Source organism: Salvelinus namaycush, chromosome 19, assembly GCF_016432855.1.
Source record: "Salvelinus namaycush isolate Seneca chromosome 19, SaNama_1.0, whole genome shotgun sequence".
In the NCBI taxonomy this organism is placed as follows: Eukaryota; Metazoa; Chordata; class Actinopteri; order Salmoniformes; family Salmonidae; genus Salvelinus; species Salvelinus namaycush.
The window spans coordinates 18,927,751-19,071,929 of NC_052325.1; the positions used below are offsets into that span (position 1 = coordinate 18,927,751).

The 144,179-nt window shown below is 45.3% G+C and overlaps 1 protein-coding gene across 1 annotated transcript; it reads right to left on the minus strand.

Moving 5' to 3' along the window:
* Positions 1–2,112: 2,112 nt before the first annotated feature.
* On the minus strand, positions 2,113–77,705 carry LOC120063925 (receptor tyrosine-protein kinase erbB-4-like). Its single transcript, XM_039014235.1, has 5 exons — positions 77,673–77,705; positions 77,144–77,330; positions 16,467–16,598; positions 10,736–10,815; positions 2,113–2,172 (listed from the first exon to the last, which is right to left on the minus strand). The coding sequence occupies exons 1-5, from the start codon at positions 77,703–77,705 to the stop codon at positions 2,113–2,115; spliced, it is 492 nt and encodes a 163-aa protein (XP_038870163.1).
* Between the last annotated feature and the right edge of the window lie 66,474 nt (positions 77,706–144,179).

The window sequence follows — 144,179 nt, forward strand, 5'->3', positions numbered from 1 at the left end:
CGCTTTGCCTATTTGATGGTTCGTCGATTTCTTATAAGCTTCCGGGTTAGCGTCCCGCACCTTGAAAGCAGAAGCTCTACCCTTTAGCTCAGTGCGAATGTTGCCTGTAATCCATGGCTTCTGGTTGGGGTATGTACGTACACTCACTGTGGGGACGATGTCATTGATGCACTTATTGATGAAGCCAGTGACTGATGTGGTGTACTCCTCAATGCCATCGGAAGAATCCCGGGAAAATATTCCAGTCGGTGCTAGCAAAACAGTCCTGTAGTTTAGCATCTGCTTCATCTGACCACGGTCTTATTGACCGAGTCACTGGTGCTTCCTGCTTGAATTGTTGCTTGTAAGCAGGAATCAGGAGGATGGAATTGTGGTCAGATTTACCAAATGGAGGGCGATGGAGAGCTTTGTATGCGTCTCAGTGTGTGGAGTTTAACATGCTGATAAAAATTAGGTAATTCTGATTTAAATTTCCATACATTAAAGTATCCGGCCCCTCGGAGCGCCGCCTCTGGGTGAGCGGTTTCCTGTTTGCTTATTTCCTTCTACAGCTGACTGAGTGCAGTCTTAGTGCCAGCATCCGTCTGTGGTGGTAAATAAACAGACACGAAAAGTATAGATGAAAACTCTCTTGGCAAATAGTGTGGTCTGCAGTTTATCATAAGAAACTCTATTTCAGGCAAGCAAAATCTAGAGACTTCCTTAGATTTTGTGCACGAGCTGTTGTTTACAGATATGCACCAACCCCCCCCACCCCCCCCCATCTTACTGGAGTGTGCTGTTCTATCTAGCCGGTGCAGCGTAGATCCTGCTAGCTGAAGATCCATGTCATCATCCAGCCATGATTCCGTGAAACATGTCACAGTTTCTGTTGTCCCGTTGGTAGGATATTCGTGATCGTACCTCGTCTAATTTATTGTCCAATAATTGTACGTTGGCGAGTAATATTGACGGTAATGACAGCTTTCCCACTCACCTTCTGCGGATCCTTACGGGGCACCCCGCTCTGTGTCCTCTATACCTGCGTCTCTTTCTCTTGCTAATGACGGGGATGTCGGCCTTGTCGGGTGTTCACAGTACATCCTGTGCTTCCTGCTTGTTGAAGAAAAAATCTTAGTCTAATCCGAGGTGAGTGATCGCTGTCCTGATATCCAGAAGCTCTCAGTCTAATCCGAGGTGAGTGATCGCTGTCCTGATATCCAGACGCTCTTTTTTGCTGTAAGATACGGTGGCAGAAACATTATGTACAAAATAAGTTACAAATAACCCGAAAAATAACACATAATAGCACAATTGGTTAGTCGCCCGGAAAACTGCTGCCATTTCTTCCGGCGCAATTGTCACGAGTAGAGGGAGAGGGATGTAGGGAGAGGGATGGAGGGAGAGGGATGGAGGGAGAGGGATGGAGGGAGAGAGGGATGGGGTAATAGAGGGAGAGGGATGGAGCAAGATGAATGGAGGGAAAGGGATGGAGCAAGAGGGATGGAGGGAAAGGGATGGAGCAAGAGGGATGGAGCAAGAGGGAAGGAGGGAGAGGGATGGAGCAAGAGGGATGGAGGGAAAGGGATGGAGCAAGAGGGATGGAGGGAAAGGGATGGAGCAAGAGGGATGGAGCAAGAGGGATGGAGGGAAAGGGATGCTGTATCAGAGAGAGAGTGAGAAAGGGAGAGAGAAAACAGAGAACAGAGAGAGAGAGATGGAGAGAATGCATGTGATGGAAAGATAGTAAAATGACAGAAAGAAAGAGAGGGGATGGAGGGATAGAGATACATATGCATACATGAGGCAGCAGGCTGAGGCAGCAGTACTGAGACAGCAGGCTGAGGCAGCAGTACTGAGGCAGCAGTATTGAGGCAGCAGGCTGAGGCAGCAGTACTGAGACAGCAGGCTGAGGCAGCAGGCTGAGGCAGCAGTACTGAGACAGCAGGCTGAGGCAGCAGGCTGAGGCAGCAGTATTGAGGCAGCAGGCTGAGGCAGCAGTACTGAGGCAGCAGTACTGAGGCAGCAGGCTGAGGCAGCAGTACTGAGACAGCAGGCTGAGGCAGCAGTACTGAGGCAGCAGTATTGAGGCAGCAGGCTGAGGCAGCAGTACTGAGGCAGCAGGCTGAGGCATCAGTATTGAGGCAGCAGGCTGAGGCAGCAGTACTGAGGCAGCAGGCTGAGGCAGCAGTACTGAGAGAGGACATGAGAGTGATTCAGGTAAGTTACAGATGTAGTTCTTCAACTCAACCCTAATGGTGTTTTACTACAGGACTGTTACAGCAACACTGTCTCCTGTTAGAGAGGGACCTAGTGTGTGTGTGTGTGTGTGCATGTATCACTTGTATCACTATCTTCTTAGTACTGTGCATGTCCACAAAAGAGAGGGTCCCACTAAAACACAGCAGTGTGGGTGTGTGTGTGTGTGTGTGCGTGCGTGCGTGCGTGCGTGCGTGCGTGCGTGCGTGCGTGCGTGCGTGCGTGCGTGCGTGCGTGCGTGCATGTGTGTGTGTGTGTGTGTGTCAGCCCAGGGAGACAGAGCACAGCTGACCCAGGTTACCTTTCACACCTTCACACAACACAGCTAGATTAACCTGGCTCACAGCTGAGGCAACTGACTTTGTGTTGTTCAACAGTTTGTCTTAAAGCAGTGCAGCCAGTGGAGTGGGTGGCAGAGGAAATCCAGGTCGTTTAAGCCTGACGAGGAGAGGATTTAGAATCTGGCATCTTGGAAGAGGGCGGGATGGGGCGGGAGCAAGGGCTGGAGACAACTGGGAGATGAGAGAGAGCTATGGAGAGAGAGAGAGAGAGGAGAGAGAGAGAGAGAGGAGAGAGCTATATAGAGACAGAGAGAGCTATATAGAGACAGAGAGAGCTATATAGAGAGAGAGAGCTATATAGAGAGAGAGAGCTATAGAGAGAGAGAGCTATAGAGAGAGCTATAGAGAGAGCTATAGAGAGAGCTATAGAGAGAGCTATAGAGAGAGCTATAGAGAGAGCGAGAGAGAGAGAGAGAGAGAGAGAGAGAGAGAGAGAGAGAGAGAGAGAGAGAGAGAGAGAGAGAGAGCTATAGAGCAACTGGCCCAGCCCCCACCAACCAAATGAGTGACATTAAACAAATGCTGAGTCTACTATGCTCACATGTGATAGGCCGAGGGTCATGGTAAGATGAGCACAAGAACTCCACCATTCTCACACTACATCCACCCAAGTGGCATGACACACATTCTATCTTAAATAGAATAGAACAGTCAATCACGGATTACAAAAAGAAAACCAGCCCCGTCGCGGACCAGGATGTCTTGCTCCCAGACAGACTAAATAACTTTTTTGCTCGCTTTGAGGACAATACAGTGCCACTGACACGGCCGCTACCAAAACCTGCGGGCACTCCTTCACTGCAGCCGAGGTGAATAAAACATTTAAACCTGTTAACCCTCGCAAGGCTGCAGGCCCAGACGGCATTCCCAGCCGCGTCCTCAGAGCATGCGCAGACCAGCTGGCTGGTGTGTTTAAGGACATATTCAATCAATCCTTATCCCAGTCTGCTGTTCCCACATGCTTCAAGAGGGCCACCATTGTTCCTGTTCCCAAGAAAGCTAAGGTAACTGAGCTAAACGACTACCGCCCCGTAGCACTCACTTCCGTCATCATGAAGTGCTTTGAGAGACTAGTCAAGGACCATATCACCTCCACCCTACCTGACACCCTAGACCCACTCCAATTTGCTTACCGACCCAATAGGTCCACAGACGATGCAATCGCAACCACACTGCACACTGCCCTAACCCATCTGGACAAGAGGAATACCTATGTGAGAATGCTGTTCATCGACTACAGCTCAGCATTTAACACCATAGTACCCTCCAAACTCGTCATCAAGCTCGAGACCCTGGGTCTCGACCCCGCCCTGTGCAACTGGGTCCTGGACTTCCTGACGGGCCGCCCCCAGGTGGTGAGGGTAGGTAACAACATCTCCACCCCGCTGATCCTCAACACTGGGGTCCCACAAGGGTGCGTTCTGAGCCCTCTCCTGTATTCCCTGTTCACCCATGACTGCGTGGCCATGCACGCCTCCAACTCAATCATCAAGTTTGCGGACGACACTACAGTGGTAGGCTTGATTACCAACAACGACGAGACGGCCTACAGGGAGGAGGTGAGGGCCCTCGGAGTGTGGTGTCAGGAAAATAACCTCACACTCAACGTCAACAAAACAAAGGAGATGATTGTGGACTTCAGGAAACAGCAGAGGGAGCACCCCCCTATCCACATCGACGGGACAGTCGTGGAGAAGGTGGAAAGTTTTAAGTTCCTCGGTGTACACATCACGGACAAACTGAATTGGTCCACCCACACAGACAGCGTTGTGAAGAAGGCGCAGCAGCGCCTCTTCAACCTCAGGAGGCTGAAGAAATTCGGCTTGTCACCAAAAGCACTCACAAACTTCTACAGATGCACAATCGAGAGCATCCTGTCGGGCTGTATCACCGCCTGGTACGGCAACTGCTCCGCCCACAACCGTAAGGCTCTCCAGAGGGTAGTGAGGTCTGCACAACGCATCACCGGAGGCAAACTACCTGCCCTCCAGGACACCTACACCACCCAATGTCACAGGAAGGCCATAAAGATCATCAAGGACAACAACCACCCGAGCCACTGCCTGTTCACCCCGCTATCATCCAGAAGGCGAGGTCAGTACAGGTGCATCAAAGCAGGGACTGAGAGACTGAAAAACAGCTTCTATCTCAAGGCCATCAGACTGTTAAACAGCCACCACTAACATTTAGTGGCCGCTGCCAACATACTGACTCAACTCCAGCCACTTTAATAATGGGAATTGATGGAAATTATGTAAAAATGTATCACTAGCCACTTTAAACAATGCCACCTAATATAATGTTTACATACCCTACATTACTCATCTCATATGTATATGTATATACTGTACTCTATATCATCTACTGCATCTTGCCATCTTTATGTAATACATGTATCTCTAGCCACTTTAAACTATGCCACTTTATGTTTATATACCCTACATTACTCATCTCATATGTATAGACTGTACTCTATACCATCTACTGCATCTTGCCTATGCCGTTCTGTACCATCACTAATTCATATATATTTATGTACATATTCTTTATCCCTTTACACTTGTGTGTATAAGGTAGTAGTTGTGGAATTGTTAGGTTAGATTACTTGTTGGTTATTACTGCATTGTCGGAACTAGAAGCACAAGCATTTCACTACACTCGCATTAACCTGTTGAGGACAGAGGGTGCTGTTTTCACTTTGGGGGAAAATCGTGCCCAATTTAAACGGCCTCGTACTCAATTCTTGCTCGTACAATATGCATATTATTATTACTATTGGATAGAAAACACTCTCTAGTTTCTAAAACCGTTTATAACCGTTTATATCATTATATCTGTGAGTAAAACAGAACTCATTTTGCAGCAAACTTCCTGACAGGAAGTGGAAAATCTGAAATCGATGCTCTGTTCTAGGGCCTGCCTATAAATGGGCTTCATATATATCAGTATACATGCACTTCATACGTCTTCCACTGGATGTCGACAGGCAGTGAGAGAAGAAATGGAGTGTATAACTTGATCTGGGGTCGAATAAAAGCTCTCGGCATGACGTGTCACCAGTTTCCTGTTTTCTGGAGAGCGTGTGAAGGGACCTGGTTTTGCCTTCTGAAAAGCTGTCGTTATAGACGACTAATATCTCCGGCTTTGATTTGATTTGATACATGTGACAATATCATCGTAAAGTATGTTTTTTCAATATAGTTTTATTAGATTATTGAAATTTATTCGGGACGTTAGGCGTGTTGCGTTGTGTGCCTTTGTTCAGGAAGGAGAGCTTCGCGCTACTTTGCTAGCTTTCCGTGCTAATTGACTGGAGAAGAGGACATTCTAAATCCAAACAACGATTGTTCTGGACAAAGGACCCCTTGTACAACATTCTGATGGAAGATCGTCAAAAGTAGGACCCATTTTATGATGCTATTTCATATATCTGTCGAACATGTGAAATAGTCGTTTGCGCCCAGATTTTGGGTACTCTCTCGCTATAACTAAGCTGGATGTCGTAATGAAGTTATTTTTAGAATTCTAACACGGCGATTGCATTAAGAACTAGTGTATCTATCATTTCCTATACAACATGTATTTTCTAGTAACATTTATGAATAGTTATTTGGTCAGAATAGTTGAGTGTCATAAAAATATCCGCACATTCTGGGAAAAAGATGCTACGTTAGCACAATGTATAACCACTGATTTCAGCTCTAAATATGCACATTTTCGAACAAAACATAAGTGTATGTATAACCTGATGTTATAGGACTGTCATCTGATGAAGGTTTATGAAGGTTAGTGAAAATTAATATATTTTGCTGGTTTATTCGCTATCGCTAACGTGCCTATTGCTATCGCTAACGTGCCTTGATGAATGAATGCGGTAGTGTGGTAGGCTATTGTAGTAAGCTAATATAATGCTATATTGTGTTTTCGCTGTAAAACACTTAAAAAATCGGAAATATTGGCTGGATTCACAAGATGTTTGTCTTTAAATTGCTGTACACCATCGATTTTTCAGAAATGTTTTCTGATGAGTATTTAGGTATTTGACGTTGGTGTCTGTAATTACTCTGGCTGCTTCAGTGCTATTTCTGACGGTAGCTGTGATGGTAGCTGCAATGTAAAACTGATTTATACCTCAAATATGCACATTTTTCGAACAAAACATAGATTTATTGTATAACATGTTATAAGACTGTCATCTGATGAAGTTGTTTCTTGGTTAGTTTGGTTGGTTCTTGGTTAGTTAGGTTGGCTTTGTGCATGCTACCTGTGCTGTGAAAAATGTCTGTCCTTTTTGTATTTGGTGGTGAGCTAACATAAATATATGTGGTGTTTTCGCTGTAAAACATTTTAAAAATCGGACATGTTGACTGGATTCACAAGATGTGTATCTTTCATTTGCTGTATTGGACTTGTTAATGTGTGAAAGTAAAATATTTCTAAAAAATATATTTTGAATTTCGCGCTCTGCCTTTTCAGTGGAATGTGGGAGGAGTTCCGCTAGCGGAACCCCGGTGCCAGACAGGTTAACATCTGCTAACCATGTGTATGTGACAAATAACATTTTATTTGATATTTAAAAAAAATGATAAACAAATCACATTTGCATAATAAGAGTTTACTTTAATTGAAAAATCATAGTTTAATAGTTCTTGTTGGATTGTGAGTGTTTGTCTCATTTTGAAGGTAAAGAAAAAAAAGTTATGAAATCTTTTTACGTTGCATATTGGAATTTACAAGGATTGAAGTCCTCTGCTTTTGGGCTAAAGAGCAGAAACCCAGACTTCCTGAAAGAAATTGATGATGTTGATATTGTAGTACTACAGGAAACATGGTGCAGAGGTGATGTTTCCACTGGCTGTCCACTAGGTTATAGGGAGATAATCATACCATCCACTAAATTAAAAGGAATCAAACAGGGCAGAGACTCAGGGGGAATGCTAATATGGTATAAATCTGAACTAATTAATTCAATCGAATTGATCAAAACAGGAGAATTCTTTATACGGTTAAAAATCAACAAGGAGGCTATCTTGACAGATAAAAACGTCTTCCTCTGTGCCACATACATTCCCTCCTCAGAGTCACCCTACTTCAATGAAGAGAGTTTCTCCATTCTAGAGGGGGAAATTTGTCACTTTCAGGCCCAAGGCAACGTACTGGTCTGTGGAGACCTGAATGCAAGAACAGCAGAAGAACAAGACACTATTAACAGTCATGGGGATAAACACCTACCAGGAAGCAACAACCTTTCCCTCCCCACATATCCCCACAGAAACAACTATGACAACTATGACAACTTTGACAAATTAGCCTCCTTGGCTAATTTAAAGAAGCATAAGAGCAAACCAAAAATAACAGATAATGAAAAATGGTTTGCTAATGATTGCAAAAATCTAAGAAAGTCATTGAGAAATATATCTAATCAAAAACACAGAGAACCAGACAACAAAAATATACGCCTTCAATATGGGGAAACACTGAAGCAATACAAACACACCCTAAGAACAAAAAAGGAACAGCACATTAGAAATCAGCTGGATGGAATTGAGGAATCCATAGAATCAAACCACTTCTGGGAGAATTGGAATAAATTAAACAAACCTCATCATGAGGAATTGGCTATCCAAAATGGGGATATGTGGAGAAATCACTTTGCAAACCTCTACAGCAATATAACAAAGAGCCCAGAACTCAAAGATATACAAGAAAAATTACAAATCCTTGAATCAGCATTCAAAGACTGTCAGAATCCTGTGGATACCCCAATTACAGAAGAATAATTATTGGAAAAACTATGCACTCTCCACCCCAAAAAGGCCTGTGGTGCTGATGGTATTTTAAATGAAATGATCAAATATACAGACCACAAATTCAAATTGGCTATACTCAAACTCTTCAACATTAACCTCACTGCAGGTATTTTCCCCGATATTTGGAACCAGGGATTGATCACACCAATCTATAAAAATGGAGACAAATTTGACCCAAATAATTACAGAGGAATTTGTGTTAACAGCAACTTGGGGAAAATTCTCTGCAGTATTATAAATAGCAGACTACATCATTTCCATGATGAACACAACGTCCTGAGCAGAAGCCAGATTGGATTTCAAAACAATTATCGTACAACAGACCACATTTACACCCTCCACACTCTAATTGATAAACAAGTAAACCAAAACAAAGGCAAAATCTACTTGTGTTTTGCAGATTTCAAGAAAGCATTTGATTCAATTTGGCACAAAGGTATTTTTTATAAATTAATAGAAAGTGGTAAAGGAGGGAAAACATATGATTTTATTAATGTACACTAAAAACAAATGTGCGGTTAAAATTGGCAACAAGCAAACAGACTTCTTCTCTCAGGGACGGGGGAGTGAAACAGGGCTGCCCAATAAGTCCAACGCTATTTAACATCTACATTAATGAATTGGCAAAAACATTAGAAGAATCGGCAGTACCTGGTATCACCCTACACAACACTGAAATCAAGTGTCTGCTGTACGCAGATGACCTGGTGCTGCTGTCTTCCACTAAAGAGGGGTTACAGCAGCACCTAGATCGTCTTCACAGGTTCTGTCATTCCTGGGCTCTGACCGTTAACCTAAAAAAAAAATATATAATGATATTCCAAAAAAGGTCCGGAAATAAGGATGACAAGTATAAATTCTATTTGGACACAGTTCTATTAGAACACACCAAAAACGACACATATCTAGGACTAAATATCAGCAACACAGGTAGCTTTCACATGGCTGTGAATGAGCTGAGAGACAAAGCAAGAAGAGCATTCTATGCCATTAAAAGGAACATCAAAATCGAAATTCCAATTAGAATCTGGCTCAAAATGTTTCTATCAGTTATAGAACCAATTGCTCTATATGGCAGTGAAGTATGGGGTCCACTCTCTAAAAATGAATTTACCAAATGGGACAAACGAAATAATCGAAATACTGCATGCAGAGTTTTGCAAGACTGTATTGCAAGTGCAAAGAAAAACTCCAAATAACGCATGTAGAGCAGAATTGGGCCAATACCCCCTCCTCATTCGAATAGAAAAAAGAGGCATCAAATTTTACAACCATCTAAAAACAAGTGACCCCAAAACATTCCATCACACAGCTCTACAATGTCAAGAGACGAAACAAGAGAAGAGTCCCCTCAGCCAGCTGGTTCTGAGGCTCAGTTCACCAACCCAAACCAACCCCATAGAGCCTCAGGACAGCACTCAGAAAATCTGGCCCAACCAAATCATCACAAAACAAAAAGAAAAATATATCACCTATTGGAAAGACACCACAAAAAATCAAAGTAAACTTCAATGCTATTTGGCTCTAAAAAGACAGTACATGGTGGCAGACTATCTGACCACTGTGAATGATAGAAAACTGAGGAAAACATTGACTAGGTACAGACTCAGTGAGCACAGTCTGGCTATAGAGACCGGTCGTCACAGACAAAACTGGCTGCCCAGAGAGGACAGGCTGTGCTCACTCTGCTCCAGGGGAGAGGTAGAGAGCATTTCCTATTACACTGTGACAAATACTCAGACCTAAGAGAATATTTCTTTCCCAAAATTATAATTCAATACAACGAATTTGAAACTATAAAAGATGAAGAAAAAATCTAATATTTATTGGGTGAAAAGCCAAAATGTGCAGTTTTGGCAGCCAAATATGTGTCCTCCTGTCACAACCCGAGGGACAGCCAGTGAAAAGTGCAAAGTAATGTCGATAATATTTCCCATCTTGTTTTGTTATGTCTTTCATACCATGTCATCTGTCTTCTCAGTCATGTTGACACTGGTCTACTACCATTGCTTTAATGTATTGTTGTTCTCATTAATATTGTTGTTGTAGTTGTTGTTAATGGTAATCCCATTTCTAGCACTACTATTATTGCTGTTGGTCCCACCATTTATTTATATATAAATATATATTTGTATTTTTTGATATGTATACTTTGACAATGTAAGTAATAATGAACTTGCCATGTCAATAAAGTCAATTGAATTTAATTGAATTATAGAGAGAGAGAGAGAGAGAGAGAGAGAGAGAGAGAGAGAGAGAGAGAGAGAGAGAGAGAGAGAGAGAGAGAGAGAGAGAGAGAGAGAGGGAGAGAGGGAGAGAGAGAGAGAGGGAGAGGGAGAGAGAGACTATAGGATACTCACAGCTTTGACACTGGTCCTCCTTGGGACCCCAACAGCGACCGTTACAGGATTTGTGACACTTCTGGCCTGTGGACAAGAACATGAACGTATACTGTTACACCAAGTACACAAACATCCATGATACGAAAACACCACCAATGTAAAACACTTCTCTACCAAGAACCTGGTAATGACGGGCATTTGACAAAACCAAAGGGATTCTCTTTCGTAGTAAAAACATTTGACCTAAAACAAGAGTTGTTTGCAGAGAGAGAATGTTAGATATGCTATAATCATCGTAATCACTATCATCTTACTAGATTCTTTACCAAGCACCTGGTAATATCTGACATGGCTATGATGCTTCTACACCTGCATTGCTTGCTGTTTGGGGTTTTAGGCTGGGATTCTGTACAGCACTTCGAGATATTAGCTGATGTACGATGTGCTATATAAAATAAACTTGATTTGATTTGATTTGATGATTGCAACAGAGTGAGATATCAAGATGAGTGAGATGTAAGACTTCGCTCTCACACAGTCACACACAGTATCTGCACATGTGCACGGGTTCGCTACATGCTGTTTCAGCGTGGTGGCCACGGGACCAAAACAGTGGAGAAGCTGAGTCTACCTTTAATGAACTACAGTGTGTTCTCTCATTAACGACTGCTGCAGTGGAGAGAGACAGCAGCAGTAGCAACTAGCTAGACACTCTGCTGCTATATTAGTGTTAGCTGTGTTTTGGAGGGCTTAATTGACTGCCTGGTAATTGCAGTGTGAGGCAGGATGAGTGCTGGAGTTGGCTGTTCCAGTTCAGTTAAGAGCAATTACATTGAAGGCTGACACTTTCTCTCTGACATTTCTATCTACATCCTCTCCCTTCCCTTCCCCTCTCACTCTCTCATCCCTCCCTCTCTCCATCTATCCCTGACACTCTCTGACATTTCTATCTACATCCTCTCCCTTCCCCTCTCACTCTCTCATCCCTCCCTCTCTCCATCTATCCCTGACACTCTCTGACTTTCCATCTACTGCCCTTTGCTACCCCTCCCTCCCTCCCTCCCTCCCTCCCTCCCTCCCTCCCTCCCTCCCTCACTCCCTACCTATATGATAATTGGGTACGCTTGGGAGATGGGGACAACGATAACATATGTATACCTGAGCCCACACAGAGTTTTCTTTGGTCTCTAGCTAAACCATGAAAAGCAGGCGAAAGAGTCATAATCAGGCTTTAGTGTCCAAGGTCTTACTATCTCCATTCTTTCCCCCTGACCTTGAGTAAAACTATAACACTCTTTCTCTCCACATCATAGTGTTTCACCAATTCTTTAAAAAAGTTCAAGCTGAAGGTTAAAATGTCAAAACGAAATGACAATGAGTTTGGCTATGAGAGGTAGAGGGAAATATATGTGGATTGATCGGGGGTGGATTTGAAATGTCTTTCTTGTTTTGAAGAGCCAATGAAAACAGAAACAAAACAAAACAAAAACTGCTCCAAGAATATGGAGATAATAGTCTTAAAATGGATTACAAGTTTCCAGATCTCCTTGATCTTTGGCATGGTGTGTAGTGTGTGTGTAGTGTGTGTGTGTGTGTGTGTGTGTGTGTGTGTGTGTGTGTGTGTGCGTGCGTGCGTGCGTGCGTGCGTGCGTGCGTGCGTGCGTGCGTGCGTGCGTGCGTGCGTGCGTGCGTGCGTGCGTGCGTGCGTGCGTGCGTGCGTGCGTGCGTGCGTGTGTGTGTGTGTGTGTGTGTGAATGAAGGAATGAATGAATGAAGGAAAAGCAACATAATATACTGAAGTAACATTAAGAACACCGTCCTAATATTGAGATGTACCCCCCCTCCCCCCTTTTCCCTCAGAACAGCCTCTACTCGTCAGGGCATGGATTCTATAAGGTAAAACATCTGAATAAAAACAAATACATTAATATAAATATGTATTATAAAAATAAAAAAACATGTTTTCATAAAGTACTGGGCCTTTGCTAGTATTTCCGCACCGATATAGACGTCTGTAGCGCGGGCAAAAACATTTTTTCAGCAACTCCGTTTTGGCAAGAAAGGTAGTTGTATAATTAAGAACAGTATCTTACAGGATTTAATAGTTGGAATTGTAAGAGTTGTTGCCCTGACCCTTTCTCTGTTATTTTAATTCTAATGGGATGCAGAAAGAACAACCCTGTTCTGAAACATTTACATCAAAAGGTGCAAAGTTATGGGCAAAGACACAAAACATCTACATCAAATTAAATTTCTTGATCAAATAACATGGAAAACAACCACTTTTTGTGCAGTATTAATTTACCATCCTTACAAACCACTTCATGTAAATGTACTGTACATGACTGTATTGTATATAGGCTGGTCATCTAGGTTTGTACCTGTAGACCTTCCATCACCATGAGGAAAAACAATGACCAATACAGTAATTGAGTACATTGAGACATCAAGTGTTTTGGGATGATGTGATGTGATGAGCAGGGTTGTGTCAGGGTTGTGAGTTTGATTCCCACGGGGGACCAGTATGACAATTTCAGTTTTGACATAGTTTGCATTTGCAAAGTATTTCAAGAAACTGGAAAACATATATCAAGCAAGTCTTTTTATAATCCACACTTATTATCAGATACATTTTTTCGTTTTTGGAAAGTTTTGGATAGATAATTATCAGACTCAATATACAAATACTGGTAAACACTAAAAGTAGTGCACTGGGCCTTAACTAGTCCTAGTCTTCAGACGGCGGCAAAATAATCGCAGCTGTCACGCCCTGACCTTAGAGAGCCTTTTTATTTCTCTATTTGGTTAGGTCGGGTGTGATTAGGGTGGGCATTCTAGTTTTTCTATTTCTTTGTTGGCCGGGTATGGTTCCCAATCAGAGGCAGCTGTCTATTGTTGTCTCTGATTGGGGATCATACTTAGGCAGCCTTTTTTCCACCTTTAGTTTGTGGGATCTTGTTTGTGTGTAGTTGCTTTCTGCACTGCATGTAGCTTCACGTTCGGTTGTAGTTTATTGTTTTTTTCGTGTTCATCTATAAAATGATGTACGCTTACCACGCTGCACCTTGGTCTGATTCTTCTGTCAACGAACGTGACAGCAGCACACCCAACCACAAACTACTTCCCGCGGCTATGCACAGGGAAAATGACCAATGCTGACTGCAATGCTTCCCACAGTTGTGTCAAGTTGACCTGATGTCCTAAGGGGTGGGGGACCATTCTGATACACACGAAATTGTTGTGCATGAAAAACCCATCAGCATTGCAGTTCTTGACACAAACCGGTGCACCCACTACCATACTCCGTTCAAAGGCACTTTAATCTTTTACATTTGAGTCATCTTTCCTGTATATTCCCCCTGTATATCCTCCTTCCTGTATGTCCCAGTCCTGGAAATATCATTCCTGTATATGCCCCTTCTGTATAGCAACCCCCCCACCCCCATATATCCCCCTCCTGTATACCCCCCCATATACCTCCTGCATATCCCCCTGTATATCCTCTTCCGTATATCGCTTCCAATATATCCCACCATATATCTCCTGGTATATTCCTCTCATGTATATCCCTGTGTATAGCCCCTCCAGTATACCCCCCTCCTCTATAATCCCCTTGTATACCCCCCCTCTCTATATATCACCCCTGTATATCCCGCCCTGTATCCCCCCTGTATATCTCCCAGTTGTATATCTCCCCCATATATCCCCCTCATATATCCATCCGTATATCCCCCCTGTATATCTCCCTTTTGTATTTCCCCTCCTGTATATCCCATCATTTGTATCCCCCCTGTATATCGCCCCTGCATACCCCCCCTGTATATGTATATATCCCACTTGTATATCTCCCCCCGTATATCCCCCCACATAGCCACACCGTATATCCCCCTCGTATATCCCCCCATTTATCCCCCCTGTATATCCCACCCTCCAGTATAACCCTGTATATGCCCCCCATATAAACCCTTGCATATAGTCCACCGTTTACCCCTCGACATATATCCCCCCATGTATATACCCCCCTGTATATGCCCCCTAAAATCCCTACTGTATTACTCCTCCAGTTCCCCCCTTCGTATACCCCTCGCATATCCCCCTGTATAACCCCTCCCATATATCCCACCATATATCCCCCCTGTGTATTCCCCTTCTGTATATCCCCTGCCGTATATCCCCCCTGTATATCCCCCCTCTCTACAGTTAAAGGCGGAAGTTTACATACACTTAGGTTGGAGTCACTAAAACTCGTTTTTCAACCACTCCACAAATTTCTTGTTAACAAACTATAGTTTTGGCAAGTCGGTTCACAAAATAGGTGGCATCATGAGGCATGAAAATTATGTGGATATATTGAAGCAACATCTCAAGACATCCGTTAGGAAGCTTGTGGAAGGCTACCTGAAACATTTGACCCAAGTTAAACCATTTAAAGGCAATGCTACCAAATACTATTTGAGTGTATGTAAACTTCAGACCCACTGGGAATGTGATGAAAGAAATAAAAGCTGAAATAAAGCATTCTCTCTACTATTATTCTGACATTTCACATTTTTTAAATAAAGTGGTGATCCTAACTGACCCAAGACAGTGAATTATTACTAGGATTAAATGTCAGGAATTGTGAAAAACTGAGAAAACATTTATTTGGCTAAGGTGTATGTAAACTTCCGACTTCAACTGATTCATTGCCGTATATCCCGCCCTTTTTATCCCCACACAGTATATTTCCCCCTCTGTATATCCCCCCGTATATCTCCCAGTTGTATATCTCCCCCCATATATCCCCCTCATATATCCCCCTGTATATGTATATACCCCACTTGTATATCTCCCCCCGTATATCCCCACTGTAAATCCCCCTCGTATATCCCCCCGTATGTCCCTCCCTCCTGTATCCCCCCGTATATCTCCCTCTTGTATATCCCCCTGTATATCCCCCTCTCTATATATCATCCCGTATATCCCACCCTTTTTATCCCCACACTGTATATTTCCCCCTCTGTATATCCCCCTGTATATTTCCCAGTTGTATATATCCCTCCCATATATCCCCCCATATATCCCCGTTATATATCCCCCTGTATGTCCCTCCCTCCTGCATCCCCCCTTTATATCTCCCTCTTGTATATCCCCCCTGTATATCCCGCCCTTTGTACCCTTCCTGTATATCCTCTGCTGTATATCCCCCTGAAAAATCCCTCCTGTATTACCCCTCCAGTATACTCCCTGTATACCCCCCGCATATCCCCCCATACATCCACTCCCATATAACCCTTCCCATTTATCCCCCCATATACGTCCCAGGGAATATACTCAACCAGTATAGCCCCTCCAGTGTATCCCCTTCCTCTATACCCCCCCTCTGTAGATCCCCCCTTTATATCCCCCATATATCCCATCATTTTTATCTCCAGCCTGTATATTTCTCCGTCTGTATATCCCCCACCCCCTGTATATCTTCCCACTTGTATATCTCCCCCCTGTACATCCCCCCCATATATCCTCCCCTTATACTGTGTATAGACCCCCATATATATCCCCCTGTATGTCCCCCCTCCTGTATATCCCACTTGTACATCCCTCTCGTATATCCCGTCCTTGTACCCCCCGTATATCCCCCTGTATATCCCCCCTTATATCTCTTCCTGTTTTTGTGAAAACCATCCAGTAAAAAGGTAACATAACTTATTTAACTTAGTAGATGTTTCCTTCTCATTCATTGATCTGCTACTCACATGTAACACTGCTATTGGTGGGCACCACCAGAGGGCTGACGCGGGCGTTCTTGACGATGTCTTGCCAGTGGATGGTGTCTGCATGGCACAGGAACTTATTCTGGTCGACATACACACCGCCTTGTAGGATCTCTGTGGGATAGGAGAAAACACAGAGAAACACCCATGAACAAAAAGATGCACGCACACTCACGGACACACACATGGACACACACACATACACATACACACAGACACACACATACCACACACACCACACACAGTTGCAGTGTACACCGTTAGATATGAGAGAAACAGCTAACGGAGGCCTCAGCCCTGACTCCTCCATCCTCCACCAGATATATTTGATGGATGAGGTTGTTAGGAGGTCAGACAGACAAATCCTTGTCGTATTGCTGTTATTATTAACCATAATCTAGTTTTGTTGTTGTTTTTCCTCTCTCCTCTTCCTCATACCAACAGACACACACACACACGCAGACATGCCACGCCGATACACACACACACACTTGCACGCACAGACACACAAACCCGCCGCAGCAGACATAAACATAGGAAATAACTATGTTACCCCCCCCCATGATACCAAATCCATCCAGCCTGGATTTTAACCCCCAGCCAGCTAGAGAGAGAGCGAGAGAGAGACAACAACAGTAACACGTTTGTAATTTCATATTTCATCAGGGGAGGGAGGAGAGGATGAGATTATATCCTGGTTGAGTCCCAAATGGAACCTATTCATTATGGGCCCTGGTCAAAAGAAGTTCAATAAAGGGAATAGGTTGCAATTTGGGATTCAGCCCGTCTTCTAATATTGATCATACTGTCCACCTCGGATCAGAGAGTTTACTGGGGCTGGAGGCGATCCAACCAGTCTCCTCTTTTCACCCCCACTAACTTCCCTTCCTCTCACAGTGCAATATTGTGTTCTCTGATTGGTTCACAGTGGGCAGCCCCAATTATTCTCATGCTGGGATCCTCAGACAGAGTCCTTATCAAACCTATTCTAGACTATTCTCAAAGAAAGTCCTTGTCAGACCTAATCCAGACTCCAGCCGAATAAAAAACAAAATAAAACCCCAGCTTGTTGCTAGAAGATTAGCATTATTTACAGAGCTGGCTTTCTTGCTCTCCACAATTGTGTGTGTGTCAGTGTGTGATGGGGGAGTCTATCTCTATCTCCCCACAAGCAGATCAGCGATGTACGGTTGAAACAGATGAGCAGTATTCATAACCCCTATGGCTGGCAGAAGCCCCGTAACAGAGTGTGTGTGTGTGTGTGTGTGTGTGTGTGTGTGTGTGTGTGTGTGTGTGTGTGTGTGTGTAACCTAGCAGTGCCCGTAGCGGCCTGATTAAAGCATACTCCACAGATGATTGGAGGTGGTGTTAATATGTTTTCTGCTTCTCTCTACGGGAGGGAAGGAACCTGGCACTCATCACGGAAATTAATTCTCAGCCACGCTATGGGAGGGAGGGACGTTCCGCTAGGGTACGTAGGTGTGTGTGTGTGTGTGTGTGTGCGTGTTGGATGGTTCCGCTAGGGTACGTGTCTGTCTGTCTGTCTGTCTGTCTGTCTGTCTGTCTGTCTGTCTGTCTGTCTGTCTGTCTGTCTGTCTGTCTGTCTGTCTGTCTGTCTGTCTGTCTGTCTGTCTGTCTGTCTGTCTGTCTGTCTGTCTGTGTGTGTGTGCGTGCGTGCGTGCGTGCGTGCGTGCGTGCGTGCGTGCGTGCGTGCGTGCGTGCGTGCGTGCGGCACTCACAGCACAGACGAGGAAGGAGCTACCGCTGCTCATAGGCAAACTGGGCCGTGCAGGGAACAAATAAACACTACCAAACAAACACAGCACAAAACCTCAGCCTGACTTCCCTGACCCCCAATGTGTTTTTATGGACAAGAGGAGAGGCAATGTGGTGTGTGTGTGTGTCTGTGCGTTTGTGCGTTAGCACATGGTTGACTTGTCTCTTTGAGCATGGATGACCCTCTCTGCATGTTCAGGCTCTGCTCAGTGATTCAGATTCCTTAGTTTTTAAACATGAGGTACACATGGGGCCTATGAGGTACGTCCGACAGATAGGAGGAATGTGGTTCACAACAAAGAAAACCAGAGAGGTAAAAGCTTGGTAGGAACACGACCAGTATCCGATTGTTGTCACAACATTAAGACCCCCAAAAAATATAATTGTGGGAATTATTGTTAAAAAGTAATACATTTCCACAGTTCAATTGTCCCCAAATGATAACAAACAGAAAGTCTAGCCTTGATGCATTAGCAGTATTTTTGAAATATTTTTGACATTAATCATGGAGTCACCATTGAGACCAATGTCTCTTTTACGAGGGAGCCCTGCATATATAACTTCACAAAATATACAGTGCCTTCGGAAAGGATTCAGACCCCTTGTCACGCCCTGACCTTAGTATTCTTAGTTTTCTTTATTATTTTGGTTAGGTCAGGGTGTGACATGGGTGATTATATGTTTTCACCTGTCTAGGGTTTTTGTATATTTATGGGACTGTCACCAGTCTAGGGGTTTTGTATGTCTATGGTTGCCTAGATTGGTTCTCAATTAGAGGCAGCTGTTTATCGTTGTCTCTGATTGGGAACCATATTTAGGCAGCCATATTCCTTGAGTATTTCGTGGGTGATTATCTATGTCTATGTTTAGTTGCTTGTGTCAGCACTATGATTATATAGCTTCACGTTCGTTTTGTTGTTTTTGTATAGTTCATTCCGTGTTCTTTCTTTATTAAAAGAAGATGCATTCAAATCACGCTGCGCTTTGGTCTCATCGCTATAACGAACGTGACACCCCTTGACTTATTCCACATTTTGTTGCGTTACAGCCTAATTTCTAAAATGTATTAAATAAAATAAAAAAATCCTCAGCAATCTACACACAATACCCCATAATGACAAAGTGAAAACTGTTTTTTAGACATTTTAGCAAATTTAATAAGAATAAAACCAGAAATTCCTTATTTACATAAGTATTCAGACCCTTTACTATGAGACACGAAAGTGAGCTCAGGTGCATCCTGTTTCCATTGATCATCCTTGAGATGTTTCTACAACTCGATATTTGCTAAAATGTCTAAAAACCTGTTTTTGCTTTGTCATTATGGGGTATAGTGTGTAGATTGATGAGAGGAAAAAACGATTTAAGTAATTTTGGAATAAGGCTGTAAGGCAGATATTCCTGAACTGGGGCACGCGTACGCGCAATGCCGTTGGGGGTGCGCCAAATTAAAATGTGATTCACATAAAAACAAAACAAAAATGATATATTATATATTATATATATATTATATATATAAATTATATATTTTTTTGTTTGTTAAAAAAAAAAAAAATCCTTCACATTTTCAAACAGTCCATTTATATTTTTCAACGGTGCTATACATTTGGGTGAGGTTTTTTTCTCACCTGAGTAGCCTCATTTCACTGCCAAAAGTTAAATTAAACTGTCACGATCGTCTATAGGAGAGAGAGATGACCAAGGCGCAGCGTGTGAGAAATACATCTTCCTTTTAATAAAGATGACGAAGACGTAACACGAAAAGAAACACTCTTACAAAAAACTAACAAAACAAACAAACGTGAAGCTATGAACGTAGTGCACACACAGGCTAACAAACGTATAACATAGACAATTCCCCACAAACAGCTAAAGCCTATGGTTACCTTAAATATGGCTCCCAATCAGAGACAACAATAACCAGCTGTCTCTAATTGAGACCCAATTCAGGCAACCATAGACTTTCCTAGATACCTACACTCAACCATAGACACAGCTAGACTTCTATACTAAACATAAACCCAACTACTCTAATAAACCCCCTAAACCTTACAACCACCCTAGACACTACAAAAAACACATACATTCCCCATGTCACACCCTGACCTAACTAAAATAATTAAGAAAACAAAGAATACTAAGGCCAGGGCGTGACATAAACCATCTAGTGTTCAGCGAAATAATAACACTATGTCAAATACAGGTAGCCTGGTCAAATAATTAACATCCAATCACATCTACCCGCCAACCCCCTCTTTTACGCTACTGCTACTCTCTGTTCATCATATATGCATAGTCACTTTAACCATATCTACATGTACATACTACCTCAATCAGCCTGACTGTATGTTGCCTCGCTACTTTTATAGCCTCGGTACTGTATATAGCCTGTCTTTTTACTGTTTTATTTCTTTACTTACCTATTGTTCACCTAATACATTTTTTGCACTATTGGTTAGAGCCTGTAAGTAAGCATTTCACTGTTTCATGCCCTGCCTCCAGTCCACTTACCGATAACTGAACAAGAGAGCCTCAACGAAATTGCAACAAGTGGTTCTGTGAATACAACTGTTGTATTCGGCGCACGTGACAAATAAACTTTGATTTGAATTGTTAACCGTTACTCTCACGCGGGAATTCCACTAACGGTTCGTATTTAGCCAAACATAGCTGCTGCTCATGTTGATATCTGTACTGATGGCTCAAAAGCCATGACAGGGAAACATAGTGGAGTGGTAAAGCATGTGCAAGCAGTTGCTCCCGATGTCACTTGTGCACACTGCAGCATCCACCGAAAGGCTCTTGCTGCCAAGGGAATGCCTGACAGCTTCAAAGACGTTTTGGACACTACAGTGAAAATGGTTAACTTTGTTAATGCAAGGTCCCTGAACTCTCTTGTATTTTATGCATAATGCAATGATATGGGCAGCGACAATGTAATGCTTTTACAACATACAGAAGTGCGCTGGTTATCAAGGGGCAAATTATTGGCACGTTTTTTTAAAATTGAGAGACGAGTTTGAAGTTTTCTTTACTGACCATCATTTTCACTTGTCTGACTGCTTGCATGATATCAAGTTTCTCACACGACTCGCCTATCTGGGTGATGTTTTTTTCTCGCCTGAATGATCTGAATCTAGGATTACAGGGACTCTCCACAAATATATTCAATGTGCAGGACAAAATTGAGGCTATGATTAAGAAGCTGGAGCTCTTCTCTGTCTGCATTAACAAGGACAAAACACAGGTCTTTCCATCATTGTATGATGTTTTGTGTGCAAATGAACTCAAGCTTCCGGACAATGTCAAATGTGATATAGCGATGCCCCTGAGTGAGCTGGGTGCACAATTACGCATGTACTTTCCCGAAATGGATGACGTAAACAACTGGATTCGTTATCCCTTTCATGCCCTGCCTCCAGTCCACTTACCGATAACTGAACAAGAGAGCCTCAACGAAATTGCAACAAGTGGTTCTGTGAAAATGTAATTTAATCAGAAGCCACTGCCAGATTTCTCGATAGGGCTGTGCTCAGAGTTTCTTGCCTTGGCAAATCACACTGTTAAGACACTGATGCCCTTTGCAACAACGTACCTATATGAGAGTGGATTCTCAGCCCTCACTAGCATGAAAACGAAATACAAGCACAGACCGTGCGTGGAAAATTATTTAAGACTGAGTCTCCCTCCAATACAACCCAACATTGCAGAGTTATGTGCATCCTTTCAAGCACACCCTTCTCATTAACCTGGGGTAAGTTATTCACAATTTCTGATGAACAAATAAGGTTTTAGTCCCAAAAAGCACCCTGTTCCCTATATAGTGCACTTTGTTTGACCAGGGAATAAGGATCCATTTGGGAGGCGATCCCCGCCTAAAAACAAAGACTCAAGAGGGATGTTCCGGTGGTCAAGTCCGCACAATGTTGGTCCAACCAATCAGAATCTATGCGCCAAGACTGTTTTGATCACGTGGACCGCAACATTTTCCGGGTCGAATCTGTTGATTCAGTCACCGGTTTCATAAAAAAAATGCATAGATGATGTGATACCGATAGTGACTTTCAAAACTTACCCGAATCAAAAACTGTCGATTGATGACAGCCTTGTAGGGAAACTGAAGGAGAGAGATGCTGCTTATAAACACGGCAAGGTTGCTCGGGACAATAGTATGGTTAAACAGTACAATTACGACCTACTGAGATTGATCAAGATGGCGAAACACAAGTAAAGGGACAAAATGGAGGAGCAATTCAGCGGGTCGGATACAAGGTGTACATATGGCACAGACTCCTAATGATCACGGATAAAAGAAAAGCGGACATCAACGCCATCCTACCGGATGAGCTAAACAACTTTTTCTCACGCTTTGTGCACAACGACAAGGCTATGTATTTACGGTCTCCATGGAGGACGTATGTAACTCATTCAAACGTGTTAACCCTTCGCAAGGCTGCCGGCCCAGACAGAATCCCTAGCCGCGCCTTCAGAGTATGTGCAGACCAGCTGGCTCTTGTGTTTTCAAACATTTTTAAACTCTTTCTAGCTCAGGCCACTACCCCAACCTGCTTCAAGATGTCCACTATTATCCCTGTGCCCAGGAAAGGGAAAGTAACTGAACTGAATGACTAGCACTCACCTCTGTCATCATGAAGTGCTTCGAGAGGCTAGTCAAAAACCACACCACCTCCTCCCTCCCTGAACACTCGACTCTCTCCAATTCGCCTACCGCCCTGACAGATCCACAGGTGACGCAATTGCCATTGCACTATACACTGCCCTCACCCACCTGGACAAAAGGAATGCATATGTGAGGATGCTGCTCATTGACTACAGCTCGGCCTTAAATACCATAGTGCTCACCATAAATACCAAGCCCACCACAAAGCTCACGGCCCTGGGACTGAACTCCTCCCTCTGCAATTGGGTCCTGAACTTCCTGACGGGCCGCCCCCAGGTTTTGAAGGTAGGCAAAGTTACCTCCTCTACACTGATTCTCAACACTGGGGCCTCACAAGGGTGCGTCCTCAGTCCCATCCTGTACTCCCTGTATACCCATGACTGTGTGTCCTCACACAGTTCCAACTCCATTACCAAGTTCGTTGAGACACCACAGTAGTAAGCCTAGTTACCAACAACCATGAGATGGCCAACAGGGAGGAGGTAGGCACTCTGATGGCATGGTGCAAGGTAAACAACTTCTCCCTCAACAGCAAAACAAAGGCGCTGGTTGTGGACTTCAGGAGAAACCAGGCTGGGCACGCCCCCATCATCATCAACAAGGCCGCCTTGCAGATGGTCAAAAACGGCAAGTTCCTCATCATGCACATCGCCGAGAAGCTGAAATGGTCAAACCACACGGACATCGTGGTGAAGAAGGCACGTCAGCAACTCTTCAACCTCAGGATGCTGAAGACATGCTTCCTGTCCCAGATGGCCCTCACAGTTATTTCTACAGGAGCACCACTGTCAGGCTGCATCACGTCCTGGTACGGCAACTCCACCGCTGCGGACCACAAGGCGCTACAGAGGGTGGTGCGCTTAGCCGAGCGCACCATTGGGTGCACACTGCCTGCCTTCCAGGACACCTACAACACCAGGTTTTGCAGGAAGGCCAAGAAGATAATCAAGGACCCAAGCCACCCGAGCCATGGCCTGTTCTCCCTGCTTCCTTCACTCAGACGCGGGCAGTACAGGACCATCAGGGCACCCCCCCCCCCTTGCTGCTCCCCTTATGTATATTGTACCCCCCAAAAAACAATTACCGTTCCCCCACCCACCCCGCAATGGACAATTATCATTGTTATAGAGTAAATATGTATACTGTATATTACTCTTCCATTCACTCCTCACTTCCCCCCTGCAGCTCCCCCACGAACATTCTCCAACGGACTCTTCCCCTGCCCCCACCACCCAATGGTCATTTATCATTGCTACAGTTGTAAATGTGTATATTATTATTATTACAATTATTATTATTGTTACTATCAATATTTTGTCTCATTGACTTTCACTGTAACCTACAACTACACCTACAACTACATCCCTGTACATAATAAACTCAATCTAATAGATTCTAATCTAAAGACAAAACATACCAACAAAGGTACTGTAAAAGAAAACAGTGCTAACTCTCGTACACAGTATCCTGTGTGCTTTTGATTACAATACCTACCATGGCCTGCTACACACTGTGCTGGAAGTTGGTGTGTGCGCGTGCGCGTGCTTGTGTGTCTGGTAGCGGAGGCCTCTGTTGATTGTTTAGTGGGTTGAGAACGGACCCTTAATTAGCCAATTCACCGAGCCTGTGTTCCCAGCTATCCCTATTCCCCTGAGCCAATCACACACACACATCTTTACACTACAATGGTATGGAAAAACATCTCTTCAGCCTCCCTCCCTTCCTCCCGCATCTCCCTCCCCTCCTCCCTCCATCTAAAACAGACCATCGGAGGAAAATAATAAGACATGTAAGAAAGCAGAACAAATGTATGCAGCCAATTATTCCAAGGGGTATATGCTCCTTCTGTTTTTTAATTGCAGAGTGGCGATGAATTTTATTAACTCTGGGAGGCAGATATCAAACTTGGCTCGTGCGGATCGAGTAGTTGGAATTGGAAAGGGCATTAATGGCCTCTTTAGAAAGGATGCAAATCATCGTCTTGTTGTTATTGTGCTATCTAATGAAATTATAAGGTGACGATCATTCAGAGCAGATGCTCCACATGTATGTTTAATGTGAGGTCATTCTAGTGTGTATGTGTGTGTGCACGTGTGTGTGTGTGTGTGTGTGTGTGTGTGTGTGTGTGTGTGTGTGTGTGTGTGTGTGTGTGTGTGTGGACCAGAAATCCCCACAAGAATGGTAAACTAACAAACAGTTCACCAACTGGGGACATTTTGTTAGTCCCCACAAGGTGAAATGCTTTTTCTAGGGGGTTTAGGGTTAAGGTTAGAATTAGTGCTAGAATTACATTAAGGGATAGGGTTAGGAGCTAAGGTTAGTTTTAGGTTTAGGGTTAGGAGCTAACGTTAGGGTTAGGGTTAGGGTTAAGGTTTGGTTTTTGGGTTAAGGTTAGGGTTAAGGTTAGGGTTAGGGTAAGAGTACGAGGTTAAGGTTAGGTTTAGTGTTAGGGGTTATGGAAAATAGGATTTTGAATGGGACTGAATTCTGTGTCCCAACAAGGTTAGCTGTACAAGACCGTGTGTGTATGTCTGTGTGTGTGCATGTGTGTGTGTGTGTGTGTTTTCCAAACCTGCCTCATACACCACAAATTCCCTCCATTATTGTGATGTGAAAGTCTTAACATGATAAATGAACGAAGAGAAAACAATACCTTGAAAAAATCCATAAATGTATCATTCTTGTGCAATACTCAATGCCTACGTTTACCTCCAAAGTACTCTCTTCCTACCATACATTTGTCTGTACATTATGCCTTGAATCTATGCTATCGTGCCCAGAAATCTGCTCCTTTTACTCTCTGTTCCGAACGTGCTAGACGGCCAGTTCTTATAGCCTTTAGCCGTACCCTTATCCTACTCCTACCTTATCCTATTCCTCTGTTCCTCTGGTGATGTAGAGGTTAATCCAGGACCTGCAGTGCCTAGCTCCACTCCTACTCCCCAGGTGCTCTCATTTGATGACTTCTGTAACCGTAAAAGCCTTGGTTTCATGCATGTTAACATTAGAAGCCTACTCCCTAAGTTTGCTTTATTCACTGCTTTAGCACATTCTGCCAACCCGGATGTCTTAGCCGTGTCTGAATCCTGGCTTAGGAAAACCACCAAAAACCCTGAAATGTCCATCCCTAACTATAACATTTTCCGCCAAGATAGAATTGCCAAAGGGGGCGGTGTTGCAATCTACTGCAGAGATAGCCTGCAGAGTTCTGTCTTACTATCCAGGTCTGTACAAAAACAATTTGAGCTTCTACTTCTAAAAATGCACCTTTCCAGAAACAAGTCTCTCACCGTTGCCGCTTGCTATAGACCACCTTCTGCCCCCAGCTGTGCCCTGGACACCATATGCGAATTGATTGCCCCCCATCTATCTTCTGAGCTCGTGCTGCTAGGTGACCTAAACTGGGACATGCTTAACACCCCGGCCATCCTAAAATCTAAGCTTGATCCCCTCAATCTCACACAAAATATCAATGAACCTACCAGGTACAACCCCAAATCCGTAAACACCGGCACCCTCATAGATATCATCCTAACTAACTCGCCCTCCAAATAAACCTTTGTTGTTTTCAACCAAGATCACAGTGATCACTGCCTCATTGACTGCATCCATAATGGGTCTGCGGTCAAACGACCACCCCCCATCACTGTCAAACGCTCCCTAAAACACTTCAGCGAACAGGCCTTTCTAATCGACCTGGCCAGGGTATCCTGGAATGACATTGACCTCATCCCGTTAGTAGAGGATGCCTGGTTATTCTTTAAAAGTGCCTTCCTCAGCATCTTAAATAAGCATGCTCCAATCAAAACATTTTGAACCAGGAATAGATAGAGCCCTTGGTTCACTCCAGACCTGTCTGCCCTTGACCAGCACAAAAACATCCTGTGGAATTCTGCATTAGCATCGAATAGCCCCCATTGATATGCAACTTTTCAGGGAAGTTAGGAACCAATATACACAGGCAGTTAGGAAAGCTAAGGCTAGCTTTTTCAAACAGAAATTTGCATCCTGTAGTACAAACTCAAAAAAGTTCTGGGACACTGTAAAGTCCATGGAGAATGAGAGCACCTCCTCCCAGCTGCCCACTGCACTGAGGGTAGAAAACACTGTCACTACCGATAAATCCACAATAATTTAGAATTTCAATAAGCATTTGTCTACGGCTGGCCATGCTTTCCACCTGGCTACCCCTACCCCGGTCAACAGCCCTGTGCTCCCCACAGCAACTCTCCCAAACCTCCCCCACTTCTCCTTCACCCAAATCCAGATAGCTGATGTTCTGAAAGAGCTGCAAAATCTGTACCCCTACAAATCAGCCGGGCTAGACAATCTGGACCTTTTCTTTCTAAAATTATCTGCCGAAATTGTTGCAACCCCTATTACTAGCCTGTTCAACCTCTCTTTCGTATTGTCTGAGATTCCCATAGATTGGAAAGATGCCGCGGTCATCCCCCTCTTCAAAGGGGGAGACACTCTAGACCCTAACTGCTACAGACCTATATCTATTCTACCCTGCCTTTCTAAGGTCTTTGAAAGCCAAGTTAACAAACAGATTACCGACCACTTTGAATCTCACCGTACCTTCTCTGCCATGCATTCTGGTTTCAGAGCTGGTCATGGGTGCACCTCAGCCACGCTCAAGGTCCTAAACGATACCATAACCGCCATCGATAAGAGACATTACTGTGCAGCCGTATTCATCGACCTGGCTAAAGCTTTCGACTCTGTCAATCACTGCATTCTTATCGGCAGACTCAATGGCCTTGGCTTCTCAAATGACTGCCTCGCTTGGTTTACCAACTACTTCTCAGATAGAGTTCAGTATGTCAAATCGGAGGGACTGTTGTCCGGACCTCTGGCAGTCTCTATGGGGGTACCACAGGGTTCAATTCTCGGGCCAACTCTCTTCTCTGTACACATCAATGATGTCGCTCTCCCTGCTGGTGATTCTTTGATCCACCTCTACGCAGATAACACCATTCTGTATACCTATAGTCCTTCTTTGGACACTGTGTTAACTAACCTCCAGATGAGCTTCAATGCCATACAACTTCAACCGATCGCTTCCCGCACCTGCCTGCCCGTCCAGCATCACTACTCTGGACGGTTTTGACTTAGAATATGTGGACAACTACAAATACCTAGGTGTCTGGTTAGACTGTAAACTCTCCTTCCAGACTCACATTAAACATCTCCAATCCAAAATTAAATCTAGAATTGGCTTCCTATTTTGCAACAAAGCATCCTTCACTCATGCTGCCAAACATACCCTTGTAAAATTGACCATCCTACCGATCATCGACTTCGGCGATGTCATTTACAACACTAGTCAACAAATTGGATGCAGTCTATCACAGTGCCATCTGTTTTGTCACCAAAGCCCCATATACCACCCACCACTGCGACCTGTATGCGCTCGTTAGATGGCCCTCGCTTCATACTTGTCGCCAAACCCACTGGCTCCAGGTCATCTACAAGTCTCTGCTAGTTAAAGCCTCGCCTTATCTCAGCTCAATGGTCAACATAGCAGCACCCACCCATAGCACGCGCTCCAGCAGGTATATCTCACTGGTCACCCCCAAAGCCAATTCTTCCTTTGGCCACCTCTCCTTCCAGTTCTCTGCTGCCAATGACTGGAACGAACTGCACAAATCTCTGAAGCTGGAGACTCTTACCTCCCTCACTAGCTTTAAGCACCAGCTGTCAGAACAGTTCACAAATCACTGCACATGTACATAGCTCATCTGTAAATAGCCCATCCAATCTACCTCATCCCCGTACTGTATTTATTTATTTATCTTGCTCCAATGCATCCCAGTATCTCTACTTGCACATTCATCTTCTGCACATCCTACCATTCCAGTGTTTAATTGCTATATCGTAATTACTTCGCCACCATGGCCTATTTATTGCCTTACCTCTCTTATCCTTTTGTCAATAGGGGGGCGCCATTTCGACTTTGTAAAAATTCGTTCCCAAATTAAACTGCCTCTTACTCAATTCTTGCTCGTACAATATGCATATTATTATTACTATTGGATAGAAAACACTCTATAGTTTCTAAAACCGTTTGAATTATTTCTCTGAGTGAAACAGAACTCATTCTGCAGCACATTTCCTGTCAGGAAGTGAGATTTCTGAAATCGAGGTCCCTGTTCTAGGGTCAGTTTATAAGTCCCCATGTAAGCTATGGGGCTACATGCACTGCATACGCCTTCCTCTAGATGTCAGTAAGCGGTGAGAATTTGAATGGAGGGGATTGCACCATCTGGGCCACTATAAAAGCTCATGGAACGGAAGTACCGTTCTTTTCAACGGGGCTCCTGGCGCAAGAGGGACATCACAATGGCGTCCTGCAAAAGCTTTCGTTTTAGCAGTTCTATATCTCCGGTCATGTTTTTATTCGTTATAGGTGTTAAAGACATCATAAGGTAGTTAATTTAAACCGACTTATAGCAGTTTATATCAGTTTATTGCGATTTTCTGGGATTTCTTTGTGACGCGCTATCACAAGTTGGACACCTCTCCAGTGGATGGCTATCGTTAGCTGCTATTTCTACAGGAGAAGAGGACATCTTTCAACCAAAAGACGATAGTTCTGGAGAAAGGACACCTTGCCCAAGATTCTGATGGAAGCTCAGCAAATAGTAAGCAGTCTTTATGCTGTTAATTCGTATTTATGTTGACAAATGTCAAATAATAATTCCGCCATGAATTTCGGTGCGGTCTCGCTTTAGCGCACGCTGTATTGCGCAGTAACGTTAATTTAAAAAATCTAACACAGCGGTTGCATTAAGAACTAATGTATCTTTCATTTGCTGTCCAACCTGTATTTTTTTAGTCAAGTTTATGATTACTTATCGATTAGAATAGGTGCCTCTCCAAGATGGCGCCGGACAGATTGCTTGAAGTTTTGGCCACTAATCACATTGTATAACCACGATTTGTGCCGCTAAATATGCACATTTTCGAACAAACCCTATATGCATTGTGTAATATGATGTTACAGGACTGTCATCTGATGAAGAATATCAAGGTTAGTCAAAAATTATATATCTTTTGCCTGTTTGTTACAATCGCTAACCTTTGCTGCTGGTAAATGGTGTTGTGTTTCTGGCTATTGTGGTAAGCTAATATAATGCTATATTGTGTTTTCGCTGTAAAACACTTAGAAAATCTGAAATATTGGCTGGATTCACAAGATCTGTGTCTTTCACTTGCTGTACGCTGTGTATTTTTAAGAAATGTTTTATGATGAGTAATTAGGTAATACACGATGGTCTCTGTACATATGCTATACAATAAATATGTTATCAGACTGTCATCTGATGAAGTTGTTTCTTGGTTAGTGGCTATTTATATCTTTATTTGGTCGAATTTGTGATAGCTACTGATGCAGTAAAAAAATGGTGGAGTAAAAAAAGTGGTGTCTTTTGCTAACGTGGTTAGCTAATAGATTTACATATTGTGTCTTCCCTGTAAAACATTTTAAAAATCAGAAATGATGGCTGGATTCACAAGATGTGTATCTTTCATCTGGTGTCTTGGACTTGTGATTTAATGATATTTAAATGCTAGTATTTACTTGTGACGCTATGCTAGGCTATGCTAGTCAGCTTTTTTACTGATGGGGGTGCTCCCGGATCCGGGTTTGGGAGGAACTAGAAGTTAACCTACCTCATTTGCACATGCTGTATATAGATTTTTCTTCTGTATTATTGATTGTATGTTTGTTTATTCCATGTGTAACTCTGTGTTGTTGTATGTGTCGAACTGCTTTATCTTGGCCAGGTCGCAGTTGCAAATGAGAACTTGTTCTCAACTAGCCTACCTGGTTATATAAAGGTGAAATAAAATATATATATATACAGTATATATCTATAGGCTACACTGATTATTTTTTTCTCATTATTTTAGGCTATCTGGCATTAGCATGTAAGCCCAAGCTTTAAGGTCTAATTGTATGCGCGCCAAATAGCCTACACGCCAATCACCAATTGCTTTTAAGAATGGCTAGAAAAAGTTAGCGTCAATCCAAGTTTAATTCAATAAGAGAAAAGCTGTAAAATGGAGATAAAATGACCAGAAAGGGAATGTTTGGGAAAGATTTGGTGAAGTGGTAAAACAGGATGATAGCAGTGTCGGCTAAGTTATGTGAGATGATTGTGAGGCGAAATCTGAAATCGATGCTCTCTTCTAGGGGCTGCCTATTAAAGTCCTTGATATTTAAAAGTTTAGATGCACTTCATACGTCTTCCACTAGATGTCGACAAGGAGTGAGAGAAGAAATGGAGTGTGTAACTTGATCTGGACTCGAATCATAGCTCTTGGCATGACGTGTCACCAGTTTCCTGTTTTCTGGAGAGCGCGAGCAGGGACCTGGATTTGCCTTCTGATAAGCTGCCGTTATGGACGACTATTATCTCCGGCTTTGATTTTATTTGATACATGTGACAATATCATCGTAAAGTATGTTTTTTCAATATAGTTTAATCAGATTATTGAAATTTTTTCGGGAGTTTTGCCGTGTTCCGTTCTCTTCTGTTTGTTGACATGGAGAGATTTGCGCCACTTGGCAAGTGCGCTTGCTAAATCGAGAGGGAAAAAGGCCGTTCTAAATCCAAACAACGATTGTTCCCGACAAAGGACCCCTTGTACAACATTCTGATGAAAGATCAGCAAAAGTAGGACCCATTTTATGATGCTATTTCATATATCTGTCGAACATGTGAACTAGTCGTTTGCGCATATATCGTTTGCGCAACATATCCACAGATGACACAATCTCTATTGCACTCCACATTGCCCTTTTCCACTTGGACAAGAGGAACACTTATGTGAGAATGCTGTTGATTGACAACAGCTCAGGGTTCAACACCATAGTGCCCTCCAAGCTCATCACTAGGCTAAGGACCCTGGGACTGAACACCTCCCTCTGCAACTAGATCCTGGCCTTCCTGACTGGCCACCCCCAGGTGGTGACATCCGCCTCCCTGACCCTTAACATCGGGGCCCCACAGGGGTGCATGCTTAGTCCCCTCCTGTACTCCCTTGTTCACCCATGACTGTGCACGACTCCAACACCATCATTACGTTTTCAGATGACACAACGGTGGTAGTCCTGATCAACAATGACAACGACAACCTTTACCCCAATGTCAGTAAGACAGGGGAGCTGATTGTGTACTACAGGAAACGGTGTGCTGAGCACGCCCCTATTCATTTCGACGGGGCTGTAGTGGAGCGGGTTGAGAGCTTCAAGTTCATCAGCATCTACATCACTAGGGATCTATCATGGTCAAGACACACCAACACAGTCGTGAAGAGGGCACAAAATGACTCTTCCCCCTCAGGAGGCTAAATTGATTTGGCATGGGCCCTCAGATCCTCAAAAAGTTATACAGCTGCACCATTGAGAGCATCTTGACTGGCTGCATCACCACTTGGTATAACAACTGCTTAGCATCCAACCGCAAGGCGCTAAAGAGGGTAGTGCGTACGGCCTAGTACATCACTGGGGCCGAGCTCCCTGACATCCATGACCTCTATACCAGGTGGTGTAAGAGAAAGGCCCCAAAAATTGTCAAAGGCTCCAGCCACCCAAGTCATAGACAGCAAGCGGTACCAATGCACCAAATGTGGATCCAACAGGACCCTGAACAGTTTCTACCCTCAAGCAATAAGACTGCTAAATAGTTAGTTAAATAGTTCACCAAATAGCTACATTTACTATCGGCATTGACCATTTTTTACTCATCACATACGTTGCTGCTACTGTTTATTAAATGTCACTTCATTCCTAGTTAAACAGTATGTACATATCTACCTCAATTACCTCATATCCCCTCAGTACTGGTACCCCTTGTATATAGCCAAGTTATTGCTACTCATTGTGTATTTATTGTTACTTTTATTATTATGTGTTTAACATTTTCTATTATTTCTCTATTTTCTTTCTCTCTCCATTGTTGGGAACATCCAGCCTGCAGATGTGTCCCTTTCAGCAAATAGTGTCTAGTGTTGATTCAAGAGTTAAATTAACACTGTAAAGAGTCAAATCAACACTCAGTGGTGTAAAATAACCCCAGTGTTTGCATTAATAACCAGAGTTGAACCAAAACAACACCCATCATTAACATATTTCCCAGCATGCTCCATTGCAGGTAGATTTTTATAATTGTTTGTTTCAATATCTTTGTTTTTGCATGTACATTGATTGATGAATTAATCTTATGCTACTGAAATATAAATAACATACATTTTCTAGTCCGTTACTTTGACTTATTGCACCCGTTACTGAAATGGTTGCACCAGTTTAGATGTTAAAGGTAGTCTCATATCTTATTTTTCCCAACTCTGGCTGTCATTCTGAATGCAGGTTGCAGGTGAATAAAAATGTTAAATGTTTGATATCCCCACTCATGCTGGATTACAATAGGAGTTACACATCACTTTGCAAGCCAGCATAATGTGATTTACAGACCTGATCTGGCCTGTAAACTATGCGTTTCAGGCCACTGTATTAGGGTAAAACTAGGGCCTCAAAAGTAGGCTTTATGAAATATGTATTGTATTAAATAATTTAATTTCAGTGATAACATATTCACTTGGATCTCACATGAATGCAACAGACATGTCTCTGTCACTAGCAAACACAGTCATGGGTGGTACTGGTAACGCTATAATTCATTCGAAAGGCACTTTACAGCAGGGCTATTCAATTCCGGTCCTGGAGGGCCGAAACATTTCTGGTGTGAGATTTTTGTATGGTTCTTTAAAGAACCCTAAAATGGTTCCCCTATGGCATCGCTCTCAAAAATCTTATTTGGTTCTAACTTGCACCTTTATTTTGAATAAGATTAGGGAACAATGGGCATAGTGTAGTAACTTGAATCACATTTATCTTCCTGAGATCATCTAGAGAGCCAATTACCAATCAGCAATATACTAACATGGACCCCCAGAAGGGTGCACCTTGAAAAATATGAATTAGTCTATACAAGACTGAACATGACAATCTCTGTGACAAATCGAGGCTGAGTAAACTTGAACAAACAATGAGAGAAACAAAACCACAGAGAGCTTACAGAACTGTGCCAAGAACACTAATACAACCACCGATGTGACCACTAGATGTGACTTCATTCTAATACAACCACTAAAACTAGACGTTACCCATAGGAGGTTGGTGGCACCTTAATTGGGGAGAACAGGCTTGTGGTAATGGCTGGAGTGGAATAGCTGGAATGGAATCAAATTCATCGAACACATGATTTCCATGTGTTAGATGCCATTCCATTTGCTCCGTTCCAGACATTATTATGAGCCGTTCTCCCCGCCACAGCCTCCACTGATGAAACCACATACTAAATCTATATTCCAAGTGAGGATGTAGTGGCTAAAGAAGAGACATATACATGCGTCATCTGGATTTAACTTTCCCCAGTATTTCAGCAAGGGATTTACAGTAGTATTCTTATTTATTTACAAGTGATCCTTTCTATGGTATATCCCACTTGCAACAATCCCACTTGTTCTGAACTTTCTTGCTGTTCTAATGGTGTTTTTCTTGTAAGAGCTCATGTAGGATTTCCGGTAACACTTGGATATTCCATCTGCAGATGCTCTAAAGAGTATATACTGACTCAGTAACAATTCAAGTAACTATCTACTAACCCACCCAGAGGCAGACAGCTGCTACAGGCCAGGCCAGGGTGTGTCTTTGTGGCACACAGTAGAGGAGGTGGTGCCCCGTACCCCCTAACGTGCTGCAGGGAGAGCCTCTGTGGTGTGCTATGGAGGTGGTGCCCATAGCCCGATGCCGACGCTAGACAGCTGCTAGCTATGGTGAGTCTCTGTGGCACTCAGTAGAGGTGGTAGGGTGCCCTGTGCCCACTGCAGACAGCTGGCTACCCATGAATTACAGGCATGGTGCCCACTGCACAGCCCAGGCATATGTGTGTGTGTGTCACCTTGTATGCATGCCACTACAGTTAAACTTCACGATCCACTCGGCCAGCCCGGCTATAGCTTCCATACCTTACCTAATATGTATGCTACTACAGCTGAACTTTACGGTCTCACTCTGTAGAAATATAATTACTAGAATGCACAATTTTCATTAAAGTAAATATTGTGTGATTGTATTTCTATGTCTCACTCAGTGTGTCCAGACAGGGTCAGGGCTTCAATGGCATCCTATCCTTCTTTGAGGTAGTGAGCTATATTGGATCCAGGGTGAAGTGTTCCCTAGGTACAGATCTAGGATCAGCTTCCCCTCCCCAACTCCTAATGGGAAAATGCAAAACTGAGCCAAGATCAGCATCTAGGGGCAACTTCACCCTATACCTGTGCGCTCTGAGGTTGAGGGCTGTGACATCACTAACCTTTGACCATTTGACCTTATATTTATGAACTGAGCATGTTTTCAAAGGACAAAATGTTTATGTTCCTTAGAAAAAACAGTACAGTACATAAATCTGTCGGTAGCAAATGTGTACAAATATCCATATGAATTCTATATTATAAAACATGCTACAAGATCCCAACAAGACACAATGTTATATATTAGATTAACAAAATGTCATAAATCAGAGTAATAAACACTCATCACCTAAATAAGGAGACAGACTAGACTTGAGACTGTCACACCCTGATCTGTTTCACCTGTCTTTGTGCTTGTCTCCACCCCCCTCCAGGTGTCACCCATCTTCCTCATTATCCCCTGTGTATTTATACCTGTGTTCTCTGTCTGTTGCCAGTTTGTCTTGTCATGGCAGGTCTTACCAGCGTGTTTTCCCATCTCCCTGCTTTCTCAAGTTCTGTTCCCTAGTTTTCCCAATTCTGGCCATTCTGCCTGCCCTGACCCTGAGCCTGCCTGCCATTCTGTACCTGCCTGACTCTGACCCATTTACGAACCTCTGCCTGTCCTGACCCCAAGTCTGCCTGCTGTTCTGTACCTTATTGACTCTGCCCTGGATTTTGGACCTCTGCCTGCCTTTGACCTGTCTTTTGCCTGCCCCCTGTTTGGGTCAATAAACATCTGGGTCTTATCTTGAGTTCTGATGGAGACTTGGTAACTAGGTAGTTCATTTACCCCATTTATATCATATCTTAACACAAGGTCAGGGGGAAGAGGACCCCACATACATCTCCTATAGGAATGGGGGTGCTATTTCAATGCTGTTAACACTGGGACACAGTGAAATATAGCCAGGGAACCATTCACAAGTAATTACACTTTTATGTATTTAACTAGCGACCTGAAAATAATAACTGCATTAACTCTACAACATAAAACACTTTACGAGAGGTTCACTGAAGAAAAGTAGAGGAGAGGAGGAGAGAGAGAGAGAGCGAGAGAGGGAGTGGAGAGAGAGAAGGGGTATGAGGGGTCAAAGTGTCAGAGAGAGGGAGGGAGATATATATATATATATATATATATATATATATATATATATATATAGAGAGAGAGAGAGAGAGAGAGAGAGAGGGAGGGGGAAGTAGAGAGAGAGAGAGATTAGAGAGATAGGTGGAGGAGAGAGAGAGAGAGGGGGGGTAGAGAGAGAGAGATACGGGGAGGAGAGAGAGAGAGAGAGATAGAGAGAGAGAGAGAGAGAGAGAGGGGAAGTAGAGAGAGAGAGAGAGGGGGGAAGTAGAGAGAGAGAGAGAGGGGGGAAGTAGAGAGAGAGAGAGAGAGGGGGGGGGGGGTAGAGAGAGAGATACGGGGAGGAGAGAGAGAGAGAGAGAGAGAGGTAGAGAGAGAGAGAGGGGAAGTAGAGAGAGAGAGAGAGAGAGAGATGAGAAGAGCCCCATGAATTGAATTGAGAGAGAGAGAGATATATATAAAGAAGAGTGGGGAGAGAAAACAGGAGAGAATGAAATGTGTTTTTCTGGATGTGCAGCTGTGCTCAGGCTCTGGTGTGTTACTGCGCATGGGGGTCACCGTGAGCGGAGGCGAAACGACGTGGAAACACAAGTTTATAACACCACAGTGCTACTGACATTCCCGCCTGAGAGACCACAGCAGGATAGAATGTCACATGACCATCACGTGATCATCATAAAACAATCCTATTTCATTTTATTATGAGGATGGATGGTAGACTACAATCTCAAGCCTTAGAAAACCCTATCTGCATCCCAAATGGCACCTTCCCTTTATAGTGCACTACTATTGACCCGGGATTATCCTGAGCACCATAGGCTCTGGACTAAAGAAGTGCACTATATAGCCTTTAAAATGCAGCCGCACATGAATGCTAACAGATAAGGCACCATTCATTTTTCATGCCATTTAAACGGATCAAGGTCGGTTCCCTAGTTCACAATGAGTCATTTGTGTCCTGGAGAAAAGGGACAGTCTGGTTGGAAACTCGACCCCATAACAGCACTTGAAATCAAATGACATTGGCAATAAATAAAAGACTGCAGCCACATAGAAATACATCTACTTTAGATTCTCCCACAAGGTTGACGTTGATAAAAAAAGGTATCAACAAATGTGACCCACCACCTGGATTCGGTCCTATGCAGTGACATTTAAAATTGTTACATTGGATAAAAATAGAGAAACACAATTCATATATACATATTGGAAAGACACACACTATTCATATATACATATTCATATTCTAATATACAGTACAGTTAAATGAGGTATTTCGAAAGAGGAGAGGCACTGTGAAACAACTTTTCGAGGTCTTTGTTTTCTGCACCTGACCAATAATAAAGATGGGACAAGATCAGAGTCTGAACAAGTACAGTTGATCTTTGGGTCAAAAACACAGAGCATCTTATTATAACAGACATACCTCTCCCAATGTTCACAACTTTATCAATATGACTTGACCATGATAACTTCTCCCCATCTTCACAACAACATTTATCAATATGACTTGACCATGATAACTTCTCCCCATCTTCACAACAACTTTATCAATATGACTTGACCATGATAACTTCTCCCCATCTTCACAACAACTTTGTCAATATGACTTGACCATGATAACTTCTCCCCATCTTCACAACAACATTTATCAATATGACTTGACCATGATAACTTCTCCCCATCTTCACAACAACTTTATCAATATGACTTGACCATGATAACTTCTCCCCATCTTCACAACAACTTTATCAATATGACTTGACCATGATAACTTCTCCCCATCTTCACAACAACTTTATCAATATGACTTGACCATGATAACTTCTCCCCATCTTCACAACAACTTTATCAATATGACTTGACCATGATAACTTCTCCCCATCTTCACAACAACTTTGTCAATATGACTTGACCATGATAACTTCTCCCCATCTTCACAACAACATTTATCAATATGACTTGACCATGATAATTGACCATCCAATGTTACTACAAGGAGTTGAACTTCTTCAACTTGTTCAATGGTCAAACCCTTTATGCAAAACTCCAGTTACATTTACATTTAAGTCATTTAGCAGACGCTCTTATCCAGAGCGACTTACAAATTGGAAAGTTCATACATATTCATCCTGGTCCCCCCGTGGGAATTGAACCCTGGTCCCCCCGTGGGAATTGAACCCACAACCCTGGCGTTGCAAGCGCCATGCTCTACCAACTGAGCCACACGGGACCACCAGTTGAGGTATAAGTCTAAGATAATGCTTTTAACCAAATACAATGCTTTTAGTTAATATGTATTTAAGACCAGTTTATTGTTAATTACTGATTCTGACACTGACTGTAACTCCTTGCTAAGAGTCTCAGTTTGCTCCCTGGCTGTAGGTGCTGATGTGTAGAGTGTGCAATCATCAGCATACATAGTCATTTTAGCTTCTTGTAAGACTAGTGGCAAATCATTTGTAAAATAGAAAAGAGTAACGGCCCAAGGCAACTGCCCTAAGGGATACCGCACTGTACATATCTGATGTTAGAGAAGCTTCCATTGAAGAACACTTGCTGGGTTCTATTGGGTAAGTAACTCTCCAACCATGTGATGGCAGGTGATGTAAAGCCAGAACAGGTGGGTTTTTTCAATAACAGATTATGATCAAGAACATGAAATCTAACAATACAGCTCCAACTATCATCGTATTATTATTTATTTTAGCCAATCATCAGTCATCTGAGTAAGTGCAGTACAAATTGAGTGCCCTTCCCTATACGCATTCTGAAAGTCACTAGTTAACTTGTTCTTTGAAACTTGTTCAAACACAATTTTCTCCATCAGTTTAATAAGAACATGCAGCAAACTGATTGGTTGACTGTTAGAGCCAGCAAAGGGTGCTTTACTATTATTTGGCAGTGGAATTACTTTAGCTTCTTTCAAAGCCTGTGGACACACACACTCCTTTAGGGTTTGGTTAAAGACATGGAAAATAGGAGTGGCAATAGTCTGCTACCATTTTCAATAGTTTCCCATCTAGGTAGTCTATACCTGGTAGCTCATCATTATTGATGGATAGCAATCGTTTTCCCAACTCTTCCACACAAACTTGACCAAATTCAAAACAGCAATCCTTCTCTTTCATTAGTAGAACTTCAATACACAACTATGATGGTTCACTGTCCAATGCTATCATTTCACTTCTCACTTTGTCCAATTTACCAGTGAAATAGTCATTGAAATGTTTGGCTTTATCAAAAGGTGTTGTTATAAATGACCCATCAACTTCAATAAACAATGGATATTAATTGGGTTTTCTGCTATCATTTAAGGCGCTCCAAAGTATTTTCCCATAGTTTTTTATGTAATTTTCTTGATTTGGTAATATAATATGTTTTTTGTGAAGTTTAGCCACAACATTTCTAAATCGACAGTATGTCAACCAATCAGCTGAGTAACCTGATTTGTTTGCCACCTTTTTGCATAATTTCTTTGAACCATATCAGTTTTCAACTCATCATCGATCCAGGGCACTAACAGTTCTCACAGTTTCTTAACAGGTGCATCTTTGTCAACAATTGGCAAGAATACTTTTACAAATACACTAAGTGCTGCATTTGGATTCTCCTCCTTATACAAATCAGAACAACATAAATTTTTTACATCTTCAAAAAAAGAGTCCTGAGAAGAAAAAGTCTATGATCTCTTATAATCTCTCCTTTGATACTTTGACTTTCCTTGTTATTGCCACAATGTTATGGCCACTACAGCCAAGTGGAACTGATATTGCTTTGGAACAAAGATCTGTGTGAAGATATGATCAATACAAGTGGATGTCATAGATCCAACACTATTGGTGTACACTCTAGTTGGTTGAGTGATAACCAGGGTCATGATACAGGCATTAGTCACAGCAAGAAGCTTCCTCTTGAGAGGAGAACTAGATGATAACCAGTTAATGTTCAGGTCACCAAGAAAGAAAAATTCTCCATTAGCATCAGAGACCTTATCTAACATCACACACATATTCTCCAGATACTGACAGTTTGCACTTGGTGGCCAAAAGCACCCTAAAAGAAGAAGCTTCAGATGAGGAAGGTGAACCTGCAACCACAGCACTTCTAGTTTATTTGTCATGAGATCCTCTCTGAGCTTTACAAGAATATGTCTCTGAATATATACAGCAGCCACATCCCCCATAGACAAATCCTGTCTTTTATATACATGTTATATCCTTGTATTCCTACTGTTGTTTCGTCAACGGTGCTGTCTAAGTAAGTCTCAGAAATGGCTGATATATTAATATTATCTAAGATTAGCAAATTATTAATCTCATGAATTTTATTTCTGAGCCAACTTTAACCCTTTCTTGGGTAGCATATCTAAAACTGAACTACATGGCAAAAGTATAAGGACACCCCTTCAAATTAGTGGAATTGGCTATGTCAGCCACACCTGTTGCTGACAGGTGTATCAAATCGAGCACACAGCCATGCAATCTCCATAGACAAACATTGGCAGAATGGCCTTACTGAGGAGCTCAGTGACTTTCAACGTGGTACCGTCATAGGGTGCCAGCTTTCCAACAAGTCAGTTCGTCAAATTTCTGCCCTGCTAGAGCTGCCCGGGTCAACTGTAAGTTCTGTTATTGTGAAGTGGAGATGTCTAGGAGCAACAACGACTCAGGCACGAAGTGGTAGGCCACACAAGCTCACAGAAAAAAGCCGTCGAGTGCTGAAGCGCGTAGCGATTAAAAAACGTCTGTTCTCAGTTGCAACACTCATTACCGAGTTCCAGACTACCTCTGGATGCAACGTCAGCACAACACAACAACTGCTCATCAGGGTCTTCATGAAATGGGTTTCCAAGGCCAAGCAGCCCCACACAAGGCTAAGATCACCATGCGCAATGCCAAGATTTGGTTGCAGTGGTGTAAAGCTCGCTGCCATTGGACTCTGGAGCAGCGGAAATGCGTTCTCTGGAGGGTGGAATCACGCTTCACCATTTGGCAGTATGACCGACGAATCTGGGTTTGGCGGTCTGGGGCTGTTATGTTTCACTATATTGATCACTCCAATATATTGGTATCACGCCGCAGCGGAGGGATACATTCGAGGTGAGGATTTACAGATTTACTCCCGTGTACACCTGTGTCAGCGGTTGTCCATATGGTTTGAGGTACAAACTTCCTATAGTTTGCTTGGTAAGTCACTGGTAAGTGTAATATTTAGCATGGAAGTATACTCACTGGCTGTTTGCAGCCTGGAGCAGCTGGCCACATGGCGAGCCCCTCCACTTCAGTGCTCCACTCGCAGCGCGCGGTTGATCTGTATCTTCCGCCCTTGGTTTGTCGTACTTGTGTTTCGTTAGTGTTACACTGCGACTCTGTGTGCATCTGTTAGTATGGTGGCTCTTGCTGACACAAACTGTAATTTACCTTACACAACTTGACGACTGTCTTGTTCTATGTGTATGTTGTGAATTGCTTTAACATGCTGCTCCCCGCACCATAGGCGCGGGTTTTCTACTAATTACTCTGCAGGGTTTTTTTCTTGTTCTTTCCCCTGCAGAGTGTAAGAGTATCGTGGTGGGCTTTCCATTACGTTGAGACATTAACTTAGGAGTTCCTTAACGGAGTTACTGTCATGTTCCTGACCTTATTTCCTTTGTTTAGCCTTGTTTAGTTGGTCAGGACGTGAGCTGGGTGGGCATTCTATGTTATGTGTTTCTATGTTGGGTTCATTGCATTAGCCTGATATGGTTCTCAATCAGGGGCAGGTGTTTTACGTTTCCTCTGATTGAGAACCATATTAAGGTAGGCTGTTCTCACTGTTTGTTTGTGGGTGATTGTTGCTGTGTCTGTGTTTGTTTCACCACACGGTACTGTTTCGTTTCGTTCGTTCGTTTGTTCCTACCTGTTCGTGCGTTCATGTTTTATGTTCTCAAGTTCAGGTATGTTCACGTTGTTTTGTTATTTTGTATTTTGTCAGTGTTCTGTTTTGTTGGATATCATTAAAATTCGACATCATGAACATTCACCACGCTACGCCTTGGTCCTCCTCTCTTCCACCTAAAGACGAGCATTACAGTTACTCCATCTTATGGTGCTGTTTTTACTGCTTGGATATTAAACTGGCTAGGTAATATTGCAGTTGACGTAAAACAAATACAAAAAAAACAAATAAATCAAATCCATTACCTGGTTGCTGTTTTTTTGTCTGCCTGTTGTTCCTACACGGGTCTCCCCGTTTATTGCAGAGGGTACTGGGTAATTTATCCCTCACCGGGTTCCTATTCCTCCAAGCGAGTCACGACATAAGCTCTCCCAGGGCGTCGGACCCCTGCTCCGTGACATTGTTGGCTTGGCTGAGCTTATGGCTTCCCTTAGTGACAGGTGTGATGGTGGCATCACCCTGGGGATCCGCATACCTCATGTATGCACTGCCTGGGTTTGAGCCACGCGGAGAGAGGGCAGTGGAGCTCCCCACTGGATGCCTGTTTTGTGTGGTGTTCTCAGAATGCCTGCACCTGGAGCGATTGGAGGCCATGAGCGAGTGGGTCGGCCAGGCGCAGGCTCAGGCTGGGGATGAGCTCCCTGCCTCAGGAGTGGTGCGCCAGCGAGCTGTCAGTCCCTCTACTGGGCCTAGTACCCCTCCCAGGAAGCATGACCAGAGCCACCGCAGGCAGAGCCCATCTGCTGCCAGTCCTGGACAGGGGTAGGAGTCAGACCTCTAGGACCACCTTGAACGGAGGTTGCATACCCTGCATCAGGAGGTTGATAGCTTTGATAGCTTTCCGACACACAGCCGAGACTGGACCATGGAGTTATGTTGTGGGAGCAGAGTCACTTGGCCTCCAAGAGTACCCGACCATGGACACTGTGATAGCTGCCATGGTCCTCCCGGACCGGGAGATTATAGGGCGGAACCCACGACTGAAGCTGGGACCCCCCCCCCCCCCCCCGGTGTCTTTGATGCGGACTTGAAAGCTACATATGTGTCCCTCTGCCCCCACCTGGCCGCCTTACCAATGCTGCTGCAGGCCTACCTGCAGATTCTGCAGGAGGGCACAGAGGAGCTCCTCCGGGAAGCGATGGAGGTGTCTCGCCTGCTTTCCCTTTTTCCACTCTCCAAATCACCCCAGGGCTGATGTTTAGCCTAGGGGTTCATGACATTCTGGAGCAGACCGATAAGGTTTGTAGGGAATGGCAGACCCTGAGATGGTTCATGCTGCCTCCTCAGGTCCCGGGTCCAAGGCAGACGACCCATCGCCACCCAACTGCACCCGAATGATGGTGGGGTCCCTCTCCTGCCCCATCGCCTCGTGCTGAGGGACGACAGCGGGGAGGGGCACAGCGTGCGGTGGAGCAACAACCTGTCAACCATCACAGGGACGTGCCTGGGGGACCCAGGCGCTCGGGGCGCCAGAGGAGAGGTGGGCCCCTGCAGGACCCCTGACACATCCTTCCCCGGCCTCAGCCGCTTCTCCCGGTCTCAAGGGGGTAAAGTGGGAGGAGGGTGTGGAGTCCCCCTGAGTGTTGTCCACAATGCTCGAGGGGTACCGACTTTAATCCCGGTGCCGGCCCCCATCCTTCAGGGACCTTTGTGTTACCACAGTTGCCAACCCCCTGAAGAAGAAAACCCTGCGGCTGGAGATCTCCTCACTCCTGGACAAGGGTGCCATCAGCAGGATCGAGACATCAGAATGGCTAGGTGGGTTATACTCCACTTGTTCTGTGGTCCATAAAAGAGACGGAGCGTTTCGACCAATTCTGGACCTCCGAATCCTCACTGGCTACTTGAAGGTACTGAGGTTCCACATGCTGTCCCCAGCCCGTGTGTTGCAGGCCGTCTCCAGTGACCAGTGGTTTGTGACTCTGGATCTGAGGGAAGCATACTTCCATGTTCCTGTTCACCCAGCTCATTGGCAGTACCTCCGATTCGCTTTTGAAGGGACGGCTTATGAATTCATGGTTGTTCCCTTCAGCCTCTCCTTGGCACCCTGCACTTTCACAATGTGCATGGACGCTGTCCTGGCACCTCTCACATCCCGATGATTGTTGATCCTCAATTACCTGGAAGATTGGGTGATTTGTGCCCCGACCAGGACCCAGATACTGTCAGACAGCGACATGCTCCTGACCCACATCGGCGGACTGGGGATTACTGTAAACGACAAGAAGAGTCGTTATTTGCATGGAACAGGACTCAGTCCTCCTCAACAGTCCTCAGCCCACCAGAAGGGTTCAGACAATCTTATCTTGCCTCGACAAATATCGGCATGGGCGGGTGGTATCCGCCCTGACCAGCCAACACCTGTTGGGCTTGCTAATGGCGGCCTCGTTGCTGATCCCCCTGGGTCTGCCCCATCTCCGGGGTCTTCAGCGGTGGTTCAACTCCCACCGGCTGCATCCGAAGCCTCACCACCAGCTGCGGGTGACCGCACAGTGCCTCAGGAGATGCTGAGGATGTGCCGCCAGGAGCTGGTCAGCACAGATGCCTTCCAGATCGGCTGGAGGGGTGTAACCAAGGGCAGGTTGGCCTCCGGCTGTTGGCTACCCCCCTGGAGCGGCATCACATCAATACAGGCTGTACTGCTGGCCCTGTGGTCTGTCCTTCCACATCTGAAGGGAAGACATGTCCTGGTGAGAACAGACAAAACCACAGTGGTGGTTTACATCAACCATCAGGGTGGACTGAGGTCCCACCGCCTCCATCTTATGGCACGGGAGCTCCTTCTCTGGGCTCAGGGACTTCAAGCGTTTCTTTACGCGCAGCGCACATACCTGGCATCCTGAATGTGACAGCGGATATGCTCTCAAGGGAGGGCCCACCACCTGGGACTGGAGCCCACATCCCCAGATGGTGCAGCGCCTGTGGGACAAGTTTGGGAGGGCGCAGGTGGACCTGTTTGCCTCCCTGGACAATGCACACTGCCCCTTGTGGTTCTCCATGACCGAGCCACCTCTGGGCTTGGATGCTCTGGGTCACGATTGGCTAGGGCTGGAGCTTTATGCAATGTCTTCTTTTCCCCTGATCCAGGCTGTGCTGGACAGGACCAAGATGGCGGAGCATCATCTGCTGCTGGTGGCCCCATACTGGCCCAGACGACACTGATTCAGCCTTCTCCTGTCCCTGTTGTCTGGGACACCTCTGCAACTTCCCCTGAGACCCGACCTGCTGTCTCAGGCCTGGGGAACTCTGTGGCATCCGAGACCGCACCGCCTCAGTCTGTGGGCTTGGCCGCTGAACAGCACCAATGGTTATGTTTGGACTACAGGAGGGCGTAATGAACACCATGCAGAGCGCAAGAGCACCAGCTACAACCGCGGCATACCAGTTGTGCTGGCGGTTGTTCTGCTCTTTGTACACTGGTATTGCGGTTGTGCCCGAGACATGCGGGGTGCAGTATGTCCTCTAATACCTGCTGTCTTGCTTGGATGAGGGCTTGGCAGCCTCTACACTGAGAGGGTATTTGGCCGCTATATCTGCCTGCCATGTGGGGTGGATGGACAGGCCAGTGGGGCGCCATCCCTTGGTCTCCAGGTTTATGAAGTGTGTTAGTCGCCTGCGTCCAGCTATGATCTGGATGTGGTCTTGGCAGCTTTGGCAAAGCCGCCTTTCGAACCGTTGAAGCCTGCCTTCATGAAAGTGGCTTCCTTGGTCGCGATTACTTCCACGAAGAGGCTGGTTGAGCTCCATGCTCTTTCGGGTAAGTTCTGAATGCTACCAGATGGACACCGGTGGGAGGAGTATATCTCTCCGCCCCAACCCTTTATTCCTCCCTAAGGTTCTGTCAGACAGGCATGTGAACATCCCTTTTATGCTGTCTGCTTACAAGCCCCCGGCAGTGGCGGGGGAGTCTGGGCCTCCTTCCGGCATGCTGTGCCCTGTGCGGGCACTGGCTGCCTATGTGGAGCAGACACAGTCAGTGACACAGACCAGCTCTTTGTCTGCTATGGTGAGAGAGTCCTGGGAAAGCAGAGGCTCTCTCACTGGATCGAGGACACGATTACGACAGCATACCGCCTGGCTGGCAGGCCAGTGCTGGGATCTGTGGTGGCACATTCAACGCTGCTGCGGCCAGATGGGCCTCCTCTTGCACCTTTGCTAGGTACTATCAGGTAAATGTGGCACCTCCCTCTGCGGTTGGTTCAGCGGTCCTGGGCGTCGCCTCCCCTTCCAGGGACTGTGCCGGGACCCCCTTTCCACATTGACGACCCCTGCGTATCAATCCTGCGCTGGGACTTCGCCGCTGGCTGGCCAGATCCCTCTAGCGCCGACAAAATCTGGTACGGGTACACCAATATATTGGAGTGATCCAATATAGTGAAACATAATGAAGATTACGTATGTAACCACGGTTATGTGAGCTATATGGATCACTCCACTCCTCCATGGTGCTAGAGGCACCTCAGAAATGATGTAGAGAACGTGTGTCGCTGCCATTGGGTCAATATATAGGGCGGAACACAGCCGTGACACAGGTGTACATGGGAGTAAATCTGTAAATCCTCACCTCAAATGTATCCCTCCGCCGCGGAATGATACCAATATATTGGAGTGATCCATATATCTCACATAACCGTGGTTACATACGTAACCATCATTTTTCATGGTTCGGGCTATGCCCAGGCCTCTTAGTTCCAGTGAATTGAAATTTGAACTCTAAAGCATACAATGTCACTCTAGATGATTCTGTGCTTCCAACTTTGTGGCAACATTTTGGGGAAGGCCCTTTCCTGTTTCAGCATGACAATGTCCCCGTGCACAAAGTGAGGTCCATACAGAAATGGTTTGTCGAGAACATTGTGGAAGAACTTGACTGGCCTACACAGAACCCTGACCTCAAATCCATCGAACACCTTTGGGATGAATTGGAACAATGACTGCAAGCAAGGCCTAATCGCCCAACATCAGTGTCCGTCCTCACTAATGTGCTTGTGGCTGAATGGAAGCAAGTGCCCACAGGAATGTTGCAACATCTAGTGGAAAGCCTTCCCAGAAGAGTGGAGGCTATTGTAGCAGCAAAAGGGGGACCAACTCCATACTAATGCCCATAATTTTGGAATGAGATTTTCGACGAGCAGGTGTCCACATATTTTTGACCATGTTGTGTATTTCTGATAATAACAAAGAAGGAATTAATGGATATTTTAGCAGATTATGTTCATCAGAGATGCCGTATCTGGTTTAGCTCGGCTGTAGCAGGGTGCTCTATTCTTTGTGCCACTTCTGCATAGCTGTATTGCTGGACTGCTGTTCTCAATGGTGCAGGAATGTGCTGTCCTATCAGCATGGGGGGTAGTGGTGTGGGGGGGTGCTGTCCTGTCAGCTTGGGAGGTAATGGGGTGGGGGGGTGCTGTCCTGTCAGCATGAGGGGTAGTGGGATTGGGTATTGAGTGGGGGACAATGGAGACAGGGGTTGCTGGCCAATCTGAGCGGAGTTCTGGTCTCTCTGGGTGAGGTGATGGTCTGTCTGGGTGGAGTGCTGGATATTATGGGTGCAGGGATGGTAAATTGCAGTGGTAGTGGAGAAGGGATGATGATGAAGTTGTGGTAAATTTGTAGCATAGGGGTGGTATATCAAGCCTGGTTGTTGTTTGTGTGTTTCGGGGATGGGGTCAATTCGAATTGAAGTCAGTCAATTCAGGAAGTAAAAAGGCATTCCAATTCAATAATTGATAAAATAGCAAATATTTTCAATGACATTACTTTCAAATGTTTATTACATTTTTTATTCAAATAACTTCCTGAATTGACTGCCTTCAATTTGAATTAACCCCAACCCTGGTGTGTTTGTCTGTTTGTTAGTTTGTTTGTGTGTATCTTCCTTGTGTCCCTTCCTCATGACCTGATTTCCCTTGGCGTCTGCAGTAGCCAGCCAGTAATATTGTGTTGTGTAACACACACACACACACACACACACACACACACACACACACACACACACACACACACACACACACACACACACACACACACACACACACACACACACACACACACACACACACACACACACACACACACACACAGTGTAGGCCGTTGGATGTGCAGACAGCATAGGGGCGTCATTCGGCCACAACCCTTCTCTCTCTCTCCTGCCACTGCCTGCCACCTTGCCCGGAACAGTCTCTCCTCTTCTCCATGGCAGGTAGCGATGTCGTTTAGAGCTGTCTGATTAAATTTCACCCATCCATCATGCAATTGTTTCCAATGAATTTTTATGAAAAATAGCAGAGATTAAAGGATTATGGAATTATCCTGAGCAGGGAGCATCTGCTTAAATTAAAATGAAGGAAAAGGGGAAGGGATGGAGGGAGAAAAAAACTAAAGGGAAAAAGGGAAGGGAGGGAAGGGGGGAAGGGGGTATGTATCTTCACTCATTTTAAACTTAAGCCACCATAATGTCTTGATAGACGCTTCAGATGAGGCAGGTGAACATGCAACCACAGCACAGTATGAGGAAAATGCTTCAAATTGGTGGATTCGGTCATTGCTATTGCTGACAGGTGTATAAAATTGAGCATACAGCCATGCAATCTCCATAGACAAAACAATGGCAGTAGAATGGCCCGTACTGAAGAGCTCGGTGCATTTATGTATCTTCATTCATTTTGAACTTAAGCCACAATAAAGCCCTGATAATCTTTGCCTTACGGCTAAGACAGAGGAGGAGGGAGAGGGACAGAGAAATGGAACCACACAATGAGTACTATGTGGTAGAAGTGTGTACGAGGGATAAACTCAGCAAAAAAAGAAATGTCCTCTCACTGTCAACTGCGTTTATTTTCATCAAACTTAACACGTGCAACTATTTGTATGAACATAACAAGATTCAACAACTGAGACAAAAACTGAACAAGTTCCACAGACATGTGAATAACAGAAATGGAATAATGTGTCCCTGAACAAAAGGGGGTTCAAAATCTAAAGTAACAGTCAGTACCCCTGGTGAGACAAAACCACTCCCAGTAGCATTGGAACAACTCACACACACACACACACACACACACACATAGAGAGAGATAAATAAACCCCAGCTAAACGAGAGCACGGTGCACCTGCATACCAATGACCCTGGCTCAGCCTAACCACAGGGAGGACTGGCGCTACAGTATATGGTGGCTTTGTGTGTGTGGTGAGGCCAAGCTGTATATGTAGCTCATGAATTTGTGCGTGCCAACAACAGGTCACACAGAGCCTGACCAGTTTGATTTCCATAGGTGGGCCTGTTTTTTCACGGGACCCACTATGTGTGCACGTGCTTGTAATAGTAAAGACCATAGGCAGCTCATCAGTTTCATGTTTGGGGAAGCTTACAATATATCCTACTATTTTTACCGATCTGCCTGCCAGTTATAAATATATGCACATTTTTGTGGAACAGTTTCATTTCAATAATAACTTTTTTATTTCTCAAAACCATTGTCTCGTGGTTAATCATAAAAGTCTGAAGTAAAATGATAAATATTTAAAAGTTAAAATTCAACTATGGCGAGAGCACCAGCCTCTGCTATGTGGACACATTGATACACTGTGATCTATTGGCGGCTAAAGAAAGGAGAGCATAGAACTCAGAGATAGCCTACAGGCCAATGCAGCAGTTGGCTGCATTGATCAATATTTGTGTGCTGAGTTAAGACAATCAGAAATAAGACATTGCCAAATGGGCACTTTCCTACATATGCATGCACTCTAGAGACACATCATATCTTCACCACACCCACTCCCCTTATTCAGGATGCAATGTTTTAAATTATACTCAAGACACATAATCTTCACATTATACTTCACACATACATTAGGTGCTTTTCACTGACAGCCACAACTCAGCTAGACCTATTGCCACTACACAAATTGTGGGCTTCCCAAACACATTTGTGTTTTGAAACAATTCAGAGCAATTGATCGATACACTGTGACTAAATCTTGCTCCGTAGTGAAGTATTTAGAATTATTTTATTTAGACAGGAGTAATTATTTAATTTTGGCAAAACATCAACTTACTTTAGGAAAATCCAGCATCCTAACAGTGCTCTGTACACCCGCAAACTTTCCTTTCCAATTTGCAAGAGGCTGAAACCAGAACTCTGTATATAATGACGAGATGCTCATGTCTCCTCCCTAACAATGGGAGTCTCTGTCCCAAAGGCAGGAAGGCAGGCGACAAGCTTAGGTCTGCATATTATTCCCATAGAAATGCATTAGGCTTATTCTGGACAGATTTTGGTGAGAGTGAGCCCTCTCGCTTCGTCTCTTACTCTCTGCTGAAACTACACTACATGACCAAACGTATTTGGACACCTGCTTGTCGAACATCTCATTCCAAAATCATGGGAATTAATATGCAGTTGGTCCCCTCTTTGTTACAATAGCAGCCTCCACTCTTCTGGGAAGGCTTTCCACTAGATGCTGGAACCTTGCTGCAGGGACTTGATTCCATTCAGCCTCAAGAGCATTAGTGAGGTCAGGCAAATGTGTTCAATGGGGTTGAGGTCAGGGCTCTGTGCAGGCCAGTCAAGTTCTTCCACACCAATCTTGAGAAACCATTTTGTATGGACCTCACTTTGTGCACGGGGCATTGTCATGCTGAAACAGGAAAGGGCCTACCCCACAATGTTGCAACAAAGTTGGAATCACAGAATTGTCTAGAATGTAATTATAGGCTGTAGCTGTAAGATTTCCCTTCACTGAAACTAAGGGGCCTAGCCCGAACCATGAAAAACAGCCCCAAACCATGATTCCTCCGGCACCAAACTATGATGGTGCCACGTTGAAAGTCAGTGAGCTCTTCAGGAAGGCCATTCTACTGTCAGTTTTGTCTATGGAAATTGCATGGCTGTGTGCTGTATTTATACTGTATAGTTTATATCATCAGAGAAAGCCTCCAAGAGAGTGAAGAAATGCCCCTCTAAATGTAGCCCATGTATTGGATGCTGTCTAGACAGAAATAGTATGACATGCCATACTCTTTTGGTCCAGACAGCATCCGATACATGGTCTACACATACTGAGACAGGAGGGACGCTGTTTTGCTCGCTCTGATGATTTAACTGCAATTCATGCATCTTTCTGTTGGCACGTGTCTCTGTCAGATAAATGATCAACATTTGTATATTTATTTGGATGGGAAAGGAGGTACGGTAGGGCAGGCCAGGCCCCCTAAGGCCCGCCCACAATGCCTGCCCTGCTCAGAGGCACTTTGTTTTTGTTTAGAGCTGTTGCTGCTTTTCCAATCAGACCTGACTGTGACCCGGTACCTGATTGACAGCCTTAATGGCCAATCAGAGGAGCTTGTGACAGGACCTTAGACAGGCTAAACACCAATCATTGTCCCAGCCCATGTCCCTGTCACTGACCCAGCCCCAGCCCCTGTCCTAGCCCCTTTCCCAACACCAGTCTCAGCCCCTGCCCCTGTCACTGCCTGTCTGCTCAATCTGCTCAACTTCTCTAAGGCCCAGCTAGCCTGGCAAGTAAATAAATGCATTAATATGAATGAAAAGCTGTGATGATGTGAGGGGGAGAAAGGGATGAGAAGCTAGCTGGCTCATAGGGCCACACTGTTCTAGTTTCTCACAGTGTGCTGGGCTGAGAAGGATAGTGGTAGAAGGATAGTTGTAGAAGGACAGTGGTAGAAGGATAGTGGTAGAAGGATAGTGGTAGAAGGATAGTGGTAGAAGGACAGTGGTAGAAGGATAGTGGTAGAAGGATAGTGGTAGAAGGATAGTTGTAGAAGGATAGTTGTAGAAGGATAGTGGTAGAAGGATAGTTGTAGAAGGACAGTGGTAGAAGGACAGTGGTAGAATGATAGTTGTAGAAGGATAGTTGTAGAAGGATAGTGGTAGAAGGATAGTGGTAGAAGTATAGTGGTAGAAGGATATTGGTAGAAGGATATTGGTAGAAGGATAGTGGTAGAAGGACAGTGGTAGAATGATAGTGGTAGAAGGATAGTGGTAGAAGGACAGTGGTAGAAGGATAGTTGTAGAAGGATAGTTGTAGAAGGATAGTGGTAGAAGGATAGTTGTAGAAGGACAGTGGTAGAAGGACAGTGGTAGAAGGATAGTGGTAGAAGGATAGTTGTAGAAGGATAGTGGTAGAAGGATAGTGGTAGAAGGATAGTTGTAGAAGGATAGTGGTAGAAGGATAGTGGTAGAAGTATAGTGGTAGAATGATATTGGTAGAAGGATAGTGGTAGAAGGACAGTGGTAGAATGCTAGTGGTAGAAGGATAGTGGTAGAAGGATAGTGGTAGAAGGACAGTGGTAGAATGATAGTGGTAGAATGATTGTGGTAGAAGTATAGTGGTAGAAGGATTGTGGTAGAAGGATAGTGGTATAAGTATAGTGGTAGAAGGATAGTTGTAGAAGGACAGTGGTAGAATGATAGTGGTAGACGGGTAGTTGTAGAAGGACAGTGGTAGAAGGATAGTGGTAGAAGGACTGTGGTAGAATGATAGTGGTAGAAGTATAGTGGTAGAAGGACAGTGGTAGAAGGATAGAGGTAGAATGAGTGGTAGAAGGATAGTGGTAGTGGTATGCTGTTTGAGTCAGTTGTGACACTCAGGCTCCTGCCAGTACTGTTGTGATTGTTGTAACTTAGTACACATTTACAATATACACTACCGGTCAAAAGTTTTAGAACAGCTACTCATTCAGGGTTTTTTATTTATTTTTACTATTTTAGAATAATAGTGAAGACATCAAAACTATGAAATAACACATATGGGATCATGTAGTATCCAAAAAAAGTGTTAAACAAAATAAAATGTATTTTATATTTGAGATTCTTCAAATAGCCACCCTTTGCATTGATGATGAGTTGGACCACAGAGTAAAAGAAAAGTGTCATGTTTTGTCATTGATCATCATGTCTTGTCCCTGTGCTTCCCTCTGCTGGTCTTATTAGGTTCTTTCCCTCTTTCTATCCCTCTCTCTCCCCCTCCCTCTCTCCCTCTCTCGCTCTCTCTCTCTATCGTTCCGTTCCTGCTCCCAGCTGTTTCCCATTCTCCTAACTACCTCATTTACTCTTTCACACCTGTCCCCTATTTTACCCTCTGATTAGAGTCCCTATTTCTCCCTCTGTCTTCCGCTTCTGTCCTTGTCGGATTCTTGTTTGATGTTTGCTGTTCTGTGTCCTTGTTCCGCCCTGTCGTGTTTTTGCCTTCTTCAGATGCTGCGTGTGAGCAGGTGTCTATGTCAGCTACGGCCTGTGCCTTCCTGAAGCGACCTGCAGTCTGTGGTCGCGTCTCCAGTCGTTCCTCTCTTCTGACGAGAGGATTTCAGTTTCCTGTTTTGGATTTACCTTTGATAATATCCAGGAGAATCATTGTTTGTTTAAGACTGGAATAAAGACTCTGTTTCTATTACGTCGCTTTTGGGTCCTCATTCACCAGCATAACAGAAGAATCCGACCAAGAATGGACCCAGCGACTACGGATTCTCGCAACACTGCCGTCGAGTTCCAGGGAGCAATGCTCGGCAGACACGAGCAGGAATTGTCTGCTGCTCGTCATGCCGTTGAGACCCTGGCCGCTCAGGTCTCCGACCTCTCAGGACAGTTTCAGAGTCTTCGTCTCGTGCCACCAGCTACTTCCTGGTCTTCCGAGTCTCCGGAACCTAGGGTTAATAACCCACCATGTTACTCTGGGCAACCCACTGAGTGTCGCTCCTTTCTCACCCAGTGTGATATTGTGTTCTCTCTCCAGCCCAACACATACTCAAGAGAGAGAGCTCGGATCGCTTACGTCATATCACTCCTTACTGGTCGGGCTCGGGAGTGGGGCACAGCTATCTGGGAGGCAAGGGCTGAGTGTTCTAACGATTATCAGAACTTTAAAGAGGCGATGATACGGGTTTTTGATCGTTCAGTTTTTGGGAAGGAGGCTTCCAGGGCCCTGGCTTCCCTATGTCAAGGTGATCGATCCATAACGGATTACTCTATAGAGTTTCGCACTCTTGCTGCCTCCAGTGACTGGAACGAGCCGGCGTTGCTCGCTCGTTTTCTGGAGGGACTCCACGCTGAGGTTAAGGATGAGATTCTCTCCCGGGAGGTTCCTTCCAGCGTGGACTCTTTGATTGCACTCGCCATCCGCATAGAACGACGGGTAGATCTTCGTCACCGAGCTCGTGGAAGAGAGCTCGCGTTAACGGTGTTCCCCCTCTCCGCATCTCAACCATCTCCTCCCACCGGCTCAGAGACTGAGCCCATGCAGCTGGGAGGTATTCGCATCTCGACTAAGGAGAGGGAACGGAGAATCACCAACCGCCTTTGCCTCTATTGCGGTTCTGCTGGACATTTTGTCATGTCATGTCCAGTAAAAGGCCAGAGCTCATCAGTAAGCGGAGGGCTACTGGTGAGCGCTACTACTCAGGTCTCTCCATCAAGATCCTGTACTACCTTGTCGGTCCATCTACGCTGGACCGGTTCGGCTGCTTCCTGCAGTGCCTTGATAGACTCTGGGGCTGAGGGTTGTTTTATGGACGAAGCATGGGCTCGGAAACATGACATTCCTCTCAGACAGTTAGGGAAGCCCACGCCCATGTTCGCCTTAGATGGTAGTCTTCTCCCCAGTATCAGATGTGAGACACTACCTTTAACCCTCACAGTATCTGGTAACCACAGTGAGACCATTTCCTTTTTGATTTTTCGTTCACCTTTTACACCTGTTGTTTTGGGTCATCCCTGGCTAGTATGTCATAATCCTTCTATTAATTGGTCTAGTAATTCTATCCTATCCTGGAACGTTTCTTGTCATGTGAAGTGTTTAATGTCTGCTATCCCTCCTGTTTCTTCTGTCCCCTCTTCTCAGGAGGAACCTGGTGATTTGACAGGAGTGCCGGAGGAATATCATGATCTGCGCACGGTCTTCAGTCGGTCCAGAGCCAACTCTCTTCCTCCTCACCGGTCGTATGATTGTTGTATTGATCTCCTTCCGGGGACCACTCCTCCTCGGGGTAGACTATACTCTCTGTCGGCTCCCGAACGTAAGGCTCTCGAGGATTATCTGTCTGTTTCTCTCGACGCCGGTACCGTGGTGCCTTCTTCCTCTCCCGCCGGAGCGGGGTTTTTTTTTGTTAAGAAGAAGGACGGTACTCTGCGCCCCTGCGTGGATTATCGAGGGTTGAATGACATAACGGTTAAGAATCGTTATCCGCTTCCCCTTATGTCGTCAGCCTTCGAGATTCTGCAGGGAGCCAGGTTCTTTACTAAGTTGGACCTTCGTAACGCTTACCATCTCGTGCGCATCAGAGAGGGGGACGAGTGGAAAACGGCGTTTAACACTCCGTTAGGGCATTTTGAATACCGGGTTCTGCCGTTCGGTCTCGCTAATGCTCCAGCTGTCTTTCAGGCATTAGTTAATGATGTACTGAGAGACATGCTGAACATCTTTGTTTTCGTTTACCTTGACGATATCCTGATTTTTTCACCGTCACTCGAGATTCATGTTCAGCACGTTCGACGTGTACTCCAGCGCCTTTTAGAGAATTGTCTCTACGTGAAGGCTGAGAAGTGCGCCTTTCATGTCTCCTCTGTCACATTTCTCGGTTCTGTTATTTCCGCTGAAGGCATTCAGATGGATCCCGCTAAGGTCCAGGCTGTCAGCGATTGGCCCGTTCCTAAGTCACGTGTCGAGTTGCAGCGCTTTCTCGGTTTCGCTAATTTCTATCGGCGTTTCATTCGTAATTTCGGTCAAGTGGCTGCTCCTCTCACAGCTCTGACTTCTGTCAAGACGTGCTTTAAGTGGTCCGGTTCCGCCCAGGGAGCTTTTGATCTCCTCAAGAAGCGTTTTACATCCGCTCCTATCCTTGTTACTCCTGACGTCACTAAACAATTTATTGTCGAGGTTGACGCTTCAGAGGTGGGCGTGGGAGCCATTCTGTCCCAGCGCTTCCAGTCTGACGATAAGGTCCATCCTTGCGCTTATTTTTCTCATCGCCTATCGCCATCGGAACGCAACTATGATGTGGGTAACCGCGAACTGCTCGCCATCCGCTTAGCCCTAGGCGAATGGCGACAGTGGTTGGAGGGGGCGACCGTCCCTTTTGTCGTTTGGACTGACCATAAGAACCTTGAGTACATCCGTTCTGCCAAACGACTTAATGCACGTCAAGCTCGTTGGGCGTTGTTTTTCGCTCGTTTCGAGTTCGTGATTTCTTATCGCCCGGGAAATAAGAACACCAAGCCTGATGCCTTATCCCGTCTCTTTAGTTCTTCTGTGGCTTCTACCGACCCCGAGGGGATTCTCCCTGAGGGGCGTGTTGTCGGGTTGACTGTCTGGGGAATTGAGAGACAGGTAAAGCAAGCACTCACTCACACTGCGTCGCCGCGCGCTTGTCCTAGTAACCTTCTGTTCGTTCCTGTCTCTACTCGTCTGGCTGTTCTTCAGTGGGCTCACTCTGCCAAGTTAGCTGGCCACCCCGGCGTTCGGGGTACGCTTGCTTCTATTCGCCAGCGGTTTTGGTGGCCTACTCAGGAGCGTGACACGCGCCGTTTCGTGGCTGCTTGTTCGGACTGCGCGCAGACTAAGTCAGGTAACTCTCCTCCTGCCGGTCGTCTCAGACCGCTTCCCATTCCTTCTCGACCATGGTCTCACATCGCCTTAGACTTTATTACCGGTCTGCCTTCGTCTGCGGGGAAGACTGTGATTCTTACGGTTGTCGATAGGTTCTCTAAGGCGGCACATTTCATTCCCCTCGCTAAGCTTCCTTCCGCTAAGGAGACGGCACAAATCATCATTGAGAATGTGTTCAGAATTCATGGCCTCCCGTTAGACGCCGTTTCAGACAGAGGCCCGCAATTCACGTCACAGTTTTGGAGGGAGTTCTGTCGTTTGATTGGTGCTTCCGTCAGTCTCTCTTCCGGGTTTCATCCCCAGTCTAACGGTCAAGCAGAAAGGGCCAATCAGTCGATTGGTCGCATTTTACGCAGCCTTTCTTTTCGAAACCCTGCGTCTTGGGCAGAACAGCTCCCCTGGGCAGAATACGCTCACAACTCGCTTCCTTCGTCTGCTACCGGGCTATCTCCGTTTCAGAGTAGTCTTGGGTACCAGCCTCCTCTGTTCTCGTCCCAGCTCGCCGAGTCCAGCGTTCCCTCCGCTCAGGCTTTTGTCCAACGTTGTGAGCGCACCTGGAGGAGGGTCAGGTCTGCACTTTGCCGTTACAGGGCGCAGACTGTGAGAGCCGCCAACAAACGTAGGATTAAGAGCCCTAGGTATTGTCGCGGTCAGAGAGTGTGGCTTTCCACTCGTAACCTTCCCCTTACGACAGCTTCTCGCAAGTTGACTCCGCGGTTCATTGGTCCGTTCCGTGTCTCTCAGGTCGTCAATCCTGTCGCTGTGCGACTGCTTCTTCCGCGACATCTTCGTCGCGTCCACCCTGTCTTCCATGTCTCCTGTGTCAAGCCTTTTCTTCGCGCCCCCGTTCGTCTTCCCTCCCCCCCCCCCGTCCTTGTCGAGGGCGCACCTATTTACAAGGTACGGAAGATCATGGACATGCGTTCTCGGGGACGTGGTCACCAGTACTTAGTGGATTGGGAGGGTTACGGTCCTGAGGAGAGGAGTTGGGTTCCATCTCGGGACGTGCTGGACCGTTCGTTGATTGATGATTTCCTCCGTTGCCGCCAGGGTTCCTCCTCGAGTGCGCCAGGAGGCGCTCGGTGAGTGGGGGGGTACTGTCATGTTTTGTCATTGATCATCATGTCTTGTCCCTGTGCTTCCCTCTGCTGGTCTTATTAGGTTCTTTCCCTCTTTCTATCCCTCTCTCTCCCCCTCCCTCTCTCCCTCTCTCGCTCTCTCTCTCTATCGTTCCGTTCCTGCTCCCAGCTGTTTCCCATTCTCCTAACTACCTCATTTACTCTTTCACACCTGTCCCCTATTTTACCCTCTGATTAGAGTCCCTATTTCTCCCTCTGTCTTCCGCTTCTGTCCTTGTCGGATTCTTGTTTGATGTTTGCTGTTCTGTGTCCTTGTTCCGCCCTGTCGTGTTTTTGCCTTCTTCAGATGCTGCGTGTGAGCAGGTGTCTATGTCAGCTACGGCCTGTGCCTTCCTGAAGCGACCTGCAGTCTGTGGTCGCGTCTCCAGTCGTTCCTCTCTTCTGACGAGAGGATTTCAGTTTCCTGTTTTGGATTTACCTTTGATAATATCCAGGAGAATCATTGTTTGTTTAAGACTGGAATAAAGACTCTGTTTCTATTACGTCGCTTTTGGGTCCTCATTCACCAGCATAACAAAAAGCAGCCAACAAGTGCATGGCATATGTGGGAACTCCTTCAAGACTGTTGGAAACACATTCCAGGTGAAGCTGGTTGAGAGAGTGCCAAGAGTGTGCAAAGCTGTCATCAAGGCAAAGGGTTGCTATTTGAAGAATCTCAAATATAAAATATATTTTGATTTGTTTAATTTTATTTTGTTTAACACTTTTTTTGGATACTACATGATCCCATATGTGTTATTTCATAGTTTTGATGTCTTCACTATTATTCTAAAATAGTAAAAATAAATAAAAACCCCTGAATGAGTAGCTGTTCTAAAACTTTTCTACAATGTAGAAAATAGTAAAAAATAAAGAAAAAGCCTTGAATGAGTAGGTGTTGTAAAACCTTTCACCGGTAGTATACACAAACACTCTCACACACAAACATCCACTTTAGTGACACATTCATACACGCACATTTCACACAAACACACATACAGTCTCTCACAGAATCACTGATATACCACAAAAGGCCTTTGATACAGGGGTCATATGTAAGCTCCTCATCCCAATGAGTACCTTTCCCTGTTGGACCATGAACCCTTTGTGTCTATCCTCTTTTATACTTCTTCTCTCGTCACACACACACACACACACTGCCATGCACACACAGACTCTCTCTCCACGTATCCCTCTCTTCTCTCTCCTCACTCTCACATCCCTCCATTTCTTCTCTTTCTTATCTCCTCTCTCCATCTCTTTCCTCCCTGACCAAGAAAACCTAATTATTCCATCATATCCCCACTCCTGCTCCTCCTCACTTGCCCTCTCCCTTTCCCCCCTGCTCCACGGCACCACTGACATTTCAGAAATGAGAGGTCTGTGATTGGCAGGAACGGAAATAATTGGCTTAACCCTAAAGTGTTTCATTAACATTTCCATGTGCTCCGATGATGAAATGTGTTCCCATTAGGGCGAGCTAACATCTTCCAGTGTCTGGGGAGAGAGAGGTGTGTTCTCATTAGGGCTAGCTAACATCTTCCAGTGTCTGGGGAGAGAGAGGTGTGTTCTCATTAGGGCTAGCTAACATCTTCCAGTGTCTGGGGAGAGAGAGGTGTGTTCTCATTAGGGCTAGCTAACATCTTCCAGTGTCTGGGGAGAAAGAGGTGTGTTCTCATTAGAGCTAGCTAACATCTTCCAGTGTCTGGGGAGAGAGAGATGTGTTCCCATTAGAGATATATAACATTGTGGGTATGGTGAGAAAGAGGGAGAATGAGGGAGGAGGAGGAAGAGGAGGAGGAGGATGAGGACAAGGACGAGGACGTGAAAGGAGGAGGCCTTCAATTATATTCTCCACCCTGTTTGAGAAAGCAGGTAGAACAGAAGCTTTAGGGGAATGGTACAGATGTAGGATCTTAATTTGAGCAAGTTTGCTACAGCAGAAAAACAATCCTACAGCAACAGGAAATGTGAATCGTTATGTGGATTATAATTAATTTACACTTTTGTAGAAGTTAATATTTTTGTAGTAAGGGAAAATCATGTCCGAAATTTCCAAGTGGAAATTACAAACTTCAGAAGGCTTTTTAAACCTCAAACACACTCTACATTTCCTGCATTGAAGGGAAGTTCTCCTGCAACAGGGGGTTTAAATTAGGATACTTCATCCATATGGGCAGACAATCCTGATGGTGAAAATGGATGACACTGGGCTACTTTCCAATATCCACACTAGTGTACCACTTAACATGCATGCTCAGTACATTCTAAATGGTATGTTAGTGTGGACACTGCAACATAGGTCTCTTGTTGTCAGGTCAGTTTTTTGTTTATGTTGGTTTTACCCATAGTCCTCCAGGCTGAGAATGTGACGGACTGGCTTGGTTTAGAGCTAACTAAAACATAGCCGGAGGGAGGACTATAATGTGTTTTGATGATTAATTGACATTCAAATTCCTTGCATACTCATATTAACTTTTAATGAAAAATTCTGTTTTGGGCTGGTTCATCTGATCCATGCAAAAATAATCCCTGAAGGTGCACAAGGTTACTCAGCCCTCTGTCTATGTTCTAGTGATCCTCAGATGAAAGTGAATGAGGTGCAGTAGGGTACAGTACTAGGGCTCATCAGTTAGTCCATTTAGGCTGGCCCCCTCAGTCCCTTTAAGCTGGGGCTGTGAACTATTCAGACCCTGGTGTGTGAAGAGCACAGCACTGCACAGCACAGCACAGCACAGCACAACACAACACAGCACAGCACAACACAGCTCAGCACAACACAGCTCAGCACAACACAGCACAGCTCAGAACAACACAACACAGCACAGCACAGCACAGCACAACACAGCACAGCACAGCACAACACAGCACAGCACAGCACAGCACAACACAGCACAGCACAGCACAACACAGCACAGCACAGCACAGCACAGCACAACACAACACAGCACAGCACAGCACAACACAGCACAGCACAACACAACACAGCACAGCACAACACAGCACAGCACTGCACAGTGCTCTAGTTTCCTAGCCTGCTCTCTTTCATTTAATTCTCAATTTACATAGCCTACACATGTACACATGTACATACGCACACACAAGGCTTACTTATGGGTTACGGGTGGAAAAGTCAGAGGAGCCCCCCTCTTTCATCTTCTCATCTGCCCTCCACCTAACAGGTCCTAACAGGTCCTAACAGGTCCCAGATCAGTCAGAGGTAGTGATGATGGTTCCCTGCGGACCTCTCGCATGACTTCATTATCAGCAACTGAATACTAATAGAGCCAGATAGGAATGCAGGGCAGGGGTGTCAAACTCATTTTGCCCTGGGGGCTGCATTCGGTCTTCAAAGAGGTCCGGGGGCCGCACTGAAAATTGGTTATGATTCCTCGCCGTCAAAATGTGCTAAAAAAAAAGTTGTCTATCCATCGTTTTGGGAATTTTCTATGCTCCCTGACTTAGCTTTAATTTGGGTGATTATTAGTGAGCTGGACAGTCAAGAAACTGTATGAATGTAGGTCCATTGTCATTTCTACACTGTTTCCATCTGGTTTTAGTCATTTTAAAGTATATTGAGTTTGTTCATCATTAATAACATACTTTTTTTGGGGGGGGGGGACACATTTGTTATATTACAGTCTTCTGTGATGTATATAAAGTATAGTATTGGGATTCAAACTCAAAATTGAATAAATGTCAACTCTATATCTGACATGGTACAGGTGTCTTCTTTTTTTAAGTCCATAACCATGTGTGTGAGGTGTATACTTTTGTTTCAAAGTAGATTTGTTTAAGACTACCAAGAAGTGTGACCCTGATTTAGCCCACTGCAGTAAAAGGTGGAGCATGGAGCCCTCACTATTAATGCCATAGCATGTTTGTGGTGATTTGCTATACAACCCCCTCCAAATCTATGACATAGTCGCAAAATCACAGTTCTATATCTAAATATATAACGTAGTTGTAACAAGAGGGACTGTACTAGCCTATATCATAGGGCTTTTTTAAGTAAGGACAGTGCCGCTTGAAGCTGGGAGATATGTTTTAATCATTCAGTTTCTTAATGATGACACCCAATCCATTATTCATGGCTCTGGTTCCACCATGGGGCCCAGGCAGTGCTGGGCTGGGGCTAGCGAGCTAACTAACGCTATACAGTATTAGCATTAATTCTAGTGCTCTCCATTTGATCTCAGTGTAATTACCCAACAGATTTACCCTAAACATGCTATCAAAAGTTTGATGTTAAATAAAGAAGGTCCTGGAAACGTTTTATTAATTTTTCATTTTGTTCTTTGTGTCTTGTTTGTTCTCTAAGAAGAGGCAATAGGAAAAAGCTACATGGATTTTATTATTATGCTGTAACGGCTTTCCTCCTCCTCTTCATCCGAAGAGGAGGAGCAAGGATTGAACCAAAATGCAGCTTCTTGAGATGACATGATTTATTAAATTCAAGACGAAAAAACACGAAAACACTTTAACAAACTACAAAACAACAAACGACGTAGACGCACCTGAACATAAGAACTTACATGACACGAAGAACGCATGAAACAGGAACAGACTACATAAACCGAACAAACGAACAAACAAACCGAAAACAGTCCCGTGTGGCGCAACATACATAGACACAGACACAGGAGACAACCACCCACAAACAAACAGTGTGAAAACACCTACCTTAATATGGCTCTCAATCAGAGGAAATGAAAACCACCTGCCTCTAATTGAGAGCCATATCAGGTCACCCTTAACAAACATAGAAACACACAACATAGACTACCCACCCAAACTCACGCCCTGACCGTCAAACACATACAAAATAACAGAAAACCGGTCAGGAACGTGACATATGCTTCCTTTTGTACTTATTCTTATGTTTAGGGTAGCTGAGAAAGTTTCAGACAGTGTTTCAGAGTCTTTCAGATAGTGAAGAGAAACTTAAAGAGAAATGCTACTGAAGAGAGGTGGTGTTTCTATGAAGTGTACTGTAGTTTCAGATATCAGTTTTATTATATTAGAACTAGTTGCAGTAGGAGCAAGACCGCTTCCCCACCTGGGAGTTTCAAGCAGAAACTTTACCTAAATGCCCAATTTACTTAGAATTAACTATCCCATTTACGTCAAGATGGAAACAGATTTGTTCTTTACTAAACTCACATTTCATTATTTTCAATTTGACTTTTTCTGTTGAGGGCTGGTGGGTCAGCTCCCTCTGAAGCTGACGATTTAACATTATTTGTGTCTCAAATGGCTATCCCTATATAGTGCACTACCTTTGACTAGGGCCCAGATGGATCCGGTCAAAATAAGTGTCCTATAGGCAGAAGGGTTCCATTTAGAATGCAGCCTTTATGTTGTCGGACATTAATATTTCATAAAACTCTCCAATTTCCTGCTTATGCAATTCCCACATAGGATCATTAATGAGAGAAGTGGATCCAGTCAGCAAAATACAGCAGGAGAAACTAAAGCATAAAGTGTTGTTGGAGCCCTTATTGTCAGATGGGTTATTAGTCTACAAGATGCTCAATTGTGAGAAGCGTGTCAGTGTCAATGCATATTCTTTCAGTCTGCTGTCTTGGAGAAAAATCCATGTTCTTCCAAACAATTGTTGCGTCCAAATCTTTCCTTCCTACTGACGTGTCCACTTGTTCACTACTCCCCACAAATTCAAAATAATTGGATTGGTGTAGGCATGCGCTAGAGGGAGTTTCCATACCCCAATAATTTTTTTTAAAATTCATGAGGGGAAGTGAACAAGTGCACACTTCGGAAGAAAAGGAGAGATTGGGACACAACCATTTATTATTACTTTAAATTGAAGAACTCAAGAACCTACACACTGTCAATGTACTGTATGCCCCAATGGCTAATCATATCAACCACAGCCATGCTATTCATTTCATGTCCACCACAAGAAAGAAAAACCTACTGTCATTGAGTATCGTCACCTTATAGACAATGGCTCTTTGCTCCTTGCCTAAGACCTAGGGGTTAAACCACTCCACATTTGTGTTGACTGGAGAGGTCCAGCGTTGTGGGCGGGCCTTGGGGGGCTGGCTCACGCTACCGTACCTCCTTGCCCATCCAAAGAAAATATTTAAATACTGATCATTTAATTGAGCAAGACACACGCAGACAGAAATACACATTAATCTCAAATAAAGCATCCAAGCGAGCGAAGCAGTGCCCCTCTGTCTCACTATGTTCCATGTATCTGATGTATCTGATGCTGTCTGGCCAAAAAGAGTATTGCATGTCAATATGCAATGTCTTTAATGAAACCTTTTTGTAGGGGTTGACACATTTTTTATTAGGGCAAAACAAGTCTGACATTTTAAAGTGGAAAATACAAACTTTAGAAGTCTTTTGAAACCTCAAATACCCTACAAGTTTGTAGAACTCAAGAACCTACACAAATTCTCAGCAACAAAAGAGTGATCAAATTAAGATCCTACATCTGTTTAGTAAGACAGAGGGGTGCTGTTTCGCTCACTCGGATGCTTTCTCAGGTGAGTTAGCTTCAGCCACTTGTGAATTGAAGGAACATTGGCGGGTGCAGAGTGCACTGTTCAGATGCTGGAATTATTTTGGACTAATCTGCAAAGGTCTCCTACCTTTTTAAGTGATTTGTTTGACAATCAGATGAAAACATCATGACTGGTTGTGTTTATTAAAAGGTAATACATCTTTACAGTTATATTACATGTCTTTATTATGAAACCCATTTATTTATTCTTTTACACGTGCGCTATCAAATGCCTGTCCAACTGATTCGTTCGGATGCCGGCCATGGGCTGGTGTTAACACGCTGTTCCTAAACTGCATTAGAGAGCTCACAAATGTGACAATATGAATATCGTCTTACAAAAAACTCCCTTTTGCCCTCCTCCAAGCAATGAAATATTGAGTATGACACAGGAGTAATTGCATGGGAAGTAATCAATTAGACACACAATTGGAAGCGACCTGAGGTCTGGAAGCTGCCAGCCGAGAGGAGAGGAGAGGAGAGAGGTGGAGATTGGAGAGGTGGAGATTGGAGAGAGAGAAGTGGAGAGAGGAAAGAGGTGGAGAGAGAGAGAGAGAGATAGAGAGGAGAGGAGAGAGGTGGAGATTGGAGAGGTGGAGATTGGAGAGAGAGAAGTGGAGAGAGGAAAGAGGTGGAGAAAGAGGTGGAGAGAGAGAGAGAGAGATAGAGAGGTGAATATAGATAGAGGTGGAGAGAGGAAAGGTGGCGAGAAGAGAGATGGAGAGAGGAGAGGTGGAGAGAGGAGAGGTGGAGAGGTAGAGAGAGGAGAGAGGTGGAGAGTAGAGAGATGTAGAGAGATGAGAAGTAGAGAGGTGGAGAAAGGAGAAAGGAGAGGTGGAGAGAGGAGAGAGGTGGAGAGAGGAGAGAGGTGGAGAGTATAGCGAAAGAGAGGTTGAGAGATGTGAGGTAGAGAGAGGAGAGAGGTGGAGAGCGGAGAGAGGTGGAGAGTAGAGAGAAATAGAGGTAGAGAGAGGGGAGAGGTAGAGAGAGGAGAGAGGTAGAGAGAGGGGAGAGGTGGAGAGTGGAACAGAATGCCAGAGACACAGTGTTCTAGTCAAAAGCAGTGCACTATAAAGGGAAGATGGTGCCATTTTGGGATGTAGCCTTGGACACAAACTAATCTCAGCTCTCTTCCTGTGGGGGTTTCTCATAAAGACAGAGGCCAGTCTGGGGAGAGGCTGTCCAAAGACTCTTCAGGACAAGACTGAGTCCACTTGTCCTTTATTTTCACCTTGTCCTGTCTATCCATCTATCTATCCCTCCCTCCATCCATCCCTTCATCTCTCCTGTGGGTGTTTCTCAGATAGACAGGGGCCAGGCAGGGATCTGCTGTCCAAATACACTGATTCTCCTTCTTAGTCCTTCAAGGAGAGACTGTCACGGATTTCTCTCATCCTTTATTTTCACCTTGTCCCATCCATCCATCCATCTATACCTCTATCCCTCCATCCCTCCTGTTCACCATTTCATGATCCATGATGCTTTCACGAAACACTGAGCAGAGCTCGTTGAAGTTAATGTATGATCATTAAGATTTTCCCCTTGATAAAATGCAGGGCGATGAAGAGCAGATAGAACACAATGTTCTGTGTGTGTGTGTGTGTGTGTGTGTGTGTGTGTGTGTGTGTGTGTGTGTGTGTGTGTGTGTGTGTGTGTGTGTGTGTGTGTGTGTGTGTGTGTGTGTGTGTGTGTGTGTGTGTGTGTGTGTGTGTGTGTGAGTACAGTACAATAATACACATGTAGGCTTGTATATAGTGCATGTGCCAGTTTAACTAACATTGATGAGATATACAGAGAGAAAGAGAAACAAGAGAGACAAGAGACGAGAGCGAGAGAGAGAATGAGAACATGTGAAAACGTGAAAAAGAGAGAAATAACAGATGGACTGTGAGTGAGTAGTGGATCCAGTCTTTGCGTCGTGTGCGAGCAGCGTGTGTGTGTGTCAGCTAACCGTGTAGGGAGAGAGAGAGAGAAGGATGTCTGGCAGATGGGAGAAGATATTTGATGCTTTTTATTTTGGACGGAGAGTAATGGCAGCGTACAAGCAGTAAAAAATAAATGGATGAGCAACGCCGACTGAACAAAACTATAGGAAAACAGACCGGGATACTTTTTAAAAAATAGAAAATGTGTAAACTGACATGTTCATCTGTGTTATTTCTCTTATTGAGGTGGATATTGTTGTGAAAACTCAACAGGCAGCAATTACCATGTGAATGCACTGAGCCCAGCTCAACTTGCCTCAGCCGCTATCTACAGTAACTGTTGTGTTCATGGTGACTCAAAATAATAAAAAAAGAGAAGCAGAAGAAAAATGTTTGCTTAAGCATGAAAATAGCTTTAATTCGTCTGAAATGGAAAGCATAGCGTAGCTGCACTTTGGAAATGTCAAACAAAGTGGCAGTGTTTAACTCTTGTCACTGTGCTGGGGGAGACATATAATTCACTCCAATCATCTGCTTCTGGAGAGACAGATAGGGACAGGTAGGTACAGTTAGGGACAATAAATTGTTGGGGGGAGAGGGGAGGATTATATGAAGACAGATACTAGTGGATAGAGAGAGAGAGAGACAAAGACAGAGACAGAAAATATACAGAAAAAGACAGAACGATCTAGTAAGTCTTACTGCTTCATCTTAGTGTGTTTTAACGTGAACTTGAGTGTGTTTCCTGTTTCATATGCCTAAGGATGACTAAGGATAACTGAAGCCTGATTGAAAGGTGCCACAGAGGGACTGAGATGCACACTACACAGTCCCAGCAAACCCATGAGTGTTCCTTCATTCTACAAAGTCTCCTACACAGACCCTACTGAAAAATCAATACAGCCATATCAAAATATACCAGCTACAAATTGATTTTATCCAGGGCAATTTCTACCTCCTAGGGATTCAGGTCGGTTTCAATACCGAGGGGTCCGTTTTATCCGTCTCCAGATTAGCCCTGTGTGTAGTTAATAACCTTTATCCTCGTATATGTCGCTTATAGATCATATCGATCGTTTTACAGAGAGCAGGGTATGAAGGAGGAACGACAGGAACGACAGAATAATATGACAGGGAGATGAAAGTGGAGCCATTATAGGCGTCTTTGCCACTCGTTGCCTGTTGAAGTATTCTGGAGAGGGATACAGTGACGGAGAGAGGGGAGGATCTTCGGATGGATGGTGGGTGTGTGTGTGTGTGTGTGTGTGTGTGTCACAGCCTGAGACCCAGAGACCAGCTCCCAAGGCTTGATATAGCAGGAACATGACACAAGTAGTGGAGGAGAGTGTCAAAATAGATACAAAGAGACAGAGAGAGACACATAGAAAACGAGCATGTGCAGTCCCTCTACCTCCTCTCCACACTACTGGCCCAGGGACATGGATGGGACAATGGCATTTCAAACACCAGTCTGCCTCTTTTCACTGTGTCTGCCTCTGGACACTCAGTGGTATCCGAGCTCAACCTAGTATCCCAGTTAGGACTCTTCGATAGGACTCTTCGATAGGACTCTTCGAATAGGACTCTCCCATAGGACTCTCCCATAGGACTCTTCTGGCACGGCAGAAAGCTTTTTTTATTTGTATTATTGATTTTGCTTAACTGCCCCAACGGAAACATGTCTTGCGAATGAACATGTGAACATGTTCACGCCTTTCATGTATATCCTATTCAAACCTTCTCAAAGATAAGTATAGTACTACCCAACAAAATACATGGGGATATATACAGTACATGAATGTTCTACCGATTATGCCAGGTGACAATGCAGAATTGTATAGTGGATGTGTGCGCGTGCATGTGTTTGTAGACCAAATAGAACAATGAGTAGTGGTTTAATATATTCACTGTCTCAGGTTGAGCCAGGAGAGAGACAGAAACTCACTGCTCTATTCATCTGGTGAATGAATGTTAGTCCTACACTGGGAGTAGAGTTACGTAACAGAAGACATACAGTACACTGTGCTCCTATGGTGTGGTCTCTGGACGTTGTCTTTTCAATTCCTCCTCCCTCCCTCCCTCACTCACTCACTCACTCACTCACTCACTCACTCACTCACTCACTCACTCACTCACTCACTCACTCACTCACTCACTCACTCACTCACTCACTCACTCACTCACTCACTCACTCACTCACTCACTCACTCACTCACTCACTCACTCACTGACTCACTCACTGACTCACCAGACCCAACAGTGACCTCTATCCTCTGCCTCTCAGGACAGTGAGTTATGTGGGTCTATAGGTTAACTGTCCATTACTGACCCTGTCACACAATATTGTATCAGAACACCTAATGGGCTCTTGACAGAACTGGGCTGTGTCCCAAATGGCACCCTATTCCCTATATATTGTACTACTTCTGATGGGGTAGTGCACTTTATATGGAATATGGTGCTAATTTAGATGCAGACCTGATGTCTGGCGGCAGGTAGCCTAGCGGTTAAAGACCGTTGGGCCAGTAACTGAAAGGTCGCTGTTTTCGAAACCCCGAGCCAACTAGGTGAAAAATCTGTCTGTGCCCTTGAGCAAGGCACTTAACCCTAGTTGGTCCTGTAAGTCACTCTGGATAAGAGTGTCTGTTAAATGAATAAAATGTAAATGTTATTCATTTCTCCGGTTACAACCATAGCTCAGAACTAGCTCCATAGCTACAACATAGAATATGTTATTAGTGCATACCATAACTCCCCTCAAGCAGTTTACATAGAGGGACAATTCCAGCTGGGAGGTAGTACGACAACATAAGTTATGTCACTTAGTCAGAGTCTTTTACTTGACTGCATACATTCTTAGTAATGTCTGTATTCAATCCGTATCGTGGAAGTCCAAATGCTACAGCTAGATTGAAATTAAAAGGCAATGTTACCGCATTAGCAGACTGCATTCATGGTAACGCTGCATATGTCAATTCGTATCATAAAAATGTATATCGCGCAATCCGTAGTACAGATTGAATAGAGCCGTAAGTTTGTGATCCCTGTGGGAAACGTACATATGACCTTCGCAATGCTAGTGCCACACGTTTACCAAATTAAGCAAACAAGAACACCTTTTAATAGCATCGTAAACATAAACTGCTGAGTTTAATCAGCACAATGGTTGCACATCAAAAAGGTTTAGGGCCTTTTTCCTGGCTGCTTATTCTTCAAGGTCAAGTATGCTTGTGTAAATGCTAAGGGATGGATGGTAGCATCTGAAGAGAATGCATCAAAATCCTGTCTGTAAAGAGAGAGAGAGAGAGAGAGAGAGAGAGAGAGAGAGAGAGAGAGAGAGAGGGCAACCAGTGAAGAACAAACACCATTGTAAATACAACCCATATTTATGCTTATTTATTTTAACTTGTGTGCTTTAACCATTTGTACATTGTTACAACACTGTATATATATATTATGACATTTGTAATGTCTTTATTGTTTTGAAACGTCTGTATGTGTCATGTTTTGTCTTTCATCATGTCTTGTCCCTGTGCTTCCCTCTGCTGGTCTTATTAGGTTCTTTCCCTCTTTCTCTCTCTCTATCGTTCCGTTCCTGCTCCCAGCTGTTTCTCATTCTCCTAACGACCTCATTTACTCTTTCACACCTGTCCCCTATTTTGCCCTCTGATTAGAGTCCCTATTTCTCCCTCTGTTTTCCGCTTCTGTCCTTGTCGGATTCTTGTTTGACGTTTGCTGTTCCTGTGTCCTTGTTCCGCCCTGTCGTGTTCTTTGCCTTCTTCAGATGCTGCGTGTGAGCAGGTGTCAATGTCAGCTACGGCCAGTGCCTTCCTGAAGCGACCTGCAGTCTGTGGTCGCGTCTCCAGTCGTTCCTCTCTGTTGACGAGAGGATAGTATCCAGGAGAATCATTATTTGTTTTATTCTGGAATAAAGACTCTGTTACTATTACGTCGCTTTTGGGTCCTCATTCTGCAGCACAACAGAAGAATCCGACCAAGAATGGACCCAGCGACTACGGATTCTCGCAACACTGCCGTCGAGATCCAGGGAGCAATGCTCGGCAGACACGAGCAGGAATTGTCTGCTGCTCGTCATGCCGTTGAGACCCTGTCCGCTCAGGTCTCCGATCTCTCAGGACAGTTTCAGAGTCTTCGTCTCGTGCCACCAGCTACTTCCTGGTCTTCCGAGTCTCCGGAACCTAGGGTTAATAACCCACCATGTTACTCTGGGCAGCCCACTGAGTGTCGCTCCTTTCTCACCCAGTGTGATATTGTGTTCTCTCTCCAGCCCAACACATACTCAAGAGAGAGAGCTCGGATCGCTTACGTCATATCACTCCTTACTGGTCGGGCTCGGGAGTGGGGCACAGCTATCTGGGAGGCAAGGGCTGAGTGTTCTAACGTTTATCAGAACTTTAAAGAGGAGATGATACGGGTTTTTGATCGTTCAGTTTTTGGGAAAGAGGCTTCCAGGGCCCTGGCTTCCCTATGTCAAGGTGATCGATCCATAACGGATTACTCTATAGAGTTTCGCACTCTTGCTGCATCCAGTGACTGGAACGAGCCGGCGTTGCTCGCTCGTTTTCTGGAGGGACTCCACGCTGAGGTTAAGGATGAGATTCTCTCCCGGGAGGTTCCCTCCAGCGTGGACTCTTTGATTGCACTCGCCATCCGCATAGAACGACGGGTAGATCTTCGTCACCGAGCTCGTGGAAGAGAGCTCGCGTTAACGGTGTTTCCCCTCTCCGCATCTCAACCATCTCCTCCCACCGGCTCAGAGACTGAGCCCATGCAGCTGGGAGGTATTCGCATCTCGACTAAGGAGAGGGAACGGAGAATCACCAACCGCCTTTGCCTCTATTGCGGTTCTGCGGGACATTTTGTCATGTCATGTCCAGTAAAAGCCAGAGCTCATCAGTAAGCGGAGGGCTACTGGTGAGCGCTACTACTCCTGTCTCTCCATCAAGATCCTGTACTACCTTGTCGGTCCATCTACGCTGGACCGGTTCAGCTGCTTCCTGCAGTGCCTTGATAGACTCTGGGGCTGAGGGTTGTTTTATGGACGAAGCATGGGCTCGGAAACATGACATTCCTCTCAGACAGTTAGGGAAGCCCACGCCCATGTTCGCCTTAGATGGTAGTCTTCTTCCCAGTATCAGATGTGAGACACTACCTTTAACCCTCACAGTATCTGGTAACCACAGTGAGACCATTTCCTTTTTGATTTTTCGTTCACCTTTTACACCTGTTGTTTTGGGTCATCCCTGGCTAGTATGTCATAATCCTTCTATTGATTGGTCTAGTAATTCTATCCTATCCTGGAACGTTTCTTGTCATGTGAAGTGTTTAATGTCTGCTATCCCTCCTGTGTCTTCTGTCCCCTCTACTCAGGAGGAACCTGGTGATTTGACAGGAGTGCCGGAGGAATATCATGATCTGCGCACGGTCTTCAGTCGGTCCAGAGCCAGCTCCCTTCCTCCTCACCGGTCGTATGATTGTTGTATTGATCTCCTTCCGGGGACCACTCCCCCTCGGGGTAGACTATACTCTCTGTCGGCTCCCGAACGTAAGGCTCTCGAGGATTATCTGTCTGTTTCTCTCAACGCCGGTACCGTGGTGCCTTCTTCCTCTCCCGCCGGAGCGGGATTTTTCTTTGTTAAGAAGAAGGACGGTACTCTGCGCCCCTGCGTGGATTATCGAGGGCTGAATGACATAACGGTTAAGAATCGTTATCCGCTTCCCCTTATGTCGTCAGCCTTCGAGATTTTGCAGGGAGCCAGGTTCTTTACTAAGTTGGACCTTCGTAACGCTTACCATCTCGTACGCATCAGAGAGGGGGACGAGTGGAAAACGGCGTTTAACACTCCGTTAGGGCATTTTGAATACCGGGTTCTGCCGTTCGGTCTCGCTAATGCTCCAGCTGTCTTTCAGGCATTAGTTAATGATGTACTGAGAGACATGCTGAACATTTTTGTTTTCGTTTACCTTGACGATATCCTGATTTTTTCACCGTCACTCGAGATTCATGTTCAGCACGTTCGACGTGTACTCCAGCGCCTTTTAGAGAATTGTCTCTACGTGAAGGCTGAGAAGTGCGCCTTTCATGTCTCCTCTGTCACATTTCTCGGTTCTGTTATTTCCGCTGAAGGCATTCAGATGGATCCCGCTAAGGTCCAGGCTGTCAGCGATTGGCCCGTTCCTAAGTCACGTGTCGAGTTGCAGCGCTTTCTCGGTTTCGCTAATTTCTATCGGCGTTTCATTCGTAATTTCGGTCAAGTGGCTGCCCCTCTCACAGCTCTGACTTCTGTCAAGACTTGCTTTAAGTGGTCCGGTTCCGCCCAGGGAGCTTTTGATCTCCTCAAGAAGCGTTTTACATCCGCCCCTATGCTTGTTACTCCTGACGTCACTAAACAATTCATTGTCGAGGTTGACGCTTCAGAGGTGGGCGTGGGAGCCATTCTGTCTCAGCGCTCCCAGTCTGATGATAAGGTCCATCCTTGCGCTTACTTTTCTCATCGCCTGTCGCCATCGGAACGCAACTATGATGTGGGTAACCGCGAACTGCTCGCCATCCGCTTAGCCATAGGCGAATGGCGACAGTGGTTGGAGGGGGCGACCGTTCCTTTTGTCGTTTGGACTGACCATAAGAACCTTGAGTACATCCGTTCTGCCAAACGACTTAATGCACGTCAGGCTCGTTGGGCGTTGTTTTTCGCTCGTTTCGAGTTCGTGATTTCCTATCGTCCGGGAAATAAGAACACCAAGCCTGATGCCTTATCCCGTCTCTTTAGTTCTTCTGTGGCTTCTACCGACCCCGAGGGGATTCTCCCTGAGGGGCGTGTTGTCGGGTTGACTGTCTGGGGAATTGAGAGACAGGTAAAGCAAGCACTCACTCACACTGCGTCGCCGCGCGCTTGTCCTAGTAACCTTCTGTTCGTTCCTGTCTCTACTCGTCTGGCTGTTCTTCAGTGGGCTCACTCTGCCAAGTTAGCTGGCCACCCCGGCGTTCGGGGTACGCTTGCTTCTATTCGCCAGCGGTTTTGGTGGCCTACTCAGGAGCGGGACACGCGCCGTTTCGTGGCTGCTTGCTCGGACTGCGCGCAGACTAAGTCAGGTAACTCTCCTCCTGCCGGTCGTCTCAGACCGCTTCCCATTCCTTCTCGACCATGGTCTCACATCGCCTTAGACTTTATTACCGGTCTGCCTTCGTCTGCGGGGAAGACTGTGATTCTTACGGTTATCGATAGGTTCTCTAAGGCGGCACATTTCATTCCCCTCGCTAAGCTTCCTTCCGCTAAGGAGACGGCACAAATCATCATTGAGAATGTGTTCAGAATTCATGGCCTCCCGTTAGACGCCGTTTCAGACAGAGGTCCGCAATTCACGTCACAGTTTTGGAGGGAGTTCTGTCGTTTGATTGGTGCTTCCGTCAGTCTCTCTTCCGGGTTTCATCCCCAGTCTAACGGTCAAGCAGAAAGGGCCAATCAGTCGATTGGTCGCATATTACGCAGCCTTTCGTTTCGAAACCCTGCGTCTTGGGCAGAACAGCTCCCCTGGGCTGAGTACGCTCACAACTCGCTTCCTTCGTCTGCTACCGGGCTATCTCCGTTTCAGAGTAGTCTTGGGTACCAGCCTCCTCTGTTCTCGTCCCAGCTCGCCGAGTCCAGCGTTCCCTCCGCTCAGGCTTTTGTCCAACGTTGTGAGCGCACCTGGAGGAGGGTCAGGTCTGCACTTTGCCGTTACAGGGCGCAGACTGTGAGAGCCGCCAATAAACGTAGGATTAAGAGTCCTAGGTATTGTCGCGGTCAGAGAGTGTGGCTTTCCACTCGTAACCTTCCCCTTACGACAGCTTCTCGCAAGTTGACTCCGCGGTTCATTGGTCCGTTCCGTGTCTCTCAGGTCGTCAATCCTGTCGCTGTGCGACTGCTTCTTCCGCGACATCTTCGTCGCGTCCACCCTGTCTTCCATGTCTCTTGTGTCAAGCCTTTTCTTCGCGCCCCCATTCGTCTTCCCTCCCCCCCCCCCGTCCTTGTCGAGGGCGCTCCTATTTACAGGGTACGGAAGATCATGGACATGCGTTCTCGGGGACGTGGTCACCAGTACTTAGTGGATTGGGAGGGTTACGGTCCTGAGGAGAGGAGTTGGGTTCCATCTCGGGACGTGCTGGACCGTTCGTTGATTAATGATTTCCTTCGTTGCCGCCAGGGTTCCTCCTCGAGTGCGCCAGGAGGCGCTCGGTGAGTGGGGGGGTACTGTCATGTTTTGTCTTTCATCATGTCTTGTCCCTGTGCTTCCCTCTGCTGGTCTTATTAGGTTCTTTCCCTCTTTCTCTCTCTCTATCGTTCCGTTCCTGCTCCCAGCTGTTTCTCATTCTCCTAACGACCTCATTTACTCTTTCACACCTGTCCCCTATTTTGCCCTCTGATTAGAGTCCCTATTTCTCCCTCTGTTTTCCGCTTCTGTCCTTGTCGGATTCTTGTTTGACGTTTGCTGTTCCTGTGTCCTTGTTCCGCCCTGTCGTGTTCTTTGCCTTCTTCAGATGCTGCGTGTGAGCAGGTGTCAATGTCAGCTACGGCCAGTGCCTTCCTGAAGCGACCTGCAGTCTGTGGTCGCGTCTCCAGTCGTTCCTCTCTGTTGACGAGAGGATAGTATCCAGGAGAATCATTATTTGTTTTATTCTGGAATAAAGACTCTGTTACTATTACGTCGCTTTTGGGTCCTCATTCTGCAGCACAACAGTATGTGTAATGTTTACTGTTAATTTGTATTGTTTGTTTCACTTTTGTGTATTGTCTACCTCACTTGCTTTGGCAATGTTAACACATGTTTCCCATGCCAATAAAGCCCCTTGAATTGAATTGAATTGAATTGAGAGAGAGGGAGAGAGAGAGAGAGAGAGAGAGAAAAAAAAACTAGAGATGGAGAGAGAGAGAGAGAAAGAGACTGAGAGAGAAACTACAGATGGAGAGAGAGAGAGAAAGAGAAAAAAATAGATGGAGAGGGAGAGAGAAAGAGAGAGAGAGAAAGAGACAGAGAGAGAAACTACAGATGGAGTGAGAGAGAGAGAAAAAAATAGAGATGGAGCGAGAGAGAGAAACAAATTGATGGAGAGGGAGAGAGAAAGAGAAAAAAATAGATGGAGAGGGAGAGAGAAAGAGAGAGAGAGAAAGAGACCGAGAGAGAGAAAGAGACCGAGAGAGAAACTACAGATGGAGTGAGAGAGAGAAAAAACTAGAGATGGAGCGAGAGAGAGAAAGAGAAAAAACTAGAGATGGACAGGGAGAGAGAACGAGAAAAAACTAGATGGAGAGGGAGAGAGAAAGAGAGAGAGAGAAAGAGACCGAGAGAAAAACTACAGATGGAGTGAGAGAGAGAGAGATGAAGATAACTATTTCCTGATCCTAAGTAACCTGTCTTACCTAGGTATCTCTGAGAGGGATCAGACAGTTACTGTTCTTGTTCTCTGTTTATCTACCTTGCCTCCCAAATGGCAGCCTTTTTCCTACTTAGTGCACTACCAGGGCCCATAGGGAATAGGGTGCAATTTGTGACGAAGCCCCAGTCTTCGTTCATGGTAGCTAGGCCATTTTGGAGCTAGCTGTCATTAACACAGGAGCAAATATGGTGTAACGTGGATATACGTAATTGCAACCTAATTGCAATGCACTCAATCAGAATAACAGGTATGTAGGTACAGAAAACACATTATGACTTCACGCAAAAACAAACAGGGAAATGGACGGGGTATGTATGACTGCAGAGTACTGCAGAGTAATTGCAGGTAATGGAACAATGTTACAATTGTGTGTACGTATATTGAGGAAGCTTCCAGGGCAAGAATAGGCTAGTTTCAGACCATGTTGAAGTAAAAGGCTACTTGCTAATGATAAATGTAATGTTTGCTTTGACACTTTGTATTTCACAGAATGTACTGTACATGCATCACCAACACCCCTACCAGAATGCCACATCTGGTTAACATTATCAGGTTCTGCTGGGGAATTGGCAAGCCTGGTTCCAGATCTGTTTGTGCTGTCTTGCCAACTCATATGGTCGACCAAACAGATCTGGGATCAGGCGAAGCTTGGGGAGCCTGGTTAGATCTCTGTGGATATCGGTGCTAAAACAAAGCATACAAAATACAACACATACATCTTCCCGAGGCCAGGTCAGGTGCCAATTCCCATTGAGAAAGATTAACTCAAGGTGGTATTGCATTTCAGCCAACTGAAAGTCTGGACAAAACTTACTGATGCAGAGAGCAGAGATCAGTAGCTATGAGTTAGGTCAACCGCATCTTCCTCTCGCTATGAGTGTAAAGAGATGTAATTAAAATCTGTCAGTACAGTAAATCCCCAACCACCTAACATCTAGACAGACACAAGCTCTTAAAAGATCAGATCACTTCTTTTTATTCTCATTAAATTGACCCTAACATTCAGATCCCTTTTTACAGACCTTGGTTTACTGCTTTCATTGCTGTAATTTTATAGCAGAGCTTCTGACTTAACACTCAGTCACACAATGACAGGATTTCACTGAAGTTAGTAGCAGGACGGTATGTCTCTGAAAAGAGGAAATTAAAGAAAAATCCATCAAGAGGGGATGGAGAGAGAGATTTCAGAGCTTCAGACAGAGGAGACACAGAGACAGGATAGCCATCTTAGACACATACCTGTGAGGTTCTTCAGTCCCAGCTGGCGCAGGCCAAAGTTCCCATCTCTGCGGTAGTTGAGGAAGATTGCCAGAGCGTAGCGGTCTTCATACATCTTAGTTCCTCTGATGATCCTCAGGTTCTCCAGCGGCAGGTAGTCAAACTGGTTCAGAGCCACCAGCACATAGCCTGTCACCTCCCGTATAGACTGGAAGAGGAGAGAGGTGACAGGGAGAACATCAGACACAGCAACACGAAACAAGAGTCACGGAGACAATCAGACATTGATAGCTTGGTCCCAGATATGTTTTGTCCTGATCTGTTTGTGATGTTTTCCCAACTCCTATGGATTTCATGAATGACAACGACTACAGATCTGAAATCAGGCTAAAGTAGACACAGAGCAGCTTTGAAAACTGATTCATCATAAGATAATTTTCACCTATCCACTCAGTCACGATGAACCCATGTGAGGGGGAAACCCCACGGGGGTCAAGGAAGACTTTGCTAAAACTTTCTGCTCCAAGTTTGTGTCCACTCCACTAGGTACCAGGATGAAGCAGGAGGACATCAGCATCACCATTGCTTCACACTTAAATGTCATTTAGAAAGGATAATGACCGCGGAGACTTTACGAACCCACCCAGCCAGAGCTGGTATGAATCAAAGTGACATGACCGCCCTCCTTTCATCCCCCTTCCTGTCATGGTAGCTGTCATTAGAGGTGACAGACAAAGTGAGGATGAGTCCCAAATGGCACGTTATTCTCTATAAAGTGCACTACTTTAGACCAGTGCCCTATAGGCCCTAGTCAATATGGTGCACTATAGTGGACAATTTAGAGAATATTGTGCAATTTTGGAGGTAGACAGAGACAGCGGGGAAAGGACAGGGCAGGTCTCTCACAACGCTAATGCCAACAGTGACAATAATCACAGCAACAGGCCTCCGCCACACAGCCACACACACATACACACACATACACACTCGCACACACACACACACACAAGCACACAGGCATGCACACACGCAGCCCACTAAACTGCATCCTAAGGAGTCTGCAACCACCACTGTTTCTGCTGCCACCACTGCTCAGGTTCAGACCCCCATCACTGACATCTGTCAGGCCCTATAGTCGTCAGTCCAAGCCAGGCCAAGAAGTTGCAGGAGCAGTCATGGTGCTGTCTATATCAACCACAGTCACATAATGGGCATGGATGGCTGCTATTTAAGACTTTTCAACCTAGTGCTCAGAGAGACACCCAAAATACACCCATAGGGCCCTGGTCAAAAGAAGTGCACTATATAGGGGATAGGATGTCATTTGGAGTACAGTCAGAGTCCTCGTTAGTCATCTGTTTAGTAGCTAACAAACTACTCCATCTAGTCAGGAACATCAGGTCATCTAGTCAGGAATATCAGGTCATCTAGTCAGTAACATCAGGTCACTAGTCAGTAACATCAGGTCATCTAGTCAGTAACATCAGGTCACTAGTCAGTAACATCAGGTCACTAGTCAGTAACATCAGGTCACTAGTCAGTAACATCAGGTCATCTAGTCAGGAACATCAGGTCACTAGTCAGGAACATCAGCTCACTAGTCAGTAACATCAGGTCACTAGTCAGGAACATCAGGTCACTAGTCAGGAACATCAGGTCATCTAGTTAGAAACATCAGGTCATCTAGTCAGTAACATCAGGTCACTAGTCAGGAACATCAGGTCATCTAGTTAGAAACATCAGGTCATCTAGTTAGAAACATCAGGTCATCTAGTCAGTAACATCAGGTCACTAGTCAGGAACATCAGGTCATCTAGTTAGAAACATCAGGTCATCTATTCAGGAACATCAGGTCATCTAGTCAGTAACATCAGGTCATCTAGTCAGTAACATCAGGTCATCTAGTTAGGAACATCAGGTCACTAGTCAGGAACATCAGGTCATCTAGTTAGAAACATCAGGTAATCTAGTCAGGATCATCAGGTGGCATTCCAATGGGACTCAATTCTCTATTTGACCAAGGTCCCATGAGGCACAATACAGAGAATAAGGTTCTATTTTGGGAAAAAACCTTTTCTGCACATTCTTGTATTCATTATATTCCAGGAAGAGAACTGCAGGAGCAGAGACAGACCGTCTGCTTAAGGACTGGAGTTGTGGGTGTGTATGTTCAGCTATACACTGGTATAACATCTTGCTGTGTGCCTGTGTGTGTAGCCATTGACAGTCAACTCCATAAGCCTGGATCCTGTGCTCAACCAATCAGACACAGACACACAGCACCACACTGTGGTCTTGGAGGTCACCCTCCTCATCTTCTAATGACTCTGGGGCTCAAGCTGAGACTATTTGGGGACCAGCTCGGGTCGGAGAACAGTGACCCTGCTTTGGGCACAGTGGCTCCCTCAGACTCCTTTCCTTCCTTCCCTGCCTGCTTGTCAGTCAATGTGTGTGTGTGTGTGTGTGTGTGTGTGTGTGTGTGTGTGTGTGTGTGTGTGTGTGTGTGTGTGTGTGTGTGTGTGTGTGTGTGTGTGTGTCTGTGTGCGCGTGTGCGTGCGTGTGTGTGTGTGTGTGTTCTCACAGTCTGTACTCACAGCCAGACCACGTAACAAATAGAACTTCCTGTACCAGTTACCTAGCAACCTTTGGCTGTAAGTTTCCTTATGCGAGTGTGGAGACTTCGCAACCGGAACTCCCAATGTATAACACATATGGACCCCGAAATAAATCACTCAGCTGACCAGATTACACAAGCTTTTAGTTCTGGGTTAATCAATATTACAACAATACTACAGCATGCCAAGAGGTTTGCTTTGTCTAAAATCACTTTATTCATCAATTGTACAAGTTCCAACCAAAATATGACTTCCGCTTTATCTGACCAGAAGACCACACAGGTTGGAGCAGGGGGGCTGCCATGGAGCAGTTGTTGTGGGAGGTTAAGTGTCTTGATCAAGGGCTCAAATGGAGGCAATGGCATCTAGGATTAGATACCAGCAACCCTCCAGTTTCCAGCTCACTTCCTGCCAGATGTGTCCCATCAGACCTGGGATTCGAACTGGCAACCCTCAGGTCAGGATATTGGGATATAAAGGCTTAGGTCAGGACATTAGCATGATGAATTACTGGTGATCCCATTGAGGCCTGGGTTGAGGTTTTGTATGAGTGCTACTGCTAACATTAGCAGTCATTGCCTGTATTTGTGTCCATGAATATGAAATATAATACCAACCCTGATGATTTTGAAGAATATGATAAATACCTAAAATATCTTTGAACTGTCTTAAGACCTTTTAATGTTTTGTCATTTGATAATTTGACAATCATGTCTTGAAAAGGTACTTTTGTACTCAAACATATTAATTAGTATTTTCACAAAACTATAATTTCTCATGTCCTTTGAGCATGATACTGTACATTAGACTTTTTGGAATTACTGATGAGGAGTTCATAAACACACCATACAAGAGCAGAGAAATACAACAAGAGGAGAGACTCCCATTTACAGTATTTAGAAACTCCAGAAGAAGGGTTCTAATTCTGCACTAGACAGGATTTGAAACACCATGATAGTGTTTAGGAGCTTTAGAGAGAGGAAACAACACCAAAAGAGAAAGATTCTAATTCTGCACCACAGAGGACTGGAGACAACATCATAGTGTTTTCAAGCTTTTCCGGGTCTGGCAAGGTGTTGCACAACTCTTGATGATGTGGTGTTACAACACATCATTTCATGTTTCAGAACCTCTCAGAATGAATGTTTCAGAACCCCTCAGGATGAATGTTTCAGAACCCCTCAGGATGAATGTTTCAGAACCCCTCAGAATGAATGTTTCAGAACCCCTCAGGATGAATGTTTCAGAACCCCTCAGGATGAATGTTTCAGAACCCCTCAGGATGAATGTTTCAGAACCCCTCAGAATGAATGTTTCAGAACCCCTCAGGATGAATGTTTCAGAACCCCTCAGAATGAATGTTTCAGAACCCCTCAGGATGAATGTTTTAGAACCCCTCAGGATGAATGTTTCAGAACCCCTTAGGATGAATGTTTTAGAACCCCTCAGGATAAATGTTTCAGAACCCCTTAGGATGAATGTTTTAGAACCCCTCAGGATGAATGTTTCAGAACCCCTTAGGATGAATGTTTTAGAACCCCTCAGGATAAATGTTTCAGAACCCCTCAGGATGAATGTTTCAGAACCCCTCAGAATGAATGTTTCAGAACACCTCAGGATGAATGTTTCAGAACCCCTCAGAATGAATGTTTCAGAACCCCTCAGGATGAATGTTTTAGAACCCCTCAGGATGAATGTTTCAGAACCCCTTAGGATGAATGTTTTAGAACCCCTCAGGATAAATGTTTCAGAACCCCTTAGGATGAATGTTTTAGAACCCCTCAGGATGAATGTTTCAGAACCCCTTAGGATGAATGTTTTAGAACCCCTCAGGATAAATGTTTCAGAACCCCTCAGGATGAATGTTTCAGAACCCCTCAGAATGAATGTTTCAGAACACCTCAGGATGAATGTTTCAGAACCGCTCAGGATGAATGTTTTAGAACCCCTTAGGATGAATGTTTTAGAACCCCTTAGGATGAATGTTTCAGAACACCTCAGGATGAATGTTTCAGAACCCCTCAGGATGAATGTTTCAGAACCCCTTAGGATGAATGTTTCAGAACCCCTCAGGATGAATGTTTCAGAACACCTCAGGATGAATGTTTCAGAACCCCTTAGGATGAATGTTTCAGAACCCCTCAGGATGAATGTTTCAGAACACCTCAGGATGAATGTTTCAGAACCCCTTAGGATGAATGTTTCAGAACACCTCAGGATGAATGTTTCAGAACACCTCAGGATGAATGTTTCAGAACCCCTTAGGATGAATGTTTCAGAACCCCTCAGGATGAATGTTTCAGAACCCCTTAGGATGAATGTTTCAGAACACCTCAGGATGAATGTTTCAGAACCCCTTAGGATGAATGTTTCAGAACACCTCAGGATGAATGTTTCAGAACACCTCAGGATGAATGTTTCAGAACCCCTCAGGATGAATGCTTCAGAACCCCTTAGGATGAATGTTTCAGAACACCTCAGGATGAATGTTTCAGAACACCTCAGGATGAATATTTCAGAACACCTCAGGATGAATGTTTCAGAACCCCTCAGGATGAATGTTTTAGAACCCCTCAGGATGAATGTTTCAGAACCCCTCAGAATGAATGTTTCAGAACCCCTCAGGATGAATGTTTCAGAACCCCTCAGGATGAATGTTTCAGAACCTCCCAGGATGAATGTTTCAGAGCACCTCAGGATGAATGTTTCAGAACCCCTCAGGATGAATGTTTTAGAACCCCTCAGGATGAATGTTTCAGAACCCCTCAGGATGAATGTTTCAGAACCCCTCAGGATGAATGTTTCAGAACCCCTCAGGATGAATATTTCAGAACCCCTCAGGATGAATATTTCAGAACCCCTCAGGATGAATGTTTTAGAACCCCTCAGGATGAATGCTTCAGAACCTCCCAGGATGAATGTTTCAGAACCCCTCAGGATGAATGTTTCAGAACCCCTCAGGATGAATGTTTCAGAACACCTCAGAATGAATGTTTCAGAACCCCTCAGGATGAATGTTTCAGAACCCCTCAGGATGAATGTTTCAGAACCTCCCAGGATGAATGTTTCAGAACCCCTCAGGATGAATGTTTCAGAACCCCTCAGGATGAATGTTTCAGAACCCCTCAGGATGAATGTTTCAGAACCCCTCAGAATGAATGTTTCAGAACCCCTCAGGATGAATGTTTCAGAACCCCTCAGAATGAATGTTTCAGAACCCCTCAGGATGAATGTTTTAGAACCCCTCAGGATGAATGTTTCAGAACCCCTTAGGATGAATGTTTTAGAACCCCTCAGGATAAATGTTTCAGAACCCCTTAGGATGAATGTTTTAGAACCCCTCAGGATGAATGTTTCAGAACCCCTTAGGATGAATGTTTTAGAACCCCTCAGGATAAATGTTTCAGAACCCCTCAGGATGAATGTTTCAGAACCCCTCAGAATGAATGTTTCAGAACACCTCAGGATGAATGTTTCAGAACCCCTCAGGATGAATGTTTTAGAACCCCTTAGGATGAATGTTTTAGAACCCCTTAGGATGAATGTTTCAGAACACCTCAGGATGAATGTTTCAGAACACCTCAGGATGAATGTTTCAGAACCCCTTAGGATGAATGTTTCAGAACACCTCAGGATGAATGTTTCAGAACACCTCAGGATGAATGTTTCAGAACACCTCAGGATGAATGTTTCAGAACCCCTCAGGATGAATGTTTCAGAACCCCTTAGGATGAATGTTTCAGAACCCCTCAGGATGAATGTTTCAGAACACCTCAGGATGAATGTTTCAGAACCCCTTAGGATGAATGTTTCAGAACCCCTCAGGATGAATGTTTCAGAACACCTCAGGATGAATGTTTCAGAACCCCTTAGGATGAATGTTTCAGAACACCTCAGGATGAATGTTTCAGAACACCTCAGGATGAATGTTTCAGAACCCTTTAGGATGAATGTTTCAGAACCCCTCAGGATGAATGTTTCAGAACCCCTTAGGATGAATGTTTCAGAACACCTCAGGATGAATGTTTCAGAACCCCTTAGGATGAATGTTTCAGAACACCTCAGGATGAATGTTTCAGAACACCTCAGGATGAATGTTTCAGAACCCCTCAGGATGAATGCTTCAGAACCCCTTAGGATGAATGTTTCAGAACACCTCAGGATGAATGTTTCAGAACACCTCAGGATGAATATTTCAGAACACCTCAGGATGAATGTTTCAGAACCCCTCAGGATGAATGTTTTAGAACCCCTCAGGATGAATGTTTCAGAACCCCTCAGGATGAATGTTTTAGAACCCCTCAGGATGAATGTTTTAGAACCCCTCAGGATGAATGTTTCAGAGCACCTCAGGATGAATGTTTCAGAACCCCTCAGGATGAATGTTTCAGAACACCTCAGGATGAATGTTTTAGAACCCCTCAGGATGAATGTTTCAGAACCCCTCAGGATGAATGTTTCAGAACCCCTTAGGATGAATGTTTCAAAACACCTCAGGATGAATGTTTCAGAACACCTCAGGATGAATGTTTTAGAACCCCTCAGGATGAATGTTTCAGAACCCCTCAGGATGAATGTTTCAGAACACCTCAGGATGAATGTTTCAGAACCCCTGAGGATGAATGTTTCAGAACACCTCAGGATGAATGTTTCAGAACCCCTTAGGATGAATGTTTCAGAACACCTCAGGATGAATGTTTCAGAACCCCTTAGGATGAATGTTTCAGAACACCTCAGGATGAATGTTTCAGAACACCTCAGGATGAATGTTTCAGAACCCCTTAGGATGAATGCTTCAGAACCCCTTAGGATGAATGTTTCAGAACACCTCAGGATGAATGTTTCAGAACACCTCAGGATGAATGTTTTAGAACCCCTCAGGATGAATGTTTCAGAGCACCTCAGGATGAATGTTTCAGAACCCCTCAGGATGAATGTTTTAGAACCCCTCAGGATGAATGTTTCAGAACCCCTCAGGATGAATGTTTCAGAACCCCTCAGGATGAATGTTTCAGAACCCCTCAGGATGAATATTTCAGAACCCCTCAGGATGAATATTTCAGAACCCCTCAGGATGAATGTTTTAGAACCCCTCAGGATGAATGCTTCAGAACCTCCCAGGATGAATGTTTCAGAACCCCTCAGGATGAATGTTTCAGAACCCCTCAGGATGAATGTTTCAGAACACCTCAGGATGAATGTTTCAGAACACCTCAGGATGAATGTTTCAGAACACCTCAGGATGAATGTTTCAGAACCTCCCAGGATGAATGTTTCAGAACCCCTCAGGATGAATGTTTCAGAACCCTTCAGGATGAATGTTTCAGAACACCTCAGGATGAATGTTTCAGAACACCTCAGGATGAATGTTTCAGAACACCTCAGGATGAATGTTTCAGAACCCCGTAAATCTGTCCCAATACCCTCACAACCATGTGTTTCAATAGTCCAGCAAAGTTAAGGTTCCTTTAATTAAGGTGGTGGCAGCTCAGTTGCCACTAGTTTTAGTGTTACAAAGCACTTAATTTTTACAGTGAAATAGAATCACATGCTGAATTATATTGGTCATGTTTTGGAGCATGATATGATACAGTTGAAGTCGGAAGTTTACGTACACTTAGGTTGGAGTCATTAAAACTCATTTTTCAACCACTCCACAAATTTCTTGTTAACACACTATAGTTTTGGCAAGTCAGTTAGGACATCTACTTTGTGCATGACACAAGTAACTTTTCCAACAATTGTTTACAGACAGATTATTTCACTTATAATTCACTGTATCACAATTCCAGTGTGTCAGAAGTTTACATACACTAAGTTGACTGAGCCTTTAAACAGCTTAGAAAATTCCAGAAAATTATGTCATGGCTTTAGAAGCTTCTGATAGGCTAATTGACATCATTTGAGTCAATTGGAGGTGTACCTGGGGATGTATTTCAAGGCCTACCTTCAAATTCAGTGCCTCTTTGCTTGACATAATGGAAAAATCAAAAGAAATCAGCCAAGTCTTCAGAAAAAAAATGGTTGACCTCCACAAGACTGGTTCATCCTTGGGAGCAATTTCCAAACGCCTGAAGATACCACGTTCATCTGTACAAACAATAGTACGCAAGTATAAACACAATGAGACCACGCAGCCGTCATACCGCTCAGGAAGGAGACGTGTTCTGTCTCCTAGAGATGAACGTACTTTGGTGCGAAGAGTGCAAATCAATCCCAGAACAACAGCAAAGGACCTTGTGAAGATGCTGGAGGAAACAGGTACAAATGTATCTATATCCACAGTAAAACGAGTCCAATATCGACATAACCTGAACGGCTGCTCAGCAAGGAAGAAGCCGCTGCTCCAAAATCACCATAAAAAAGCCAGACTACGGTTTGCAACTGCACGTGGGGACAAAGATTGTACTTTTTGGAGAAATGTCCTCTGGTCTGATGAAACAAAAATAGAATTGTTTGGCCATAATGACAATCGTTATGTTTGGAGGAAAAAGGGGGAGGCTTGCAAGCTGAAGAACACCATCGCAACCATGAAGCACGGGGGTGGCAGCATCATGTTGTGGGGGTGCTTTGCTGCAGGAGGGACTGGTGCATTCACAAAATAGATGGCCTCATGAGGCAGGAAAATTATGTGGATATATTGAAGTAACATCGCAAGACATCAGTCATGAAGTTAAAGCTTGGTCACAAATGGGTCTTCCAAATGGACAATGACCCCAAGCATACTTCCAAAGTTGTGGCAAAATGGCTCAAGGACAACAAAGTCAAGGTATTGGAGTGGCAATCACAAAGCCCAGACCTCAATCCTACAGAAAATGTGTGGGCAGAACTGAAAAAGCATGTGCGAGAAAGGAGGCCTACAAACCTGACTCAGTTACACCAGCTCTGTCAGGAAGAATGGGCCAAAATCCACCCAACGTATTGTGGGAAGCTTGTGGAAGGCTACCCAAAACATTTGACCCAAGTTAAACTATTTAAAGGCAATGCTACCAAATACGAATTGAGTGTTTGTAAACTTCTGACCCTCTGGGAATGTGATGAAAGAAATAAAAGCTGAAAGAAATAATTCTCTCTACTATTATTCAGAAATTTTACATATTTCTAAATAAAGTGTTGATCCTAACTGACCTAAGACGGGGAATTTTTACTAGGATTAAATGTCAGGAATTGTGAAAAACTGAGTTTAAATGTATTTGGCTAAGGTGTATGTAAACTTCCTACTTCAACTGTATACGCCACTTAGCAGATGCTTTAATCCAAGGCATCGTTTATATATATTTTTTTACATATGGGTGGTCCCAGGAATCCAGGAATCCAGGAATCCCAGGAATCCAACACACTATCCTGGCATCGTAAGAGCCACTAACTGAGGTACAGAGGACCATGGCCACCTGCATGGGCTGTACCGTACTATAGCTGTGGGCTGTACCGTACTATAGCTATGGGCTGTACCGTACTATAGCTGTGGGCTGTACCGTACTATAGCTGTGGGCTGTACCGTACTATAGCTGTGGGCTGTACCGTACTATAGCTGTGGGCTGTACCGTACTATAGCTGTGGGCTGTACCGTACTATAGCTGTGGGCTGTGTCATACTATATCTGTGGGCTGTGTCATACTATATCTGTGGGCTGTGTCATACTATAGCTGTGGGCTGTGTCATACTAAAGCTGTTGGCTGTGTCATACTATATCTGTGGGCTGTGTCATACTATATCTGTGGGCTGTGTCATACTATAGCTGTGGGCTGTGTCATACTATATCTGTGGGCTGTGTCATACTATAGCTGTGGGCTGTGTCATACTAAAGCTGTTGGCTGTGTCATACTATATCTGTGGGCTGTGTCATACTATATCTGTGGGCTGTGTCATACTATATCTGTGGGCTGTGTCATACTATAGCTGTGGGCTGTGTCATACTAAAGCTGTTGGCTGTGTCATACTATATCTGTGGGCTGTGTCATACTATATCTGTGGGCTGTGTCATACTATAGCTGTGGGCTGTGTCATACTATATCTGTGGGCTGTGTCATACTATATCTGTGGGCTGTGTCATACTATAGCTGTTGGCTGTGTCATACTATATCTGTGGGCTGTGTCATACTATATCTGTGGGCTGTGTCATACTATAGCTGTGGATTGGCACTATAGTATGTGGTGTGCCCTGCATTGTAATGTTATGAACACACTGTATTGTAATGCAGATTTATCAGGAGGTGAAGGGAACCTGAGGGTGATAGAATTTTTGGAAACCAACAGGTAGTGCAGACCATCACACATGGAGAGGAGAGGGAACAGATCATCGCCCCATGTAGGGCTAAGAGTTGGTGTGTTTATCAGTGTTATAGGACGGTCCAGCATACTAACACAAAGGTAATCAGTATGCAAATCATAATAATATGGTGTTACAGTTAAACTGCTAATCTATGTTATATGGGTGGTACTGAAAGAGAGAGCGAGAGAAAGAGCGAGAAAGAGAGCGAAAGAGAAACGCATATATGATACAGAATGCTGATAAAGGAGGCTTAGGTAGAAGTAACTGAATATCCTGAATATCCATGGACTACTAGCTAAGTCGTAGTCCTGGAAGAGAGAACAGAACAGAAGAGAACAGAATAGGGCAGATTCAGTAGATTAAGTGGGATTTCTTCTTCCCTCCCTCAATCCTCCCTCCCAACGCTTGCCTAGGCGTTTGTGAGTGGAAGTGTGCCGGACAGCGGAACAAAACCCTCACTTCAGTCTCTGAGACGTGCCCAGCTTTGAAATTGAGTCCTTCAATCCTCAAAAGAGGTGAGGAGTGAGAAGGGGAACGAGGAGAGAGAGGAGAAGTGAAGGAGAACACACAGAGAGAGAGAGAGAGAGAGAGAGAGAGAGAGAGAGAGAGAGAGAGAGAGAGAGAGAGAGAGAGAGAGAGAGAGAGAGAGAGAGAGAGAGAGAGAGAGAGAGAGAGAGAGAGAGAGAGAGAGAGAGAGAGAGAGAGAGAGAGAGAGGGAGGGAGGGAGGGAGGGAGGGAGGGAGGGAGGTAGGGAGGTAGGGAGGTAGGTAGGTAGGTAGGTAGGTAGGTAGGTAGGTAGGTAGGTAGGTAGGTAGGTATAAGGGGAGGGAGTGAAGGAGAAAGAGATAACAGAAGAGAAAGGGAGAGCAGCCGTGGCGGGGTACATAGCAGGAGGAGGAGAGCAGTCAAGTGGATCGGAAAGAGTCCCTGTATATTTTCATGCATAATTAAAACTCCAACTGTTCAGAGAGAGAGAGGGAGACAGAGTGAGAGAGAGAGGATGAAGAGAAAGAGAAGGGGGAGAGAGAGAGCGAGAGAGAGTGAGAGAGAGAGAGGGGAAAGAGAAAGAGAAAGAGGAGAGAAAGGGGAGAGAGAGCGAGAGAGAGAGGGAGAGAGAGAGATGGTCAGAGAGAGAGAGGTAAGGTTGTAATGGTGGGTAGACTGAACACATGTTAGCATGATTACCTCTTCATACGTATTGAGCTGCTTGTGTTTGTGTGTGTTGGTGCGCATATACAAATCATAGTGTACAACCAGAAGGAGACCAATATAAACGTGCAAAGTAACTCAAAATATTGGCCAAAAAATGTTTACCACACATATCACCCTTATAAATATAGTATCTGTGAAATAGGTTCAACATTTTGACATGCTATCCCTGTCGTTGTCTTTCATCAATGTAAATCAGAGATGGGCAAATGACAGCCAGTAGACCCGCGGATCAATTTCCAAAAACTCAGTCGGGGTTTCAACTTACTGTTAAGAGTTAGAATAGTAGAATACACCAGGTGAAATTTCTAAATTTGGTTGTACATCAGCAGCTGTTCTCTTGTTATGTCAGTCACCACCAGTCACTTAATTAGCCCATGTCAGCTAAAACATTTTTGATTCATAAGTTAGTCTAGCCAGAAACCAAAACTTGTAGTAATCATGGCCGAATTACCAATCGGAGCGTCCCTATTGATTCTGTTAGTCACTCTCACTCAGATATCATATTAAAAACTGCAAACGTTTCTCACCACCCTATGGCAAAATGACCAGATATTCATTAAGATTTTGCCATTTTAATGTATCTCCACCCCATGGAAAATGGGTAGAATAAAAGGGCCGGTTCTGACTGCATATGTTAGTATGGATGTGGTTATGCTGACCTACGAGCCACTGCCGCCGCTCAAATATTTTGTGGCCCCCACCCCCATTAAAGTTACACATCCCTGATGTAAATAACGAGCCGTATGGACTGCAGCTCTGTATGTCACCACCTCTCAGAGTTCCATGACTACATTGGGTGAACATATTGATTTGGTCTCTGGTGAGACCCTGTATAGAGATCTACTGTATCTCTTTGTGGTTGATACTGTGGGGGTGTTTACTGAACCTACCATAAAACAAACCCATCTAAATGAATAAAGAGATACAGGGTCACCTCACTCACTAACTGTTATTCCACACATACTCATATCACCTTGCCTCACGTAACTTTATGCATGTCATGTCTCTGAAGAGTTGTGTGTATCAACAGATATTTTAGCTATAGTTTAAATGTGGCACTTTGATTGGAAGTCCAACTCTCACAGTGGCTCCTTAAAGGGTCCATGGGCTGGGCGATGACATCACATGGCATTCCCATTCCCCAGTGCATTGCTCCAAGACGTGTGTTAGTGTGTCCGCTCCCACCCTCCACTTCCTAGTGTCTTTGGAGCTCACTTCAAATAGGGGAGGGAGCCAGTTCAAACACCCTGTAGCGGGCTGCTTGCCTTTCATCTAACCTACAGATTGTTTCTTCCATACTTCATTTATCTCTTTAACAGGAAGACGATGATGTTTTAGTTTTCTCAGTTTTAGCGCCACGGTCTGCTGGAAATGGTTTCTTAGGTGACATCACCAAATGGTGTTTAGTTTAACACACTTAGGGAACAATGTATTGGTATCTGAAGTGTTAATTCCTCTTCTGTGCCCTTCAGTTCATACTCAGTACACTATTTGGGTTGTGTCTAGGATCTCTCTGATAACATGCATCTGACATCTATAATGTAAAGTGCAACCAGAATGTCGGAATAGGAGTATCAGAATCAGTCTTATGTGTATAAAGCAGTTGATTCTGTCTCCATACAGTACTATACAAGTCCTGCTTGGTGACTTTGAGAAGTCGCAGTGAAGTCACGGTGCTCATAGTGAGTGTCACGCAGGCTGCGTCTGGATGTGTTGTGTTGTGTTTGACAGTGATGGCTTGTGACAGCGCGGCACTCTCTTGTCAGCCTCAATGATGAGCTACCCCCGCAAGGTACGTACATCACCATCACCACAACAAAACTCCATGACACTCGAAACACAGTGGAAGACCTGAATGAGAGAGGATATACGGACTGAAATGAGTTACCACATACCATATATATGTGTGTAAGAATACACAAAATCTAGAAATCAAATCAAATCCAATTTTATTTGTCACATGCTTCCTAAACAATAGGTGAAGACTAACAGTGAAATTATTACTCCTGGGTCCTTGTCCAACAATGCAGAATTAAAGATAAAGATAATAAAAAATCATAGAAATAGTGACCCGAGGGTCAGGGTAAATGTAGATAGTCCGGGTAGCCATTTGATTAGCTATTTAGCAGTCTAATGGTTTGCAGGTAGAAGCTGTTCAGGGTCCTGTTGGTTCCAGACTTGGTGCACTGGCTGGAGTCTTAGTCAATTTCCTGGTCTTTCCTCTGAAATCTCCTGGTATAGAGGATGGTGCCGCTGTAGAACTTTTTGAGGACATGAGGGCCTATCCCAAATATGTTCAGCCTCCTGAGGGGGAATAGCTGTTGTCGCGCTCTCTTCAAAACTGTGTTGGTGTGTCTGCACCATGTTAATTCCTTAGTGATGTTATGCGATTGTAGCCTGTGTAAAGTTCTTACTCACATAGGCTACGGAAGGTGAGATCACACAGTCGTCCGGAACAGCTGGTGCTCTCATGTGTTGCTTGAACAGTGATTGTGTGTGTATTATCTTGGTTTCTTTCTTCTTGGTTTTCACTCTGATCTCTCTCGTCCACCCAAAGACAGGTGCATGTCATAACCACTATACGTACTATCTACCTGCAGGCTACCAAACATAAGGTCATATTTCAACATGAAACAATTCTAAGAAAACAACTGGGGCATAGTCTCATACAAAAGGTCAGGCTTTGGATGGTCAACTAACATTAACACAGGGGGGTAGATGTCTGTGTATACAGGAGACCACATGAGAGCCAACGCATATTTTTAGGTCTCAGATAAGAAATTAAAAGATACTACAGTAAATCAGCTGTGCCTCAATGCTTTTCTCTTGTCTAACACTGAGACATTTGCTCTCAATTACATTTTTCAACTCAACATTTCTCACGAAGGATGGTTCTGTCAGTACAGGGGCAGACAGACATACATGCTGCTGCAGAGCGTGATTGTGTGTGTCAGCGTTTCTTAATGAAGTCTTTGTGTTTGTTTAGGAGGCAACCACATCTGATAACCATCTGGCTCCTCTGCAAACACATAGACTAACATGATCTTGACTCTGTCCGCTTAATGTTGTGAAACACACTTTCTGAATCTCTGAGTGTGTATGTGTGCGTACGTGTCTGTGCATATGCATGTGTGTGTGTGTGTGTGTGTGTGTGTGTGTGTGTGTGTGTGTGTGTGTGTGTGTGTGTGTGTGTGTGTGTGTGTGTGTGTGTGTGTGTGTGTGTGTGTGTGTGTGTGTGTGTGTGTGTGTGTATGCATACCCTTATGCAGAGATAAGCATGGGAAACACTGGATACACTGATTAACTAAACACAAAGATCTTCACTTCATCAAAGTAGTCTTCAGACAAATTAAGTATTTTCTGCATGGTGGCATATAAGATGCGATCTACAGAAAACACAATTAGAGTGAGGAAATGAGACAAGGCTCTCCACAGGTCTCCATGGCTGTGGGTCTATAGAGATGCATCCCAAATGGAACCCTTTTCCCTTTATAGTGCACTATATAGGGCCCTGGTTAAAGTAGTGCACTATATAGGGAATAGGGTTTCATCTGGGTCTATAGATCCCAGGGCAGAAGGAAAGAAGAAAGTGTTGCCAGCCATGCTGAGTAGCACTCCTCAGGGGTGTGTGTGTGTGTGTGTGTGTGTGTGTGTGTGTGTGTGTGTGTGTGTGTGTGTGTGTGTGTGTGTGTGTGTGTGTGTGTGTGTGTGTGGTGCTTATTAGGGACAGTAGAGAGAGAGACTACTCTAGAAGGCTGGAATCAGGGAGGTGGTCCCAGCAGATGCTGTCTCCTTTCATCCTCTTCTCTCCCTCTCTCCACAGGGCCGGAGTAGGGGATGAGAAGGGAGGATATAAAAGGAGGGGAGAGAAAGAACGAGACGGGGGCTGTTAAAGACCTGTACCTCAAACGAACGCGCCCGCCACACACACACTCCTTATGACTCACACATGCATACCCACACCTCTAAATCTGGGTAAGCGGCTTGATTTAAGTAACAGAGAGAATGAAGAGATCGTTGTCGCTCTGCATGACGTCTGCTTTCATCCTCTCTGCTACACTGTTAGGCTGGTGGGCAGAGACAGAGGCTACACCCTAAATGGCACTACTTTTGACCAGGGTCTATAAAAAGGTTCGCTTGTTGTCACACCCTGATCTGTTTCAACTGTCTATGATGATGAGGGAGATATAGTCTCTAGAGACGTTTAAACCAGGTGATGTCATCGCATATGTGGGAGGTGGAACAACATGGTTGGTTAAGGCATATTGAGCAGGGCTAGAGGCGCTACAGTGAAATCAGACAGTAATCACTAACCAGGAGGACAGTAATGGACAAGGCATATTGATATTAGGGAGAGGCATGCGTAGCCAAGTGATCGTATGGGTCCAGTGAGTGGTTGGGCTGGCTGGGGACACGGCGATTCAGACAGTTAGCAGGCCGGGGCTAGCAAAGTAGCAGTTAGCAGGCCGGGGCTAGCAAGCTAGCAGTTAGTAGGCCGGGGCTAGCGAGCTAGCATAAGGGCCTTAGAGGGATGTCACGATGGGGGAAAGTCTGTTTTTGCCTCCTCGTGCGGTGACGTCGATAGACCAGTCGTGGAATTAGTAGGGTTCCTAGTAGCAGAGGGGTCCAAGTCCAAGTCCAAGTCCGGATATTGCAGCCGAGGAGTGGGCTTCAGGAGTAGCCCAGGAGCCCTAGCCGGGAGATGGGTCTAGCATGGGCTAGCTCCAGGCTAGTTGGTGCTTGCTCCGGGACGGAAACGTTAGCCAGGAGTAGTCAACCCGGGTTGCGGTTAGCTAGCTGCCATGATCCAGATGAAAAGGTTCAGAGTTTGAGGTAGGAATCCGGGGATATGGAGAGAAAAATAGGTCCGGTATGCTCTGGTTTAAAACGCGCTGTACGAACTGGCAAGAGCTTTCCGAGCTAAAGGTTAGCTGATGACCGCTAGCAGGTTAGCTGACTGATAGCGGGTTGCTAGTTTGCTAGCTTCAGTTGAGGCATTCCAGTTCGGAGGTAAATAGAAATACTTTAGAAAAAAAACAGATCCACACCACATTGGGTGAGGCGGGTTGCAGGAGAGTATTTTGAAGATGAGGTTTAGGAAAAATATTAAAAAGAATGCGAAGAAAAATATATAAAAGATATATACATGGGACGAAACAAGACAAAGACAAAGACGTCTGACTGCTACGCCATCTTGGAAATCTTTAGTTGCCTCGTCACCACCAACCCCACCACCTGGAGCCAGCATCTCGTGTGTGTGGAATACACCCGAAAAACCCTTCCCTGCTCGGCCACTGGTCTCTCGCCTTTCAAGTGTTCAATGGGATATCAGCCCCCACTCTTCCCTGAGCAAGAGGAAGAGGTCAGCATACCATCAGCCCAGATGCTTGTACGCCGCTGTCGCCGTACCTGGAAGAGAGCCGGTCCGCTCTTCTCAAGACCACCTCCAGGTATCGATGACAGGCGGACCGTCACCGGACCCTGGCTCCCCGGTATCGTCTCGGGCAGAGGGTATGGCTTTCTACTCGGGATATACCCCTCCGGGTGGAGTCCCGCAAACTTTCCCTCTGTTTTATCAGTCCTTTCCCCATCTCTAATATTCTTATCCCCTCTGCTGTTCGTCTTCTGTTAGGATGTATACCCTCCGTATACATCCCACTTTTCATGTGTCTAGGATTGTGTCTAGGATTATTTTTACTTTGTTTTACATTGTGTCCAATTTACATAGATTTTTTCTTATGAATTGTATATGCAGGGCTCCCTTGTGAACGAGACCCTGGCCTTAGTTGTGACTCTCTGTTTAAATAAAGGAAAAAATTAATAAAAATAAACATTTGTTTTTGAGTAACTCAAGTTGAAGGCTGACTGAGGAACTGCAGGCTGCCATTAGTAACTAAATTGTCCTTATAACTTCCTCTGTGTGTGATTAAAGAATAATCGGTTCAAGGACATGCATCAGGTGCATTAGAAGCACCTATTGGTACCATTGACCGCGAAGATTGCCATTTTTCTAACAATGCCTGCAGTACTGTGGTCGGCCTTGAACCTCTGTGGCTTCAATGAGAGGGAGCAGTCGTTATCCCCTGGCTGGCACACACACAGGAATGCACACGTGCAAGCACACACAACACGCACACACAAATACACACACACACACACACACACACACACACACACACACACACACACACACACACACACACACACACACACACACACACACACACACAGCAAGCATGCAAGTACAAAGACACACACACATGCAGGCAGGTACGCACACACAACAAGCAGGCAAGTACACAGGTACACGCACGCAGGAACGCACACACACACAAACACCGTGTGTGCTGTTGAGTGTCTCTGTCCGCCAGATGAAGTTTGTGCATGTCTCCCTCTCCTCCTCTAACACAGCTCAGCGACAGTCTATCATCAGCAGTTCAAATCCAGAAGGTTTAATGTAACACACGATAGACAAAGAGGCCCCCGTTTAAAGCCAACCTTACTTAGTGTTTTACACCGACTGCTTCTAGCCATGCCTGGTACTGAGAACAGATATACCCCCCCCCCCCCTCTCGTTCTCTCTCATCTCTCCAAATTGAGCTGAAAACCTTCTGTCATCAAAGCCGACTTCTACCAGGGAGACAGGAAATAAATGGCTGTGCACTCACTGTAAGGTATCCAAGGAATTTGTACGGGAACCATGGGCATATTTCTCCTATTACTCTGCTGCTGCTGCATCCCTTGAGTTATAGGTAATAGTTGGTCTAGTGGTATGAGGTTATACTCAACTCAACAGAAGGAGACCAAATGGTGCTCAGAAAAGGCTTAGTGTAAACCAGGAACCAGTGGATATGATGCCTAACTACTGCAATAACACTGACATCAATGGACAACTAAGCGCACACTGAGTTCAATAGGGGATATTCTATTTGAATAGGTGGTCAATGATGGAGAACAGACAAAGGACTGAGTGAGAGAGATGAAAGGGAGGGTAAGAGAGATGGAAGAGAAAAAGAGGGTGAGAGAGATGGAGAGGTAAAGGTAGAGAAAAATAAATGGAGAGGTAGAGTGGCACTCTTGCTCTTCTCCTCCACATGGGACTGTGACTCCATCATTGCAGTGGTAATGAGCGGACTCCTGTAGGAATTCTCCAAATGGAGTAATTTATAATTGATTCAGTGCATTAATTACTGTGGTGGTTAGGCCCGTGTCATGGTTAATATTACGCTGATCTGATGAGGACGAGACCATCCGTCCGCTGAGGGAGGGATCGTTTGGGTGAACTGCAATTATTCAATTACGCCACTGCACTGCCGTTACACTTTTCAGCTGTAGAGTCTTAATCTGACCGTAATCAACTTCTCAACGCACACACTGTAACGGGCCTCCTCCTTCTCTTCATCCGAAGAGGAGTAGCAAGGATTGGACCAACGTGCAGCGGGTTGTGAATACATAATGATACTTTATTAACAAGACGAAACTAAACACACGAAGAACACTTGATAATTTTACAAAACAACAAAACGAAGTAGACAGACCTGAACGAGAGAACTTACATAAAACATGAAGAACGCACGAACAGGAACAGACTATTACAAACGAACGCTACAGTCCCGTGTGGTGCGCAGACACAGACACGGACGACAATCACCCACAAACAAACCGTGAGAACAACCTACCTTAATATGACTCTCAATCAGAGGAAACGTCAAACACCTGCCTCTAATTGAGAGCCATACCAGGCAACCCAAAACCAACATAGAAACAGAAAACATAGACTGCCCACCCAAAACTCACGCCCTGACCAATAAACACATACCAAACAACAGAAAACAGGTCAGGAACGTGACACACACAGGATTGTGGGATAGGATGGATGCCAGCTGAAGCACAAGATCATAGTACAGCAGAGCAGGAAGTCCATGGTCTATGGTGGTCTCACTGTTTATCAGGCTTGACCCTGTACCCTGAAAACAGGCCAGTTGACTCCTTATCCATCTTTCTTTCATGACTGGACTTTTTGTCTCCTGTACCTGATAGTAAGTGGATGTGCGTACACTATTTCTGAACCTATTGACACCATAACCCCTACAGAAGAAAATCAGTGGAAATCAGAGACACTACAAAGTACATGATCATTCAGAAACAGTATCTAATATGTTGCTGTTCCAAAAACATGTTAATAGATGAAGTAACAGAGGTGTTTGCCTGAAACCTTTAGACTTGCGTTGGCTCCCAAGGCTTTAGCTCAGTGTGCTAAGACCCCTGTCATGCCCCAGTCTGTCACAATTACATAAAGTTCTTCTTGAAGAAGATGAAAGGTCAGACAACAATAATCAGAAACCCTTGTCACATGTACCTGTATGTATGCAATTTAACAGGTATCTACGTGTGTTATTTTGATATGTTAATGCTATTCACCATGTCATCTGATAACGCTGGACCAGCGATGAAGCCAGCTGTCAAAAACATAAATATTGTTGACTTTCAACGACTGCAAGGTTGTGAAGTATGTGATGTGGGGAGCCGGGCCCCGAGGGTGAGACTCTCCACATCGGCGAAACATAAAGCCGTAATTTCAGAGTCACTTAGCACTGATTGTGTCTGAATGGATTTTCCCTGAAGATATCAACAATACTATCGCCTCTAATAAATCCACTTATGAAACGGACGGTGGAGGATGGTGTGGTGATTTTGAGAAAAGGGCCAGGCCGCCTCTGAAACAAAACACTGAGAGAAGAGAGAGGGGGCATTGTCCTGAACTCTCCCTGTGGTCCTCCTGAGGACAATGACAAGCTGAAAGCTGTACTCTGATTAATATTTAACACATATAATAGCCTTACCAATAATGACAAAAAGAGTGGCAATTCTACACAAATAAACTGCAATCTGATCATTTTATCAAAATTAACACTCAGGACATTTGTGAGCCTTTTGAAACCAGTACATATTGTTGGAGCTTTTCCAAACAGCTTAGTGTGACAGGCAATGTGTTGACCTCTACTTGAAATGATGACATTAAATATAATTCCAGCCCCCTAAGATCTTCCAGCTCCCTTGTAGTTTGACATCTCTGGGGAATTACAGATCACCTTGTAAAGAAGACGATGGTAAAAAAAACTATCTTCTGACAACAACAGTATTGCCAATGAAAACCTGACTCATATCCATGGCAACACAAAATCAAACCACTCCAAAATATTCCTCATGGAGGTGAAATAACATAGCAGAATGTCTTTCTTCTTCTGACCTCACTCTTCATTTTGATTGCTCCTCCAACAATAACAAGCTTTTCTTTTCTATTCCTTGAGTCTCAAACCAAGAATACCTTTTCCTCTAATCTCTCCATCTATCCCGATTACAGTTGGTCCTCCATTAGCTCTGCAACAAGCCCACATGTGCACGGCTGGCACACTCCACAGCAGGAAGATATTATGAGCAATTTTAAGCACCTGAATCCTAATTCCTGCAGCACAACAAGAGGAACAAATATGTTTTCCTTTCTTGATTGCTTTTTAGATGGCAGAACAAGGTCCTCTTCCGAATGAGTCAGCTGTGACTAAACTGGTAAGTGGTGTTGAAGGACAAATAGGGGCCATTCTTCCCTATGGTCTAAGGAAATCCCAATACCCCAGGGCAGTGAAAGGGACATTGCCATGCGCAGGGTGCCGTGTTTCGGAAATGACGTTAAACGGGTGTCCTGACTCTCTGCGGTCATTAAAAATCCCATGGCACTTACAGCAAGAGTAGGGGTCTTAACCCCGGCATCCTGGACAAATTCCCTACCTGGCACTTGCAATCATGGCCACCTAATTATCCCCCTGATTCCTAATTGGTAAACAGTGCTTTCATAAAGTATTCACACCCCTTAACTTTTTCTAAATTTAATCAATTTAAAGTTGACAATACCCCATTCTGTCAAAGTGGAAATATGTTTATTTTTTTATTAATAATTAAAAATGAATAGCTGAAATGTCTTAAATCAATAAGTATTCAACCCCTTTGTTATTTTTTATTTTTTTATTTTTTTATTTCACCTGTATTTAACCAGGTAGGCCAGTTGAGAACAAGTTCTCATTTACAACTGCGACATGGCCAAGATAAAGCATAACAGTGTGAACAGACAACAACACAGAGTTACACATGGAGTAAACAATAAATAAGTCAATAACACAGTAGGAAAAAAAATGAGTCTATATACATTGTGTGCAAAAGGCATGAGGAGGTAGGCAATAAATAGGCCATAGGAGCAAATAATTACAATTTAGCAGATTAACACTGGAGTGATAAATCATCAGATGATCATGTGCAAGTAGAGATACTGGTGTGCAAAAGAGCAAATAAATAGGTAAATAAATAAAAACAGTAAGGGGATGAGGTAGGTAAATTGGGTGGGCTATTTACAGATGGACTATGTACAGCTGCAGCGATCGGTTAGCTGCTCAGATAGCAGATGTTTAAAGTTGGTGAGGGAAATAAAAGTCTCCAACTTCAGCGATTTTTGCAATTCGTTCCAGTCACAGGCAGCAGAGAACTGGAAGGAAAGGCGGCCAAATTAGGTGTTGGCTTTTGGGATGATCAGTGAGATATACCTGCTGGAGCGCGTACTACGGGTGGGTGTTGTTATCGTGACCAGTGAACTGAGATAAGGCGGAGCTTTACCTAGCATGGACTTATATATGACCTTGAGCCAGTGGGTCTGGTGACGAATATGTAGCGAGGGCCAGCCGACTAGAGCATACAGGTCGCAGTGGTGGGTGGTATAAGGTGTTTTAGTAACAAAACGGATGGCACTATGATAAACTGCATCTAGTTTGCTGAGTAGAGTATTGGAAGTTATTTTGTAGATGACATCGCCGGAGTCGAGGATCGGTAGGATAGTCAGTTTTACTAGGGTAAGTTTGGCGGCGTGAGTGAAGGAGGCTTTGTTGCGAAATAGAAAGCCGATTCTTGATTTGATTTTGGATTGGAGATGTTTAATATGAGTCTGGAAGGAGAGTTTACAGTCTAGCCAGACACCTAGGTATTTATAGATCTCCACATATTCTAGGTCGGAACCGTCCAGGGTGGTGATGCTAGTCGGGCGAGCGGTTGCAGGCAGCGAACGGTTGAAAAGCATGCATTTGGTTTTACTAGCGTTTAAGAGCAGTTGGAGGCCACGGAAGGAGTGTTGTATGGCATTGAAGCTCGTTTGGAGGTTAGATAGCACAGTGTCTAAGGAAGGGCCAGATGTATACAGAATGGTGTCGTCTGCGTAGAGGTGGATCAGGGAATCGCCCGCAGCAAGAGCAACATCATTGATATATACAGAGAAAAGAGTCGGCCCGAGAATTGAACCCTGTGGTACCCCCATAGAGACTGCCAGAGGACCGGACAACATGCCCTCCGATTTGACACACTGAACTATGTCTGCAAAGTAGTTGGTGAACCAGGCAAGGCAGTCATCAGAAAAACCGAGGCTACTGAGTCTGCTGATAAGAATATGGTGATTGACAGAGTCGAAAGCCTTGGCCAGGTTGTTGAAGACGGCTGCACAGTACTGTCTTTTATCGATGGCGGTTATGATATCGTTTAGTACCTTGAGCGTGGCTGAGGTGCACCGTGACCGGCTCGGAAACCGGATTGCACAGCGGAGAAGGTACGGTGGGATTCGAGATGGTCAGTGATCTGTTTATTAACTTGGCTTTAGATAGATAGGCAGGGCAGGATGGATATAGGTCTGTAACAGTTTGGGTCCAGCGTGTCTCCCCCTTTGAAGAGGGGGATGACCGCGGCAGCTTTCCAATCCTTGGGGATCTAAGACGATATGAAAGAGAGGTTGAACAGGCTGGTAATAGGGGTTGCGACAATGGCGGCGGATAGTTTCAGAAATAGAGGGTCTAGATTGTCAAGCCCAGCTGATTTGTATAGGTCCAGGTTTTGCAGCTCTTTCAGAACATCTGCTATCTGGATTTGGGTAAAGGAGAAGCTGGGGACACTTGGGCGAGTAGCTGCGCGGGGTGGGGGGGGTGGAGCTGTTGGCCGAGGTTGGAGTAGCCAGGTGGAAGGCATGGCCAGCCGTTGAGAAATGCTTATTGAAGTTTTCGATTATCATGGATTTATCGGTGGTGACCGTGTTACCTAGCCTCAGTGCAGTGGGCAGCTGGGAGGAGGTGCTCTTGTTCTCCATGGACTTTACAGTGTCCCAGAACTTTTTGGAGTTAGAGCTACAGGATGCACATTTCTGCTTGAAAAAGCTAGCCTTTGCCTTCCTGACTGACTGTGTGTATTGGTTCCTGACTTCCCTGAACAGTTGCATATCGCGGGGACTATTCAATGCTATTGCAGTCCGCCACAGGATGTTTTTGTGCTGGTCGAGGGCAGTCAGGTCTGGAGTGAACCAAGGGCTATATCTGTTCTTAGTTCTGCATTTTTTGAACGGGGCATGCTTATCTAAGATGGTGAGGAAGTTACTTTTAAAGAATGACCAGGCATCCTCAACTGACGGGATGAGGTCAGTATCCTTCCAGGATACCCGGGCCAGGTCAATTAGAAAGTGTGTTCGCAGAAGTGTTTTCGGGAGCGTTTGACAGTGATGAGGGGTGGTCGTTTGACCGCGGACCCATAGCGGATACAGGCAATGAGGCAGTGATCGCTGAGATCCTGATTGAAGACAGCAGAGTTGTATTTGGAGGGCAAGTTGGTCAGGATAATGTCTATGAGGGTGCCCATGTTTACGGATTTAGGGTTGTACCTGGTGGGTTCCTTGATGATTTGTGTGAGATTGAGGGCATCTAGCTTAGATTGTAGGACTGCCGGGGTGTTAAGCATATCCCAGTTTAGGTCACCTAACAGAACAAACTCTGAAGCTAGATGGGGGGCGATCAATTCACAAATGGTGTCCAGGGCACAGCTGGGAGCGGCGGGGGGTCGGTAGCAGGCGGCAACATTGAGAGACTTATTTCTGGAGAGATTCATTTTTAAAATTAGAAGTTCGAACTGTTTGGGTATGGACCTGGAAAGTATGACATTACTCTGCAGGCTCTCTCTGCAGTAGATTGCAACTCCTCCCCCTTTGGCAGTTCTATCTTGACGGAAAATGTTATAGTTGGGTATGGAAATCTCAGAATTTTTGGTGGCCTTCCTAAGCCAGGATTCAGACACGGCAATGACATCAGGGTTGGCAGAGTGTGCTAAAGCAGTGAGTAAAACAAACTTAGGGAGGAGGCTTCTGATGTTGACATGCATGAATCCAAGGCTTTTTCGATCACAGAAGTCAACAAATGAGGGTGCCTGGGGACATGCAGGGCCTGGGTTTACCTCCACATCACCCGAGGAACAGAGGAGGAGTAGGATGAGGGTGCGGCTAAAGGCTATCAAAACTGGTCGCCTAGAGCGTTGGGGACAAAGAATAAATGGAGCAGATTTCAGGGCGTGGTAGAATAGATTCAGGGCATAATGTGCAGACAGGGGCATGGTGGGGTGCGGGTACAGCGGAGGTAAGCCCAGGCACCGGGTGATGATAAGAGAGATTGTATCTCTGGACATGCTGGTTATAATGGGTGAGGTCACCGCATGTGTGGGAGGTGGGACAAAGGAGGTGTCAGAGGTATGAAGAGTGGAACTAGGGGCTCCATTATAAACTAAAACAATGATAACTAACCTGAACAACAGTATACAAGGCATATTGACATTTGAGAGAGACATACAGCGAGGCATAATGTAATCGCAGGTATTGATTGGGAGAGCTAGCTAAGACAACAGGTGAGACAGCAACAGCTATCAGCTAACAGCTAACACAACAACAGCAGGTAAAACATGTTTTCACTTTGTCATTATGGTATATTGTGTGTAAATGGGTGAGAAAAAAACATATATTTAATGCATTTTGAATTCAGGCTGTAAGACAAGAAAATGTGGAATAAGTCAAGGGGCATGAATACTTTCTGAAGGCAGTGTATATCACTCCTCTCCTCCATGATAGGTGTGGTGTGGTGAGCATTCTGGCACAAAATGGTTGCTGTGCATCACCGAAGTGGGTGCTACACATTGGTGGTGGAAGAGTTGAGTTTCCCCTCTTACTTTGGAGAGCTTTTTGATCACCTGCTGTAGGTGGGAAGGCACTACACTACCGTTCAAAAGTTTAGAGTCACTTAGAAATGTCCTTGTTATTGAAAGAAAAGCAATTTTTTTGTTTCTAAGTCTAGGGAAGTCTTATTTTTATTGGCTACATTTACTTTACTCTGGACAGTGAAATTAGTGAGCAGAGTTTTCAAAATATCATTGGATGTTGCATGGACTGGCTCCGAGTGTACATCAGAAACACATCTTCTTCTCTTGTATTAACTACTTTGACTTTAGGTTTGTACAGTGGGATGATGTTGCACACACTGCCTTTGAGTGCAGGACGTTTGGCCTGCAGAATGAACTTGTTCCGATTGGCTTAATTTGCTTAACATTTGGACACGGGGAGAAAGTGACAATGCTTTGTGAAAATGCTTGGTGCTGGAGTGCCGTAGATTATCTTTGGTGGTCGCACAGACAGCCTCTGAGTTGCAAGCCGCATAGTGGCAGTAGCTAATTAGATGTCTAATACAGAGTGTCTTTCCCTCCAGTGACACTTTCATGTCTGGTGTAAAATCAAGCTGAGCTACAGGCCGCAGCGCTACATCTTTAGTCTCCGTTAGCATCACAGAGAGCTTGTTAGCCTGCGTCCCAAATGGCATCCTATTCCTTACATAGTGCATTACTTCTGGCCAGAGTCCTTGGGCTGCCATAGGGTGCCATTTCGGACTCAGACAGGTTGTTAGGCTGGGTACCTCCAGGGGAGCCGCAGCAAGAGCCCAGGCCAGGTCACACTTAATGGCCGTAACAGCATTATTAGCTAATAAAGGTTGATAGCCCTCACTGGTCTATAAATTTAGGAGAGCAGGCAGGGCAGCAGAAGCAGTGGGTGCTTCGCTTGTCGACTCGCTGTCCGGATTTATCTCTCCAAGTCACAAACAGCAGAAGTAGGTGGTGGCATTAAACAGGACAGCAATGAAGGGGTTGGGTTTGGAGCGTGTTAAAGTGACAGTCCACTGGCCTTGAGTATGGACAACCACAAACAATGATTTTATTGATGCATTTGTGTTTTACTTGGTCAAAACAAACTTAATCTAATAAAAAATGTAGCCTGTTATGACACCAGCCTAAGGGGAAAGCCTTCATGTCATACCAGAAGAATACACCATGAGCATCACTCACGAAGACAGAGAGAGAATGAGGGAACTTGGCTCTACAGAAAATAAATGAATAACAATCTTTCACAAGTGGGGACAGATGAAGAAATCAGATCGATGACTGATCCAGTTGGCTGCCGTGTCCTGGTGCAGACAGAAGCAGCGAAGCAGTGCACAGAGCCTACGGAGTTGACATTGGCACACAACCCATTCTCTCTCTCTCTCTCTCTAACTATGATTAATTAAGATGCTCAAGTTTCAGTGCAGAATTAGAGTGCTGCATTGATTTGGTTGTCAGCAGTGCAAACTATGCCATCTCCTTTATACACATGACTCACAACTCAATATAAACTGATCCAATAAACTGATGAAACATATTTTGTGATAAATTCAATTACCAAATGTAAATTCCCCCCCAAAAATCTAAATAATCAAATACTACCTACTGTTGCAATCCACTGCAAATTAATAATTATTTAACAACAAAAATAATCTATTTTAAATTTAAAGTTTTAACGTCACATGCACGAGTACAGTGAAAGGCCTTTCTTGCAAACTCCAAACCCACCGACAGTAATCAATATCAATGTCGCAAATTTTTTACATAAGGTAGAACAGAAACAAAAACAATTAAAATAAGAAATAAGGAGAACACGAGAAAGTAAGAAACGACAGTGCCTTCGGAAAGTTTTCAGTTCCCCTTGACTTGTTCCACATTTTGTTACGTTACAGCCTTATTCTAAAATGTATTTAAATATTTCGTTTTCCTAATCAATCTACATACAATACCCGATAATGACAAAGCAAAAACAGGTTTTTAGAAATGTTTGCTAATTTAATAAAAATAAAAACTGAAATAGTACAATTATGTAAGTATTCAGACCATTTAGTCAGTACTTTGTTGAAGCACCTTTGGCAGCGATTACAGCCTCGAGTCTTCTTGGGTATGATGCTACAAGCATGGCACACCTGTATATGGGGAGTTTCTCCAATTCTTCTCTGTAGATCCTTTCAAGCTTTGTCAGGTTGCATGGATAGCGTAGCTGCATAGCTATTTTCAGGTCTCTCGAGAGATGTTAGATCCGGTTTAAATCCAGGCTCTGGCTGGGCCACTCAAGGACATTCAGAGAATTGTCCTGAAGCCACTCCTGCATTGTCTTGGCTGTGTGCTTAAGGTTGTTGACCTGTTGGAAGGTGAACCTTCGCCCCAGTCTCAGGTCCAGAGAGCTCTGAAGCAGGTTGTCATTGAAGATCTCTCTGTACTTTTCTCCGTTCATCTTTGCCTCAATCCTGACTAGTCTCCCAGTCTCTGCCACTGTAAAACATCCCCACATCATGATTCTGCCACCACCATGCTTCACTGCAGGGATGGTGCCAGGTTTCCTCCAGACGTGACACTTGGCATTCAGGCCGAAGAGTTCAATCATGGTTTCACCAGAGAATCTTGTTTCTCATGGTCTTGAGAGTCTTTAGGTGCCTTTTGGCTAACCTATAGCGGGCTGTCATGTGCCTTTTACTGAGGAGCGGCTTCCGTCTGGCCACTCTATCATAAAGGCCTGATTGGTGGAGTGCTGCAGAGATGGTTGTCCTTCTGGAAGGTTCTCCCAACTCCACAGAGGAACTCTAGATCTCTGTCAGAGTTACCATCGGATTCTTGGTCACCTCCTTGACCAAGGCCCTTCTCCCCTGATTGCTCAGTTTGGCCGGGCAGCCAGCTCTAGTAAAAGTTTTGGTGGTTCCAAACTTCTTCCATTTAATAATAATGGAGGCCAATGTGTTTGACACAATCCTGTCTCTGAGCTCTACGGACAATTCCTTCAATCTCATGACCTTATATAGACAGGTGTTTCCTTTCCAAATCATGTCCAATCAATTGAATTTACCACAGCTGGACTCCAATCAAGTTGTAGAAACATCTCAAAGATGATCAATGGAAACAGAATAGACCTGAGCTCAATTTCGAGACTCATAGCAAAGGGTCGGAATACTTATGTAAATAAGGTATTTCTGTTTTACATTTTTAATACATTTCCAAAAATGTCTAAAAACCTGTTTTCGCTTTGTCATTATGGGGTATTGTGTGTAGATTCCAGAGGATTTTTTTGTTGTATTTAATCAATTTTAGAATAAGGCTGTAACATAACAATAAGTTGAAAAAGTCAAGGAGTCAGTTCCAATAACATATTTACGATGTGCAGAGGTACTGGAGTCATAGAGGTAGATATGTGGGTAAGGTGTATAGGCATCAGGATATATGACAAAACAGAGTTGCAGCAGCGTAATGATGATTGTATATGAGTGTGTGTATGTGTGTGTAGAATAAGCATAAATGTGTGTGCATAATATGTGTGTTGGAGTGTCAGTGAGTGTGCATAGAGTGTGCATAGAGACATAGAGTGTGCATAGAGACAGTGAAAAAATGTAAATCATTTTAAGGGTCAACTCAGATAGCCATTCTGTTAGCTATTTTGCAGGCTTATGGCTTGGGGATAAAAGCTGTTCAGGAGCCTTCTGGTGTCAGACTTGATGCACCGGTAGTATAGAGAACAGTCTATGGCTTGAGTGGCTGGAGTCTTTACTGAATTTCCCGGCCATCCTTCCACACCGCCTGATATAGAGGTGCTGGATGGCGGGGAGCTCGGCACCGGCGATGTACTGGGCTGTCCACACCACCCTCTGTAGCACCATGCGATCGAGGCCGGTGCTGTTGCCATATCAAGCACTGATGCAGTCAGTCAAGATGTTTTCAATGGTGCAGCTGTATACATTTTAGAAAATTTGAGGACCCATGCCAAACCTTTTCATCTTCCTGAGGAGTAAGAGGCGCCGTTGCGCCTTCTTCACAACTGAATGCATGAGTGGACCATTTTAAGCCCTTAGTGATTTAGACACGAAGGAACTTCAAGCTCTTGACCCGCTTTAATGCAGTCCCGTCGATGTAGTCCACAATGTAGTCCGTCTTGTAGTCCACGATCAGCTCCTTGATCTTATTAACATTGACGGAGTTGTTGTCCCGGCACCACACTGCGAGGTCACTGACCTCCTCCCTGTAGGCTGTCTCATCGTCATCAGCGATCAGGCCTACCACCGTTGTGTCGTCAGAAAACTTGACGATGGTGTTAGAGTCGTCCGTGGCCACACAGTCATGGGTGAACAGGGAGGTCAGGAGGGGATTCCCCGTGTTGAGGGTCAGCGTTGCGGATTTGATGTTGCCTACCCTCACCTCCTGGGGTCGGCCCGTCAGGAAGTCCAGGATCCAGTTGCAGAGGGAGGTGTTCAGTCCTAGGGTCCTAAGCTTGATGTCGAGCTTGGAGGGGACAATGGTGTTGAACGCTGAGCTGTAGTCAATGAACATCATTCTCACATAGGTATTCCTCTTATCTAGGTGAGTGAGGGCAGTGTGGAGTGTAATTGAGATTGTTAAGTTTATGACTGGAGTGGGTCTAGGGTGTCTTAGATGATGGAGTTGATGTGTGCCATAACCAGCCTTTCAAAGCACTTCATGATTACAGATGTGAGTGCTTCAGGGCTGTACATTAGTCATTGTGGCATGAAGCCTTAGAGCCTTAGAATTCTTGGGAACAGGAGTGATGCCATACAGCCATACTGCCATACTGAATGCTGTCTATTTCAAATCAACTAGTGTGTGATCGGCATTTTACATCCCAGCAAGCACATTTGGTTCCATGGAAGTTGTGGAAACGTACGTTTTTGGTTTCCCATTGGTTCTGGGAATGAAGCCATACGTTTATTGACCATTAAAACTGAACATTTTCTAAATGTTCTGAGAACGGAAATGAAAATGTTGCCTCTTCTGAGAATGTATATTTCTAGGTTGCTTGGAGGTTCTGAGAACGTTTTTCTATGAATCCCTGAAAGTTTTGCTGGGAGTTTATATTAACGTTCTGAGAATGGAAATTATAGGTTATTTGAAGGTAATGAAATACATTTCTAAGAACATCTTTCAGTAAGACTTTTAATAACACTGCTAGTTTGTTTGTTAACTTTTTTGAACTCCAAGCATCAAGAAGGAAGACATGGAAAGGAATTAACTTAGGAATAAATCAGGCAAACACATAAATGTTTTATTGTGGCATGGCATCAGTGAGATTGAGAACCCATGATCATCTGCTCTGTATACATGGAATTAGTCCACTGCGCCACCAGAATGGCACTTACATTACATTATTTTCTAAGCATACAAAGCTGTTCATTTTAGTATATTCAAACAGACCCTACTTCAAAGAAAACAAGCACTCAATTAAGATCAGGATCGTCCAGTTAGTGGGCGTGGCCAACACACCTGACCACACTTAACAAGATAGAGGATAGAGAGATTTTTGTTGACGCTGAGAACGGAATGTACATGTTTTGAAATAACATTCTTAGAATGTTCTTTGAATATTACTAATGTTTTCTTCTGGTTTTTAGGATTTTCTTAAAGTTATGAAAACATGACTTTAAATAGAACCATGAGGAAAACTGCAGAAGACGTTATGTTGAAGTACTGGAATTCCCACAGAATAATGTTGTTTCTTAACGTTCTCTGTTTTGAGAACATGACTTTAAAGTGGAACTGACAGTGTTTTAGCAAAATTAAATATTATTAAAATCAGTTTATATACACGCCCAGGAAGAATATGACAGCTTTCTTTTACATTTTCTAACAATCGAGCACAATCGAGCACACGTATGGTCATTTTTTACATTTTCATAAATTCATAGAATGTTTGGGAATTACGTGGTAAGGCATTTGTGAAAATCCTACAGCAATATAAAATAAAATAAAACCGAATAAAAACACTTGTCTTGTCCAGGACCGGAGTCTACGCAGACCGGTACGCCATTGCCAATCAGAGCTACAGTAGGCCTATAAGTAAGCCATTTGCCACACAGGCCTGCCATCATTCACTTTGAACTGAACTGTGTGTTTGCAGGCAGTAGCAACAGTGCGACTTTAGATCATTAAAGTGTGTTTTGGGTCGTTGTCATGCTGGAAGACCCAGCCACGACCCATCTTCAATGCTCTTACTGAGGGAAGGAGGTTGTTGGCCAAGATCTCACGATACATGGCCCCATCCATCCTCCCCGCAATACGGTGCAGTCGTCCTGTCCCCTTTGCAGAAAATCATCCCCAAAGAATGATGTTTCCACCTCCATGCTTCACGGTTGGGATGGTGTTCTTGGGGTTGTACTCATCCTTCTTTTTCCTCCAAACACGGCGAGTGGAGTTTAGACCAAAAAGCTATATTTTTATCTCATCAGACCACATGACCTTCTCCCATTCCTCCTCTGGAACATCCAGATGGTCATTGGCAAACTTCAGACGGGCCTGGACATGCGCTGGCTTGAGCAGGGGGACCTTGCGTGCGCTGCAGGATTTTAATCCATGACGGCATAGTGTGTTTCTAATGGTTTTCTTTGAGACTGTGGTCCCAGCTCTCTTCAGGTCATTGACCAGGTCATGCCGTGTAGTTCTGGGCTGATCCCTCACCTTCCTCATGATCATTGATGCCCCACGAGGTGAGATCTTGCATGGAGCCCCAGACCGAGGGTGATTGACCGTCATCTTGAACTTCTTCCATTTTCTAATAATTGCGCCAACAGTTGTTGCCTTCTCACCAAGCTGCTTGCCTATTGTCCTGTAGCCCATCCCAGCCTTGTGCAGGTCTACAATTTTATCCCTGATGTCCTTACACAGCTCTCTGGTCTTGGCCATTGTGGAGAGGTTGGAGACTGTTTGATTGAGTGTGTGGACAGGTGTCTTTTATACAGGTAACGAGTTCAAACAGGTGCAGTTAATACAGGTAATGAGTGGAGAACAGGAGGGCTTCTTAAAGAAAAACTAACAAGTCTGTGAGAGACGGAATTCTTACTGGTTGGTAGGTGATCAAATACTTATGTCATGCAATAAAATGCAAATTAATGACAAAAAAATCATACAATGTGATTTTCCGTCTCTCACAGTTGAAGTGTACCTATGATAAAAATTACAGACCTCTACATGCTTTGTAAGTAGGAAAACCTGAAAAATCGGCAGTGTACATAATACTTGTTCTCCCCACTGTATGTACATAGGAAACTGTATATAGCATTTTAACATATAAAAACAAAATGAGATGAATAATATTTGTCCAGCCTTTGCTTCTAGTTTTGCAGATGTGCTTAATATGCTGCAACCTAATCAAAAAGTATTTAATAACTCCAAACATGTAGCTATAGGTTGTTGTAACATTTAAATTGAAAACAAGTGTTTCAATTGTTTGCACTGGTATGGTGCAATGCAGCATTGCTGTATGGTGCACTCAAAATGTATTGTAGCTGAGTAGCCAGCCTAGGATACTGCTCAAATGTGCTGCAATATGCCTTTGCATGGTGTTATGTTGCAGATTTTGTTTTTGTTTTTTGTTTATTTCTTGTCAAGTTTTTAAAAAGAAGCCAGACTGCAACATGTTAGTAGGCTAGCTAGGACGGTGGCATGTATCTGCACACTTTTACTCCACTGCACGCTGTAAATGGGACACACGAAAGCAGCACAATTGAAGTTCAATTCACAGATGAGAGCGCATCATGCTGTAATTTCATAAAGTAGATGACTCAACTGTTTACTCATTTATGTGTCCAATTTGGCCAGCGGGCCTTGTGTTTGACACATGTGCGCTAGCCTTTTAGCCACGTTATGAGCATTGCCCTTGCTAGTTAGATTTTATTGATCCTAGAAGGTGTATGAACTGTGTGTGTCCAACCCAGCCTGTGTGTCTGTGCGTGCGTATGATAGGAATGGTGTTTGCGATCATAAGCCATTTCAGGGAACTTTGATACAGTAAGCCCCAGGAAGGAGGGTTCCTACAAGGATCCTGTGATGTGTGGTGTGGAGAAACTCTCGCTCGCACACACAGCTCCAGGCAGTAAATATCAAGCTCGCGTGTGACATGAGCTGCTCGGTGTAGATAATCCTTTCTACCATGGCTTTTTTGAAAGATATGATGGTGTACTGCAAAAGTGTTTCTCCTGATTATATCTTTAAACTAAGGGCAACCATGGCATCTGTGACAGATCTGATGATTCTTATTGCATTGCACACAGTCAGTGTGAACCAGAGTGACATGACACAACTGGCCAAGCAAGCTGTAAAAACAAAACGGAAACGGCACAGGACATCTTATTTAATGAAAAGGGGTTGCAGTCTGCTGTGAAGCATTCATCCATGTATACGGGTAAGAGTCTAGCTACATTTTCAGATAATATACATTTCAAATTTAGTCAGAAAGTCATTTTCATTGCAAGTTAAAGCACACTTTTAGCTAGCTAGCTAATATTAGCTGGCTAGCTCGCTAGCTAACATTACGTGTATGATCTATTTCAGAAAACCATTTGGGTTGGGATTATGGTTCATTGTTTAGCCAGCTAGCTAGCTACATGACTAAACAAAATACTCCAGGTTAAAGTGTACAGTTTAGCTAGCTTGCTAATGTTAGCTGGCTGGCTCACTAGCTCAGGTTACGTATTTGATCTGTGTAATAATATTTTTCGCATCTCAGAAAGCCATTTGTATTGCTAGTTATAGCCAAATGTTAGCTAGCTAACTAACATTGAACCTAGTTGGGTAGCTTTAGCTAGCTATGACAATCAGTTTGTATTGCTAGTACTCTATGGGTTGGGATGGTACTTGCAGCGAGTTGTGAACTTCATCAACAAATATGCAGAGATAATGCAATAGCATTATCAGGATGCCACCCACGGCACAAACACTTTGATGGGAAACTGCTGCCATACCATGACAAAAGCAGTGGTGTAGTTTTTCTACAAGGGATCGATGACAACACTTGGTATGTAAAGCATAAACAACACATATTTCGATTATTTAATTTATCTCCAACATGACTGGCCCTAATTTTATTGATCTCACATTGTTTGTGTAATTTTCAGAGGTAGGTGTAGTCAGGCTGTTTTCCTTCCGGCATATGTGGAGAGATTGCTGGTGTGGTGAAGGACAGCACTGTGACAGGGGTCAACATCCCACAGCTATTTGGACTGGAGGATGGTATGGTGCTAGTGGCATCAACACCTGACTCCGTACTTCAGGCCACTGCCACAGATTAAGCAGTACCAGCACTTCAGGTGAAAATAATTTCCATTGCATTGTATGACATTATTCTTATTATCTTAACTTGGGAGGTCAATTGATGTTATGCACATTTGCAGTGTCTTTATTTTTGTGTCTATTTTCCTGTTTTACAGCTTCAATGCTCTGGAGCCTGGTATTGCTACTATATAAGTAACCACTTTTAGTCTTGAAATCTTTGGTTATTTACTACACTACTCACTCTGTTTAGCACATGGCCTCACATGTGTATCCTTAAAGAGATGGGTGGGGCTAAGAGGGTGTGAACGATGCTGAATGCGTGAGGACGAAGAGCACTCCAGTAGGTGTACCAACACATTTAAGGGCCATTTTCTCAAAAGTGGGGTTACAAGTTTATCAACTTTCAAAGCAGAATTACTTTCCCATTGTTTCTCAACTGCAATTTATGATATACCATTTTGTAGCTCTGAGCCTCTACTTTTACCCATTGTAAATAACATAATTTCAAATGTTGCTACATAAGACTGAATCGAGGTGGTCAGTCACATTTGATATGCTAACACACACACACGCACACACACACACGGCAAAAACAACCAGCTCTCTCCAGACCAGACAACCATGTCATTCTCTCTTTGGAATCTCCTGGTATAGTGCCTACTAGCTACTTACAAATAAAATTGTCAAAAAAAGTCCATAGTAATTTTATTATCACTGATATTAGTGCCTAGAAAACGTGAGACAAAAAGGGAGTAATTATGATCAGTCATTGGTCTATTTCTGAAATGATGAGGTCAGTGGAGTTGGCTGGAGCTGACACCAGCACCCACAATGCAATGCACTCCTTTCACAATACAAAAGGTGTAATTTAAAAAAAAGTATCTCTCTTTCTCTTTTTTCTGTCTCTCCCTACTCCTCAACCGGCTCCACGTATCTATTACATTGTTAGGGTGAGGGATAACAGCATCATTAGCTGACGAGCAATTAAAGCACATCGTCTCATTTACTTGTAGGGAAGAAAAGGCCCATACTTTATCCAGCCATCTAGGTAGTTTTTGTTTCAAATAAACGTCATCCTTTTTTTTCTTTTTAATGGTAAAAGGAAACACTTTCAAGTTTGTGTAAATAGGAAAGGAATGTAGGAGAATATAACACAATAGATCTGGTAAAAGATAATATAAAGAAAAAAACAACCATTCTTTTGTATTTCTTTGTACCATCATCTCTGAAATTCAAGAGAAAAGCCATACTTTATTATTACAGCCCAGGTGCTATTTAGGTTTTGGCCACTAGATGGCAGCAGTGTATGTGCAAAGTTTTATAATGATCCAATGAACCATTGCATTGCTGTTCAAAATGTTGTATCAGAATGCCCAAATGTTTATTAATAACTTTTCATGTTCAAAATTGTACCCTCTTCTCAAACAATATAATGGTAATATTTCACTGTAATAGCTACTGTGCAGTTAGATTACGAGGGTCAGCTGCTACCTCCTACTGTTATGCTTCCATATCCATTACAACCGCATTCATTACCCTGTAGTGATCTTAACAAGTCACGCCCCCCCTCCACCCACCAAGCAAAGAAGAGTGTTGTCTTATTAACCAATTATAGAATCTATCCTCCCTTGACCTACCAATTAAACAGGCTTTTTTTTCTTATTCTTTACCAATCAGCCACATTATGTTCCTGCCCATAGACAGAAGGCAGACATGTTAAATAAGTAGGAGATCTTCTTAAAGACTAATTATTATTGGAGCCTTGCTTTGATCCAGGCCCAGGGCAGGTGATGTTGAAGACTTCCTTAAACATAGAGCGGAAGGAGGGAGATGAGAGGAAGGAAAATCAATGACTGAATTAAGTGGATTAAAGAGAGAGAGAGCGAGAGCGCAAAAGGGAGGAATACAACAATGAGGATAGAAGAAAGGAAATGGAAGAAATATATAGACTGCTTTTACGACTAAATATATACATACAATATATACGGTACATTAATCAAACACCGTCACCTACAGTACATGTACAACCATGGGGCTAGTGATAGGTCGTTCGCGAACGAGTTGGCTCTAAAAGCCGGCTCTTGCAGGTGAACGTTGGGAGCCGGCTCGCATATCAGAAGAGCCGAATCTATTTATATATTTAAAAAAATTAAATAAGATATGAATAGTCAAAAAATGTAAATGAATAGAATTAACTAATTCAAAGAACGAAAAAAGAAATAAAATAATATAGGCATAAATGCTCAAGCGCACACACATTCGTTCTGACTGTTTGCTCAGACTAACAGCCTCACCTGTTGTTCCTGTCAATCAGACACGCAGTGTCAATCAATGAACCAAACATGCATGAGGGAGGGCCGAGCCAACTCACTCACAGTCACACACTTAGCAGCTGAGGAGAGAGAGGAAGGACAGTTGGAAAACAACAGCTGGAAAATGAGTCGGGAGCACAGTAAGTAGAATTTGGATGCATTTTAATAATGTAGACAATGTTAGAGCACAGTGTAGAATTTGCCAAAACAAAATCTCATATAAAGCCGGTTCTATGCACAACCTACACCGGCATATGCGAACTATGTACCTAACTGTGAAGCTAGCTGTAGCGGAGCTTCGAGAAACTAGCGGGCCTGTTAGTGATAGTGGTGGAGCCAGCACCTCCACACGTGGAGATGTATCCACTCGGTCAAGTAGACCTACTCCGCGACCCACAGCAACGCAGTCTTCTATGGACCAGTTTATGCCAAAGTCTATGTCTGTAGCAAAACAACGCCACATTGATATTGCATTGGTTAAAATGATTGCCACTGATTTCCAGCCATTTCGATTGTGGAGGACAGAGGTTTTAGAAATTATAGCAATAGTCTAAATCCAATGTACACAATTCCAAGCAGGAAAACCCTTTCAAAATAACTTATTCCACAGCTGTATGAGAGCACACAGGCTTCAGTGCGGGAAAGAGTCCAAAAAGCTACTACAGTTTGCCTTACCACTGACTGCTGGACATCGAGGGTAACCACTTCTTACATGTCGGTTACATGTCACTTCATTGAAGATTTTTCAATGTCTAGCTGTCTTCTGGACTGCTTTGAGTTCAGCAACAGACACCTCAGAGAACTTGGCAGAGGAACTGTTGAGAGTGGCCAGAGAATGGCAAGTAGATGGAAAAGTGGTCTGTTGTGTTAGCGACAAGCAGCTAACATAACCCACGCCATAAGAATAAAAAAAATGTACCCATCGTCCATGTCTTGCCCACACAATCAATCTGATTGTAAGAGATGCTCTGAAGGTGATGAAGGCCACTGTGGACAAAGTGAAAGCAGCTGTGGAATACTTCCACAGGAGCACAGTAGGTGCTTAAAAACTAAAGTTTACACAACGCCAGATGGGGATTCCTGAGCTGAGGCCTAAACAAGACTGCACTACAAGGTGGAATTCAACATTTTATATGTTGAAGCGGTTGAGTCAAAGGATGCCATCGTCTCTACCCTGGCCATTGTCAATGCACCTGTTGATGCTCTGACCCAAGAGGAATGGGAGGTGGTGGAGGAGGTGTGCAGAGTCCTGGAACCCTTTGAGCAGGTCACTGTGGAGATCAGTGAAGAGAGGTACAGTAAGCAGTTATTACTACATTATTATTTAATCCAGTATTATATATGTATTTGAGCAGTAGATGAGAATGTAGTATCAGTAGACAAAAGATGAACATGAACTAATAAGTTACTGTTCTCTCTTTTCAGCTATGTGACAGCCTCAAAAATGATACTCCTGTGTAAGGGTCTGCAGCAAATCACTGCCAGCCGCCAGAGACAAGCAAATGTAACCCCAGGACATGTGACAAAGTTGATGGACACCCTATGTTCATCAATGGAGAGAAAGTTCCACAGAATGGAATAGAATCACGTGCTATCAGAAACCGCTGTACTTGACCCCAGGTTTAAGAAGTTAGCCTTCAGTGATGCAAGAGCGATTGATGAGGCTCTTCAAATAATAACTTCAGTAGCATGGAGGGACATCCCCAGCAGTCAGCTGGCTTAGGCACCAGGGCAACAGGAAGAAGAGTGATCAGATGGAGCAGAAGCACCAGCAGTAGTGCCACAAACGTCTGCTGTTTGGATACTGTTTGACGAGAGAGCAACTGGGGATGCAGCACGAAGGAATCCCTCAGCAGATGCCATAATGGAGGTCCAATCATATTTGGAGGAGCCCCTCCTCCAAAGATCTGAAGATCCTCTGAGCTGGTGGAAGAACAAGGCCTCTGTATACCCACGGCTTACAAAAGTCATGACAGGGAAACTGCATAGTGGCCACATCCGTTCCCTATGAGAGGGTCTTCTCGAAAACGGGACAAATAATTACTGAGAGAAGAAACCGCATCAGCCCCTCAGAAAGTGAGGCAGCTTGCATTTCTGAATGCAAATCTCTCATAAAAGCAAAATATGGTCAGCATTGCTGTGTGCTGCTGGTTATAATATGGCATTAAAGAAGAGAGAGAAAAGAGGGACCAGTTTAATGTTTTAAGTGGGATGCTGCACTTGTGCACATTGTTATTTATTTTTCTTTGATATGGTGCAATATTCTATTATTATGTTGTTCAGATTGTATTCGTTTTGAATTGTTACATTTATATGCACTTTGTTTATATACATTATAACAGTTATATTTTAAATGCACATGTGTAATAGCATCCTTATTTTTTACATTTATTTCAATTTGTGGGATGCTGCAGTTTTGCAAATTGATATTTATTTTTCTTTGATATGGTGCAATATTCTATTATGCTGTTCAGATTGTATTCGTTTTGAATGGTTAGATGTATGTGCACTTTGTTTATATACATTAAAAAGTTATACTTTAAATGCAAATGTTTAATAGCATCCTTTTCATAACAAACCAAGGCATTTTTAAATACATTGTGGTTAAGGTAGAGTATGATTTCATTTAATAATTTAATTAGAATTGTTTTAACACCAATCATAGTCAAACTATCGCAAACTGTTAGACTTAAAAAATACAAAACCTATTTTTTTTAAAGAGCCGCTTAGGAGCCAAAAGAGACGGCTCTTTTTGATGAGCTGAGACTGAACGAGCCGGCTCACTGAAAAGAGTCGGAATGCGCATCACTACATGGGGCAGAGAGGTCATTGCAATGTAGAGGGTTCACTCACCCTCTAAATCGAGAGTTCGAGTTTAGGGGTTGCTTTTAATAGCTCAATGCTGGGGGCGGGGCTGTGGGATGGGCTGGACTGGGGGCTGGGGGCTGGGCTAGAGGCTGGGATAGGGGCTGGGCTAGGGCTACTGAACAGAACAAGTGTCACGTTCTGACCATAGTTCTTGTGTGTTTTACTTGTTTTAGTGTTGGTCAGGACGTGAGCTGGGTGGGCATTCTATGTTGTGTGTCTAGTTTGTCTGTTTCTATGTTTGGCCTAATATGGTTCTCAATCAGAGGCAGGTGTTTTGTGTTGTCTCTGATTGGGAATCATATTTAGGTGGCTTGTTTTGTGTTGGGGGTGGTTGTTTCCTGTCTTTGTGTTCGTTTCACCAGAGAGGACTGTTTCGGTTTGCCACGTTTGTTATTTTGTTATTTTGTAAGTGTTCACGTTTATCGTCTTAATTAAATATGTTGAGCACAAACTACGCTGCGTCTTGGTCCGATCCCTGCTACACCTCCTCTTCAGACGAAGAGGAGGAAGGCTGCCGTTACAGAACCACCCACCAAACTCGGACCAAGCAGCGTAGTAACGGGCAGCAGCGACAGCAGCAACAGCGGCCCATTACACAGGACTCCTGGACATGGGAGGAAATTCTGGAGGGTAAGGGACACTGGGCTAAGATTGGAGAATATCGCCGCTCTCGTGAAGAGCTGGAGGCAGCTAAAGCCGAGGAGCGGTGGTATGAGGAGGCAGCACGGAAGCGTGGCTGGAAGCCAGAGAAGAAAGGGAAGTGTGCTAAAGGGGAGTGTGGCGAAGTCAGGTAGGAGACCTGCGCCAACTTCCCGGGCTTACCGTGGAGAGCGAGAGTACGGGCAGACACCGTGTTATGCGGAAGAGCGCACGGTGTCTCCTGTACGTGTGTATAGCCCGGTGCGGTACATCCCAGCTCCACGTATCGGCCGGGCTAGATTGAGCATTGAGCCAGGTGCCATGAAGCCGGCTCAACGCATCTGGTCTCCAGTGCGTCTCCTTGGGCCGGTATACATGGCACCAGCCTTACGCATGGTGTCCCCGGTTCGCCAGCACAGCCCAGTGCGGGTTATTCCACCTCCCCGCACTGGTCGGGCTACGGGGAGCATTCAACCAGGTAAGGTTGGGCAGGCTCGGTGCTCAAGGGAGCCAGTACGCCTTCACGGTCCGGTATATCCGGTGCCACCTCCTCGCTCCAGTCCAGTACCACCAGTGCCAACACCACGCACCAGGCTTCCTGTGCATCTTCAGAACTCTGTTCCTCCTCCACGCACTCTCCCTGTGGTGCGTGTCTCCAGCCCGTTACCACCAGTTCCGGCACCACGCACCAAGCCTACTGTGCGTATCCAGAGCCCTGTACGCACTGTTGTTTCTCCCCGCACTAGCCTTGAGGTGCGTAGCTACAGCCCGGTACCACCAGTTCCGGCACCACGCACCAGGCCTACTGTGCGCCTCAGCAGGTCAGAGTCGGCCGTCTGCCCAGCGCCGCCTGCGCTGATTGGGAATCATATTTAGGTGGCTTGTTTTGTGTTGGGGGTTGTGGGTGGTTGTTTCCTGTCTTTGTGTTCGTTTCACCAGAGAGGGCTGTTTCGGTTTGCCACGTTTGTTATTTTGGTATTTTGTAAGTGTTCATATTTATCGTCTTAATTAAATATGTTGAGCACGAACTACGCTGTGTCTTGGTCCGATCCCTGCTACACCTCCTCTTCAGATGAAGAGGAGGAAGGCTGCCGTTACAACAAGACCGATTTCTGCTTGCTTTTGTCCCAAATGGCACCCTATTCCCTATATACTGCACCCTATAGGGACATGATGAAAAGTAGATAGGGTGCTGGTCAAAAGTAGTGCACTCTATAGGGAATAGGGTGAAATTTGGGATGCACAGGACTGCTCTCCTCACAACCAGCCTTATTAACCGTCAGAGGGAAAAAATTGAGAGGGGGAAGTTAGAGGAAAGATAAATCAAATCTAGAAAAGCCACATAATTATAAAGACAACTGAAAGTTGAAAGAGGTGGAAAGCAAAGCACTGAAAAAAGAGAGGAAAAGGAAGAGTGAACGAGGAGGTTAGATTAAAGACCCGGGTGCCGGGAGGGGGGGGGGGGGTTCACTGCCCGGCCCCCGGCGGTAGCTATGAGTTTAGCTTGCAACAACAATGATATTAGTTTGTTGCTTTACTGAAGTTAATTTGGCCTGCATAGGTCAACGCCTCTGACCTTAACATCCCCTCGCTCCCGCATCCCCTCTACACCCCCCCCATTTCTCCTTCTCCCCAGTCATTATTTCCGTCCACAAGTGAAATTGGCAGAGGGCTAATCAACATTTAGCTCCTCCGAGTGTGTTATTACACAGGATGTGATGGATGGTACAATTACACCCAATGTCACTTAGCTAAATGGCTATGTAATCCTAATGACTTTTTATTCAAACAATGACTAGTTAGTGTGCAGAGTGGGGAAAATAGAGATGTGTGTGTGTGTGTGCGTGCGTGCACGCGCGTGCGTGTGTTTATTAAACACTGAGGAAGAAAACAACACAAAGGATTCTGCTGGCGTGGTAAGCTAAAGAGAGAGCAAAGCATTCCCAGAAGGATGATACGATAATAAAATGAATGTACGTCCCTGTTGTTATGACGAATGGAATATGGAGCCTCAATGCAAGCTGTTGTTTTCACCTTGAAATGCAACAACATCTGTGTTGAGATGAGAATAGGAGTCGATGGTGAGGGAAGTCATGGGCTGTGTGTGCCTGAAATGGCACCATATTCTCTATATCGTACACGGGCCCTGGTCAAAGGTTGTGCATTATATAGGAAATAGAGTAATTTTGAGACTGCCATGCATACAGACCAATGGAGTGGAGAAATAAGAATATATGAATTTGATGCAATGAAGATAGTTGATGGTTTCATATATTCTCTCTCTTTTCCACTGAGACTGCATCCCAAATGACACTGTATTCCCTATTTAGTGCACTTCTTTTGACCAGGGCCCTATGGGCTCTGGGCAAAAGTAGCTGACTATATAGGGAATAGGGTGCCATTTGGGACTGAAACTTGCTCCACAACAAGACACAAGCCTCCCTCCCCTGTTGACTGTTTAAAACAAGGTCATACTGAAGAACTGGATCCAACCAATCATAATCCCAGCGACCAATCACGAGCCCTCGAGGAAGACACAGCAATAAAAACAGAGGATTGTCAGTGGCTACAGTCTACTGAATACACACACATACAGTCAGACGCACGCAAACACACTCAAACGCAGACACACACGACAAAACAAGATGGATCCTCCGTCACCGGCGGCGACTGCAGCCAGCCTGCCCGAGCAGGCGATCTTGAGTGTTGTAGTGCACAAGCATTCCCCATCAAATGATGCACCATGTCCCAGCTGTTACATCCTCCCCACCATATAATTATTCCTCATTTCCAATGTTTATCTGCTTTGTCCTTCACAGCTATTCTCAGGACATCATCTCTTCTAGCCTTTCAGATGAAACATAGTTTGCACTGATCATAGTTGTATGCACATTGACTGCACTCCCTTACAGAGAGTATGCCAATGATATGTCATGCTGGAGAGAGAGAGCGACTGACATTGTCTTTAATGAGACATCCTCATTGCTCATCTAGGATCTGTTTTAGATCATAATGAATACAATAATATAGACACTTTGGATAGGGTGTACAATCCTACACTCTTTGAATACAGCCCTAGAACACAGACACGAGAGAACAGCCAAAGACAGGCGAGACTCCTCCAGTCACACATAAAAGACTGTAGCTCAAGGTCTTTTCTGTCTTACCACATCTCTAGCATCTCCTCCTCCTCCTCTTCCCTGACTGAAATCTCCTCCTCCTCTTCCCTGACTGAAATCTCCTCCTCCTCCTCTTCCCTGACTGAAATCTCCTCCTCCTCCTCTTCCCTGACTGAAATCTCCTCCTCCTCCTCCTCTTCCCTGACTGAAATCTCCTCCTACTCCTCCTCCTCCTCCTCTTCCCTGACTGAAATCTCCTCCTCCTCCTCCTCTTCCCTGAATGAAATCTCCTCCTCCTCCTCCTCTTCCTCTTCCCTGACTGAAATCTCCTCCTACTCCTCCTCCTCCTCTTCCCTGACTGAAATCTAATCCTACTCCTCCTCCTCCTCCTCCTCTTCCCTGACTGAAATCTCCTCCTCCTCCTCCTCCTCTTCCCTGACTGAAATCTCCTCCTACTCCTCCTCCTCCTCTTCCCTGACTGAAATCTCCTCCTACTCCTCCTCCTCATCCTCTTCCCTGACTGAAATCTCCTCCTCCTCCTCCTCCTCCTCTTCCCTGACTGAAATCTCCTCCTCCTCCTCCTCCTCTTCCCTGACTGAAATCTCCTCCTACTCCTCCTCCTCCTCCTCTTCCCTGACTGAAATCTCCTCCTCCTCCTCTTCCCTGACTGAAATCTCCTCCTACTCCTCCTCCTCCTCCTCTTCCCTGACTGAAATCTCCTCCTCCTCCTCCTCCTCCTCCTCCTCCTCCTCCTCTTCCCTGACTGAAATCTCCTCCTCCTCCTCCTCCTCCTCCTCCTCTTCCCTGACTGAAATCTCCTCCTCCTCCTCCTCCTCCTCCTCCTCCTCTTCCTCTTCCCTGACTGAAATCTCCTCCTACTCCTCCTCCTCCTCCTCTTCCCTGACTGAAATCTCCTCCTCCTCCTCCTCCTCTTCCCTGACTGAAATCTCCTCCTCCTCATCATCCTCCTCCTCCTCCTCCTCCTCCTCCTCCTCCTCCTCTTCCTCTTCCCTGACTGAAATCTCCTCCTACTCCTCCTCCTCCTCCTCTTCCCTGACTGAAATCTCCTCCTCCTCCTCCTCCTCTTCCCTGACTGAAATCTCCTCCTCCTCCTCTTCCCTGACTGAAATCTCCTCCTCCTCCTCTTCCCTGACTGAAATCTCCTCCTCCTCATCCTCCTCCTCCTCCTCCTCCTCTTCCTCTTCCCTGACTGAAATCTCCTCCTACTCCTCCTCTTCCTCCTCTTCCCTGACTGAAATCTCCTCCTACTCCTCCTCCTCCTCCTCTTCCCTGACTGAAATCTCCTCCTCCTCCTCTTCCCTGACTGAAATCTCCTCCTCCTCCTCTTCCCTGACTGAAATCTCCTCCTCCTCCTCCTCCTCCTCCTCCTCCTCTTCCCTGACTGAAATCTCCTCCTCCTCCTAATCTTCCCTGATTGAAATCTCCTCCTACTCCTCCTCCTCCTCCTCTTCCCTGACTGAATACATGAACGAACGAACATAATAAAGAGGAGGATATTCCGAGCCTGTTTTCACAGAGTCCTGCTATCACAGCATAGCTAAGCTAGTGAAGGACATGGCTGGGCCATTCAGCCTATTGTAGCCAGGCTAGCTCGGACACCTATCTTGGCTCCTCTGGCTGAGGCAGTCAGGCTTTGTAGAAATGTATTTCAATTTGCTTCCTTCCCCTGTACTACTTCTTTCTCTCTCCTGATCGCTGTTCTATGGATGTGCATGTCTCACTCTTTCTCTCTCCTGTGTCACTGGGCAATGACCTGTCAAGCATAATGTTTGGAGTAGAAAATGACTATATTTGTCTGTGCTGGACTCCTAAAGTACACACAAACACTGTACAGCATATAAACACAAAATCCTGTTATGTTGACTTCTATTATTTCTATGCATGTGATCATATGCCTGGTCTGAATGCAGTGTCCCAGCATTCCTGTCTGGTCTGAACGCAGTGTCCCAGCATTCCTGTCTGGTCTGAACGCAATGTTCCAGCATTCCTGTCTGGTCTAAACGCAATGTTCCAGCATTCCTGTCTGGTCTGAACGCAGTGTCCCAGCATTCCTGTCTGGTCTGAACGCAATGTTCCAGCATTCCTGTCTGGTCTGAACGCAATGTCCCAGCATTCCTGTCTGGTCTGAACGCAGTGTCCCAGCATTCCTGTCTGGTCTGAACGCAATGTTCCAGCATTCCTGTCTGGTCTGAACGCAATGTCCCAGCATTCCTGTCTGGTCTGAACGCAGTGTCCCAGCATTCCTGTCTGGTCTGAACGCAATGTTCCAGCATTCCTGTCTGGTCTGAACGCAGTGTCCCAGCATTCCTGTCTGGTCTGAACGCAGTGTCCCAGCATTCCTGTCTGGTCTGAACGCAATGTTCCAGCATTCCTGTCTGGTCTGAACGCAATGTCCCAGCATTCCTGTCTGGTCTGAACGCAATGTTCCAGCATTCCTGTCTGGTCTGAACGCAATGTCCCAGCATTCCTGTCTGGTCTGAACGCAGTGTCCCAGCATTCCTGTCTGGTCTGAACGCAATGTTCCAGCATTCCTGTCTGGTCTGAACGCAATGTCCCAGCATTCCTGTCTGGTCTGAACGCAGTGTCCCAGCATTCCTGTCTGGTCTAAACGCAATGTCCCAGCATTCCTGTCTGGTCTGAACGCAATGTCCCAGCATTCCTGTCTGGTCTGAACGCAATGTCCCAGCATTCCTGTCTGGTCTAAACGCAATATCCCAGCATTCCTGTCTGGTCTGAACGCAATGTCCCAGCATTCCTGTCTGGTCTGAACGCAATGTTCCAGCATTCCTGTCTGGTCTGAACGCAATGTCCCAGCATTCTTGCCTGTTTTGAGGGCAGTGATATGATGTAGAGAACTCAATGTCGCAGCATTCCTGCCTGTTCTGAGGGCAGTGGGATGAAACTGGGCTGGGACAGTATTGGAGAGTCACAATGAGAAAATTGTGTACTTAGGGAGCAGAGGGTTAGGAGTGGGCACCAGCACTACATTGACTGAACTGAAGTTTCCTCCTACCTCTACTATATCGGAGTTCAACAATCTCTTCCCTCTTACCCTCTGACGTCAAAAAACAACAGACAGAGAGGGAGAGAGAGAGAGAGAGAGAGAGAGAGAGAGAGAGAGAGAGAGAGAGAGAGAGAGAGAGAGAGAGAGAGAGAGAGAGAGAGAGAAATAATAATTTCACTACACCTGTTGTATTTGGCGCATGTGACAAATTAAATTAAATTTGATTTGATTTGATTCACATTGACAGAGTGAGAGACAGAGAAATAGACGTCATGTCCAGGCAGTGTTGTTGCTATGCTAAGACACTCCAGACCCCTGTCTTTGTACACAAGTTGGTGGGGAATTAACCGACCTAGCCATCCACCATGATGGATGGTCCTTTAAAGAAAATGTCAATCAAAGGTGTGTAACATCATCAGATGTTGCTGTGTCCCAACCAGGCCTGGACTACAGGGCCATGCATCTTTATGACAACTAGGCTGCCTCTCAAATGGCACCCTATTCCCTATATAGTGCACTGCTTTGGACCAGATCCCTATGGACCCTACTCAAAGTTGTGCACTATATCGGAAAAAAGTGCCATTTGCACTATTAACCGGATAAGTTCTGGCTACTCAAACTTTTAGAGTAAAATTATTACCTAAAAATGTTTACGTTAAGAAACTTAAATAGCTGAAGGGAGCAGTACTACCTTCATATGAGATATACAAATTAGGGCCGACCCCAGTTAGTCAACTGGTTGATTGTTTGGTCATTAGGCTGCCTCCAGATCGAGCTCCATACAGCATCACCATGTGCCTCCCAAATGTTTTAACAAACAAGTTTCTCTGGTCAGAAGAAACCAAGATTGACCTCTTTGGACTAAATGCCAAGCATCACGTCTGGAGGAAACCTGGCACCATCCCTACGGTGAGGCATGGTGGTGGCAGCATCATGATGTGGAGATGTTCTTCAGCGGCAGGGACTGGGAGACTAGTCAGGCTTGAGGCAAAGATGAACAGAGAAAATACAGGTGTGCCACGCGTGTAGTCAATACCCAAGAAGACTCGAGGCTGTAATCGCTGCCAAAGGTGTATCACGCCCTGACCATAGTTTGTTTTGTATGTTTTATGTTTTGGTTGGTCAGGGTGTGATCTGTGTGGGCATTCTATGTTGTATGTCTGGTTTGTATATTTCTATGTGTTTGGCCTGATATGGTTCTCAATCAGAGACGGGTGTTTTGTGTTCTCTCTGATTGGGAACCATATTTAGGTAGCCTGTTTTGTATTGTGGGTGTGGGTTATTGTCTATGTTATGTTGCATGTTAGCACATTGTTTATATAGCGGTCACGTTCGTCTTATTAGTTTTGTTTTGTAAGTTTGTTTAAGTGTTCTTCATTAAAGATAGAAGAATGTATTGTAACCACGCTGCGCTTTGGTCCGCTTCTTACGACGATCGTGACAAGGTGCTTCAACAAAGTACTGAGTATAGGGTCTGAACCCTTATGTAAGTGTAATATTAAATTTTTTGTATAAATGTATTACTTAAAATGTTGATGTGATACTGACTCAACTTTTCGTGATATACAATTTGTAGTTACAGTCTTGTCCCATAGCTGCAACTCCCGTATGGACAAGAGGAGAGGCAAAGGTCGAGAGCCATGCGTCCTCCGAAACACGACCACTGCATGTTTAACCTGGAAAGCTAGCTGTACCAATGTGTCGGAGGAAACACGTACAGCTGGCGACCGAAGTTAGTGTGCATGCGCCCGGCCCACCACAAGGAGTCACTAGAGTCCGATGGGACAAGGACTTCCCGGCCGGCCAAACCCTTCCCTAACTCAGACGATGCTGGGCCAATTGTGCGCCGACTCATGGGTCTCCCGGTCGAGGCCGGCTGCGACACAGGGTTGTTGGAAGGTGAACCTGAGCGCTCTGGAGCAGGTTTTCATCAGTGATCTCTCGGTACGTAGCTCCATTAATCTTTTCCTCAATCCTGACTTGTCTCCCAGTCCCTGCTGCTGAAAAACATCCCCATAGCATGATGCTGCCATCACCATGCATCACTGTAGAGATGGTGCCAGGTTTCCTCCAGATGTGACGCTTGGCCTTTAGGTGCTTTTTGGAAAACTCCAAGCAGGCTGTCATGTACCTTTTACTGAAAGTGGCTTCAGTATGGCCACTCTACCATAAAGGCCTGATTGGTGGAGTGCTGCAGAGATGGTTGTCTTTCTGGAAGTTTCTCCCATCTACACAGAGGAACTCTGGAGCTCTGGCAGAGTGACCATCGGGTTGTTGGTCAACTCCATGACCAAGGCCTTTCATCCCTGATTGCTCAGTTTGGCCTGGTGGCTAGCTCTAGGTAACTTTTTCCATTTAAGAATGATGGAGGCCACTGTGTTCTTGGGGACCTTCAATGCTGCAGAAATGTTTTGGTACCCTTCCCCAGATCTTTGCCTCGACACAATTCTATCTCGGAGCTTTATGGACAATTCCTTCGACGTTATGGCTTGTTTTCTGCTCTGACGTGCACTTTCAACTGTGGGACATTATATACACAGGTGTGTGCTTTTCCAAATCATGTCCAATTATTTGAATTTACCACATGTTGACTCCAATCCAGTTGTAGAAACACCTCAAGGATGATCCATGGAAACAGGATGCACCTGATCTCAATTTCGAGTCTCATAGCAAAGGGGCTGAATACTTACGTAAATAAGGTATTTATGTTTTTAATGTTTTATACATTTGCAAAAATGTCTAAAAACCTGTTTTCGCTTTGTCATTTACATTTTTTTATTTTAGAATAAGGCTATAACATAACAAAATGTTGAAAAAGTGAAAGGGTCTGAATACTTTCCGAATATCTATCTATCTATCTATCTATCTATCTATCTATCTATCTATGTATCTATGTATCTATCTATCTATCTATCTATCTATCTATCTATCTATCTATCTATCTATCTATCTATCTATCTGTCCCAGTGGCAGGACCCTGACAGACAGGGAAGAGATGCCCCCCCCCCCCCCCCCCTCAAGACCAGCAGGGCCAAAGAGAGAAAATGTATCCGTCAGTCAGCATGGAAGATAGTTTAAAACTTGATATCACACTGTGTACTGTGCAAGATTATACACACATATACACACACGTGCACGTGCACACACACAAGTGGAAGGGCACATGAATGCATGGACTCATTAAAGAGCACACGCATACCCACACACACACACACACATGCACGCACACACAAATACACGGAAGCACATGCGCACAGACACACACCTACCATCGTTCTCCAAAAAAAATCATTCAGAGGGAGTAGGTGTTTCAGCGACTGTCACCATGGCAAAGAGTAAGTTATCTCCTGTCACATTTCTTGTCAATTACCTCACACCCTGGCCACACACATGCACGCACGCACACACAAACACACACAAACTCCCATCTACCTCCTACTACCACCCTCTGCCTGCTGTAATGTTTTCCTGAATGGAACAGGGAAAATTAATCAAAAGCTAGTGGATAGTGGCATCAGGCTTCCCTCTGCCTAGTCCTCCAACTGTGTCTGTCCTGACCACCATCAGTGTCAGGTAACAGACGGAGATCCAAGAGAAAAACTTACACAGGACTCCTCAATTGCCTTCAGACCCCCTCCCACCCTCTTTCTTCCCCTATTTCATTGCGCAGGGTGGTCTCTCTCTCTCTCTGGCCTTATTCATGTCAAATTAAAGCGATGGAAATGAACTTGAGAGCTTGCTAATTGCAATTGTCAACCCAATCTAGGCGGGCCTCAAAGACATGAGCTCCCCAACACTTCATCAGTATTCATTAATAATGAAGGGTGCTGAGGATCAGGGGGATGTAATCTGATCTGCGGCCCAAATGGCATCCTACAACAAAAGTAGTGCATTATGTAGGGAATATGATAAACCGGCAGGCAACCTACAATCACCAACCAACCACGCCTGGGGGACAAATAACCAGCCTCTCAAAAGTGAAGAGAAGAAGAGAAAATATATACTGTAGGGGAGGGAGGGAGGGAGGGAGGAAAAAAGGTAGAGAGGATGTGTAACGGCTTTCCTCCTCCTCTTCATCCGAAGAGGAGGAGCAGGGATTGAACCAAAATGCAGCTTTGCGATTCGACATAATATTTATTTACAAAACGGAAAACACGACAACACTTTAATAAACTACAAAACAATAAACGACGTAGACAGACCTGGACGACGAACTTACATTAAACACGAAGAACGCATGAACAGGCAAACTGACTACATAAAACGAACGAACAAACAAAACCGAAAACAGTCCCGTGTGGCGCAACATACACTTACACAGACACAGGAGACAACCACCCACAACAAACAGTGTGAAAACACCTACCTTAATATGACTCTCAATCAGAGGAAATGAAAACCACCTGCCTCTAATTGAGAGCCATATCAGGTCACCCTTAAACCAACATAGAAACAGAAAACATAGACTGCCCACCCAAACTCACGTCCTGACCAACTAACACATACAAAACTAACAGAAAACAGGTCAGGAACGTGACAGGATGGTAGAGGTGTGTTGAAGAGAGGAAGAGAGAGAAAGGAACAGAAAGAGAGAGAGAAAGAAGAGAGACAGGAAAAGAGAGTAAGAGTCCTTCCCGAACCATGGCTGTAGCAGGACAGGGGCTGTAGGATAGGTAGAGGATGGACAGGCTGTAGCAGGACAGGGGCTGTAGGATAGGTAGAGGATGGACAGGCTGTAGCAGGACAGGGGCTGTAGGATAGGTAGAGGATGGACAGGCTGTAGCAGGACAGGGGCTGTAGGATAGGTAGAGGATGGACAGGCTGTAACAAGACAGGGGCTGTAGGATAGGTAGAGGATGGACAGGCTGTAGCAGGACAGGGGCTGTAGGATAGGTAGAGGATGGACAGGCTGTAACAGGACAGGGGCTGTAGGATAGGTAGAGGATGAACAGGGTGTAGCAGGACAGGGGCTGTAGGATAGGTAGAGGATGGACAGGCTGTAGCAGGACAGGGGCTGTAGGATAGGTAGAGGATGGACATGCTTTAGCAGGACAGGGGCTGTAGGATAGGTAGAGGATGGACAGGCTGTAGCAGGACAGGGGCTGTAGGATAGGTAGAGGATGGACAGGCTGTAGCAGGACAGGGGCTGTAGGATAGGTAGAGGATGGACAGGCTGTAGCAGGACAGGGGCTGTAGGATAGGTAGAGGATGGACAGGCTGTAGCAGGACAGGGGCTGTAGGATAGGTAGAGGATGGACAGGCTGTAGCAGGACAGGGGCTGTAGGATAGGTAGAGGATGGACATGCTGTAGCAGGACAGGGGCTGTAGGATAGGTAGAGGATGGACAGGCTGTAGCAGGACAGAGGCTGTAGGATAGGTAGAGGATGGACAGGCTGTAGCAGGACAGGGGCTGTAGGATAGGTAGAGGATGGACATGCTGTAGCAGGACAGGGGCTGTAGGATAGGTAGAGGATGGACAGGCTGTAGCAGGACAGGGGCTGTAGGATAGGTAGAGGATGGACAGGCTGTAGCAGGACAGGGGCTGTAGGATAGGTAGAGGATGGACAGGCTGTAGCAGGACAGGGGCTGTAGGATAGGTAGAGGATGGACATGCTGTAGCAGGACAGGGGCTGTAGGATAGGTAGAGGATGGACAGGCTGTAGCAGGACAGGGGCTGTAGGATAGGTAGAGGATGGACAGGCTGTAGCAGGACAGGGGCTGTAGGATACGTAGAGGATGGACAGGCTGTAGCAGGACAGGGGCTGTAGGATAGGTAGAGGATGGACAGGCTGTAGCAGGACAGGGGCTGTAGGATAGGTAGAGGATGGACAGGCTGTAGCAGGACAGGGGCTGTAGGATAGGTAGATGATGGACAGGCTGTAGCAGTACAGGGGCTGTAGGATAGGTAGAGGATGGACAGGCTGTAGCAGGACAGGGGCTGTAGGATAGGTAGAGGATGGACAGGCTGTAGCAGGACAGGGGCTGTAGGATAGGTAGAGGATGGACAGGCTGTAGCAGGACAGGGGCTGTAGGATAGGTAGAGGATGGACAGGCTGTAGCAGGACAGGGGCTGTAGGATAGGTAGAGGATGGACAGGCTGTAGCAGGACAGGGGCTGTAGGATAGGTAGAGGATGGACAGGCTGTAGCAGGACAGGCACTGTAGGATAGGTAAAGGATGGACAGGCTGTAGCAGGACAGGGGCTGTAGGATAGGTAGAGGATGGACAGGCTGTAGCAGGACAGGGGCTGTAGAATAGGTAAAGGATGGACAGGCTGTAGCAGGACAGGGGCTGTAGGATAGGTAGAGGATGGACAGGCTGTAGCAGGACAGGCACTGTAGGATAGGTAAAGGATGGACAGGCTGTAGCAGGACAGGGGCTGTAGGATAGGTAGAGGATGGACAGGCTGTAGCAGGACAGGCACTGTAGGATAGGTAGAGGATGGACAGGCTGTAACAGGACAGGCACTGTAGGATAGGTAGAGGATGGACAGGACAGGCTGTAGCAGTACAGGGGCTGTAGGATAGGTAGAGGATGGACAGGCTGTAGCAGGACAGGGGCTGTAGGATAGGTAGAGGATGGACAGGCTGTAGCAGGACAGGGGCTGTAGGATACGCAGAGGATGGACAGGCTGTAGCAGGACAGGGGCTTAGGATAGGTAGAGGATGGACAGGCTGTAACAAGACAGGGGCTGTAGGATAGGTAGAGGATGGACAGGCTGTAGCAGGACAGGGGCTGTAGGATAGGTAGAGGATGGACAGGCTGTAACATGACAGGGGCTGTAGGATAGGTAGAGGATGGACAGGCTGTAGCAGGACAGGGGCTGTAGGATAGGTAGAGGATGGACAGGCTGTAGCAGGACAGGGGCTGTAGGATAGGTAAAGGATGGACAGGCTGTAGCAGGACAGGGGCTGTAGGATAGGTAGAGGATGGACAGGCTGTAGCAGGACAGGGGCTGTAGGATAGGTAGAGGATGGACAGGCTGTAGCAGGACAGGGGCTGTAGGATAGGTAGAGGATGGACAGGCTGTAGCAGGACAGGGGCTGTAGGATAGGTAGAGGATGGACAGGCTGTAGCAGGACAGGGGCTGTAGGATAGGTAAAGGATGGACAGGCTGTAGCAGGACAGGGGCTGTAGGATAGGTAGAGGATGGACAGGCTGTAGCAGGACAGGGGCTGTAGGATAGGTAGAGGATGGACAGGCTGTAGCAGGACAGGGGCTGTAGGATAGGTAGAGGATGGACATGCTGTAGCAGGACAGGGGCTGTAGGATAGGTAGAGGATGGACAGGCTGTAGCAGGACAGGGGCTGTAGGATAGGTAGAGGATGGACAGGCTGTAGCAGGACAGGGGCTGTAGGATAGGTAGAGGATGGACAGGCTGTAACAGGACAGGGGCTGTAGGATAGGTAGAGGATGGACATGCTGTAGCAGGACAGGGGCTGTAGGATAGGTAGAGGATGGACAGGCTGTAGCAGGACAGGGGCTGTAGGATAGGTAGAGGATGGACAGGCTGTAGCAGGACAGGGGCTGTAGGATAGGTAGAGGATGGACAGGCTGTAGCAGGACAGAGGCTGTAGGATAGGTAGAGGATGGACAGGCTGTAGCAGGACAGGGGCTGTAGGATAGGTAGAGGATGGACAGGCTGTAACAGGACAGGGGCTGTAGGATAGGTAGAGGATGGACAGGCTGTAGCAGGACAGGGGCTGTAGGATAGGTAGAGGATGGACAGGCTGTAGCAGGACAGGGGCTGTAGGATAGGTAGAGGATGGACAGGCTGTAGCAGGACAGAGGCTGTAGGATAGGTAGAGGATGGACAGGCTGTAGCAGGACAGGGGCTGTAGGATAGGTAGAGGATGGACAGGCTGTAGCAGGACAGAGGCTGTAGGATAGGTAGAGGATGGACAGGCTGTAGCAAGACAGGGGCTGTAGGATAGGTAGAGGACGGACATGCTGTAGCAGGACAGGGGCTGTAGGATAGGTAGAGGATGGACAGGCTGTAGCAGGACAGGGGCTGTAGGATAGGTAGAGGATGGACAGGCTGTAGCAGGACAGGGGCTGTAGGATAGGTAGAGGATGGACAGGCTGTAGCAGGACAGGGGCTGTAGGATAGGTAGAGGATGGACAGGCTGTAGTAGGACAGGGGCTGTAGGATAGGTAGAGGATGGACAGGCTGTAGCAGGACAGGGGCTGTAGGATAGGTAGAGGATGGACAGGCTGTAGCAGGACAGGGGCTGTAGGATAGGTAGAGGATGGACAGGCTGTAGCAGGACAGGCACTGTAGGATAGGTAAAGGATGGACATGCTGTAGCAGGACAGGGGCTGTAGGATAGGTAGAGGATGGACAGGCTGTAACAGGACAGGGGCTGTAGGATAGGTAGAGGATGGACAGGCTGTAGCAGGACAGGCACTGTAGGATAGGTAGAGGATGGACAGGCTGTAACAGCACAGGGGCTGTAGGATAGGTAGAGGATGGACAGGCTGTAGCAGGACAGGGGCTGTAGGATAGGTAGAGGATGGACATGCTGTAGCAGGACAGGGGCTGTAGGATAGGTAGAGGATGGCCAGGCTGTAGCAGGACAGGCACTGTGGGATAGGTAGAGGATGGACAGGCTGTAGCAGGACAGGGGCTGTAGGATAGGTAGAGGATGGACAGGCTGTAGCAGGACAGGGGCTGTAGGATAGGTAGAGGATGGACAGGCTGTAGCAGGACAGGGGCTGTAGGATAGGTAGAGGATGGACAGGCTGTAGCAGGACAGGGGCTGTAGGATAGGTAGAGGATGGACATGCTGTAGCAGGACAGGGGCTGTAGGATAGGTAGAGGATGGACAGGCTGTAGCAGGACAGGGGCTGTAGGATAGGTAGAGGATGGACAGGCTGTAGCAGGACAGGGGCTGTAGGATACGTAGAGGATGGACAGGCTGTAGCAGGACAGGGGCTGTAGGATAGGTAGAGGATGGACAGGCTGTAGCAGGACAGGGGCTGTAGGATAGGTAGAGGATGGACAGGCTGTAGCAGGACAGGGGCTGTAGGATAGGTAGATGATGGACAGGCTGTAGCAGTACAGGGGCTGTAGGATAGGTAGAGGATGGACAGGCTGTAGCAGGACAGGGGCTGTAGGATAGGTAGAGGATGGACAGGCTGTAGCAGGACAGGGGCTGTAGGATAGGTAGAGGATGGACAGGCTGTAGCAGGACAGGGGCTGTAGGATAGGTAGAGGATGGACAGGCTGTAGCAGGACAGGGGCTGTAGGATAGGTAGAGGATGGACAGGCTGTAGCAGGACAGGGGCTGTAGGATAGGTAGAGGATGGACAGGCTGTAGCAGGACAGGCACTGTAGGATAGGTAAAGGATGGACAGGCTGTAGCAGGACAGGGGCTGTAGGATAGGTAGAGGATGGACAGGCTGTAGCAGGACAGGGGCTGTAGAATAGGTAAAGGATGGACAGGCTGTAGCAGGACAGGGGCTGTAGGATAGGTAGAGGATGGACAGGCTGTAGCAGGACAGGCACTGTAGGATAGGTAAAGGATGGACAGGCTGTAGCAGGACAGGGGCTGTAGGATAGGTAGAGGATGGACAGGCTGTAGCAGGACAGGCACTGTAGGATAGGTAGAGGATGGACAGGCTGTAACAGGACAGGCACTGTAGGATAGGTAGAGGATGGACAGGACAGGCTGTAGCAGTACAGGGGCTGTAGGATAGGTAGAGGATGGACAGGCTGTAGCAGGACAGGGGCTGTAGGATAGGTAGAGGATGGACAGGCTGTAGCAGGACAGGGGCTGTAGGATACGCAGAGGATGGACAGGCTGTAGCAGGACAGGGGCTTAGGATAGGTAGAGGATGGACAGGCTGTAACAAGACAGGGGCTGTAGGATAGGTAGAGGATGGACAGGCTGTAGCAGGACAGGGGCTGTAGGATAGGTAGAGGATGGACAGGCTGTAACATGACAGGGGCTGTAGGATAGGTAGAGGATGGACAGGCTGTAGCAGGACAGGGGCTGTAGGATAGGTAGAGGATGGACAGGCTGTAGCAGGACAGGGGCTGTAGGATAGGTAAAGGATGGACAGGCTGTAGCAGGACAGGGGCTGTAGGATAGGTAGAGGATGGACAGGCTGTAGCAGGACAGGGGCTGTAGGATAGGTAGAGGATGGACAGGCTGTAGCAGGACAGGGGCTGTAGGATAGGTAGAGGATGGACAGGCTGTAGCAGGACAGGGGCTGTAGGATAGGTAGAGGATGGACAGGCTGTAGCAGGACAGGGGCTGTAGGATAGGTAAAGGATGGACAGGCTGTAGCAGGACAGGGGCTGTAGGATAGGTAGAGGATGGACAGGCTGTAGCAGGACAGGGGCTGTAGGATAGGTAGAGGATGGACAGGCTGTAGCAGGACAGGGGCTGTAGGATAGGTAGAGGATGGACATGCTGTAGCAGGACAGGGGCTGTAGGATAGGTAGAGGATGGACAGGCTGTAGCAGGACAGGGGCTGTAGGATAGGTAGAGGATGGACAGGCTGTAGCAGGACAGGGGCTGTAGGATAGGTAGAGGATGGACAGGCTGTAACAGGACAGGGGCTGTAGGATAGGTAGAGGATGGACATGCTGTAGCAGGACAGGGGCTGTAGGATAGGTAGAGGATGGACAGGCTGTAGCAGGACAGGGGCTGTAGGATAGGTAGAGGATGGACAGGCTGTAGCAGGACAGGGGCTGTAGGATAGGTAGAGGATGGACAGGCTGTAGCAGGACAGAGGCTGTAGGATAGGTAGAGGATGGACAGGCTGTAGCAGGACAGGGGCTGTAGGATAGGTAGAGGATGGACAGGCTGTAACAGGACAGGGGCTGTAGGATAGGTAGAGGATGGACAGGCTGTAGCAGGACAGGGGCTGTAGGATAGGTAGAGGATGGACAGGCTGTAGCAGGACAGGGGCTGTAGGATAGGTAGAGGATGGACAGGCTGTAGCAGGACAGAGGCTGTAGGATAGGTAGAGGATGGACAGGCTGTAGCAGGACAGGGGCTGTAGGATAGGTAGAGGATGGACAGGCTGTAGCAGGACAGAGGCTGTAGGATAGGTAGAGGATGGACAGGCTGTAGCAAGACAGGGGCTGTAGGATAGGTAGAGGACGGACATGCTGTAGCAGGACAGGGGCTGTAGGATAGGTAGAGGATGGACAGGCTGTAGCAGGACAGGGGCTGTAGGATAGGTAGAGGATGGACAGGCTGTAGCAGGACAGGGGCTGTAGGATAGGTAGAGGATGGACAGGCTGTAGCAGGACAGGGGCTGTAGGATAGGTAGAGGATGGACAGGCTGTAGTAGGACAGGGGCTGTAGGATAGGTAGAGGATGGACAGGCTGTAGCAGGACAGGGGCTGTAGGATAGGTAGAGGATGGACAGGCTGTAGCAGGACAGGGGCTGTAGGATAGGTAGAGGATGGACAGGCTGTAGCAGGACAGGCACTGTAGGATAGGTAAAGGATGGACATGCTGTAGCAGGACAGGGGCTGTAGGATAGGTAGAGGATGGACAGGCTGTAACAGGACAGGGGCTGTAGGATAGGTAGAGGATGGACAGGCTGTAGCAGGACAGGCACTGTAGGATAGGTAGAGGATGGACAGGCTGTAACAGCACAGGGGCTGTAGGATAGGTAGAGGATGGACAGGCTGTAGCAGGACAGGGGCTGTAGGATAGGTAGAGGATGGACATGCTGTAGCAGGACAGGGGCTGTAGGATAGGTAGAGGATGGCCAGGCTGTAGCAGGACAGGCACTGTGGGATAGGTAGAGGATGGACAGGCTGTAACAGGACAGGGGCTGTAGGATAGGTAGAGGATGGACAGGCTGTAGCAGGACAGGGGCTGTAGGATAGGTAGAGGATGGACAGGCTGTAGCAGGACAGGGGCTGTAGGATAGGTAGAGGATGGACAGGCTGTAGCAGGACAGGGGCTGTAAGATAGGTAGAGGATGGACAGGCTGTAGCAGGACAGGGGCTGTAGGATAGGTAGAGGATGGACAGGCTGTAGCAGGACAGGGGCTGTAGGATAGGTAGAGGATGGACAGGCTGTAGCAGGACAGGGGCTGTAGGATAGGTAGAGGATGGACAGGCTGTAGCAGGACAGGGGCTGTAGGATAGGTAGAGGATGGACAGGCTGTAGCAGGACAGGGGCTGTAGGATAGGTAGAGGATGGACAGGCTGTAGCAGGACAGGGGCTGTAGGATAGGTAGAGGATGGACAGGCTGTAGCAGGACAGGCACTGTAGGATAGGTAAAGGATGGACAGGCTGTAGCAGGACAGGGGCTGTAGGATAGGTAGAGGATGGACAGGCTGTAGCAGGACAGGGGCTGTAGAATAGGTAAAGGATGGACAGGCTGTAGCAGGACAGGGGCTGTAGGATAGGTAGAGGATGGACAGGCTGTAGCAGGACAGGCACTGTAGGATAGGTAAAGGATGGACAGGCTGTAGCAGGACAGGGGCTGTAGGATAGGTAGAGGATGGACAGGCTGTAGCAGGACAGGCACTGTAGGATAGGTAGAGGATGGACAGGCTGTAACAGGACAGGCACTGTAGGATAGGTAGAGGATGGACAGGACAGGCTGTAGCAGTACAGGGGCTGTAGGATAGGTAGAGGATGGACAGGCTGTAGCAGGACAGGGGCTGTAGGATAGGTAGAGGATGGACAGGCTGTAGCAGGACAGGGGCTGTAGGATACGCAGAGGATGGACAGGCTGTAGCAGGACAGGGGCTTAGGATAGGTAGAGGATGGACAGGCTGTAACAAGACAGGGGCTGTAGGATAGGTAGAGGATGGACAGGCTGTAGCAGGACAGGGGCTGTAGGATAGGTAGAGGATGGACAGGCTGTAACATGACAGGGGCTGTAGGATAGGTAGAGGATGGACAGGCTGTAGCAGGACAGGGGCTGTAGGATAGGTAGAGGATGGACAGGCTGTAGCAGGACAGGGGCTGTAGGATAGGTAAAGGATGGACAGGCTGTAGCAGGACAGGGGCTGTAGGATAGGTAGAGGATGGACAGGCTGTAGCAGGACAGGGGCTGTAGGATAGGTAGAGGATGGACAGGCTGTAGCAGGACAGGGGCTGTAGGATAGGTAGAGGATGGACAGGCTGTAGCAGGACAGGGGCTGTAGGATAGGTAGAGGATGGACAGGCTGTAGCAGGACAGGGGCTGTAGGATAGGTAAAGGATGGACAGGCTGTAGCAGGACAGGGGCTGTAGGATAGGTAGAGGATGGACAGGCTGTAGCAGGACAGGGGCTGTAGGATAGGTAGAGGATGGACAGGCTGTAGCAGGACAGGGGCTGTAGGATAGGTAGAGGATGGACATGCTGTAGCAGGACAGGGGCTGTAGGATAGGTAGAGGATGGACAGGCTGTAGCAGGACAGGGGCTGTAGGATAGGTAGAGGATGGACAGGCTGTAGCAGGACAGGGGCTGTAGGATAGGTAGAGGATGGACAGGCTGTAACAGGACAGGGGCTGTAGGATAGGTAGAGGATGGACATGCTGTAGCAGGACAGGGGCTGTAGGATAGGTAGAGGATGGACAGGCTGTAGCAGGACAGGGGCTGTAGGATAGGTAGAGGATGGACAGGCTGTAGCAGGACAGGGGCTGTAGGATAGGTAGAGGATGGACAGGCTGTAGCAGGACAGAGGCTGTAGGATAGGTAGAGGATGGACAGGCTGTAGCAGGACAGGGGCTGTAGGATAGGTAGAGGATGGACAGGCTGTAACAGGACAGGGGCTGTAGGATAGGTAGAGGATGGACAGGCTGTAGCAGGACAGGGGCTGTAGGATAGGTAGAGGATGGACAGGCTGTAGCAGGACAGGGGCTGTAGGATAGGTAGAGGATGGACAGGCTGTAGCAGGACAGAGGCTGTAGGATAGGTAGAGGATGGACAGGCTGTAGCAGGACAGGGGCTGTAGGATAGGTAGAGGATGGACAGGCTGTAGCAGGACAGAGGCTGTAGGATAGGTAGAGGATGGACAGGCTGTAGCAGGACAGAGGCTGTAGGATAGGTAGAGGATGGACAGGCAGAGAAAGAGGATGACCCACAGGTGGAGGGTGAGTCAGAAATAAAACTTAGGTCAAAGTCTCTGACCATGAGTCTCACTCTTATCATGTCCCTATTTGGATGCAGAGTGGTATGAGTCTGCTGTCATTAATGCAGACAGCTCCTCCTATCATGAGTTCAGTCAACTGGCTGGGGACAGACTACTTTAAATGTCTCCTCTGCTCCTCCGTGTTCTCCAGGCTCATTAACCCCTATTTGACCTTTGTCCTCTGGAGCGCACAGGGTCAGGATAACTCTAGGGGGCTGACTGCTACTCTAAGGGCCACTTATGAAGTTGTCTAAATTTGCCCAACCCAATCAGCCCAGTCTCCTCCTATATATAAAACACTACAATTCACTTAACTACTTTTCAAATGGAGTTTTAATGTCTATGTAGTTATGTTTTAATTTGAGTTGCCTAGAGTTTGACATGGGGCCATAAATGCATTATGTGCCACTGGGTGTTATAATACAGAGGATTTCTATAGCTTCAAACATCAAAAGATGCATTTGGTAAGTGGAAACTTGGTCCTGTAGACTACAAACAACTCCAGCTGTAGAACTTAAATTACTCGCACCAACCTCCTCTGTAGTGACTACAGAAACCGCAACATGACTACATTATCTTTAGCATGACACTGGTACTGACACTGTACTGACCAAAACATGTAACTTGATCCTATAACGATCTAACTGGTATATTTCCATCTGGTTTATATCATAATGACAGTGTTACCTAGACGCCGTAGGCTAAGTGATCACTTTAGATTACAGGCATCAAAGGGCTATAACTAGAGCATGGTCCCTTTTTAGAAGAGCCTGTAGCAGACTACTTCAGTCTGAAGGCTAAAAAAGGCAGGGGAGGGAGAAAGAGAGAGAGAGAGAGAGGGAGAGGGAGAGAGAGAGTTGGCAATATAAGGACAGAGCGAGGGAGAGAGAGAGATGGCAATATAAGAACAGAGAGAGAGTCCGGGGGAAAGAGAGTGATAGAGAGAGAAAGAGAGATGGCATTAAAAGGGGACTCAGACAGTGGTCTTCTACAGTACTTACAACACGGCACCATGGCAACACAACATCTACTACATCCTATTTCTTGTCTGACCCCACCCCTCCACCTCTGCCTGCCCACCCGCCTCTCCCAGTCTCTAATCGTCAAGCTAATGATGTGAAACATAATGGGAATATTTACATTTTCCATTTGTAAATGATATTGGTATAATTAACACTATGGGTTGCATCCCAAATGGTGGCCTATTCCTTTTATAGAGCACTACTTTTGAACAGTGTCCATAGGTCTTTGGTCAAAAGTAATGCACTTCATTTCACTAGATACACAAGGCAGGGAGCCACTATTAGCCAGGCAGGGGACTGGTAGGCTGGAGGGGTAAGAGGACTTTGTGCTGGAAGGAGGGCTGTCTATAGATTCATTCATAGGCAATTGTGTAAAGCATGCAGGTATAATTCTTCATTATTGTTATAAGCATGTGTGAGCCTTCATAATGTCTTGCTATGAGGCTTATAACATGTTATGGTAGTGACTCAACCAAGCTGCTCTTGTGGATGGACAGGAAAAATAATGTGGCAGAGTTGTAGTGGTTACAAGGTGACAGTGACATCAGGGTCAGGGAATGGTGAAGGCCTTCTCAGGTGGATTACTGGACTACCTCATCTCATACGCACACAACTGACTGAAGGGAAATAGAAAGGAAGAGGGCTAAGTGTTACCTATCTGTGAAACATCATGTGGAAATGAAATGCATGTGCTGCAAGCTTGCATTTGTGTGCGAGAAACACACATTCACAAATATGTCAGATTCAATACACAGAAGAAAAATAGACACAGAAAAAAGACAATCTTGGGGAAGAATTCCAGTTATTAATCTTATAGCTGGGTCTCGATTCATCAGCAGCATGGGGGCGGTTTAGAAGATGGACTCTATTTACTGCTAAAGCTGTTCTGGTAGTTTGGGATGTGACCATTCATCTCTTGCTATTTTAAAAAGGTGGCAAAGCACAAGCATCACTTTCAATCACCCAGGAGACTGCCAGCCAGCCACACCACCCAGACCACTAGACAGCCAGCCACACCACCCAGACCACTAGACAGCCAGACAGAAAGGAAAGAAGCTTCTAGCTAGATTTTCCTTTACTCCTCTCCCCCTCTCCTCCTCTTTAAGGTGAAGTTTTCCTCCTCGTCTTCTGCCCGAGGGACGTCATATTATTAATGTGTTTTAAAATAATAATATGCTTAAAAACCCAAAAATACACAGCACCTTGCCCTCCTCCCTGCTCCCTTGCTGCTTGGCACCCTGTGTTCCCAATTAGCATGTCCAATTAACCCTCGTTAATTGTGATGCCTTAAGATTCTGGAGGACCTGGTATGTGCACAGAGCTACATGGGGCCATTTTGTAAACGAGCAGCAACCAGCCTCAGTTATATGTTCAGGTAAGGAAGTAGTGGTTTGTACTAGCAAGCGCTTGTAACCAAGGGCCTAAACCTCATCACCACCTGGCTCTATGTTCATCCCTTTATGAGTTCTACAACAGCCTGCTGCAACAAAATAAAAGCTGATTATTCGGAGTAGGATTGTAGCTTTTAGCAGAGTTGAACAATAGTCATACTCTCTTCAGCATCACTTTCTGCTTCCTCTCTTACCCACAATCCCTCACCGTGTCCCATGGTCCTATTTCCTCTGCATGGGGCCAATGGAAACACTGGACTGCTTCCCTCCACAGCACGCCACACTCTGGCGTTAGTTTTTTGCCGCGGGGGGTAAGGCGATATATTTGTCGACATTGTTTGTTTTGGGGAACACAGAAGGGCATAAATGCCTCAGTTTTGTTTTGTTATGTGGAACTGCCTATGTTATGCATTGCTGTATTCTAGAGGCCACACAGCTGCATGGCTTTTACAGAACAAGAAGAATGTTTCAACAGAAGTGATATGAATGGCTCACTTTTAGTAATAAAGAAAAGCTGACTGTTTTGATACCTTACAGTAGATCATAACATAATTACTGGGCCCAAATATAAACAATGCTGACTTACACAGTCAAATAATTCGTTTGAAAACAAACTAACACTCAGATTAAAAAAGGATTCAAGCAATTAATCAAAGTCATTTTGACTATGGGTGTTATATTTATTTCTGAATCGTAACACATAGACCTGGTAAACTTGATGAGGTGACTCTACGTCTAAATATCGATCCGGTAATCAATGTTAAATACATTGAAACAAAGTCCTCTGTGGCCTCTGGTCTTACAGGAGATTGTGTTTCCTTCTACTGGGTTAAAGCACCACCTCATAAAGTGCATGGGGGTTCAGACAACCACCCAGCCAAACCACCCCATTACAACACATACAATCATGCAGTCAGCAGCACACAGCACACCAGGAGTTAGCCCTCCATCCACCAGATTTTCCCAAATGGACTGGAACCTATTGGAGTTGGGCCACTGGGATATGAAGTTCTGTATCTAACAACACTATGTCCCAAATGGCATAATATTCCCAATACAGCGCACTACTTTTGACCAGAGCCCCATAGTATTCAGACCCCTTGACTTTTTCCACATTTTGATACCTTACAGCCGTATTCTACAATGGACTAAATAAAAAAAAATCCTCAGCAATCTACACACAATACCCCAAAATGACAAAGTGAAAACAGGTTTTTAGAAATGTTTGCAAATTTATAAAACATAAACAACAGAAATACCTTATTTATATAAGTATCCAGACCCTTTGCTATGAGTCTCGAAATTGAGCTCAGGTGCATCCTGTTTCTATTGATCATCCTTGAGATGTTTCTACAACTTGATTGGAGTCCACCTGTGGTAAATTCAATTGATTAGACATGATTTGGAAAGGGGCACAGCTGTCTATATCAGCTCCCATAGTTGACAGTGCATGTCAGAGCAAAAACCAAGCCATGAGGTCAAAGGAATTGTCCGTAGAGGACAACGACCCTAAGCACAGAGCCAAGACAACGCAGGAGTGGCATCGGGACAAGTCTCTGAATGTCCTTGAGTGACCCAGCCAGAGCCCGGACATGAATATGATCGAACATCTTTGGAGAGACCTGAAAATAGCTATGATGCAACGCTCCCCATCCAACCTGACAGAGCTTGAGAGGATCTGCATAGAAGATCACGAGAAACTCCCCAAATACAGGTGTGCCAAGCTTGTAGCGTCATCCCCAAGACGACTCGATGCTGTAATCACTGCAAAAGGTGCTTCAACAAAGTACTGAGTAAAGGGTCTGAATACTTACGTAAATGTAATATTTTTTTTTTTTATTTTTTATAAATTATTAAAAATGTCTAAAAACAATATAATCCATTTTAGAATGAGGCTGTAACATAACAAAATGTGGAAAAAGTCAAGGGGTCTGAATCCTTTCCCGAAGGCACTGTACACTCTTAAAAATAAAGGTGCAAGTTAGACCCAATTAAGGTTATAGAGAATGACGCAATCGGGGAACCATTTTAGGGTCTCTGAAGAACCAGAAATGTTTCGGACTTCCAGGACCGAATATCCCTGCTGTAGGGTTTTAAGCCTTATTTGCATATTCCTCAGGGTTCCTTTCGATTGAATTTTAGAGTTACCAGTACCACCCATGACTGTGTTTGCCAGTGACAGAGACATGGTTGGTGCATGCATTCATTTTCACCAAGTGAGTTCTTAAGTAATTATGTTGTCATAAAAATTACATTCTTTAAGACAAAACAATAGATAGTTCAGTTTAACCCTAATACAGTGGCCTGAAACTCATCGTTTACAAGCCATATCAGGTCTGCAAGTCTCATTATGTTGACTTGTAAAGTTATAGTATAATTCCTATTGGAATATGAATATCCAACATTTGGAATTTTAATTCAGCTGCAATCTGCATTCAGAATGACTGCCAGAGTTGGGAAGAGTTACATATGAGACTACCTTAAACATCTAAACAGGAACAACAATTTCAGTAACTGGTGCAATAATAACAGATTGGAATAGTTTCAAAATATTTACGCCATTTGGGCTCCCGAGTGGCGCAGCGGTCTAAGGCACTGCATCTCAGTGCTTGAGGAGTCACTACAGACAACCTGGTTTGAATGCAGGCTGTATCACAACCGGCCGTGATTGGGAGTCCAATAGGGCGCCACACAATTGGCCCAGCGTTGTCCGGGTTTGGCCGGTGTAGGCCGTCATTGTAAATAATAATTTGTTCTTAACTGACTTGCCTAGTTAAATAAACAAAATCATATTTGAGTAGCATACGATTAATTAACCAATCAATGTACATGCAAAAACAAAGATATTGAAATAAACAATTGTAAAAATCAACCTGCAATAGAGCATGTGTGGAAATATGATAACGATACGTGTGGTTTTGGTTCAACACTGGTTATTAACACCAAAACTGGGGTTATTTTACACCGCTGAGTGTTAATTTAACTCTAGAATCAAATCTATAAATGTTCCACTGAAAAATCAAGACTAGTTAACACTGGCCAATTTGCAGGGTGCTATGAAAAGGACACGTTTCAAGAACATTAAAGAATTCTGAAGAACCATAGTACCATGTCAAGAACCCCACTCTTAACTCAGAGTTTCTTTATTGGGAAATAGTTATCCTAGGAACTTTAAGAGCTGAGGAAGAACCATTTAAGA

Coding starts and splice junctions, on each gene's coding strand:
- LOC120063925 (XM_039014235.1), bottom strand. CDS start 77,705: ATGGTGATGCTGATGTCCTCCTGCTTCATCCTG. Junction 77,331..77,672: donor TGTCCTCCTGCTTCATCCTG/GTACCTAGTGGA, acceptor CTCCTCTTCCAG/TCTATACGGGAGGTGACAGG. Junction 16,599..77,143: donor GGGACTGAAGAACCTCACAG/GTATGTGTCTAA, acceptor CCTATCCCACAG/AGATCCTACAAGGCGGTGTG.